This window comes from Balaenoptera physalus (genome assembly GCF_965194825.1).
Source record: "Balaenoptera physalus genome assembly, chromosome: 13".
NCBI lineage: Eukaryota > Metazoa > Chordata > Mammalia > Artiodactyla > Balaenopteridae > Balaenoptera > Balaenoptera physalus.
The window spans coordinates 87831790-87975968 of record NC_138892.1 but is presented as its reverse complement, the minus strand read 5'-3'; the positions used below and the strand labels follow the sequence as shown (position 1 = coordinate 87975968).

Sequence of the window (144179 nt, the reverse complement as noted above, 5' to 3'; positions counted from 1 at the left end):
AAAAAAAGTCTGCTGGTTTTAAATTCCAGTTTTTATTCCATGTATGCTATAGCCTGTTATAAAAAAAAGTTACAGATCATTTCTATTTTTTCCCAAATTTCACCCTACAGAAGTCCCTTTATTAAGAAATGAGAGTTAATGAAAAGAAAAGTAGGGTTACTGTTTATATGGCTGCAAATATCACTGGGGAAATATTTCATGTTTACATTTTGCTGAACTATTTATAGCAGGATACATACTACAGTAAAGCCCTCTTTTCCCCATATAATGGATAGCTTTGTGCCTGAATTCTATATACTTATATGGTTTACATTTTTATCCAGTCTGACCACATTTCATTCCACATTACTTTGTCCTCCAAGCCCAGCTATATTACAGCAACACCTTCTGGCAGAACAGAGACTGGAAATTTGGGGAAATAAAACAGCATTTTAAATCCAGACTAAATTTAACTATTTAACAGATCTCTCATATCAATTATGACAGTCTTTTCTATCCCCACTGGTGGTCTTTGAAAACTCTCAATTTTAAGCATCTGAGTTTCTTCCTCTGAATTAATGGCTAACACCTATTGCTGTATTTTATCCATATTTTAACTATTTATCCATATTTTAACTATTTAGCATATTCCTAAATCTAAATCTTCTAAAACGTTTCTTACTTGGAGTACAATATCAATGAGTGAACTTTGGAGTCCCTCTGGTGGTCATTTAAGTCAGTTTTAAATAAGACTGATTTTTTTGTCACCTCTCTCTGCCACCAGCCCTCTGTTTCCTCTACTCCCACCCACCGTCTGCCACCTCTCCCCCTTGCCATGCACAATTTCTCAACCCATTCCTATAAAGTATATAAATACACTGCAGATAATTTTATAAATTCCTAATAATTAGGTTGTGAGAGCATTTTGCCCATGACATTAGATTTATAAGAAAATGCTCTCAGGACTCAATAAAATTAGAAATGAAAAATGAGAAGTTACAACAGACACTGCAGAAATACAAAGCATCCTAAGAGACTACTACAAGCAACTCTATGCCAATAAACTGGACAACCTGGAAGAGATAGACAAATTCTTAGAAAGGTATAACCTTCCAAAACTGAACCAGGAAGAAATAGAAAACATGAACAGACCAATCACAAGTAATGAAATTGAAACTGTGATTAAAAATCTTCCAACAAACAAAAGTCCAGGACCAGATGGCTTCACAGGTGAATTCTATCAAACATTTAGAGAAGAGCTAACACCCAGCCTTCTCAAATTCTTCCAGAAAATTGCAGAGGAAGGAACACTCCCAAACTCATTCTATGAGGCCACCATCACCCTGATACCAAAACCAGACAAAGATACTACAAAAAAAGAAACTTACAGACCAATATCACTGATGAATACAGCTGCAAAAATCCTCAACAAAATACTAGCAAACAGAATCCAACAACACATTAAAAGGATCATACACCACGATCAAGTGGGATTTAACCCAGGGACGCAAGGATTCTTCAATATACGCAAATCAATCAATGTGATACACCATATTAACAAATTGAAGAATAAAAACCATATGATTAAAAAAAAAAAAGAAAATGCTCTCACGTTTTGTGACACTGCTAAAAGTTAAGACTTTTGCCAGTTCCTTGGTTCCTCAATTGAAAATCATAGCTCTGGCTTCTTCCTTACTTAAACAGACTTTAGAAATTGATTTTAATTTTTTTTTTGGCTGTGTTGGGTCTTCGTTGTTGCGCGTGGGCTTTCTCTGGTCATGGCGAGCGGGGGCTACTCTCGGTTGCGGTGCGCGGGCTTCTCATTGCGGTGGCTTCTCTTGTTGCAGAGCACAGGCTCTAGGCGCGTGGGCTTCAGTAGTTGCGGTGCATGGGCTCAGTAGTTGTGGCACATGGGCTTAGTTGCTCCGCAGCATGTGGGATCTTCCCAGACCAGGGATTGAACCTATGTCCCCTGAATTGGCAGGCGGATTCTTAACCACTGCGCCACCAGGGAAGTCCTGACTTTAATTTTTAAAGAATATCTTTCTTCATTTGTGTGGCCCTTGATGACCTGTATTTCTCCTGATTCAGTCCCTTTAAACATTTCTTTAATTTCACTAATTCAAGAGTGCAAGTTGAATATAATTGTACTCAGAATACACAGTGGTGTGGGGTAGTCAGTGTGCATAAGTACTGTCTCTTGGCTCCTGATTCTTACCTATGTAGGAGCAGAGTCTTCCAGGGATTGGCCCTTGAGTGATGGAGGAGGCTTTCAAATAGATAAAATCTTGAATTGTGCTTAGAGGAGATTAAGAAGTTATTTACCTAAAGAGAAATGAGATGTCTCCTTGACATTATATGCTGTCCCCTTGACATTTCTGTCATTATCTCTGTTTCTAGTCGATGGTCTCAGAATTTCAGAGGATTCATCGTTCAGTTCCCAAGAGTTTGTGGTTTTTCTAAGTGGATATGTACTGCCTGCCTGCACTCTCAGTTGAAAAATATTCATCCTTCAGGGTTGTGTTTGCTTTTATTCAGAAAATGAGTATCTTTAATTTACTGTTTAGAAAAGGAAAAGGATGGAAGCAGTGATCGTACTGATATTGAGATCATTGAGTGCTCCTAAATCTTTCCATACGCTGGCTCCCCAAAGACCTCAGAATGCACCCTCTTTCCCTCGTATTATAAGAGGGTTTACTTGAGTCCCGAAATGATACATTATACAACGCTAGTCATCAAATCCAAGATGCCAACCACCCGTCTTGTTATATTAGACTGAAGAGAATTGAATACAGAGCTGTGGTCGAAAATATTATCATAGCACAGATCATGCTTTTACAAATTGTAATAATATCAAAAATCTACATATACAGATAGTTAAGACTATTAAAAATTAGTTAAACTGATATAATCTTGCCCATTAGGAACTAAATATAAATAATGTTGCATTTGTTCAAAGTCAGCACTAATAAGAAAACACAGTGAATAGTTTGCAAGAAAGACATGAATGCTATCTTCCACTGCTTTTCTTAAGTGTTGTATCACACCACATGTGAAAAAGCCAACAGCGGCATAACTCCTTTGGCAGACATCTTTTCCCCGTAGTTTCTCATCTCCAATTCACTTTCATATACTGTGTGGCCTCAGGGTGTTCAGTGTTTCAGTGTTTTTGAAGGAGGATTGAAGTTCAAGTTTTAATATTTTTAAGGGATGTAAGCAATTCGATATAGCTAACAGAAAATATGTTTTATTGTTCTTTGAGTTTTTAATAAGTAGTTACTTTTGAATTATAGTAACCCAATCTCCAGCATCCTGGCGTTCATCACTACTCTGAGGAGGGTTTTCTGAATCCCCAACTATGTGATTTGTAGATTTTCATGCCTAACTGTTTCAACTGTTGTCATATGGTCCTAATTATTTCAAACTGGAGGATCTGGCTGACGACACTAGAAACATGGATGCTTAGCACCATCTATTGTTCAAGAACAAAACAACTGTAGGATAAATAAAGGGGGAAATCATTCTAGGGGGAGGACTTTTTTAAAAAAAGTTTTTGTACAGCAGGTTCTTATTAGTTATCTATTTTATACATATTAGTGTATACATGTCAATCCCAATCTCCCAGTTCATCCCACCACCACCCCCCCACCACTTTCCTATGGGGAGGACTTTTAAAGACAGGATTTTTTTTTCTATTACTGCTATAACAAATTATCACAAACTCATTGACTCAAAACAACCCAAATTTATTATCTTTGAGTTCTGGAGGTTAGAAGGCGGCAACAGGTCTCACGGGGCTAAAATCAAGGTGTCAGCAGGACAGCGTTCCTTCCGAGGGGAGAATCCTGGCATCTTCTAGCTTGTAGTGTACACAGCTTTTAGCAGCTACTCACATTCACTCGTGGTTGCCTTGCTTCATCTTCAAAACCAGCCATACTGCATGCCTCCAAGTAATCTTACATGGTCACATCTCCCTTTGATTCTGACCTCAGCTGGGAAAGGTTCTCTGCTTTTAAGGACGCATGTGATTAGCTTGGGTTCTCCCCCCCAAACCCCCAATCTAACCAGAATAGTCTCCCCATCTCAAGTACATTAATGAGATCTGCAAATTCTCTTTTTCCATGCAAAGTAACATATTCACAGATTCCACGGATTAAGATCAAGACGTCCTTGGGCAGCCATTATTGTGCAGGGTCTGTGAGTTAGAGCATTAATTAAAAACCTTGAGCAAATATCCAAAATTCAAGTCCTTGACTTCTGGTGGCATCAACATGTTGGCAGTGGTTTATTATCATTTATATTGGAGGCAGGGTAGGGGAAAGCTGCATTCTAGTGTTTGCAACATTTTTTATTTTTATCATTTTAGTTCTTGTGGACTCAGGGTACAACTGGTTAATTTTCTCTCACTAATGCATATTAGGCAAAGTATTCTTAAAATGGCCATCTCTTATGAAAACGTCCAACTAGGTTTAAAATTCCTTGTGGGAAGGGTCAGTCTTTATTTCTTCTTATCTTCCAACACCCAACCTTTGTCCCTCACCTCATCCTACCGTTCAGCCTCGTCACCAACGCATTTGTGTGCACACAGAGGCATACAAACATCTACAGTTACTGACACATTCAATAAATGTCATTATTTTCTAATGTTAATTTCTGTTCTGTGGAGAGACTCTGCTTTGAATGCCTCTTTTAGAACATACAGATAACTTTCCCACCAACCTTACAACACCGAAATGCCATTTATGATTAGTTACTTTCTTTTCTATAGTAATGCCATTGATAGGTTAGTGATGGACACCTTTGACAGCGCTCAACATCCAGTTCTATTGTATTTATAACAGCAATACAGATCATGAGCTGCCAGAGGCTCGGCACGCTGCTGGCATTTCATGACTAATCTAGACGAGGAGGCAAAGGGCGGGAGCTAGAGTAACGTTCCACAGACTCGCTCCATCCCTACCCATTCCCTATGTGACCAGAGACACTGGTGGCAGTTGAAAAAAGAAGGCATCTTTTTTTTTAATTCCTATTTTTTTTTAAGATTTTTTTTTTTTTTGGTGTGGACCATTTTTAAAATCTTTATTGAATTTGTCACAATATTGCTTTTGTTTTGTTTTGCTTTTTTGGCTGCAAGGCATGTGGGATCTTAGCTCCCTGACCAGGGATCAAACCCGCACCCCCGGCACTGGAAGGCGAAGTCTTAACCACTGCACCGCCAGGGAAGTCCCAAGAAGGCATCTTTTGGCTGACAACTTTGTTTAAGTCCTTGTTGACTTACAACCCGTGCCCACCGCTTTAAGATCTCTGGGGGAGAGGAAATATCTAGAAAATAGTTTACTCTGGCCTCATTCACTCCGGGATGCGTTTGATGTTTCTCACTTCAGGATGGGGAGAATGGACATTTTGGAAAATAGCAGTCTTTTTAAAGTAATTTCTCAAATTTGGTAATAAAAGAAAGGCACTGCATTGTTGAAAGGACTTGAAAATGAGGGTAGCCATTCAAGGTCTACCGGAACATCATTCTCAAAATAACTAGAATGTATACAGAGATTAAAATTTATAAATCACGTTCCCAACCATCTAACTTGATAATGACACCAACCCTAAGGGATAGATATCATTTTACAGCTGAAGAAACTAATGCTCATTTCTAATTGACTAGGATTCTGAAAGAGCATACTTGTTAACAAAAGTATGGAAAAATGATTACCATTATATAATGCTGGTGGAGAAGACTTTTTTTCTCTGTGAAATAAAGTCAGTTTTAATGACAGTAACCCACCTTTATTAGTATATAGATTCAGTGGCTGTAACTGAGATGGCAAATAACAGACTTACACAGGCTAGAAGTCTATTGCTCTGACATGTGATAGCCCTGTTATAGGTAGTTCTGGACCACTGTGCTGTCACTAACAGACACTAACATTGTCCTTCAATGTTCTGGTCTGGAATCCCTAAGGCAGTAGTTCCCAGATTCTGTTGCACATTGTATCACTTGGAGATTTTTAAAAACACTGATGTCTGGCTTCACCCCCAGACATTCTGATTTGACTGGTCCACAGTGTAACCTGGGCATTAGGATTTTTTAAAAGCTCCCTGGGTAATCCTAATGTGCAGCAAACTAATCCAACTTTTCAGAAGGCCAGTTGACTATATCAAAATGCGAAAATGCGTTTTAAAGTTAGTCTTTGGCTAAATTTCCACTGTACATAATGCATTCTAAGGAAAAGTTTAAGAATGTGACCAAAGATTGAAATAAAGTGGTGTTCATCTCAGAGTTGTTTATGATAGCCATAAATTGGAAATAACCTATGGTAGAAGCTGCTGGATATTCAGCAAGATCTGTTTCCCAGACACACAGCTGGATTACGTTTCCCAGCCTCTTCTGCTGGTAGAGATGATTATAGGACTGCGTTTCTGGGTGACGGAATGTGAGCAGAAGTGACACCACTCAATATTCTGTAATAACCTACATGGGAAGGACTCTGAAAAAAGATGGATACGTGTATATGTATAACTGAATCACTTTGCTGCACACCTGAAACCAACACAATATTGTAAATCAACTACACTCCAATATAAAATAAAAATTAAATTAAAAAAAAGAAGTGATACAAACAGCCTCAAAGTCTTGACCCTAACTACCTCCTGAGTGATCCTTCATGCTCTCTTGGCCTAATGTCGGTGAGATACAAAGAACCCAGTGAAGAAACCCAAAGGCCTAGATGATGATAAAGCTACTAGAGGAAGAAGCCTGGGTCCTTCCCTGGAACAACCATGCGGAAGACTCTCCTGACCGGGAACATTATGCTTCATGTGAGCAAGAATAAACTTTTACCAAAATCCTAGGATACAGAAGCCAGAGTTGACCCTAATACAAAACTTAGATGTCCGATAATAGAGAAATTTGTTAAAGAATCTGAAGTGACTTTCTGGCAACATAGACTTCCTTTGAATGACTTATTGATCACAATCTGGGCAGTCGCCAAACCGGAATAGATATAAAAGCATGTATTTCTATTCTAGTTTATTATCATCAATTTGTATACCAGGCTATTAAATGAATGCACTGCCATTCACTTGACTGCACCCTTTGTGTGACTGAGCGGAGGCCATTCTGCTTCACACCTGTTTTTGACACAATAAGAGGTAACCAAAAAAAAGGGGTGTGGAGGGTAAAGTTACCTGTAACTAAACCCTTTAAAAATGAAATGACACATTCTGATCAGTAATTTGTCATGGAATCATAGAAATGGAGAGTCAAGGTGAATTAAGTGTTGGTGAAGCCAGTAACCCAGATGGCCTCAATTCCAGCCACAACATTCCATCAAGGAGTCATTCATTGTTTTCTTTGAACACCTCCAATTATGGGGACTCAAAGAACATAGAACAAAAAGCAGCTTAGGGTTTTTGTGTCCATTTGTTTGCTTTTGTGGAGCTAATAACAAAGAAAAAAAGAGAAAAGTAGGCAAGAAGAAAAGCTAGCATTTATTGAACGCCCATTGACTGGGCCCTAGGTAGAGCACATCCATACATATTATTTTGTTTCATCTTCACAGCAACCCTGTAGGGTTGATGTGCCCATTTTTCAGAAGAATTGAAGTTCATAGGGTTGATATAATTGATACATCTGCCAAGTTCATGTATCTGCCAAAGCAACAGGGACAGTGCTTATCCCACCAAAGCATGCTACCTCCTGAACCTTAAAAGGAGGAAGTAGGAAAAGGCAGAGGAGAAAAGAGATTTGGATAATGATTGGCCAGCTGACATTTAACATTTGTTTCACTGGAGAACTGGGCAAAATAGCATCATGGTAGGCACTTGGTTGCTAGAATTAAAATCCTAGGATGTATATCCAGCTTCCTCTGTTCCCTAGCAGTACCGCCTTGGGAAATTTTCCTAACATCTCTAGGCCTTAGCTTTCCTATCTGTACAATGGAATAATATATGATAGCTACATCCTGTCATTATATTGAGGATGGTTTGAGATGATGCACATAAAGTGCTTTGCATGATGTTTCACAGATAATGGGTAAAAGGTACAGGGTTTGGTGCTCAGACAAGGGAGGGGTGGTAATAGTTGTATCAGTTGAGAAATCAAAACACTTCAGGGTGTCTGCAGTTTTCTCAGAGACATATTTCATAACTATATATGAAAGTGATGTAAATACATATTAAAGTTTTAAGATAATATATATTTTATTTCAAGTTCATATAATTCTCATCAGGCAAAAATTCTGAAATAGTCTGTGCTTTGTACGTGAGTGTGATGTGATTGGTGTGTGCTTTGAAATCCATCTCTAGCCATCATCAGGAATTTTACTTGGTACTGTTCACTCTCCTTCCCTAATTCCTTCGACTCACAACATAGAATCTATGGGCTCTAGTCATTAAACACAGGGGGAAAACCTAATAGTTTCATTAAATGACAGAAACCATTACTTTAGCATAGTGATCTTAGCTTTTAAGTACACTTGACTCACGACTTCCCTGGTGGCGCAGTGGTTAAGAATCCGCCTGCCAATGCAGGGGACACGGGTTCAAGCTCTGGTCTGGGAAGATCCCACATGCCTCGGAGCAACTAAGCCCATACGCCACAACTACTGAGCCTGTGCTCTAGAGCCTGCAGGTCACAACTACTGAGCCTGCGTGCCACAACCACTGAAGCCTGCACGCCTAGAGCCCGTGCTCCACAACAAGAGAAGCCACCACAGTGAGAAGCCCGCGCACTGCAACGAAGAGTAGCCCCTGCTCGCCGCCCCTGCTCATCACTAGAGAAAGCCCGCGTGCAGTAACAAAGACCCAATGCAGCCAAAAATTGATTAATTTTTTTAAAAAGTACACCTGACTCAGATTTTGAATATTATGTCAAGCAAATTAAATACTCCTTTTGCTTTCAGAACATATTAGTATAAATGACAAACATTAACAAGGTCACATAGATATATGGAAATCTGTTCAAAGAAAAACCAAGGAGCTTTCTTCAGTGTTTCTATTGTGTAATTATATGCATGCAATGATTTCATTGTTGAGAGAAAAGTAAAGGACTGTGTTTCTAATTGGGAATATTTTCAGCTCAATTCCAGTTATCTATGAGAATCAGGAAGAGATGGAATGCAAAATGGAAAGAAGTATCCTGGAGAGCTGGGAAAGAAAGGCATTTGGAACTTTGTGCTGCTGCTGAGGAATTAAACAGGAAAATATGTAGAGCTGAGGAGAGCTATTCAACTGAGAGAATGGTAGTGGTTTAAAAAAAAAGTAATGGACTTCCCTGGTGGTGCAGTGGTGAAGAATCCGCCCGCCAGTGCAGGGGATGCGGGTTCGAGCCCTGGTCCAGGAAGGTCCCACATGCCGCGGAGCAACTAAGCCCGTGCACCACAACTACTGAGCCTGCACTCTAGAGCCCGGGAGCCACAACTACTGAGCCCGCATGCCACAACTATGGAAGCCCGCGCTCCTAGAGCCCGTGCTCTGTGACAAGAGAAGCCACCGCAATGAGAAGCCCGCGCACCGCAACGAAGAGTAGCCCCTGCTCGCCGCAACTAGAGAAAGCCCGCGTGCAACAACGAAGGCCCAACGCAGCCAAAAATAAATAAATTAATTAAATCTACGTTTAAAAAAAAAAAAAAAGTAGTGGAACTCTTTTAGCAAATACAATCCAGTGGCACTCCAATGTATAAACAAGCTAAAAATGGAATTGCTTTGTTTGAAGCAGGGTATGTAGAACTTCCTCCAATAACCCTCTCCTCTGTTGAAACGTTACTATCTTCAGACCACAGGCTGGGGATCAGTACCTATCGGAATGCATGATAATCACCTGGGGATGCTTGTTAAAGATGCAGATGTCTGGCTCCCATCCTCAGGTTCTGATTCAGTAGGTCTGATGTGGGACGTGGGGATGCTTATTACTGAAATGTCCTCCTAGAGACTGGAGTGAACAGTGAGGTCTGGGAAGTGCTAATAAAGCTACCCCAGTACAATCTCTCTAAGCTAAGGCTGTTAAATAAATTCCACAAATAAGGTACCTCTCCAGGCTTTCAACAAAATAGAGCCTTGCTTTAGGTTGATGTGGCTGGCAAAAAGGACAGACTCTTGCTCTATTTTGCCTTAACAGAATAATGGAAGCAATGGAAAATGTTAAAGTTATACAGTTAAGGGATGGTCAAAGGTTGGCTTGAGGATTTGTCAAAAATGAAAAGAAAATACAAGAGCACTCAAAGACAGCAGAATAGCATCCCATCTCCACTCTGTAGCAGTTACTACAGAGAGTGGCTAAAAGCATAGGCTCCGGAGTTCAGTTCGTGAACTTGAATTCATGCTTTTTTTTGCTTAGCTGTTTGACCTTGGCCAAGTTATTTAATCAGGAAGCACAGGGATCACAGGAAAACTTCCACTGGAGATCTTCAGCCACCTGTGGCACCACAGTGGGTAATCCCAGGAGGACCCCAGAAGACAGAGGAAGCCACCATGGGTGATCCCAGCTGCCACTGGGGAATAACGGCTCTCCCTTTGTGCACCCTCCAAACCTCGTGGAAATGTCTACCATTCAGCAGAATCTAATCCAGAAACATATTGGAGAGGGATTCTGAGAACAGTATTTCTGGAGTTCTTCCCTGCAGGAGGAGAATGTTTAAGGGGACATGAGTGAAGTTGAGTTGCTGACAGACAATCCAGTGTACCCATACCTGTTTCCCACGTTTCAATGTCTTCTGACTCTGCTCACTCACCCTCCCTGTTCCTTCCTGCTGGTTCTCCCCAGCCTATCAAGAGTCCAGAATTTGCCAGAGCCAAATGTTTGCACATTGCCTACCATAAATATGAATGCCACAAAAGTCTGGCAAGAATACAACGGGAAGTGAGAAATACCATACATATTAAGTTTCTCAAGGGCTTACTACCTGATTTCTATGAAGATGACCTGATTTCTCTCAGGGCTCGTGGACACATGGTGATTTCCTCAGCTAACTTACACTATATTATTTTACTCTTCTCAGGCAAAGGGAAGACCATTTTGAGAAAATGTTATAGCAACAGTGTCTTGGGTCACTTGAAATATGTGAGTCCATGGTTCCTTGACCATGTATAATTGGTACTAACTTAACTCACTCCTGTATGCCCTACCCATCCTGCCCCATCATTACACAAATACACACCAAAGCAGTCATGTTTGGCAATGAAACAGACATTATTATTCTATAAGGTTTATTAAAGTCCAGATCCTGATTTGTGTGCTTGTGTGTGTGTGTGTGTGTGTGTGTTTGTAGCGTTATCCATATCCTAAAATAAAATGGAGATATAGGTTTACCCGCTATCCGAAAGTAGATCCTTCCTATGAAAACTTTCCTAAGTTGAAATGGTGTAAAGTGAAGAAGCAATTACTGTAGAACACATCTTGCTAATGGATGAATAAAATATATTGAGATAAAGCACAGATGCTCACAGACACAGTTCAAAGCTATGGTGGCTTGATCCTGAGATGCTGCATGTATTTCCCTGGGAAGGAGCTTGGCGGGGCCACTCAAGCTACTAGACCTGTGATGCTTCTATAACAACTCCCTGCAAAACAAATGCTGATTGCTATCTTCACTTTTTTTCTGAAAGTGGAAATCTCTTTGGATTTCTGTCCATTAGCAAAAACAGGGACTAATGAGAGTCTTCCTTAAAAGCAGCATGGCTTAAAGCAAACTTCTGAAAATCAGGGGATACCTGTGTAATTACACTGACATCCCATTCCTTTTGGAAGAGGATTGCTGTGCTTGCTGATACATAGTACTATGTACACTTTAGAAATACATCCAGGAACTCACAGAGCCATGTTAAATTTCTACATAGGTAGTTAGTTGGCAATTAAATCCTCGTGAGAAATAAGTTCCCTATAGATATTTTAGAGTATAGACACAACAAATAGATAAAACAAAACATAGCAGTATTAAAAAATAGCTTCAAATACACAGTCATCCTGTGGTATCCACAGGGGATTGGTTCCAGAACCTCCCTGGACACCAGAATCCACAGATACTCAAGTCCCCTGTATAAAATGGCTAGTAGTCGATCTTCCATTTGAGGCGACGCAGAACCTGTGGATACGGAGGGCCCACCGTACTTATGAACCTGAATGTAGAAAGTGCCCATGCGAAAAACTTCCAAGATATGTTTCCTTCTAAACTTTTCCGCTAAATATTTGAAAAATAGAAGGCACTTCTAGAGACATGTGCACATGGAGCCTAGACACAAAAACTGCTCAAAAAAATTATAATGTCATAAGAGATATTTCAAATTGCTGCATCTAATTTAAAATATTTAATAACTTTTAAATGACTCAAAGGCTGCATAACGAAACAATAAAAGAGAGCACACCTATCGAAAAATCAGCTAGTGAGAGGAGGATTCAGAAGATAAAATTCTTACTTGTGAACAACAGAGAGTATATGTTAATTTTTAAATGTTTAACTTCTTAGGACAAGGAAAATTACAGCACTCTTCAATCAACTCAAGAAATACTGCTCCCTGGGCTTCCATGGTGGCGCAGTGGTTAAGAATCCGCCTGCCAATGCAGGGGACACGGGTTCGAGCCCTGGTCCGGGAAGATCCCACATGCCATGGAGCAACTAAGCCCGTGAGCCACAAGTACTGAGCCTGTGCTCTAGAGCCCGCGAGCCACAACTACTGAAGCCTGCACACCTAGAGCCCGCGCTCCGAAACAAGAGAAGCCACCGCAATGAGAAGCCTGCGCACCACAATGAAGAGTAGCCCCCACCCGCTGCAACGAGAGAAAGCCCGCGTGCAGCAACAAAGACCCAATGCAGCCAAAAATAAATAAATTAAATAAATAAAAAAGAAAAGAAATACTGCTTCTTTGCATTTAATCACTGCTTGCTTCAAGAAGATTGGTAATGACATTTTCTTTGGTCAAGTTGTCCTTGTTTCCATCCCAAAGGTTAAGCATTATCAGATCACTTTAGAGGTATAATTATATTCTTTTCGAATTTGCTTTTTTTCCTTATTTTTTTACAGGCATAGTAAGCTTATGCAATTTGGTATATGTAATGTCATCAAAATTTCGTTCAAAAATAATCAAATATTGAATCTTGTAAGTAAAATCATTTCTATAATATGGTATTTCAATTTTGAATGAATTCCCATTTATTTCTCCATCAATTGGGGCAATGGCTATTCCACAGCAGTGAACAAAATTTATTCTTCTTTGTAACCAAAGAGGAATCTCTAATCTTTTCTTAATAAAAATAATCAAATGGGTCCTATTTATTGGCCTCCAGAAATTAATCAATGCTCCTGGTTTTTAGTTGAATATTTCTAAAACTCACTCATGATCCAATTACTCATTAAAAAATGAAGACAAAATTAAGGTCATTAATTAAGGTCACAGAGATTATAAATTTATAATCTTTGGTCTTGTTCAACACCTGGTATTCGAGTCAAAAAAGCAAGTGAAGAAAATAGTATGGGCAGGGAAGATGCATAGAATCCTCACAACCACAAATCACTATTAAAATAAAGTCATTAAAATAAAATTATTATTAAAAAGAAAAAGAACTTTCAGGAAAGTCACTGATTGGGAGATGTGAAGATATCCAGCATGAGCAATATTCCTTTGTGTTGGGTAGAAACAAATCAGACCTCAAAGCTAATTTAAGACAGGAAGAAGAGGTCTGCATGTCTTTTGGAAAACAAAAAAGTAATTGTGTCCACGTCAACAAAACCAAACCTATGCAAAGTCTGATATGAAGAATAATCTGGGGGTGATCCTGGCAGCTTAAGTCAGTGAGGACCTCCAATCACTGGAGACAGGACACGTTTTAAGTGTTAAGTGAAAGGAGTAAGGGTTGGAAAGTGCATTTTATCAGGAAATGTATGCTCAAGTTATGCAAGCCATGAAAATGAGATTATTTTAAGAAAGCCAAAATAAGGACAAAATAAAAGTGAAAAGAACAGGGGTTGCCTGGAAAGGCTGCAGAATAAAACATTAGTTTAAACTCTTACGGAGGAAGATACAGGAACTGTACTCCATAAAAGTATTCATCTTCCCCACATTAAAGAACGGATCTTTCTCTACCAAAGGACAGATTTTGTATGAGGACAGATTTTGCTCTTTGAAGAGAACAATATTACTCCTTTACCTTTAAAAAGCCCAAAATATTGAGCTGTGAGACAACTCCAGTTGTACTAAGCATGGCTTAGTACACTGCTTCAAGTGCAAGCTTTTAGGAGCTTACCTTCAAAACCAAACTAAATGAATCTAGTATCCGCCTGCCAACGCAGAGGACACGGGTTCGAGCCCTGGTCGGGGAAGATCCCACATGCCGCGGAGCAGCTAAGCCCCTGTGCCACAAGTACTGAAGCCTGCACACCTAGAGCCCGTGCTCCGCAACAAGAGAAGCCACCGCAATGAGAAGCCCACGCACAACGCAGCCAAAAATAAATTTAAAAAATAAATAAATAGGGGCTTCTCTGGTGGTGCAGTGGTTGAGAACCTGCCTGCCAATGCAGGGGACACGGGTTCGAGCCCTGGTCTGGGAAGATCCCACATGCCGCGGAGCAACTGGGACCGTGAGCCACAATCACTGAGCCTGCGCGTCTGGAGCCTGTGCTCCGCAACAAGAGAGGCCGCGACAGTGAGAGGCCCGCGCACCGCGATGAAGAGTGGCCCCCGCTTGCTGCAACTGGAGAAAGCCCTCGCACAGAAACGAAGACCCAACACAGCCATAAATAAATAAATTAATTAAGTATTTTAAAAAATTAAAATGCATGTAGTTTTAAAAAAATAATAATAATAAATAAATAAATACATAAATAAATGAATCTAGTAAAAATGACACTTAATGGGAAAAAAAACCCTACCCAATAACATGTACTCAAGTACGGCTAACTGCCATATAGCTATAACAACTAAAGGCTAAAGGAAACAAGCAGTCCAAATAAAGCCATAAAAGGCTTTAGAGAGACAAACTGGTCCATTTATTTATTTATATAAAGGTATAGTTAGCATGGTCTATATTTTTATAACTATAAATGACATTCTGCTAGGTTATATCTATCTATCTTCCTATCTATCAATATCGATCTAGAGATACAATTTAATCCAGGTACTTAGTTTCTAAGTACAGCAGGGGTGTGTGTGCGTGTGTTTGTGTGTGTAAGGCACTCAAATTAATGCCCTAGATGAAAGGATCTAAGAGAAAACTACTTTTATTCTACTTATTCCAAAGATAGATTTACCTTAAAGAGCCATATTGTTCTTTGTATACCTAATGCTGGTACCACCATTAGACAGTTTATCAAAAACTTTGACTTAGTATAGTTGTAAACTTCACCTTTCCATCTCTCAGAATAATGTCTCATGTTTGTTGACTCAGAGGAAAAATGATAATTTTATTTATCACTTAAACTTCAAAGGGTTTCAAGACAAAGTAAGTTAAAATTTACCAAAATAGCTTTAACTTTGTGCCAGGAAAAATTTAAATCTGGGGAAAGCTAAACCAACTAGGACACTTCAAGTTGAGAAGAGTAGTTGGGAAGATAGAAAATTATCTTTTTAAAACAGATATTAGATGCCATAGCTTTCTGGGTATTCTTCTGAGCTACTAATGAGTTGACTCAAAGGATATGGAATCTGAAGAGGAACTAGAGATTACTTGTTAATTGTTAACAACTCCCACCACCCCCTTTTTTTGCAAAAGGGGAAATTGTGATGTCTAAACCATCACCTGAACAAACACTTCTCCATTTTCAGAATTTAAAAAAACCAAAAAAGCAAAAAACTTCAATGCCTGAGACAATATTTTCATTGCAAACAAATGAGAAGTAACCTGTAGTATATGGGTAAAGCTGCTGAAAGAAACAATACTAACCAAGAGAAAAACTAAATTTGGTAGCCCAGGTTACTCGTATGTGATTTAACTGTTCTATTTAATCTATAAAAAATAACTCCCTGAGTGTTGACGAGCTACGAGTGTGGGTGGAATGTGGACAGTACCTGTCCTAAATGTCTGATCCGTGAAGCGTACATTTAAAAACACATTGTATAGGGACTTCCCTGCTGGTCCAGTGGCTAAGACTCTGCACTCTCAATGCAGGGAACCCGGGTTCGACCCCTGGTCAGAGAACTAGATCCCACATGCAACAACTAAAAGCTCCTGCACGCCGCAACGAAGATCTCACGTGCTGCAACTAAGACCAGGCACAGGCAAATAAATAAATAAATATTTTTAAAACCCCACATTTTTATAATTAAAAAATAGGAATGGAAATATATATTTAGTGCTCGCTTCGGCAGCACATTTACTAAAATTGGAACGATACAGAGAAGATTAGCATGGCCCCTGTGCAAGGATGACACGCAAATTCGTGAAGCGTTCCATATTTTTTGAGAGAGTGGCATGGACATATATACACTACCAAATGTAAAATAGATAGCTAGTGGGAAGCAGCCGCATAGCACAGGGAGATCAGCTTGGTGCTTTGTGACCACCTAGAGGGGTGGGATGGGAGGGTGGGAGGGAGACGCAAGAGGGATGGGATATGGTGATGTATGTATATGTATAGCTGATTCACTTTGTTATAAAGCAGAAACTAACACACCATTGTAAAACAATTATACTCCAATGAAGATGTTAAAAAAAAAAGAAAAGAAATATATATATCTACACTCAGGAAGAATAACCCACGGGAGCTTATTTTCATATTTGAATTCAAAATACCTTTAAAAATTTAGCTTAACATAACAGTTCCAGGAATACCACAAGCATGTTCATGCTGGTAACTTTCTATCAGAAAAGACCAGAAAGAGAGGAGCCTGGTCGACAAAAGATCTTTAGAGAGGAAAAAAATGCATATGTTATTACAATTCTTTGAAGCTGAGATAGAGCAGTTCTTTATCTAAAACTTCTAAGCAATGTGAATATCTTCAGTAGGTGAAAAGGCATTCCCTAAACTTTCATGCCTGGAATGCACTCCTTAGTTGCAAGAACTTGAAAGTTAGACAATAAGGAAATTCCCAAGATCTAGCTGCTTATGGTAACAAAGTGTTTTACAAACAGGGACATTAAACGCCTTGGCTAAAGTCAAAATGACACTGTCTAAAGCATACAGTCTATCACTGTGCTGAGTAATAATTACTCATTCATTTGCCTTGCTGGGAATACATCTGCGGCATTTAAATTCAAGGAGGCTGAATCCTCAGTAGAGCCTGTTGTTCTGTTTTATATCTGGGTAGTTCATTTTGGGAGGAAGCTTGCACATAATGTATGATTAATAATCCCTTATTGAGAATATGTCCCGTAGAGCTGGTGACCCTCTTATAGAAAGACTTTTTGTTTGCAGTATCTAAAGGCTTGGGTCTTGGGCAAAATAATGGCCTGCTGTGGCTTACTGAGTTTCTCTTCTAGAAATTTTGAGCAGACATTGAGAGCGTGGTGGTGATTATAACTCTAAAGTAAAGAGTTATGTTGGGGGACTTCCCTGGTGGATCCAGTGGCTAAGACTCTGCGCTCCCAATATAGGGAGCCAGGGTTCGATTCCTGGTCAGGGATCTAGATCCCACATGCTGCAACTGAAGATCCCGTGTGCTGCAACTAAGACCCGGTGCAACCAAATAAATAAATAAATATATTTATTTAAAAAAAAAAAGAGTTATGTAGGGAGGCTTTCTAATAATCAGCTTGTCACAGCCTTGCAGGTTCAGGCCATGAAGAGTTGAAGCACTAAATTCATTTTTTTTTCCTTCTATAACCACAATACCCAGGTCAATTCTAACAGAAATAAGGACACAATTCTCATTCCGTATCCAAATTTCCCCAGCTTTTCCCAAAGGCCCTGACAGCCGATTTTGGTTCCCAGGTGGGGTGTGATCAATGATCCCCCGTTGCCATTTCTCCGTCTCTAACTGGTAACCCCTACAGCACTGCACCCCCCCCCCGGTCGCCTGAATTACTTTAAATTGAAATTGTTATTGAGACCATTGTAGATTCACATGCTACATGTAAGAAGTAATAGAGCTGCACTTTGCCCAATCTCCCCAGTGATAAGTAATATTTTACAATACTGTAGGATTCTATCCCAACCAGGATGTTGACATTGATACAACCCACTGAACTTATTTGGATTTTCCTAATTTAACTTGTACTCATGTGTGTGTATATGTGTGTATGTGTTTAGTTCTACACCTATGTTCGTTTTTGAATAATCATTTCAGCTAAAATGTATGGAGTACCTGCTCTCTACCTGGCACTGTTCTAAGTTCTTTACATGTATAATCTCATCTAATACTCATGTACAAAGTACTATATACTTAGCCCCATTTTACAGATGAGAGAGGCTAAATGACGTGGCAGTGGCAGAGCAGGGCCAATTCACTTTACCACCAGGCCACACATCTCTCATTACTACAGAGCACCTCTCAGTTACAGTACTCAGCCCTGTGTAGCTAGACTGTGTCCAGAGGGCCAGGAGGCTGGGAACACACTTCTTAAATATCTATAAAAGTCAATGTCTCTTACAGGGGATTTTTAGGTGAAATTATTCAATCTGATACTATAATGGTAGATATAAGACATTACACATTTGTCAAAACCCATAAAACTGTACAACACAAAAGTGAACCCTAAGTGAAGTATGGGTTTTAATAAATAATAACGTATCAGGGCTTCCTTGGTGGTGCAATGGTTAAGAGTCTGCCTACCAATGCAGGGGACACGGGTTCCAGCCCTGGTCCGGGAAGATGCCACATGCCGCGGAACAACTAAGCCCGTGCGCCACAACTACTGAGCCTGCGCTCTAGAGCCCACAAGCCACAACTACGGAGCCCGCATGCCACAACTACTGAAGCCCACGTGCCTAGAGCCCGTGCTCCACAGCAAAAGAAGACACCGCGATGAGAAGCCCGTGCACAGCAACGAAGACCCAACACTGCCAAAAATAAATAAAAATAAAATAAATTTTAAAAAATAATAACGTATCAGTATTGGTTCATCAATTGTAACAAATGTACCACACTATTGCAATATGTTAATAATAAGGGAATGGGGGAAGGAAGAGAATGGGAACTCTGCACCTGTGCTCAATTTTTCTGTAAACCTAAACTAGCTCTAAAAAATAATCTATTAATTTACAAAACAGAAATAGACCCACAGACATAGAAAACAAACTTATGGTTACCACAGGGGAAAGGGAGGGGGGGATAAATTAGGAGTTTGGGATTCAAATATACACACTACTATACATAAAATAGATAGCCAACAAAGACCTACTGTATAGCACAGGGAACTATACTCAATATCTTATAATAAGTTATGATGGAAAAGAATCTAAAAAAGAATATATATATGTGTGTATATATGTGTATATATATATATATATATACACACACACACACACACACACACACACACAAACTGAATCACTTTTCAGTACACCTGAAACTAACACAACATTGTAAATCAACTATATTTCAATTAACATTTAAAAAATAATAATCTATTAATTTAAAAAATAGTTTTATAAAAGTCAATGGTTCTTTCAGATGGACCTGACCACAAAGTAACTGAAAAAACTTTTATCTTTGGAAATCTCCAAACTGTGGTCACTGAGCATTTATATTTCACCAGCTGCCTTACATTATCTGAAGTGGCAGGAATATAGTGACAAAAACTCAGGCACTTAGAGGGTGCCCTGGGGATGTGTGTGGCTTTTTTCCCCTCCACATCTTCCCCTGCACGGACCTCAGAGGCTGAGCAGAACGCGGGCAGACAGAGTAAAGTGCCTGTAATTCCCATCCATTCCTGGGCCCTGTGGAATTTGAACTTATGTTTACTGCATTGTCACTTGGACATTAAATCTTAACTGTCAAAATATTCTTCAAGGAAGAGAAGAGGAGTTCAGCATGGTATCCCAAAATGTCTTTTCCATACTCTTTTTGGCAGCTCTGAAAGAAAATGTTGCTACTACTCTCAAAAATATTGTTTTTATGTTCCCATGGAAATTCACAAAGGGAATATTATATTTAATCTTTACCACAAGCAGAAATACTTATTTCTGATGGAAATAATATTAGACATGGAAATCATGGAAAATATTATCTAAACTTTTATACTGAGTAAGAAATCCATCCTGTACCTCTAGAGTATTGTACACCTAGAGCAATCAGGAAAATGGCCAATGACTACCCACTGTGGAAATTGTTCCTTTGACAAACATGCTATGCTCCCAGGCAAACTGTACCTCTACACATTATCATATAAAACCAGAGAGACGAATTAATCTTAGGAGCTATTTGGAGGAAGATATCTGAACATACCTCACCCTCCTCCGCCCCAAATCACAATCCAATATTAACTCATAATCTTTTTCATTGGCTTTGGTAATTGTACCCTTTGAAGACAATCTGTGAATATGCATATAGCCCTTAGGCACTTTAATTGCCATTTCATCCAATTAACAGATAATTAAAAATGCTTTGTGTGAGCACCTTTTCCCCTTTCCTTTTATCACCAAAGAGTGAGCAGTGCCTGTAAGGATGAAGTGCAAGAAGCAGTCACAGCAATGGGAGACGTCAGATGTATCAAAAGCAAACAGCCAACTTCCTCCCATCTCACCTTGTCACTTGACCCTCTAGGTTTGGGTTTTAACTCCTTTAATGAGTTAACTAGTTCTTATGGGACTAGTCGTGAGATGTTTCCAAAGTTTCAGTATGTTGCTAGAGTCATCTTCATGTAGAGTGTCATGGACAGATTATTTTCAGAGCAAATGAGGACCAAATCATACTTACTGCTAAACTGGCAGCAAGATGCATTTAATACTGCAACCAGTCTTTTCCACACTCATCAATGGGAGGAAATGGGCATAGATAGCCTCAAGAAAAGGAACCTGACTAGATAGAATAGTCAAGTAACTATATTTTAAGGGATTTTTTTTTTTTTCCTATAACAACCAAGATGGGCTATCAAGTTAACCTATGGTACTGAACAACTATCAAATCTCAACCTCCATCCAGGTTTATTTCTTGTTCATGCAATGAGTCCAACATGGGTCAGCAGAGGTCTCTGCTTCATTTAGTCTCTTGGGGCCCAGGATAATGGAGGTTTCTTGCTAACTCATGATCCCGCCATCACTGAAGTAGGGAAAAGAGGGGTGCCATTGACACCGCCAATTAAATGCTTCCACTTGGAAGTGACACATGTCAATTCCACTCATATTTCGTTGGCTGAAGCAAGTCACTGGCTAAGCTTAACTTCAAGGGGGCTGGAAATTGCAATCTTAACAGGGACCCAGAAGGAGGAAAACCAGAATGTTTGTGAGTAGATCTGCCTGTTCCCTGTGACTGACTCATAGGAGTTTAATAATACTGTGCAGTTTGATAATTTAGCGTCTAGTGTTTTGATGCTATGTGAGTGACCCTGAAGGTCTAGGATAAGATCTATTGTCTTGCAGGAGGCAGATATTTAGCTAAAGAGTTAGCTCTGTGGTTCCCCACTTGTTGTCACGTTCACTGTAATTCAAGGAAAGTTATTAAAAACTGTGTCTCTTATAAGCATACTTAGTTGTCCCTTATGAGAACGTTTTATTGTTTTAGGAACTAAGAAAGGCTTTGTCTTCCATTGAAGAGTTGGCATGTTTCCAGTTGGGAATTAATTAGAATCTGTTGACTCTGCAGAGAACTAGGTTATAAACTTTGAATTAGCCCCAAGAGTTAACCTTATTTTCTTATCTGCTTTTAACCTTGTTTTCCTCCTTTGTAATTAATTGTAGAACAATGGTATTATATTTGTCCTTTATATATACTACCTCAAGCCCTTTTGTGAAAGAGATGGAGAATGAATAAAGAATTGGAATTGAAAAAAAAAAAACTGTCACTTTGTTAAAAACAATCGTTTTCCTGGTTGTGATGTTGTACTATAGTAATGCAAGATGTTACCACTGGGGGCACCTGAGTGAAGGATACACAGGGTTCCTGTGAATTATTTCTTACAACTGCATGTGAATCTGTAATTATCTCAAAGTTAAAAGTTTTTAAAAAAAATCTACAATAGCCTCCCAGAGATGGTTGACTGCTAGTGCTGGTGCTTTAAGTCTATTTAAAGGACTTGAAAATGTCAAGATTCTCTTTCAAACCAATAATTTAATGAAGAAATGAAATGCCCAATTTACCATATAATAAGATTCATGTGGCAAAGACTTGAACCACAGTCAAGGGATATTTCCATGAATTACTAATTTAAAAAAAAGACACAAGATTTATACATAAAGAAAGTGAGTACTCACTCTGTCTCTTTCTTTTCCTTCCTTCTTCCTTCCCTCCTATCTTTTTCTTTCTTTCTTTCTTTCTTTCTTCCTTCCTTCCTTCCTTTCTTTCTTTCTTTCTTTCTGTTTCTTTCTTTCCTTCCTTCCTTCCTTCCTTCCTTCCTTCCTTCCTTCCTTCCTTCCTTCCTTCCTTCCTTTCTTTCTCTCTCTCTCTTACATTTTTTCTTTTAAAAGATACAATTAAATCCCTCCTATTGCTAAAGACTATGGTAAGCAATTGGTAAAGAAGACAGGTGTCTGCCCACACAGTGCTTATGTTTTAAAGGAGGAGACAGTAAAATTGCAATTGTGATACATGCTTAGAGGAAAACTAAGAGAGGGCTGAAATGAGATAAGGGGAGGGAGGAGCCACTGTAGACAAGGTGGCCATCTGAGGAGGTGGAGGAGGAGAAATAACTAGCCCTGTGAAGAGCAGAAGAGCACTCCAAGCAGAGGGAAGAGCACGTGTGAAAGGCCTGGGAGAGAGATGGGTCTGCATGTTTTTGAGAACCCGGAAGGTGGTCAGTATGGCTGGAAGATGGTTGGTAAGGAAAAAGCAAAGATGATGTTGGCAACATTGTGGGCAGAGCAAAATCCTAGTAACTCCAAGTGTTGTTACAGGTGATTGTCAGCTAGGACTGACATAATTACTGATATGTGTTCTAAATTAAACAAGTTTATTGTTGAACTAATAAATCTTAAAGTAGTCATTCTTTGTCTCTCTCCTGTAGATACCACTACTGTTCCATATTCTTCCATATTCAGTTTCCAAAGAGAAAGCTAATGAACAAGGACGGTAAGCAATTACAAAATGGGAAAGAAAAGTTAGAATTAGTACTGTTGCAAGAGCCCTACATATGTAAATAAAACACCGGCAACAGGGAAAGTCCACTTGTTGACACACATAGGACAAAATATAGGTATATTATGATTCTCAGAGCCAGCTCTTTCCACTGGGATGGACACTCTGCTCCTCGCGTGTTTTCCATCTGCCAAAAATCCTGATAAATGTATTTATAACTTATTTATTTTATTACTAGAGCTTAGGCTAAAATACAATAGCCCTTGCAGAGATAACACTATGACTTGAATTTACATTAAAGACTAAAAGACTATCTTGGGGGCTTCCCTGGTGGCGCAGTGGTTGAGAGTCTGCCTGCCAATGCAGGGGACACGGGTTCGAGCCCTGGTCTGGGAAGATCCCACATGCCGCGGAGCAACTGGGCCCGTGAGTCACAACTACTGAGCCTGCGCGTCTGGAGCTTGTGCTTCTCAACAAGAGAGGCCGTGACAGTGAGAGGCCTGCGCACCGCGATGAAGAGTGGCCCCCGCTCGCCGCAACTAGAGAAAGCCCTCCCACAGAAACGAAGACCCAACACAGCCAAAAATAAAAATAAATAAATTAATTAATTAATTTTTAAAAATGGGCAAGTCCTAATTGTCCAATAGAAGGGGACTGTTTGTTAATTAGGAAAAAAAAAAAAAAAAAGACTATCTTGACGAGAGGTTACCTCCTAGGTATAGAGAAGAAATGGCAATAGATGAGAGGATTAAATTAAAATATTGAGTGGATTAAACTTTAATGGTAATACTTTATTTATTAAAGTTGTGAGGTGGGTGCATAATGATAAAAGTATCCATCTTTATAATGTTTTGGATTTTTGTATATATTCCTTAATACTTCCTTTATTAAAAGTAGATGATTACCTTCAGATTCTCTCCTAAGAGTAATTTTCAAGCAAATGAGCTCTTAAAAATAGAAAAATTAAAGGAGAGTGGAGGGATGGAAAGGATCGTGGAAAAGACTGAGTCCACTAATGACAGACTTCTCAGACTTGAGGAAGCTTAGAGCAAGAAGAGACTTAAGGAGTCAACTAATGCAAGTCCTTCTTTTTAGAGCACTGAATCTGTTCAAGGTCACGGGGCCAGTTGGCGGAGCTGGTGGAGGAGATAGGGGGTGAGAGCCTCACATCCAGAACTCCTGACTTCAGTCTGTTGCTCAGCATTACACTACAACTGCTTGGAGTTTCCTCTTGGTTTAATCACTGGTGACACCAAATTTCATTTTAGCAACACAAGGACTATCTGGAAGTTAGAAGTAGACCTGTTATTTACTGGCAAACTGGAGAAAGTATCTTAAACGAGGATGAAGAGGGGCAAAAGGGACAACCACCATGGCTGAAAAGAAAAAACCACTGAAGAAAGAACTACAGTTGATTCTCCAGGGGGGTGTAAAGCAATGTAGGAAAAAGAGCATCATATCAGGAAGTATAGAAGGAATGCTGCCTGTAAGGACGGTGTCCTCTCCACTGCCCAGAAGCTTACTAAAGCTCATCGTCCAGGTGTGGAGTCTGAAGGCTGAGAGAAGAGAGCTTTGAGAGGGTTTTAAAAAAGACACAAAAGTTAAAGAGAAAAAATGAGGCACAAAGAGGAGAATAGGAGTTTTACCTAGAGAAGCATTATTGAACACTGAACACTAATATTCTATCATTTTCTCCAGTGTGTAGATGTCTGTCTGTAGATGGAATATGTATGAAAATGTCTTCATTTGGCAGCAAAAAGGATTTTAGACTTTAGAGAACAAAAATTCCTAACACATTAAACATAAGAATGATCTTCTAAAAGGGCCAGCTGTTTCTTCTGTCTGTGCTGGTTTAGGTGCAGTGCAGCCAATGTAAGAGTCACTTCTGGTCCACAGGAGAGCAAGAAACATTCTTCTGGTAGGAGCTAAACCTAACTGACTTGCCTCTCAGCACCCTAATTTCAGGTTCTAAGAAAACTACTACACTCAGAGCTGGGGAAGGAAAAGCCACTGGGATCCCTTGGGCACAGCACTGCACCTGCACTGCCTTGCAAGCATACTCTGGTCCCTCAGGTTATTAGACAACAAACTGTCACTGGCAGGGAACTTACTCTGATATAAAAGGAAGCAGTTATCCAGGTTAGTGTTCCAAGAAAGTTAAGAACAGCTGCAACTTGGCTGGGAATCTTGTTTATCTTTTTAATTGTGTATATATGCCCAGAGGCTCTCCAATGGTTCTAATATAAAGAATAAATGCTGTGTGGGAATTCAGTAATTAAGAGTCTCCTGTTGTTTCCTGTGTGGTAATTTTCACGGAGACCACTATGATAATTTACTCACATGAGGCTGAGACAGAAAGGAAGTGCCAGGAGAAAACTCAGAAGTAATTAGCAATTCAGGAAGTGCATTTCATAATCAAACCTGCACATGTTGGGTTTTGAGCAAACTCAAGACTACCTTGATTACAGTGATGTAAAATGACTTCGACTTCAGAACAAATGCCTTTGTTGATAAAATTGATTCTGTCTTTCAGATGAATGTTTTTCTGGGAACTCTCTGGTGGTCCAATGGTTAGGACTCTGCACTTTTACTGCTGAAGGCCCGGGTTCAATCCCTGGTCGGAGAACTAAGATACCACAAACCTCAAGGTGCGGCCCAAAAATATAACAACAATAATAATAATAATAATAATAATAATAATAATAATAATAATAATAATAATAATAATAATAGAGGGAAGAAAGAGATATAACCTAAACAAAATAAAGAATATCTATATAAAACCAACAGAAAATATTTTAAAAAATAAACAAATAAATCTTTTTCTAACCTCGCAATAGTTTCTCAGTAGTACCTCCATTTGATGTTTGCTGAGAAGTATTTAGATCAGCGTTTTCAAATGTGAATGTGCAAATGAATTACCTTGTTAAAATGCAGATTCTGATTCAGTAGAGCTAGGGAGGGGCCTGAGACTCTGCACTTCTAACAAGTGCCTAGGAGAGGCCCATGTTGCTCGTCTAGTAATGATGCTTTGGGTAGTGAGGTCTTAGATAACTTCGAAACTCATCCAGTAGTTGTTGTTTTAGATTTTAAAAGACACTCTCTAAAAACAATAAATTAAGCCCAAGCAACAGGAAGCTAAGATGATTTTCAAAGCTAAATGCTTATGTCTCTTTGGGCCAAGAAGGAGCTCTTGTGAGTTGAGATCAAGAGCAAGCTGGCAGACAAAAACAGTGCCAGGCAAGATGCCACCTGATGGGGGAGATAGGGCTCAGCCTGAATTACCATGTCCATGGGTTTTGGCAAACTCAGGTCTAATCAAGGTCATTTCCAATAATGAATGGTTACAGTCTGGTTGATGGGCTCCAGCAATAATCATAATCGAGCAATAGGCAGTGATTTTGTTCCAAAGGAGTCAATCTAGATGGAAACTGGATTACTTAGTCTATGTCTAGGTAGGAAGAGACGATGTCCAGGCTTGAGGCAGTGGCTGGGCCCCGGTCAGATGGGCTGAGGCTGTGAGCAGGGTGATTCCTATAAAGAACTGTAACAGCACAGACATCCCGTCAATCAGGATGGATGGACATGCAGGTTGAGGGTTAGGGAGAAAGCGCAGTGGGATCCAGGGGCTCATCCAAGAGACACCAGATGCTAGGATTAGGACAGCAAAGCTAATTTCATGCTTCTGAATTTCTGCTGTTAATGTACCATCAGACCTGTTTCCAATTAACTCATGAATGAGGTGAGATTAAGTCTGCAGATGAGATGTCTTCAATACTTGGAGCTAAGCGGTGCTTCAAGGAAAAGTGTGGAGCTGACAAATATTGTGTCCCTCCTAGATGCTGAGCAGTACACAGGGTGTTTCATACATACTACATAATCATAGTTAATACATACTTGTCAATGTAGGCTGCATCTGTAAGATAACACATGTCAGCTGCTGTGCGCCATAGCACATTTTCTAGCACCACACCTGAGTATGTTGATGGAGTTTCTTTTTCTTCTCTTATTTCACATCTTGAGTTTTGGTGCCAAGTTTTCTTTTTCATGTGAGATTTTGTTTCTGCTTATATGATTGTCATTGTTATTTGCCACTGTTTACAATTATATATATGATTGATTATATAATATGATTAAAGAATTTTGCTCTGAGAAGATAGGAGAATGAGGAAGATGTAATCCTTTGAACAGTTATTGGTCAAGTGGGAGAGGCAACCATTGACATAAAAAATTATAAGTTCTCATAGTCACCTAGATGAGAGGGGAAGGATGAGAGCGGAACCATCTGTGGCCTTCATATGCTCAGCTGAATACTAGCCGTTCAAATCAGTGATTCGTCAGGAGAATAACTGTTGAAGTGTGTCAGAATTATTGACATTAAAGAGAGTTTGCAGGGACTTCCCTGACAGTCCAGTGGTTAAGGTTCCAAGCTTCCACCGCTGGAAGCACAGGTTCGATCACTGGTTGGGGAACTAAGATCCTGCATGCTGTGCAGTGCAGCCAAAAAAAAAAAAGAGAGAGAGAGAGTTTGCATTAAACTGGGGTGGAGGAATACTCTTGCAGAAAATGCAAACATTAACCTCGTGCTTATGACAAAAGCCAGCCCGAGAAAAATACCATTTCTTCTCATAGGAAATATGAAATCACCTTCTCATGTGACAAAAACCAAACTGATGAGGAGCTATTTTGGATGTTCTCTGTCCCCATCACTTAACCTCATTTGGCTTCTTATTGCCTTTAAATTGCCTTGTCAGATATCACTGGAGAAGCAGACTGATTGGTTCTCTTAGGAGTTTACAAAGAGTGTCTTGCAAAATATAACTTTAATATATGGGGAAGGTAGGTAAATAAAAGTCCAGACAACTACAAAGATGATTCCTAAATTGAGTGTGGTAGTGAGAGCATCAGTAAGTATGGGGTTGGACCTGGTGGCCGTGCTGTGTGAGGTCAGCAGGGTCCAGATGACTCCATGATGACCCTTGTAGCCTAGTGGGTCTGTGAAACTGATTTCTGCCACCAAGATGACTGCTCACCTGACAAAATAACCCCATCCCTTAATTATACCAAAAAGGGAGTTCTTACCATCTACTTTCGGCCACATTGCATTCTAAGGACGTTGATTCAGGCAAGAAACACGAAGCTAACAGTATTTTATGGCCATGACCCAACACTAAAAAATATTTTCCTCACTGATGCCTGAAATTTCACTGGTGAGGTCTGCCTTCATTTAGTCAGTTTGGGTTGTATAACGTAGCTAGTCCTGGAATTCTGAACAAACTATCACCGGTGCCTTATGCGATGAACAATTTTCTGAAAGCTAGGCATGCCTTAGGTAAGACACCAGAGTCAAAAGGAAATAATATAGCACATGATTTTCTTCCTTAGAAGAGGGAACCATAAGTAAGAGTGTTAAGAATGTTGTTTACTGTTGTACTAGTCAGGGTTCTATAGAGAAACAGAACCAATGTATATAGAACCTATATAATATTTATGTATAATATATAACATGACTTAAGGCCTTCAAATGATTGGATGTGGCCCACCCACATTAGGGAGAATAATCTGCTTTACTCAAATTCTACTGATTTAAACGTTAATCATGGACTTCCCTGGCGGTGCAGTGGTTAAGACTCGGCACTTCCAATGCAGGGGGTGTGGGTTCAATCCCTGGTCGGGGAACTAAGATCCCCCATACCACACGACACGGCCCCCCCCAAAAAAAAAAAAGTGTTAATCGCATTAAAAAAATACCGTTTGCACAGCAACATCTAGGCTAGTGTTTCACCAAACAACTGGATGCCGTAGCCTAGTCAAATGGGCATATGAAATTAGCCATCATGGTTATATTCATGTGGAACATGAAACAATTTGTATTTCTAAAAACTGAAAACAGCTGATTACTTCTCAATAATTTTACCAACCACTGCTTAATGGCTTTTATCTCCAGGCTTGAGCAGATCACACGTTTCTAACTCACCTTGTGCAGTAAGGGGAGCTAGATGATGCCACTTGTCCTGTGGCAAGTATTTGCACCCTGGATCTAGGACGTTTCACCACCCCCACCAGGCCGAGAGGGAGGGGCTGAGCCCAGCTTCTTCACCAGCATATGGTGAAGTATCTATTATCTTTGTGTTCACTCTCTTATTTTTAATCAAATCTCATCAGCTTTACACATGAACTGTTGTAAGCACCTTACAATATTAACTCATTAATCTTTGTAACGCATGAGGTTGGTACTACAAGGATCTCCATTTTTTCACCAATTTAAGTAGCTAGTTGAAGATCAAAGGATCAGTTGGTGGCTCTTAACCATTACTTGTTAGGCAACCTGCACAGCAAGAGGTTTTGTTACATCCGGCTGTGGCTTGGAGGATGCTGGAGATTAAAGCATGCACCACCTCTGCGTATCATTATCATGGATATCGATGAGAAATGTTTACTAGATTATCGTAACTATCTTGAAAACAAATGCAATTTAATCTCTTTTAATTCAATCAGTTCAGTTTAAAAATAGGTATATTGCATTTAGGATACAATCAGCCTGAATCTTGCAACTCTAAAATGTTTTCATAAGTGAAGCTCTTGTGTTACACTCTACCCACCTCTTTAGGGTTGTAATTTTTCAAAAATCCTATTGACTTCCTGATGACGACCTTTGGAGAGAATGAACCACGGGTTTCAATCAAAACTATCCTTGCTGCCTAAAGACATAGCTAGAGAACAAGCCCAGTGATGATTCTACACACACAGAAGAAGAGTCTACATGTTGGCTGTGGGTTTGTTGGTTACAGGAGTGTGACTCTACAAGTCATCACAATTTTAAATAGTGTCAGGCTACCATAGAACATTTCATCTAAAGATATGATGGTGTCAAGCACCTATGAAAGGCCATGTATGTGGAATCAATTCTTGATTCAAAAAATATGCTTAAGATCAAATCGAATCAATGTAACAGAAAAATAATTACAAAGGCTGAAAATTGCCCTCTTCCCCGTTTTTGTTTTTTGGTTTTTTTGGGCTTCTGTTAGTAAACCCATGTAGAAGAGACACTTTCTACCCTGAAGGAGACTGCTATCTCATCTGATAAATCATATAAGCTCCAGTGAATGTATGTCATCACCCTCAGGAATGACAGGTCTATCTTTGTCGCTCTTGTGGGATTTGAGGATTGACACTGTCAGAGAACTTGACTAATAACCTTCACCTGGACCTTCCAAACTCTGCACGTAACTTCTTGATAAAGATCTTGATAAAGGCCAATATTTTCACAGGTTGACAGGGTCGGGAGAAGAGGGTCACTGAGCACTTTGACACTTTTAAGTTCAGTTTACAGTAACTCCTTGAGAAGCCTTAGGTTTTGCTGCACTTGCAATTGTTGGGACAAATCACAAGAAAATGAATGAAATATGTGACCGTCAGAGATACTGCATCTGGCTTTATTCTCTCAAAGATACGTGCTTATGAGAGCAATTCATACACATCACTGTTTGACGAAAAGGACACATCATTGATGTTCACTAAGTTTAAATCGAATGCCTTTCACTTTATTCTAAAGCCACATACGGGTGTGTGTTGTTTCATCAGTGAGATTCATGACAGTGAATGGTAAGAAGTAATCCATTCCCCTTATTCTGCTCAAAATGCAAAAGACAAAGTTAAATTTTGCTAAAGACGGATCCATACTAGGGGAAAGGACAATTCTTAAATGCCCATTGAATTTCTTATCCACATGTTTGAAAATATGAGACATATTTAGACTCTAGCCAGGGGTATGGTTTCAGGTCTTTCTGGTGTGCTTAATTCCTTCTCTCTCTCAAAGTCATTTTGGTTTAAAAACACCACACTACATTTACATCCCATGACCAAAAACCTTGGAACATCAAACAAACGGTAATTAAGCATTATTATTTTATGCATTCAACAATGCTGATTTCAAGAGACTACACAAACAGGAATCCTTGAAATTGTTTTATTGATGACAGAATCAGTGTATAATTTGATGAGGAACCTGCGAACAATAAAGAATATGTCTATTGCCAGCAAAATACAATGATTCCAGGTCCTTTAGACATTACAAATACAGTTCTTTCACACCAGATGGTTCATATGTAACAAAGCCATTTTAGAATGCTTAATTGTGCTTCTACAAAACCTTCGAAGAATGAGGTAGTTTCCTTTACCCACCATATTTTCCACATTTCCATTATTACGCTTTCAGTGAGCTTAAATCCTTTTAACATAATCTTTAAACAATTGCTCATGAGAGCCAAGGCTTATTCATAAAATGTTTATTTCTTTCTACTTGATTATTCTTAAAGATCATCTCAAGAACCACGACACAACCAGAGAAATTTGAGACAAGCAATGGCTGGGGCTTTTTCATTACAATCAGACTTAGATGCAAGAGAACACATTCTAAAAATTCCATAGTTAAGCTGGTATTCTCCCATTTCTAACTATAAACTGATTTAAAAACTACCTCCTCACACTACTTTTCTCTCAGCCACCATATCAAGTAAGCACAGATTCTTCAGCATAGGGGGTTAGGCTCCATTTATTGGCTAACTATGGGATCATGCATTCTTTTACGTCAACAGGGGACCATCTGCAGAATTTATAGGTGCATACAGATTAGCCAGCTTATCTTTAAAATTTCATTCAAAATCTATTTACTGCCATATTCTTGAATACCAACACTCTTCAAACACTTATCAGTGAAGTAGAAATTGAGGCAGGTTATTTGTATTCCTTTCTCGACCTTGAGAATGACTTTAATGACCATTGTGAAATTAACTTGAGGAAATAGCAGCGTGTTGTACATTTTAGTTAAAAACAAAATGATAATAATTCAACTAATTTCCAAATCAGTTAACCTTCACCAAGGAAAGGGGGATGGTGGCAAATAGTATTCCCAAGGGGAAAAAGAAGTCACAATCTACTCCTTGCCACTTATTCTTTTATTCAGTCTCAAGAAGCTTCACAGATCTTAAAATAAAATGGTTGAAGAAATGACATAATAGATCTTATAGACTATGCAATTATAAAGTCTTAACCATATTGGTAGTAATCTAAAGTAGTTCCCATGTAACATGACCGTTAGATCATTATCTCAAGGTTATCTGATAAGCTGGCCACTATATTTAGTCACTTTCTAATTGGCACTATTTGTACTTGGCACCTATGTTGAAAGCCGAAGATCCCGATGGCTGGCAGAATGAGGAAAAAGAGTTCTCTTGGACAGCACAGAAGCAAGTTCGACTTTTTGCCTTTCTTTCTCTACTACCATTTGTTCTTCCTCTGACATCTTCTGTAGTTACAATTGTCTCCATTCAATGATGGGTAACAAGGAACCTAGCCATTGTGACAGTGGACATGTAGAGAAAATACATGTCAATGATAATACATTTTAATTCATTCCCATATCACAGCTCACAATTTTTACCATCCCAACAGTGGGTTCCATAGGTAGAACATTATGTAACTTATGTTTTAGACCATATTAATTGGTATGTGGTATGCAAAACATACTTTCAGACAGAAAGTATACAAAGATTACTTAAAACTTCAATACTTGTATCCAGCAGATTTTAAAGACTACCTCATTTGCTAAGACTGAATTTCATGCCTTTATCTTTCACTAAAGCAAATATGTTTACATATATCTGATCCCAGGGAATTATTTACCTCCAAACACTTGATATGTTTCTATTCTATTGATATGTTTCTTTATCACTTCCTCAAATTAATATCTGAGAAATTTTTTACTATGGTATGTATACTGAAGATGGAAAATAAATCACTTTCTTCTACCTTTGTACTTTTAAAAGAACTTTCTGGCAATGATAAAAAAGAATCTCTTTGCAATACTTTAAATGGCCTTTCTTTTAAAACCTCAAACTGTGAAAACCTGTTTAGTATTAAAGTTAGTCTTCCACCTGCTATTTTCTGAGTAGCTGTAATCCATCATTTTCAAGTCAACAGTCTCAACAGTTTGATTCATAGTTGACATTTTCCAGAAAAAGTCACTCTAGGAACATTTTGTTTATTTCAATAATACCTGACTTTGAGTTTAAGATCAGCAAGGATGCTGTAATTTGAGGTGTTCTTTTGTTAGATGTACCATGACAACTTAACATCGCTCCAAAGGAATGCAGTTAACAAATGTACCAGGTTGGCAGTAAACAGTAAACCGGGAGGTAATTCACACCAAGAATCCCTAAATACTAATCTACTGAGTAGTTTCCCACGAGAGGAAAGAAAGGAATGGAAAAAAGGACATTATTTCTTTTAAAAATGAGATGAAAATGTTTATTGTGATTTCTTGATAGCACATCGATAACAGATGTGCTCTGACCTTTGTCTCCTTATCATCTAACTGTATTAAATATTACTTTTATATCTAAAACTTCAAGTAGGAGAGTATAAACTCCATGAGGGTAATGTCTGTATACTACTTATTTTCTAAAACTAACTTTCTAATCCCTACTGTGAGTTGTGTTAGACACATATTTGTGCGTACTCGATCAACATTTATCAAGTTAACTGATCCAATTAATTATAATCTCTGTGATCTTTGTCAATTAATAAGTAATGCTTATTGAAAGAGTGGTACTCTCTGCCTCCTCTTGTGAGGAGATATCTGGAAAACAGACAGCTGAACAAATTCTACTGGTGGCAAAACAAAGTGATAGGTGTTATAAACATCTACTAAAATTATGTACCAGGATTACTATTCATAACTTAAGCTTTTGCATATCCTAAATCCACATTAAAGGAATAATTCTTTGATCCTATTTAGAATCAGGACATGAAACCAAAGATCCCTCTTACAATGTTTCTCTAACCCCTTTCTAAGCTTTAGTGCATCTCATGAATGTTTATTGCTCTAAATATTTTAGAAAATATCACTCATTGAAAGTGAATGAATGTTGTCGTTCCCTGCTTAAAATAGATTTTTCCCAATCATAAGGGTAAAGTGAACATATAATTTTAAAAAGGAACTTTTAAAGGAAAAAGAATACAGTGATTGAGCACTAAGTGGGAATGGGGAAAATAAATAAGCTTATGTTGGCAGCTAATTTTATAGCACAAACTCCCTAAAGCAGAGCTGAAACCGAAGCTTTAATAAAAAGTTCCTACAATTCTTTTGACCAAGATATACTCATTAATTGCCTTTAAGTGCCCCAGAGTACTCTGATTTCAGGAAGGCTAGATATGATGAAGAGTTTTCACCCAGGGTGTATAATGTAGGCTTCCCAGATCTTCAGGAGGGCTGACATTGCCAAGTTATATAATCGATGTGACATTGCGCTTTCTTGCTACCTCTGATCCTTTTTTTTTTTAATCTCATGACAATCTTTTGAGAAAAGAATAAACGGTGTTTACCAGGTAGAAAAAAAAGTGATTCCCTAACAAGTTTTCTCAGTCATTTATTCCTCTTTCCCTTTTACTTTTCCTCTGTCCTTTTGAAAGTAAAGGTTTTATCAGGTATTACTAGTTTATTCAGTCCTGCAGGTTCTGGGGAGCACGATACACATTCCTGAAATGGACTCTTCTTTTGGTGTATCATGAGTTGAATCCTTGATAAATGACTGTAACAAAGAAAATTCTTAATAGCGAATAGCTTTAGGAAATGCTCGGGTTTTGTCTAATGCCTGAAAGCTTCATTTTAAAATCTTGGTTTCTACTGATGTGTTTTGAAAAAGGCTGATGAACTTGGTCTGAAATGTAAAAACTGAAAAAAAGGTGGAAGGAAGAGAACACGCAAAATAAGTTAATCATTGTCATTTTAAGTGCCACCAGTTCTGTTTATATTCATGCACATGTGAATTGCTGAATCCCATTTGATCGACCCAATTAAACATTAACTAATTGCAGCCAATTATGCAAATATCAGCAACAATATTAATTTGTTGATCTTTTTGAGCAGATTAGCCTCACATGTTCCTAATGCTAGCCTATCTTACGCCTTAAATGATCAATTAGTGTTACGATAACTAAGTCTTGAAGAATGGATAATTGCCTAGTTATAATGTGCCACTCTTGCTGTATTAATCCACTGCAATTAAACAAATAGTGCACAAGGAAAAAAGATGTGCAGATGTTCCCTTTAAATCTATTTAACAAGTTAGTGTCAAAGTCAATTTCCTGTCTTATTACTTAAACGAGAATGGCAGATTGTGTTCTCTGTTTTAGGAGACCTTGTTTCCTTAAATGTACATCCTTCATCTTCAGAGTCTGGTAGAAAGGGCTTAAAATGCTCTTAAGGTTTGATGAAAGAAATCACACAGAAATAATGTCAAGACATATTGTTCTCCAACTCTTACAACGCACATGTCTCGCCATACTAAATTCAGAGATGCAAAGTATAAAATGTATTTGTGGCAAATAGATGATTTCCATTTCTCATAGGAATGTTGAGTCTGGCTATTATGGGCTACTTGACAGGTTAGAATTACCTTAAGTCATTTCTAGACTACAATATTGAAAATGAGGTCCCAGGATTTAGCCAAGGCAAATGTATACTCTTAGAATGCTACTTGGTGAACAAAGTTGTGCAGAGGATAGTTAAAGCACTTCAGCCCTACCTAAAAAGAACAGACTCTCCCAAGACTTCAGATCGCCAATTAAAAGCCCCCTAAAAGATATTTTTACCATTCCTTTTCATCTTATACTTCCCTCATTTTCATTTTACCGTTCCTATCTAAAAAGACTCTATGGCCAAAAGTCTTGGAAAAGAATCAAAGCCCCATTTGCTATGTGTTGCTAAATGCCTTAAGGAAAATTTTCCAGCACGTCAAAACTTTTAGAATTTTTTTCCTTGCTCTGAAAAGAGGATGAAATATAATCAGCAAGATGAAAGTTATTAGGACTAAAGGAAACCAAAATATAATGTCTGAGAGTTGACCTTCCAAGGGTAAATGTTTTCTATCAAGATTTGACTTTCCCCTAAATAAACCAGGATACAATTTAACTCATGGCTCCTAAACAAGGAAAATATCATCTATAATCACTCTCCCTGTACCCTAACCATGTGCTTATCCAATCCCCATCCAACAGAAATGAGCACCTATAAAACCAGAGTATAAAAACCAGAGTATATACCTCTTTGCTTTCTATCAAAAAACTAAATATGATTTATTCTGTATTTAACATAACATTTATGTGTTTAACACGTAACATATATCATTTCCATTTGGTTGATATGGTATCACGATCTCTCTAGAGCTATTACTTTAATTCCAAGACAGTCTTCAAATAAGAAATCATTCCTCCAACAAACTATGACTCTGAGCATCTCTAATGACTTAGTAGTCCATGGAAAATAAAGACAATATGAGGTAAATACAAAGTCAGAATCAATCACAAATTCTAATAAAGAGATTTCACAATATAGAAACAAAGAAGGTACACTTCTATAGAAGGTACATGTTCGTTCATTCATTCCTTGTTATGTGCCAGGAGGGGGATACAAAGATCTATAAGGCACAAGACCCTCAGTCTTGTAGTGAAGCCTGACCGCTGATTACAACACAATATGGAAAGGGCAGGGGTGGGCCTTGCTGATGCACCAGGAGAGCCTGGCGCAGACCGTGACATCAGGAAGGAGGGAGAGATTTTCCCTAAGACGGACTTAGGGGACCTGGAAAGAAATATGAGGGGAGGAAATCCAGTTTCTCAAAGTCTTGATTTAAAAAAAAAAACAAACCTTCTGAGGATGAAGATGTGTCGCAGGAAATGGTACCCATGAAAGTTACTCAGATCAGCTTTCAAACGCAAAAAACACTCACTTGGTTGAGGAGCAGAACATAACTTATGCTAAAGAATAAACACTTTTTTATCTGATTGAAGTACCAAGGGAAGCACTCAGGTTATGGAGGAAAATTCTGCGCTTAGATGGCTTCCATTCTCATCTTTCTAGAGAAGGTAAGGTAAGCTTCTAGGAGCAAGTTTATAAACTACCACTGGATGATTGCAATTCATCTTCTCTGGCATGAGGAAACAATCGCCCTGGTAACACGGATAATACAAACTACATTATGCACAACTAAAAACAGATAGCCAAAGAAATTTCTCATAATTCAAATGCAACAGTCTGTCCCAAGAGCACACAAATGATAGCCTGTTCTTTTCCATTCAGGATACTGTGATTGTCCAGTCACTCTCTTCTCTTCCGTACTACAACAAAAGCAAGAAAACATGTTTCAGTGTAAAAGCTCACAGCGCAGGAATAGCTTATAAATAAACTTCATGACATAACCAACGTTGTACAAGAGGTTCACTTCTGTTTTGAACATTAAAAGCATATTCACATTGAAAATAAGCCTATGTGTAAACAAATACCTGGAAAGAATCACAAATTTTATAATTATTGTGGAGCTCAGGTTTATAGCTGGTATAGGTCCCTTACATATGCCTTTTCATTGCCATTCTGTATTTAGTTTCTCAGATCATGTCCCCTTTCCACATGAATTGCCTCTTTAGTACTAATATAACTTGAGTTGAAATGAACACAAACATCAGAATTCCTGAACTGGAAAGAACTTTAATGACCATCTAGCACGCAGGGGATGAGCCACATAAGTGGGGCTCTGGATTTCACTTCACAGCAATTCCACTTCTACTGGTTTTATATAGTGGGATTCCAGGAAAGGTTTCATTTGCAGAAAATTTCTATGGCTTAAAAATCAAGTGTGAAGAGCAATGAACTTTTAAGCCCAGCTTCTCATTTAAGGACACTGAGGCTCAAGGAAACTCTTTAAAAAAAAATTTTATTGAAGTATAGTTGATTTACAATATTGTGTTAATTTCTGCGGTACAGCAAAATGATTCAATTATACATATATATATTCTTTTTCATATTCTTTTCCATTATGGTTTATCACAGGATTTTTTTAAATTTTATTTTATACTGGAGTATAGCTGATTAACAATGTTGTGATAGTTTCAGGTGCACAGCAAAGGGACTCGGCCACATATACATGTATCCATTCTCCCCCAAACTCTCCTCCCATCCAGGCTGCCCCATAACATTGAGCAGAGTTCCCTGTGCTATACAGTAGGACCTTGTTGTTTATCCATTCTATATATAATAGTTTGCATTTGCTAACCCCAAACTCCCAATCCATCCGTCCCCCACCCCACTGCCCCCCTTGGCAACCACAAGTCTGTTCTCTTCTAGGAAGCTCTTAATCACAGCTCAGCTCTGCCTCTGTGCAATGCTATTCCTTCTACATCACAATGTCCATGTGCTGGGTGCCTCTTAAAGAACTTTGAAGACCTCAGAGGGGACTTTCCTGGTGGTGCAGTGGTTAAGACGCCATGCACCCAATGCAGGGGGCCTGGGTTCGATCCCTGGTCAGGGAACTAGATCCCATGTGCATGCCGCGACTAACATTTCGTATGCCACATCTAAGGAGCCCAAGAGCTGCAACTAAGGAGCCTGCCTGCCACAACTAAAGATCCAGCACAACCAAATTAATTAATAATAATTATTATTAAAATAATTAATAATTTTCATTATTAAATATTTTATTAAATAGTTTAAATATTTAAATAATTATTAAAATAATTAATAATTTTCAATATGAAAATTATTAATAATTAAAGTAATAATTGTTATTAAATAATTAATTAAGATAATTAATTATTATTAAAATAAAAATAATAATAAAAAATAATTTAAAAAATAATAAAAAAATAATGATAACAACTAAAGATCCAGCACAACCAAATTAATTAATTAATTAACAATAATAATTTTAAAAGACCTCAGAGAACAGAATCTATCAAATTGGTAAAAAAACTGGAAGCCAGGAATGGGTCCACCTACAACCTTCTGGTTTACATGAAAAGGAGAATGAAGGAAGCCCAATGACTATAAGTGACTTGCTTAATCCACATCAGAAAGGGTTGCCTAAAGACAGTGGCCCCCCACTGTTGACTCCGTTGATTAATGATGAACGCTGGATAAAACATTCCCAAATTCTGCCTGATTTATAGATGGTGGCGACACAACTTAGTGGTAAGAGCAAAATATATATGTTTTATTTTTCTTATGTGGATTCCCATTAACACATCAGACACTTTAGTCATTAATAATAATTGGGCGTCAGCATACTGACATTTTAGCAGATCTTGTTACAAAACTTATGATTCATGACTACTATAATTTCATCTTGAATCTCACCAGTTAAAAGTGAATTTGCTTTCAATTAGTTGTTTTAGTTTTAAAAACAGTCAAGATCAATTTTCAATACGACAGTCATAGGCTGTGTAATTCTATGAACCTGCAGAATATGTGTTAAGGTTTATCTCTCTCATCCTATAATTTATGCTTTTATGTAAAATCATAGCATTCTGAGATGTATCCAAGAAATGTGATAATACAGGTAATTCATAATATCTAGACCTAGGTGGTTAACAATCACCTTTCATTTCAATGATGGATAATGTCATTTAATTTTCCAAGGCAAAATAACTCAGAGTAGAGATGACAGATTTTAGCAGGGATAGAAATTTTTCCTCAAGAGGTGTCCAGAGAAGCAGGGGCAAGAAAGCACTCATCTGCATGAGCCAGGCTGTCCTTATACCACTGGCAGTTTCGTGAACACAACCATAGTGGCAGTCCCACACCTTTAATGTTTGCAACGCAGCAAATCAAATCGAGCCTGTAGGATGGTCCTTTGAGCCCATGTGGAAGGCTCAGTGTGATGCGCAGAATTTTTATCTTTTCATCAATTCCAATTAGAACACTGAACTAAAACATGACTAATGACAAGCTTATTACTTGCATTCAATGCATGTACGGCAAATTTTACAAGGCCTTTGCTAAAATACTTTTTACATTCAGCAGAAAATTCTTAGCAACATAAAAGGTGAATCTTCCCATCAGGTACTTACTCTCCACAAGGCCAATAAAAATATAACCAGCGCTGCTCACCAGGTAGCACTTTGCCATCCTGGTTCTAAATCGCATTGATGGCCATGCAAAGCTCTGTGATCCCATAACAAGGGCAGAAGTGTGGATTAGGGAACAAGGAGGGGCTGGGAAGCTGGTCAAGGGACTGAGCCATCAAGGCAATCTGGAATGTTTACCAAGTCTGCACACAAAAGGGGTGGGGCTCTTTAACTTCCAGAACGAAAGTCATCAAGCTGTTCCACTGAAAACAAGAAAAATACAGTAACAACTAATGGTCATTTATTCTTACAAAGTTGTAGCCACTGGTGGGAAAACAGATTTTTGAAATTCTATCTGGTGACGTGCAATCAACACAGCTCCTGCTTCTATCCCATTCGGCTTCACTTATTTTAAACTATTGAAGATGTCCACCTCTGGGTCTTGGCAATCACTCCTCCCACTTTCAGAAATGGTAATAGCAGCACTGCTAGTTAGTCTAACATGCTACCCTGATATTTAAGACCCGGGTTCCAGCTTTTATCTGATCTTGACAGCAGTCTGGATGCGTATCTCACTTTGAAAAGACCTAAATCAGATTCTCTGAAGGTTTTTTTGAAAACTAATTTGACATTATTCAAGACCTTCCTCCCATCTCTTCTCAGAATGTGTTAATATGCAAAAGGCAACGCATTTTTACTCTTTAGTACTTGCTTGGTGTGTCAATCACCCATTCATTCCTTTATTTAAGAAACATTACTGAGTATATACTATGGCCCAGGCCCTGTACCTAATACTAGGTTTACCAAAAGAGAATAAAACAATGCCCACCCTCAGACAACCACAGAACAAAGATAAGTGTGTGACTAATTAGAACATAATTTAAAGGTCATACGTGGGGCATCCTGGCGCGGAGCGGGGCTGCAGCTCGGTCTCCCCCGCCAATCCTCCCCCTCAGGCGCCATCCCTCGCCGGCCAGGCCCCCCCCCCGACGGATCGATACGATCCACTGCGGCGCGAGCCCGGGGCAGCTCACAGGCAGCCAGAGCTCCAAGGCTCCCCGCAGCGACGTGACCGCCGAGGAGGCAGCCGGCGCTTCCCCCGCTCAGGTCAGCGGATAGGAGGACGGCCACGCGAAAAGCCATGCAGACTCATCCCCCAAAGGTGAAGGGGAGTCGCCCCCCGTGAACGGAACAGAGGAGGCAGAGGGGGCCACTGGCGATGCCATCGAGCCGGCACCCCGTAGCCAGGACGCTGAGGCCAAGCGGGAGGTCCCGCCCAAGGAGACCCCCAAGAAGAAGAAATTCTCTTTCAAGAAGCCTTTCAAATTGAGCGGCCTGGCCTTCACGAGAAATCGGAGGGAGGGGGCAGGGGATCCGTCTGCCTCGTCACCCACAGAGGAAGGGCAGGAGCAGGGGGGTCGGTGCCTGCGGAGGGGAAGGCACTGCCCAGGGGGGGAAGGCTGCCGTCACCCCTGAAAGCCAGGAGCCCCAGGCCACAGGGGAGAGGCTGGTGCTGCCTCCAAGGGAAGAGACACAGAAGAGGCAGGGCCCGGGCGCACAGCCAGCCACCGCTGGGGGCCCTACACCAGCGGGCGGGCACAATGAGTAGCTGGGTGAGGGCAGGTGGGTGATCTCTAAGCTGCAGAAAACTGCGCTGTCCTTGTGGTCACTGCCTGGACCTGGTGCCCTGGCTGCCTTCCGGTGCCCAGAAAGGAAGGGGCTGTTGCCCCCTCGCCACGTTCCCTGTCCTCTTCTTCCTCCTGTGGATTCTCCCATCATCCACCTGGTCTTCCCCTTAAGGCCGGTTGAAGATGGTCCCTTGCAGTTTCCCAAGTGAGGTTAGTGATGTGAAATGCTCCCGCCCCTGTCCCTACCTCCTTCCCTGTCCCCACCTGTGCAGAAGGCAATTGCTGGTTTTCTTCCCCAATTCTTTTCCAAGTAGGTGTTGTTTACTCCCCAAATCCCTGAGCCCCATGTAGGGGTGGCTACACTCCCAAACCCTGAGTGTCCAGCCTTCCCCTGTTGAGTTTTTAGTCTCATGCTGTGCCTAGTGGCCCCTGGGCTGGGAAGGACGCTGCCCCTGTCTAGGTTTTTATAAAGGTCTTACTCAAGTTCAAACCTCCAGCTTGTGAATCAACTGTGTCTCTTTTTTGACTTGGTAAGCAAGTATTAAGCTTTGAGGGCGAGGGGAGGTATGTGATGTGAAACAACTTCTTGTTGTCTTTTTTTTTCCCTCTCCCATTGTTGTAAATAACTTAATGGCCAAACCCCAGATTTGTAATTTTTTTTTCCCCTAACTGCTAAAACCATTCTCTTCCACCTGGTTTTACTGTAACATTTGGAAAAGGAATAAATGTCATCCTATTAAAAAAAAAAAAAATCACATGTGATCATCCCAGGGGCCATGGAAGCTGGAGGATGAAGTAGCATTTAAGTGGGTGAATATGTGTTTGTACTGGGGGAAAGGGACGCTGTTCAAGAGACTGAAAAGATTCCTAAAGGAGATGTGACTCGAAGGATAACCAACACCTTATCAAGTGGGAAAACTGTAGAAGATACAGAAAGGCAGAAAGGAAGCAGCAGAGAGCAGAGCATATTGGACGACAGAGAAGACCCCAAATGGCAGCGGCAAAGTGAATATGATGGTAACTGGAATAGCAAAGAGCAATGGGAGAGAGAGGAAACATGGGCAACATGGCGATGTTCTCCAAGTTCAAGTATGGTTAAGTATGAACACAGAAGTGTTTTTCTTTGTTGCATTAAAAAAAAAAGAAGAAATAAAAAGAAAAACAGGACTTCCCTGGTGGCGCAGTGGTTAAGAATCTGTCTGCCAATGCAGAGGACACGGGTTCGAGCCCTGGTCCGGGAAGATCCCACATGCCGTGGAGCAACTAAGCCCGTGCGCCACAACTACTGAGCCTGCACTCTAGAGCCCGCGAGCCACAACTACTGAGCCCACGTGCCACAACTACTGAAACCCCCGCGCCTAGAGCCCGTGCTCCACGAGAAGCCACCGCAATGAGAAGCCTGTGCACCACAACGAAGAGTAGCCCCCCACTCGCTGCAACTAGAGAAAGCTCATGCGCAGCAACGAAGACCCAAAACAACCAAAAATAAACAAACAAACTTATTTAAAACAAAAACAAAAACAAAAAAATCCTGTCATCTGAAATGTCCCCGTTCTAAGAGGAATTTGTAGGGCAACCTAAGACCCAGGGAACTATGTGGATAATTAGCCAAATGGGATGAACACTCAACCTCAGAGATTCTTACTTGTATACAGAAGTACACAAGTTAAATAAAAATCTGATCTGTGGTTAAGAAGGTATTTTCCCGCTAGGTCACATTGTAGGAACCTTGAGGTTTTTTGGTTGTTGTTGCTGTCTTCTTCAATTCACCAGAGCACTTTGGAGGAAACATCACGTTTCCATGCAATGTCAAAGAGATCAAATGTAAAACATGATGCAATTCTACGCTTTTTCCTCAATAATTATACTTCAATTATTTTTCTTGGAGAGAAACAGACAATTTAGTAGCTTGGCTGACAGCACCAATTTGCCAGCTTGTAAGAGTAACTGTAGGTTACTGTAGGTTCCATGCCCACAGGCACAAAATAATTGAAGAAGAAAGAGGTGGTCTTAGATTCCAAATGGATGGTCCTTTGTTACTTAACAATTTGGAGCAGATTTGGTGCTTCTGGTTTGTAGTTTAATTCAGAATCCTTGTATTATCTCATGTATCCCCTTGTTTCTTTGTTCAGTATGGAGCTCTGAACGTATCATTAGTTTTTAGTGTTACTACCATTTATACTTTACTACCTAGAGTATTAACTTCTTGGCCACAAGCACCAAGTTATATAGAGCATATACACAGGTAAGAGGAAAATGGTCTATTTCTTCTCATTTTCTGCTTCATATATAACTTTTATTTTTAAACCTTTTGATATGGTCTCACATTTAAATTTAATAAATTTGTCTTTCGTCTATATCAGTGTGCTTTGACCTCTCCAGTTTTTCGGTCACTTTTTCCACTACTCTACCACCAGCACCTGGAACTGCCTCTGGCACACAGTTTGTGCTCAATACTATGTATCTGTTGAATGAATGAATCAAAAACATTCACTTCCGTCACCTACATTCCTGGCTTCTGCAATCTTACTTTTAAAAATGCTCTTTCTGAGACCTCTTGTAATGACTTTGCATCTCACCACAAAATTGTCTTTGGGCTTCCTTTACTCATACTTTAGGGTTCTGGGGCATATATTTTGTCACCATCTCAACGGGGATGACACACATTTCTGCTTTTGCCTTCCAAAGCTTCATGATTATATCAGCTCAACACCTCTACTTAGCTTTTTCTTCTAATTCCTATTTAAGAGTTTAATTTTTCCCTCAGCCTCTTTGACTACTTTTCCTTTTCTTTTAATACATTACAACCAAATCCAGTAAGTTTAAATTTTCTTATTTCATATAATTTCTAAGAAGTAATCCTGAAATCTCCTGTTTTGTGTATTAACAAAAACTATAGACTATAGACTGAAACATGCTTTTCTGTACAATATGTTCAAGAAAATTCTCCAAAGTAATCTTTCCTTATCACTATAGCCACACTTCTTCCCCTCTTAAAAAATCTTTCAACTTCTGTTTTGGATAAAGGCTTTCACAATCTAGCCAATTATATAATTTTTTGTTCTGTTTATGTTTTTTATTGAGCAAAACACTAATAACTTATCTACTTTCATCAGATTTACCCAGACAACTCTAAAAATAAAAATACATGAACCATCCATGCAGAAATTTTTATTAAATTTCTTCGAATTACTTTGGATTGTTTCTATGTAGAAACCAACTCTGAATAAATTTTAAGTCTTCAATGTTAAGATACTCCTTTATTTAGCTTACAGAAAATTCCTATAGAACACTTCTATTGAAGAGTGTAAGACAACTCATTGGTTCTAAAAGCACAATAATTCTTTTCTTTTAATGCTATACATTTTGCATAAAAGTTGCTAAGTCTTCAAAAAATAGCATTTTCATCCAAAGTCCTCTGTAGGGACCTGCTGCTTTCCCAACCAGCTTTACATTTTTGCTTACTTTTTAAGACCCCACACCATTTGATGTCACCCAATCTATCAAACTTTATTTCACATTTCAATATGAATCTCAGCTCCCGTGGGTATTTTCACTGACTGGCAATGATGGCATCTGGGCTCAGCAAACTTTAGAACAATATCTTTTATAGGTGACCCAGGTTTACCTGGTATATGATATGTCTACCTAGAAAGACGCTTAACTGCCTGATGACATTACCGTAGATTGTTGCTCAGAAAAAATAGGCAAAACAAAGTTAGCGGTATTAAAAAATAGGTGTGCGCACTCTTTGACCTGATAATTACAATCCCAGGAATTTATCCTAAGGAAAAAATCAAGGATGCACTGTTTATAATAGTGAAAGAATTTCCAACAACTTAAATGTTCAATAATAAGACTTCTTTAAAAATTATGGTATATCAACATAGTGGAATTTAATTAAACTTTATACGTAGAATTTTAAAATTTACTGATACGAAAAAGCAAATGATTTATTAATTGAAAAAAAGCAGGTTAACAAAATTATGTACGATCCCACTGTCAGAAAAATATCTATCTAAAAATACATGAGTGCTTACAAAATACTGAAAGTTGAGATATCAAAAGTTAACTGATTTTATCTGTGATGTAATCACAGGTAATATTAGTTTTTTTCTGTGCTTTCTTCTACTTTAAAGTCTTTTCTTTTATAAGTCTGTTACACTTTTCATGAGATTTTTAAGTGTTATCAAAATTTATATACTTTTAAAAAATGTTAAGTAATTGAGTCCCTGACTATATATATATATATATATTTTTTTTTCCCCCCTTCTTTCCTTCCTTTTTTTTTTTTTTTTTTAAACTGTGTATCTTTTTTCTCATTTCTGCTTTGCTCATGCCCACACATACTATTGGGAACATCTTCCTTAAATTTAATTTGTTGACCTCAGATGGTAGCATTTACTCTCTTCTCTCCACTGAAGTATGATTTGGTTCTAGTCTTTGAATGAAAAAAAGACAGCATTTTAAAAATAGAAGCCCTTACCTGAATATCAGTCAATTTGTCCAAGATGCGGCTTGCAAGCTTAGGCCCATTCTCCATAGTTGGGATGTGTATAGTCTATGAAAGAAAACCAGACACGAAATCATTTGAGGATATTCATGTACACAGTAACAAGAAGTAAGAAACTCAGCAATTTTACTGAAATAAGGAATGGCACTATGGTAACCTCATTATGGATGCTAGCTCCTTATGCCAAAGACTCTTTTCTATTCTGAATTTGAATAAAAATGAACTAGCCAGTGATAGGTTGTTCGTTTCCTACCAACTGATGTCAGGGCACAACTGGTTTATACGTCAGCCTTCAGGCTGATTTGAGGAACCAATGAGAAGCAGGGGTACCTAGAATAGGGGCTAAACTTAAAGAACCCTACCTCTTCCAGCATCCTGAGAACCTACGAGGATGAATGATTAGCCTCCACATCTAACCCTCTTGGCAGGGAATGAGACCTCAAAAGATAGTGTGCGGCAAATTAAAGCAAGTCATTTCAGGGACATAAATTGAAGCAAGTCCATGTCTTCACAAAAGGGGCTGCCAAATCTGTCTGTTCTAAGCCAAACTTCCAGGGGCCACAAATTCCACAAAGTTGGACAGCATGGTTAAATTCGGGGCACAGAGATTTTATGTGCCCTAATTTATACTTTGAGTCATGCCCATTCATGCCTCGCTGGCTTGCAGGCTTTTGATAGTTGGATTTTAGTAGAGAGTCCGTACTCTTACTTTTCTTATTATGCCCTTTAGGATAATAGGATAATTCGATGTACCTTTTGGTTCTGAATGGCCCCCTAAGACAAAACCATAAAAATGTGTTAAACTTTATTAACTTACTTCTAGAGGAGAAGTAATAATTGGACTTTAAAAATCTGACCTAATGACAATTTTAGTTCATTTAAAAAGTGGACTGATAATATATTACCTAGATATTACCATAGTAAAATGTGAAACTAGCTTTATAATCAGTGTAAGCATTCACATATAATAGAATAATTCATCTCCCTTGAAAAATCAATCTGTAGATGGAATTATGTCAGGAGCCAAGTTTGAAAATCTCAAGCAATGAAGCAACCACCATTAAAATTAGCAGGAAAAAGAAAAAAATCAATCCACCCAGCTGAGGAAAAAATAATTATAATGTTGAATTTAAAAACCAATAGAATAGAGATAAACCTATGCACATATGGTCACCTTATCTTTGATAAAGGAGGCAAGAATATACAATGGAGAAAAGACAGCCTCTTCAATAAGTGGTGCTGGGAAAACTGGACAGCTACATGTAAAAGAATGAAATTAGAACACTCCCTAGCACCATACACAAAAATAAACTCAAAATGGATTAAAGAAATAAATGTAAGGCCAGACACTATCAAACTCTTAGAGGAAAACATAGGCAGAACACTCTATGACATACATCACAGCAAGATCCTTTTTGACCCACCTCCTAGAGAAATGGAAATAAAAACAAAAATAAACAAATGGGACCTAATGAAACTTAAAAGCTTTTGCACAGCAAGGGAAACCATAAACAAGATGAAAAGATAACCTCAGAATGGGAGAAAATATTTGCAAATGAAGCAATTGACAAAGGATTAATCTCCAAAATATACAAGCAGCTCATGCAGCTCCACATCAAAAAGACAAACAACCCAATCCAAAAATGGGCAGAAGACCTAAATAGACATTTCTCCAAAGAAGATATACAGATGGCCAACAAACACATGAAAGGATGCTCAACATCACTAATCACTAGAGAAATGCAAATCAAAACTACAATGAGGTATCACCTCACACCGGTCAGAATGGCCATCATCAAAAAATCTACAAACAATAAATGCTGGAGAGGGTGTGGAGAAAAGGGAACCCTCTTGCACTGTTTGTGGGAATGTAAACTGATACCGCCACTATGGAGAACAGTATGGAGGTTCCTTAAAAAACTAAGAATAGAGCTACGTTATGATACAGCAATCCCACTACTGGGCATATACCCTGAGAAAACCATAATTCAAAAAGACACAGGCACCCCAATATTCACTGAGACACTACTTACAATAGCCAGGACATGGATGCAACCTAAGTGTCCACTGACAGATGAATGGATAAAGAAGATGTAGCACATATATACAATGGAATATTACTCAGCCATAAAAAAAAAATGAAATTGAGTTATTTGTAGTTAGGTGGATGGACCTAGAGTCTGTCCTACAGAGTGAAGTAAGTCAGAAAGAGAAAAACAAATACTGTATGCTAACACATATATATGGAATCTAAAAAAAAAAAAAAAGGTCATGAAGAACCTAGGGGCAAGACGGGAATAAAGACACAGACCTACTAGAGAATGGACTTGAGGACATGGGGAGGGGGAAGCGTAAGCTGGGACAAAGTGAGAGAGTGGTAGTGTATATATGGACATATATACACTACCAAATGTAAAATAGATAGCTAGTGGGAAGCAGTCGCATAGCACAGGGAGATCAGCTCGGTGCTTTGTGACCAGCTAGAAGGGTGGGATAGGGAGGGTGGGAGGGAGGGAGACACAAGAGGGAAGAGATATGGGGATATATGTATATGTATAGCTGATTCACTTTGTTCTAAAGCAGAAACTAACATACCACTGTAAAGCAATTATACTCCAATAAAAATGTCCAAACCCCCCCCCCAAAAAAACCAATAGAAGGGACTTCCCTGGTGGCGCAGTGGTTAAGAATCTGCCCGCCAATGCAGGGGACACAGGTTCGAGCCCTGGTCTGGGAAGATCCCACATGCCTCGGAGCAACTAAGCCCATACGCCACAATTACTGAGCCTGTGCTCTAGAGCCCATGAGCCACAACTACTGAAGCCCACGGGCCTAGAGCCCGAGCTCTGCAACAAGAGAAGCCACTGCAATGAGGACCCACTCGCCGCAACAAGAGAAAGCCCACGTGCAGCAATGAAGACCCAATGCAGCCAAAAACAAAAATAAAACAAAACAAACCAAACAAAAACCCAAAAAACCAACAGAATTTTTATTTATTATGAGCAATTTAAGCCAATTCACATTATAAAAATAACGCCCACATGCCTCTGAATTATGAAGTTAGATGATGATGTTAATCATAAGTATTGGAGCTGTGTTGTAAAGAGGAAAGTAAAAAAACTAACAAGAAAATGGATGTACAGCACATATAAACAAGATTAATTTACTAGGAGGAAATTTCTTCTAACTAAATGCTTGAATTCCTTCTGAGAGATTTTAGTAAATGCATCAGGTTTGCCAAATGAAAATTTTTTATGAAGTGGTCTAATTAATAATGATGATGGGCTTCCTTGGTGGCGCAGTGGTTGAGAGTCTGCCTGCCAATGCAGGGGACACGGGTTCGAGCCCTGGTCTGGGAAGATCCCACGTGCCGCGGAGCAACTGGGCCCGTGAGCCACAATTACTGAGCCTGCGCGTCTGGAGCCTGTGCTCCACAACAAGAGAGGCCGCGATAGTGAGAGGCCCACGCACCGCGATGAAGAGTGGCCCCCACTTGCCGCAACTAGAGAAAGCCCTCGTACAGAAACGAAGACCCAACGCAGCCATAAATAAATTAAAAAAATAATAATAATGATGATGACGATGATGAAGATGAAAAATGTAGGAGTTGATCATTCAAATGAGTTTTCTTTAATAATTTGCTATTCCTACTCTAGTAGTTTAGAAGTACTTTTGGAAACCAGAGACTGAAATTTCACTTACTTGTAAAACCTTCCTTAGTGAGATGATAGAAAGAAATGAGTGTAAGTCTATTGGTACATCTCCAATCCCTAAACTGATGTAAAGCAGGTACGATAACGAAGGACAAAACTGTTGGAGCTTACGGGAAACCACTGGAAAGATGAGTAAGTCATTTGCTAACACAAGTTCATCGGGACAAACTGCCACAGTTCACAGAACGCCAAGTTATTTAAAAAATCCTTTGCATCCTGGGTCCAACTAGCACTTTGTCCACATATTTAAAGAAATAAATTATAGGCAAATGTTTGAAAATGATAGGAAGTGAAGAAACAGTGTCTCACCTCACCCTTGTACAGTATATTCGAAACTGGACAAACAACACAGGCGGTACCAGAACCAAACATCTCCCTCACGCGGTTCTCCTCCACGGCTGTGGTCAGGTCGTCCATGGTGAGGTACCTCTCTGACACCTTAAATTCTCCCTGTTTGGAATAGAAATAAAAATAAATATATTTTTAAGGAAAAGGCATACAAAAAATGCCCTGTGGTATGGACCATTCTACTTTACATTCTGACTGAACTCAGATAATGTCATAATTGTCCTTAGAGGGAAAGCTGGAGAGATCGACACCATCTTATTGAGAAACACACTGAGATGCTAAGCAACCTACTCCAAGGTCACAGCATCTTTAAATGAGATGAGCAGAATATAAAATATAAGATCAGCATGATAAGAGTATATGGTATGTTTTAATACATGCCTGCTTTTCTGCCTTTTATTTGTTATCATGGCCTAAGTCTCACAAGCTGATGCACCCCAAGTGCTACTTAATGTGTATTCTAAACCCTATTTATCATAAGAGAAAATATATTATCCAGTATTAATAATTATAGCTACCATTTATCGAGCATCCACCACACGCCACGTTCTCTAATTTTTAAGGTGGGTATTATCATCCCCATTTTACAGATGAGGAAATTAAAGTTCAAGGAGGCTGAGTGACACCCCGAAGGCCACACAGCTAGTAAATGGCAGAAACTGGATTTGAACTCAGGTCTGATAATGACTGGCTCCAAATTTGGTCCTCTTTCTACTGTTTCTTTTATGGAGTAGAAACAGAGACTGAATTTAAATATCTGAAACATTTCATTACTTTAAAACATAGATAGTGTATTTGGACTTTATTTGAGAAATTACATTGTATATTTTTTCTTCCTAAATTCACTGATTCAGTCGACTTTATAGCAGCAATCCTCTTCCTTCTCTCTGATGCTGTATTAGGTTGAGTTTCATCATAGAAAGCTGAACTATTTATTTGCTCAAGGATAGGAAGTGGGAAAAAAAAATCTGATGCTTTTAAGCTATGTTTAAACTATCTGTTTAATACTCATTCTTTAATCTGTTTAACTCTCATTCTCCTGTGTTAGTGGTTAAAGTTCAAAGCTTGTCAGGAGGCTATTTGAATTAAGGGCAACAAAGAATGAATACATTTTTTTTAATAAGATGAGAGTATTTTTTAAAATCTACAAATCCACAACAGATAAAAATGGAAATCACAGCCCTTGGCAAGGTTCAAAACATTAGAAGAAGAATGCATCATGCTGTAAGTATATTTGGAAGGGTAGGGAAATATGCCTGCAACAGAAATATGGCTCTTTGTAAGTTTCAACCTATCTCAGTCTGCAATTGCAATTAAGATGTACAAAGGTAAATAAATAAATAAATAAATTCCAGAAAATCAGCCAAGTGAGAACAAGCTGAGGTCTGCGTTGTGGAAAAGAAAAGAAAAGAAAAGAAATCTCTTGTACATAAACAGAATTCTTTTTACTCTGCTCACCCTCACTTATTTTTGGACAATTTCCCCTATCTGGCAAATAGTGGTGACCCCCCGCATGCCTCTTGGCATTTATGTCTCACAGTTTTAAAAATAAATTATAGCTAAGGAGTCAGGAAGAAACTTCCTCCATAATAACCTATTTTTCATGCTAGCAAATCATTAGCGTGGGGGAATTTCCACTTGGAACTTCTCATCAAACCTTCTGTACTTGGTTGATTTTTCTCTTTAATAAAACAAAAATTACTGAGCTTGGAAAATACATCTTTCCAATTGAAAACACAATTAGGACAGGGCAAGCTGTTTGAAATTATACCAACAGTTTGTAAATGTCATGCCCAATGTGCCAGCCAGCATGTGGCAGTTGGGTCTTGTCTACTTCAGGGTTTTGTAGAATTATTTATAGCACATTTTCTCTATTTCCAAAGCCTTTTCCAGAGAAACTGTACTCTCGTAGATGTGTGTGTTTCTAAACATTTGCCCTATTAGCACTGTTTGACCACAGTCTGCTCAAAGCCTTTTCTTGTCCCTTGGAGACCATTTCAATACATGGGTCAAAAGTCCCATCCAGGAACCTTTGCCAGATTAATCAACTCATTCAACATTCATCTTGAATATGCTAAGTCATTTCCAATACCGAATGGTTTAACACACGTGGCTGTGTCACTTGAATCACAAAGGCTACTGAAAACAACTTTACATTTGCTTGAATGTTTAGATTTTAAAATAAGCATGTATGTGAATTTGGGAGGACAGGGGGCAGGAAGGAGGGAGAAAGAAGGCAGCGAAACTAATAATGTCATGTTAGTAAGCATTTATATGTCACTAAAATTCTTTAACTTCTAGCACAGTTACACTGGAATAAATAGAGGAAGGGAAGGACTACGTACCACTGCCATTTGGAAACAGCACACTCCGACTTGAAAAGTTAAAGGCTGGCGAAAAGGAAGCGCTCGTAGGATAAGCCAGAAGAGTCGGTAGGAGACACCTGGTATAAAGCTTGGGACTAATACTAGAATACTTCTTCACTAGGACGACCTGCTAAACTAGTTTCTGCCTGCCCTCCCTACAAACAATACTTACTTGATAGTCTCGCCAAGACAGTCCTTCTAGAAGAGTTCTTTTCACTCAAGTTAAGATTTAAAGATTAGACAGCACTGGTTGGAACTACAGGATATTATTTCAACACTAAGCTGGACTTATTTTGATTACTTTTTGTTCCATGCTTATAAAAGTGGTTCATGTCAAAGGCACCCACCCACTTGTGTGCCAGGTCCAGGATGCTCTGCCTCGTCACTCCTGGAAGAATGATGCCATCTAGCGGAGGAGTTGCCAGTTCTTCCTCTGTCAATTAGAAATTGGAATAGTTTCAAACTTTATTAGCCGTGCCTTTTATCAACAGCCATTAAAAAAAAAAAAAGCTTCTTGCAATTTTGCTGGTAATAAACATGAAAAGGAGGTCACTGTTCTGCATTGTCAAATTTTCCAAATCAACTCATACTTCAGGTGGATCCTCATGTTTAAAAAAAAAAAAAGGAACAAGAAAGGAAATCAGTCATCCTACCATCTTCGATTTACCCTTCACCTGTGAAAAATGAGATGGCTTCCCTCTAACAAACAGTAAGAGTTATAAAATACTCTTAAGAGGAACATTCCAAAGTCAAAATTTACCTTAGTGGACTAAAGCTGGTTAGTAATTAGGATAATGTAGAGAGACCCTTACTCAGAAACACTGGGCATTACCGAACCTTCTATGAATACTGTGGAGAAACCCAGCCCTAAGAGGTGCGCGTGCCCACTCAGGCCATCACTGCTCCCACACTGGCCTTCGACAAGTCTCTCCAGAGTGATTTTCAAGTCTGGTGAAGTATCCACATCAAATATGGAGATGTTGACTTCACCCTCTGAGATTCAGACGTAATGGGCTCAGGCGTGTATATGGCTAACAAAGAAATAATAAAGAAAGAAGGGGCTTCCCTGGTGGTGCAGCGGTTAAGAATCCGCCTGCCAATGTAGGGGACACGGGTTCGAGCCCTGGTCCGGGAAGATCCCACATGCCGCAGAGCAACTAAGCCCGTGCGCCACAACTACTGAGCCTGCGCTCTAGAGCCTGCAAGTCACAAGTACTGAGCCCGCAAGCCTAGAGCCCGTGCTCTGCAACAAGAGAAGCCACGGCAATGAGAAAGCTGCGCACCGCAACAAAGAGTAGCCCCCGCTCGCCACAACTAGAGAAAGCCTGCACGCAGCAACGAAGACCCAATGCAGCCAAAAATAAATAAATAAAATAAATAAATTAAAAAAAAAAAAAAGGAAAAAAAGAAATCCAAAAAACCCAAAATAACACTCCACGGGTGACTCACAGACCCAAGGCCCAGACACTGGTCTACTCTGAGAATGACCGCAGACACTCCCAACCGTGGCAAGGGCTGGCATTATGACCAGTCTGCAGGAGTCAGTGTGGTCTGCCGGCCACAAAGCCTCCTTACAGAAGGATGCCTCTCGTACTCAACATCCGCCCTCCTCCTCACCCAGGAAGCTGAATCTAGTGAGAAATTCAAACCTTCCACCATCACTTTATATACATGTTGAGCCTGGTAACAGATGATGGGTTGCCCAGCATGTGTCTGCAGAGGAATTCACAAGGATGCTGGAAAGGGCCACCGGGTAGCTAAAGCAGTGTAGAGATCAGTCTTTGAGCTCCAAAGCCATTTGATGCAGGCAAAAAAGACTTTAGAAATCACCTAGTGCAATCCTTATTTTATAGAAGGAGAAACCGAGGCCCTAAAAACATAAGTGACTTGCCAAGGTTGGTGACACTGGGGGACAGTCAGGACCAGAGCCTAAGTCTCCCAACACTGTGGCCACCGCCCTTTCTTTCGTAAACTGTGGTCTGAGCTCACCCGCTCCACTGTGGCCACATCAGACATCCTCAACAACCCAGCTCTCTGGAAGACCAAAACTCTTATGTTCATTCCTGTGTCCCCAAAACTCAGCAATGTGCCTGGCCCTGAGTGGTATGTAATAAATGTTTTTGAATAAGAAAATAAATGAATAATCCTTTTTGCTAGGATACAGCAGTATGATTTCTTTGAATTTTATTTCTAAAAATCATCTGCCGAAAATCACTTCTCGAAGAAAATTTGTTCTTGGCAATGTTCTTAGGGCTACTTTTTGTCTTGTTTACAAGTGTCTGTCTCAAAATAAACATGTGTTTTGCAATAGCAAGCTAGCTGGATATATAAATGTATAGATCTATATGTGTGTACACGTATGCATACACACTGCACACATACAGACAAACACTTCTAGTGTTCCCAAACGGGACCTTTCCTAATACTTGCTGAGCTCTAAGACGGCATAAAGTTAAATGAAAACAGCGGCCCCTCATGTGCAAATGCAGTTTTGTGAAATATATTTAACACCCAAAACTGTAACCACTAGCCTGAGGTCAAGGAACAGAACATCTGCTTCTCTGGTTGCCAGACAGAGATGATGACATGACAACATTTGGGTGAGAAATATTCATTTTCCTCCTGCAACCACAAACATGCTTACAAGAGCCAAAACGGGCTCCAGATTGCTCAACAGGAGGAAAAGAGAGCCTACAAATGAAGCTCGTTCTTGACAGAGAAATCATTTTGGGGAGATGAAGGATTTAGAAGCAATAACAGCGGGATTCATCTGTGACTTCCCAAATTCAAGCACTACTGGGAACCAGGAATACCCCAAACACCATCAGCACAATTCTTCATTCGTTCAACAATATATACTGAGTGTCTAACAGTATCAGTGCCGTTGGCTGTTCTAAGCACCAGGGATACAGCAGTGAACCAAGCCGACGTAACTCCTTGCTTACTTTCTAACAGGCAGAGGCCAACAATTATATTAAATTGTATGTCAGATGATGGAGGCAAAAAAGGGGGAAGGCGATAGGGAGTGCTGGGGGAGAGAGTTTAAGATTTGTATTAAGGTATCCAGGGAAAGCCTTACTGAGAGTGGGGTATGCGGCAAAGCCTTGAAGGAGGGGAGCGAGCAGTCATGCGGGAAGAGTACGCCAAGCAGAGGCGGTGTAAATGCCTCCCAAACCAACTGTGAACTCAACCACAACAACTGAGTCTTACTCTCAAGGTAGCTCCAGTGTCTGGTACAAGATAAAACTGTTTTCTCAACAGTGACTAGCAAGTGTGTGTGTTAAATTACTCATCAACGGAATAAAAAAGGAGAATTCGGGGCCGTGCAACCTTACAACCAGGGCTGCTGTTACTGGAATCAGAACCCACATGAATAGATAACCAACAAGGACCTACTACTGTACAGCACGAGGAACTATACTCAGTATTCTGTAATAACCTATAAGGGAAAAGAATCTGAAAAAGAATATATATATACACACACACACATATATATGTATATATAACTGAATCACTTTGTGGTACACCTGAAACTAACACAACATTGTAAATCAGCTATACTTCAATTTAAAAACAAAAATAAGAGCTCGAGGCTTTTCAGGGCATGAGCCACCTCTCTCCTTGCACGGCCTTGCAATAAATCTCTCTCTGCTTCAAAAACAAAAACAAAAACAAACAAAACAAAAAACCACATGAGTTTCAGGCCAAGTGCCACAAAACAGTGCACAGCCCTGTGGCAGCCACTTTGTCCCAAAGGAGCAGTGAGAGTGGGTGCTCATGGGAAGAGCTCTGCTTTTGGTAAATTTGGGGAAGGGGGGAAGAAAATCAATATTTTTCTGATTTTCAACTCAATATTATTCTTTGTATTTTCCTAAAGCCACGCGGTATACATCAAAGTTACGGGGAGTTGCTTCAATGTCTTTTTTTTTTTTAAGCCCAAAGGTTATTCCTGACATTCTACTTACTTCTCTCAGAGTACTGTTCAAACATTTATTCCATTTCCTTTCTCCTTCCTTCAAATTTTATCTGATCTGGCAGGTGAACAGCCTCAAATTGAAGGAGGATCGTCACATTAAAACTAAAGTTATCTCAGGCAACCATAACCTGAAGAGTAACTCTTAAGGTCTTGTATATTTTATAAGAGCCAGAGACAAATTCATTCATTTGTCTTCTGACTTTTAAAAGCCATGGTGGAAGTGGTTCATGATTACTGTTTGCATAAGGGGTCATTTTTCACCAGGACAGTTTCTGGTGTTTCTGGTGAAATCATGTAGCTCTGATTCAGACTGTGCTTAAATCCTGACGTCTCCCATCCATAAATAAGGATGGTGCCACTTCTGTATGATGTAACTGGTTTTGTCTGGGGTTGTGTGGGTTTTCTGGGGGGTGGGGATGCCAGTGGGCAAGTGGAAAGAATGAGTTCAATCAATTTATTATCTCCTAAGTAATACTGCCTGTCCAACACTGGCTGTCAACTTTCAAGCACGGCTTTTGATACAGGTCATAGAAAATAACTCAAATTTAGAAATCACAAATATTCCAGTACATATTTTGTTTTTCAAGAGTGTCAAGTACAAACAGCAGGTGTGGAAGAATGAGCATGATCTATACCTGGCTTTTCATATGCTAAGGATTATCAATGGTCAACCCCAGGACATGGTGTACTCACTACACCTTCTGTTTATTCTAACTCTGACTGAACTATAAGGCTCATCTTATAACTCTCTGCAAGTAATGCTCAAATTAGCTCTGAAGTCAGCCACATTTGAATCACCATTTTCCTCTATTTGTAGCCAAATAACAAAAGAGCAATAGAGGCTACTATAGCTGCTTTAAAATTAAAATTTCATTTAAAATTTTAATTAAAACCAATCCCGAGACTTCACAAGTATTTAGAAACTTATCATTTTACATTTCTAGTCGCAACACTCAGTACTGTGAAATGAACAGCCTAAGAATGTAAACAGGCCTAAAAATGTTCTTAAATTTTTTGATTATTAAAATTCTAATGAAAATAAATGCAAATATATGTATTTTTCCCTCCATTATTGGGAAAAATACCATTTAATCTAATACCATAGACTTTGCCAAAACATCACCGAACTGCTGTGGTCTCTGCCAACTAATTAAAAAAAATAATCACAAAGAGGGATAAAGTGAGCATTCAGGATATTAAAGGTAACAAAGATGTACTGATTTTTACAGTAGACATATATTAATAGTCTCGAATGAACCAGAATCTAAATACAATACCCAAATAGATCGATCTATCCTTAAAAATAGTGTTCTTCATTCAAATTGAGCTCCAGAGTAAATCTGGAAGGCTTCTAATGTATTGTCAAAATATGCAGAAAGAGCAATGACTGTTAAATGAATTACGACAAGAGAGTACACTCAATTTCGTATCAGTAGAAACAGTAGACTGTGTTTATTACTACAGCATTTTATACATAGTATATGGTAAATAACCACTGAATTGATCTGAGAACCATCTCCAAATGCAAGGGATTTCAGATAGGAAAAATGATAAGATGGTAAAGGGAATAAGGCAGCATATCTTCAAACTGTGGAGATTTAAATTCCTTCAGTTGGGACTTCCCTGGTGGCGCAGTGGTTAAGAATCCACCTGCCAATGCAGGGGACACGGGTTCGAGCCCTGGTCTGGGAAGATCCCACATGCCGCGGAGCAACTAAGTCCGTGTGCCACAACTACTGAGCCTGTGCTCTAGAGCCCGCGAGCCACAGCTACTGACCCCTCATGCCACAACTGCTGAGGCCCGCGTGCCTAGAGCCTGTGCTCTGCAGCAGGAGAAGCCACTGCAATGAGAGGCCCGCGCACCACAACGAAGAGTAGCTCCCGCTCGCCACAACTAGAGAAAGCCCGAGCGCAGCAACGAAGACCCAATGCAGCAATAAATAAACAAACAAACAAGTAAATAAATAAATTCCTTCAGTTGACATCTCCGTAGTAAGTACATCTAAAGCCAAAAAACAAAAACAAAATTCAAAATCTTTATAAATGCTATAAACTTAAACTCATGTTTACTTCGACAGCAAAAGCACAGAATTTCTTAGATTTTGCAAGCGTGCTACTTATTCTCTTGTTCTAAGGTTCTAGTTCTTTTCTTTCCAGTCCCACTGAAAATGACTGAAAAAGAGCCAAGAGCTGAAATCTGAGTGGATTACCTCCATCTTCATTTATCCAGTAAAGAAAAAGATTCATTGTTCCAACTTCAGTTATCTGATTATCCTCTCCATAGAGCCACAGAACCTGCTGGCACGCGTTATCCATTGCTTCACATTGGGCAAAGAGAGATGAGCCATAATTCCTTTTAAGAAAGAGGAAACATACTGATTATGACTATAATTATGACTGATTATGACGATACTTCAGCCCCTACCTCCCAGTAAGTCTTTAATTCACGTGTGGATGTATTCAATGTACTATGTTTTTAATAATATATACTCTCTAGTTAACTGCATAATATTAAAGGAAACCCATTAGAGAACCTAAATGGTCTAATTGCACTCATTTGAGAAAGAGAGAGCAAAGAAAAATCATGGAATTCTAACTTGAAAAGTTAGAACACAGGGAAATAGACAAGTTAACAACAGTTAAAACTTATTGAGTATTTTTTTCACATACCAATCAATTTTACATGAATTATTTCATTTAAACCCCACATCAACACTGTGAGTTAGCCACGATCATTATTTCCATGGTTCAGATGAGAAACTGAGGCTTAGAGAAGTAACTACTATCAAGTTACAGCTATTAATTAGCAGAACACCAACCCTGTGCTCTGAGACCTTTCAGATAACCAAGAAACGCCTAATGTCCAATGTCTAAATTCCCTAAAAGGTGAGACAAGATGTTAAAAATCCTGATTTTAACCAAAAGTATTCCAAAAGCCTGTTTTTCTCAACCAGCACTATTCACCTTGGATTACTCAAAATCAAAGGAACATGACATATCTTCCTGGAATGACAATGTAGTTTAGTAGTTTATTCATTCATTCATTCATTTGTTACCTGACTCCTAGGAGAAGTTTAAGTAAACCTGTCAGGGGAACACTTTCCTCTGTGAATCAGAGTGTAAGATACAATTGACATTTAACACACACACACACACGGCCCGTGGAGAATAAACTCAAACTACAGAGATAAGAAACTTAAATATCTTGGAATTGACATTTTTTAAGAAGATATATTTTCACAAATGGTCTATCATTTGGAAGGAGAACTGAATTCTAAACTAAAAAGAAATAGTAACGTTCTTTATACCTTAAAATTTCCTTTGGAGGGTGGGAGGGAGACGCAAGAGGGAAGAGATATGGGGGACATATGTATATGTATAACTGATTCACTTTGTTATAAAGCAGAAACTAACACACCATTGTAAAGCAATTATACTTCAATAAAGATGTTAAAAAAATAAATTTCATTTGGCATGGGCAGATTCATTCGTAACGATGCCTAGCTCTCTCACTGTCCTCATTAATGAGTTCTCCAATTTTATGTTGCTTTAGGAGAAAAGGAAGTAATATTTTAAATTTATCTTTTATTAAACTTAAATGGGAAAATTATGGTGTATAATACAAAATATGAATCAATGTTTTAGATAAAACATGAGAGTCCTCAAATAAATGTGATGCTTGCTTGCCTTTCTATGCCCCTGGTTATATAAATTCACTTTCCTTGGCTTTCAGAGGATATTAGCAAACAAGTTTGAGAAGCACTGCCATATGACACTCAGGCCTAGGAAATAAACCCTAGACCCACCTCGGACTATGAAGCCCCCAGAAGTACACAGAAATAATCAAACCTATAACAATAACTGCTACAAAGCATTAATGTTACCTTCTACAAAATACCCACCTAGGCCTTTTAATGATCTCTTTTACATCTGGGCAAGATTAAAAACTATAGTATTGTCTAACTCAAAGTGTAAGGTAAGCACAAAAGCCATATATCATAGTGGCTACGTGCCATTCTCATCTGCACACGTACTCTTCCCACTATATTCTCTTTGGCTCTTCCCACGGAGCCAAGTCATTCTGCTTGGGTTGACAATCATAGCGTCTTGTCCTGCCACAACTGAACAAAAGGGTGGGCAAGTAACTAAGCTGCTCATAAGTTCTTCTTTGAGTTCATTCACTCATTCATTTTAATGTATGAAACCTGAAAGATGTATTTTCTCCCCCCTTTTTTTTTTTTTAATAAATTTATTTATTTATTTATTTTTGGATGTGTTGGGTCTTAGTTTCTGTGCAAGGGCTTTCTCCAGTTGCGGCAAGTGGGGGCCACTCTTCATCGTGGTGCGCGGGCCTCTCACTGTCGTGGCCTCTCCTGTTGCGGAGCACAGGCTCCAGATGCGCAGGCTCAGTAGTTGTGGCTCACGGGCCTAGTTGCTCCGCGGCATGTGGGATCTTCCCGGACCGGGGCACGAACCCGTGTCCCCTGCATTGGCAGGCGGATTCCTAACCACTGCGCCACCAGGGAAGCCCTTTTCTCCCTTTGAGAGTAGTGGCAGCTTGTGTGCTAGGATGTAAGCCTGGGTCTACTGTGTCCATAATCACCAGCCTTCAAAGGAGAAGGCTTCTGAAGTAGGAGAGCCCTAAGTTAACACATAGCCAGAAGCTATGACAAGAGACGCAGGTAGGATGGAAGCAGAGGGAAAGGGAGGGAAGAGAGATTGGGGAGGAAGCAGAATGGGCAGGACACAGGCAAGGGCAGAAGAAACCTGGCAACAATGATTTGAGCTCCTATTAGTCCACAGCTACCGTCCTACTTACATGAGCCAATCAATCCCTTCTCTGCTTAAGATGGTTTGAGCTGGTTTTCTGACTTGTAACTCAAAGACTATTGACTAATAACTAAACTATTCTAGAAAGCTATGGGAAATAGGCATCATACTATAGGGCTATTGCAATCTGCGGCATGAAAGGGTTTACTCAATCCAAGGTGTTAAGATTCCTTTAAAAGACCCTCAATATGTATACTTCAAAACACAGGTAATAAAATGTAAATTATCGGTCAATCTGGAGATGACACAATTTTGATATGCAGGAGGCTTTCGTTTTTAATGGCAAATAGGCCATAACTGAGTTAAATCATGAGTACTTTTTAATGAGTATAAACCAGGCTGCAGGGGGAGTCTGGTAGAAAGAGCATGGGTTTGGAGCCAGCAGGCCCAGATGCAGCTCTTTTACTTCTACTATTGGGTTATAAATGAACTAAAGCAAGTCAGTTCATATTTTGCAACACTGAATTCATCTGGCAAGTAAAAATACTTGCTTGATATACTGCATAGATTGTTTGGCAAAAATAAAATAATAAAAGTTAAGAAACACGCTATATAAGCCTGTTATATCCTAATGGAATTAAGGTTTTTTAATGACTATTTTAATTGACTTTTCTCTAGTTCATAAAATAAAATTGTTGAGACAAACATCTGAAAATAAAGAAACAATTTCTCTCTCCTAAGTATAATGCCCTTTGGTCTGTTCAAAAGCACATAGAGAATTTTCAGTGTGAATATCTAGCCTTTCAAAGAAACTTCTAGGGCTTCCCTGGTGGCTCAGTGGTTGAGAATCCGCCTGCCAATGCAGGGAACATGGGTTCGATCCCTGGTCCGGGAAGATCCCACATGCCGCGGAGCAACTAAGCTCATGCACCACAACTACTGAGCTTGCGCTCTAGAGCCCACGAGCCACAACTACTGAGCCTGCGTGCCACCACTACTGAAGCTCGTGTGCCTAGAGCCTGTGCTCCGCAACAAGAGAAGCCTCCGCAATGAGAAGCCTGCGCACCGCAACGAAGAGTAGCCCCCGCTCGCCACAACTAGAGAAAACCCGCGCACAGCAATGAAGACCCAATGCAGCCAAAAATAAACAAATAAATAAATAAATAAATTTATTAAAAAAAAAGAAACTTCTAAAAACAAACATACACTTCTGAGAGTATGGTTGAATCAAAACCATGGCTTCCCAGCATCATAAAGCTACTTGGGCAGGAAAAAGAATTAAAGACCCCAACTGTTTCAGTGCATTGAAAGGAAACGGAGTATTTATTTATAGGTGGTGTTTTTCCCCAAACACAAGTGTGTATCAAAATTCTCTCTCAGGACTTCGCTGGTGGCGCAGTGGTTAAGAATCCGTCTGCCAATGCAGGGGACACGGATTTGATCCCTGGTCTGGGAAGATCCCACACGCTATGGGGCAACTAAGCCCGTGCACCACAACTACTGAGCCTGAGCCACAACTACTGAAGCCCGCGCGCTCTGGGGCCCGCGTGCTGCAACTACTGGGCCCGCCTGCTGCAACTACTGGGCCTGCCTGCTGCAACTACTGAAGCTCGTGCACCTAGAGCCCGTGCTCTGCAATAAGAGAAGCCACCGCAATGAGAAGCCCACGCACCGCAATGAGGCGTAGCCCCCACTTGCCGCAACTAGAGAAAGCCCGCGCGCAGCAATGAAGACCCAGGCAACCAAAAAAAAAAAAATTCTCTCTCAGGTGTAAACTGTATTATTAATGGCCACAGGGTAATTGATACCTTGGTAATATATTTGGGTTTCCTCCTATGTGCTGCCAATATTCAGAAGAGAAACACATATTCTTGGAGGAAAGGGAAAAATGAAAAAGTGGGAAAACTGTCTACATGGAAAAATTTTAATATAATTTTAAATAGAATCTGGGAGATGGAAATATTAAATACATCCTTCCCAAAGAGTAAATTCTACTGTGTGAAATCCAACTGATTGCTCCTAAGATAAAGAGAGTCCTGGAGATGAAACAAGAAAGAGAGACTTACAATAGAAACTACTGTCTGTTGAGAGGGTACCACCTACCAGGCAGGGTACTAAGTACTTAACCCCATTATTTCAATGAATTGTCTCAACACAACTCCAGACTTTATTATACTTTTGAGGACCTGAAGGAAGAGAGGACTTAATTGTACAAGATTACGCAGATGTGTGATGTGCATGACTACGTATGTGTATGACTCTCAGATATTTGATTCCCAAGTCCACTCTGGTAACTGCTAGGTTCTAACACCACACTTGCTGAGAGCTCCCTATATGCCAGCCAGGGTCCTATGCACTTTATATTATCTCACTTCATCCTCACAGGTAAAATGGGCATTATTACCCTGACTTTATAAATGAGGAAACTGAGGCTTAGACAAGTAACATGCCCAAGGCAGTTAGGTTTTTGAGCCAGGTCCTTCTGACTTCAAAGCTTGCATTCAAATGCAGAATGAGAATATAAGGAAAAAAAGAGGAAAATTAAGATGGAGAGAGGGAGAGGTCTGAATCAGTCCAAATTAACTAAGAAATTGCCTGGGAATCAAGATGTTCCTCTGATGAAAGACTGGCTTCTAGCTCAGTGCTTCTCAAGATTAGCTGCACAATAAAAATAACCCTGATGCTCAGGCTATCTGCCAGACCAACTAAACCAGAATCTCTAACAGGGGGACCCAGACATCACTCAGTGGCAAAGCTCCTCCAGGTGACTTCAATTTGCACCCACAGGTGAGAACCACTGTGCTAGAACTCTCCTTCAACCGTGTGCCACTGTTACTTTTCTCACTAACGTACACTTAGAAATAAAAGGATAATATTATCTCTGATGGCTTCAAAACAGTGAAATAATCTTAGAATTAAATATATATATATATATTCTCCTCTCCCTTCCTCCGATTCACTGAGATTGAAAGCAGAAAGTTCTTGAGCTTATGAAAATCAATAGCTATTTAATAAATACTAATCGATTTTTTAAAAAAAGCTTAGAAGGTAACTATTAAATTAATTATGTTTAGAAAAGAGCAATAATGCACAAATCTAAGGTTCCTGACAAAAGTCTTTGTCAACTAAACCGGATGATGGTAAATGCAAAATCCTTTGTTTCCCTTGGACTCCTCCAGGTGGGAAGGACAGGCGTAGAGAGCTTTAGAACTTCTTGGAAGCAACAGGCATGTGTGGGACAAGTCCATTCTTTGGTTCCTGCCTGCCCTCTTGCCATTTTTCCTTTTACTTATGAGATCTAGTACTCTCTCCTCTAAGAGATTTCAAGTCAACTTCCACAGACCCTGGTCCAACTGAGCTTAACTATTAATTTATTTTATAATTGATTTTCTTTTTTAGAGCAGTTTCAGGTTTACAGAAAAACTGAGCAAAAAATAGAGCTCCTATATACCCTTACTCCCCAACTTCAGTTTCCCCGCTATTAACATCTTGCACTAGTGCTGTATACTTGTTATAATTGATGAGCCATTGTTGATACACTAGGTGTACATAGTAACACTGGGGCTTACTCCTTATGTTGTACAGAAAGTTTGTTTGTTTATTTGTTTTTTTGGCCGAGCTTCGTGTTATGTGGGATCCCAGTTCCCCGACCAAGGATCGAACCCGCGCCCCCAGCACTGGAAGCACGGAGTCTCAACCACTGGACTGCCAGGGAAGTCCCAGAAAGTATTAATTTTTAATTGCCCTTTAGTGACCATATATTCTGTGAGACTGCATTATACCTTCTTTATAACAAATAACAATCTGCCTAGACACCAAACTAAAGATTTCCCTCCAATTTCTCAGTGTTCCCATGTTAACTTTTCCCTAAGCAGGTAGGGGGAGCTAGAGAGCAAGGTTTAAAGAAGGGAAACTTAAGTTATTATCTCTTCATCAAGATTGTTGCTTCCCTGCACTCTAAGAGAAGTTTTCATAGAGTAATACAGATGGTATGCAGTGGTGCATATGCATACGCTATGTGAAGAAGTCTGAACAAGTAAAAAGACATCAAGAGAGCAAACAACAGTAGTTTTGGACCTGGCTAGCCTAGGACATAGTCAGGAAGCAGTGCTCTAGCGCAGAAGGAAAAAAGTGACTTCTCTAGTTTAATGGGCTCCAACAGGGTTTCTCTAACCCCTTGAGGGAATGCAGTTATGAGGGAATACCAACAGGGATGCCAGGACACAGAATTTTGTCAACATGCTTATTTTTTTGGTAGAAAAGAAGGAAATAAAGTCTATGGAGGGGTCAAAGCCAGCTGTCAATGTCTCTCTGGCATCCCAGCGGCACATCCTTCAATTCTGCCAGGGCTCCATGAATCTACATTTTGTAACAGGGCCCAGAAGACGGTCACTGAGTCACCTTGCGGGCCTGCTGCTGCCCTGGGTGTGTGATACACACAAAGGAAGAGCCATGCTGGTTAATCCAGCAATTCTTGTTCACCCATCAGGGCATGCCCGATTCACGGCCAAGTCCACCCCTGAATTTGTCTAACACTTGCAAATGCTCTTTTATTTCCAGCCAGCTACATATGGCCTATGCGACTGGCCTGACCAAGCCAAAGCAGGGCTATCCCTCAGCCAGTTGGCAGCAGGTATGTCTACAATCTGTGGCAATGAAGACAGCACTTCAGTGAAGCAGGCATCGTCCCCAGACAGGACTCCTTGGAGCCAACTGGGAGCTTGGGCCCCAGCACCAGATGCTCTTGAATGCCAACTTTCAGCCTGTGGGCAGGGACCAGCATCCCGGGGTAGTTCATTCAAAGAACTGCTTTTATTCCTGGTTTAGTTACTTTAGCTCTTGCCTATATATAACAGTCAATGTTTCTCCCTTACGAGGGGGCCACAGAAGTTATCCTTTAAACAACTAGCACATTCAAAACACTGAAAACTAAACACAGAATAAAAATGAGCATTACAATGTAAATACTAATATATGTACTTGTATTGAAGTGAAATGGCAATAACTAAATGGGCATGAGGGACTCTTTCCTCTAGACAGAAACACAGACTGACTTACCCTCCCATCTTGCAGTCCCCGGTCCCACCTTTCCAGGCTCTTACGTACTTCGGATTGGCCCACAGGGACACTGGATTAAAGCTTCCACTTGAAAAATAAGGTCCCACTGGGCTCAAGATTACAAACAGCAGGGCTTTAGTAGGCTTCTTGACTCCCAGAGAAGGCTGCAATAAAGCAAAAGTACACACAACTGTTAACTTAAAATGCAGACACCAGTCTCAAAGCCTAGAACAGATCTGTAACAATCTCCCAGAAGGGACTACGGACAGCTGTTACTTCTAAAGTTGAGTCACACAAAACCCGATGATCTTCTCTTTCAAGAAGAAAACACCGAGAATGGGGGTACTTCAGTTCCATTTTGCTTTTTGCTTTCTGAGTTAAGATTTTAAAGGAAAAGCAAATTTATCAACTTTTTAAATAGTAGGCTTTTTCAGAGGATTATATTTTTAACATCTAGCCATATAACACCTTTCAGTGTTGCATTGATTGGGAACTGAAAAAGGGAAGAAGCTAGACATGATTTCAGTCTTTGGGGGTGAAACCTAATATTTGCTTCTCTAACTTGCTCTTCTGCTTCTGACTGCTGACTGCTTCACGCCAGTGCCTCCAGCAGGCAGTGGGCTTGGGGGAGTGTGCCATTAGCACAGCTGACAGTGAGAGACAGCAGACACCAAGAGTGTAGCTGCAGTAGAAGCAAAGACACCAGACAAGATAAATCCCCCCCCAAAAGACAAGAGGATGACGGACTCAGGAATTCGTATCAGGAATGACAAAGATAGAAAATGGCCTTTCCCACCAATACTGGAAAATCACAAGCCAATGATGCGAAATCATACAAATTCCTCCAGCACAGAAGCAGTTATAAGTAATTACTGCCAGTTGTTTTTTAAGGAGGAAAACTGAGAGACTGAAAAGTTTTGAGGGCTACGTATTATAAAGGCAAAAAAGGCCACTGGGCTATCCTGTGCAATTCAAGACCACACGAGTAAGAAAACAAGTCAGGGCTATTACATTAAGTATTGGGATATAAAATACTTGTGTCTAGTCTTCAAAAGGAACCTGGTCTGCCTGGATGGGGTAGTAGTCTGGTGTGGAAATAATGAGAGGAGACTCAGTGCCCTTGATTTTGTGGCTTTTATAATATTCGATGAAACTGACTGAAAGTGGACCTACGGATATATTTTTTTCTGAATTTCAATTAAATCTCCTCCTCCACTACCTATTAGCTCAAGGCCCCTCACCCAGTACTTGTGCCCAGATCATCAAGAATCAGGTAGGTAGAATATCCGTGAGCAGAATAAAATGTGATTGTATATGTGCACACTGATGCCATCGGAAAGGCGTAGGAAATGGGAAGCTGAGTCCATTCACACTCATGTGAATGTGAGGACCACGCAGGGCTTGGCTGGCCCCAGAGCAAACGGATTATAGGTGACGGATAACTGAGTTAAAGAAATGAGTCAGCAAGCGACCACAGGTTTTGTTTTTTTGCTCATCTGTGTCTGTTTTTAATGGGGGCTAAAGAAGACACCCCTACATGGGAAGAATGAGGAGCCTTAAACTCCATTTGCCTTTTTTGGTTTCGTTATTTGGAAAAGAAATCCTCAGAATAACACACACATCTGCCTTTCTTCCCAACTTTGATAAAAATTGACTATCTTATCTCTGCATTTTTATTTACCTATCAGTTAAGTAAGTACACTTCATATCAGTGATGCTTTGAAGCTTAATATTTAAAAAAAATTTTTTTATTGACCACTGTAAGGAGGAATTAAGCTTCTCAACATAGTTTAGAAATACAATATGCAGGACACATCTCAGTAATTTACCTAGCTTCTAATGTTCTAAATAAAATAGCTTATTTCTGGACAAGCTGATAAGCATTTTATTAGATACCACACGAATGCCTGGACTTTTCTCACTCACGTATTTTTTGCAACCTACACACTATTAAAAAAAGTAACAGGGACTTCCCTGGTGGTCCAGTGGTTAAGACTCCACGCTCCCAATGCAGGAGACCCGGGTTCGATCCCTGGTCAGGGAACTAGATCCCGCATGCCGCAACAAAGATGCCACACGCCACAACTAAGACCCAGCACAGCCAAATAAATAAATAAATAAATTTTTTAAAAAAGTAACAGTAACTCATTATCATGGAAATATTTTTCAGAGATAAATTTCATCTTATTCATTTCCTTCCCCTGATTTAATTGACAGGTAAACTTGCATTTATTCCACTAGGTGGTAGTAGAGAGAGCACAGATGGAAAACAGAATAACATGCATTAAATCTATTTCTAGAAAAGAGTATCTTGATAAACCTTTAAACAATACTTTTACTCTTAGCAAGCAGGTAAATAATAGACTAGAGTTTTTCAATGCTGAGAAAAAAATGTGTTCATGTGTACTAACATTTTATTTTCTGAAATTTAAGCAAGGTCAACTCATGTTTTACAAGCACTTCAAGTACTGGTGTTGATCATAGCTCAGTCACCTTCATCCTTAAATGATTATTTATGTCAAATGTCTTTTCATGAAAAGAACTGTGACTACTGAAAATGGTCACACTGCTTCATGAGCGAGAATAAGTCCGGAAGGGAACTTGGTGATTAGGTCTGCTTCTACCCTCAAGGAACCATTATTTGTTCCTTTTTCTTAATTCTCCCTTCTTTCATGGAAAGCAATTTAAATTCTGCACTACTCCTACAATTAAGAGTAGTTTATGATAGTATAATATTAATCAAACAGGACTTCCCTGGTGATGCAGTGGTTAAGAATCCGCCTGCCAATGCAGGGGACACGGGTTTGAGCCCTGGTCAGGGAAGATCCCACATGCCACGGAGCAACTAAGCCCATGCACCACAACTACTGAGCCTGTGCTCTAGAGCTCGCAAGCCACAACTACTAAAGCCCGCGGGCCTAGAGCCCAAGCTCCGCAACAAGAGAAGCCACCACAACCAGAAGCCTGCGCACCACAATGAAGAGTAGCCCCTGCTAGCCGCAACTAGAGAAAGCCCGCGTGCAGCAACAAAGACCCAACACAGCCAAAAATAAATAAATAAATAAATATATTTTAAAAAAAATTAATCAAATGGCAATGAACAAAATTCTATGATGACAAGGTCAGGCTTCTGATGAAATAAAACAAAAGCCACATAAATAAAAATACAGATAATAACAGCTGTTCAGTTATGTAGACTAGTTTCAATGTCTTATTTTGATTGATTTTTAAAAATTCTTCTCTACTAGTTTCTTGGATTATTTCAATAAATAAGGAATTGAAAGGGGCTTTTAAGAAACCCCAGGGAGGACTTCCCTGGTGGCGCAGTGGTTAAGAATCCGCCTGCCAACACAGGGGACACGGGTTCAATCCCTGGTCCAGGAAGATCCCACATGCCGTGGACCTACTAAGCCCGCAAGCCATAACTACTGAGCCCGTGTGCTGCAACTACTGAAGCCCATGCAACTAGGGCCCATGCTCCACAAGAGAAGCCACCTCAATGAGAAGCCTGCGCACCGCAAGGAAGAGTAGCCCCTGCTCACCACAACTAGAGAAAGCCAGCGCACAGCAACAAAGACCCAACACAGCCAAAAAAAAAAAGATATTTATTTAAAAACAAACAAACAAAAAGAAACCCCAGGGAAAATGAGGTATATAAAATCTCAGATGCAAAGTTTATAATGTCTCAAGGGACCACATGAAGTTGAAATTCTGATGTGTTCAAAAAAATACTTTTTACTTTATAAGTTATACCTCACAAATGACAAATAAATATATGTATGTATACATAAGGGTATTAAATATGTGTATATTTTTCACAGAATAACAGGACAATTGGGTGTGATGCAAAATAAAGATACATTCCATAGTGGAAATTACCCCTTCTGTCTGTGTCAGTCAGAAAATTACTTTATAAAAAGGCAGGATTGGGGCTTCCCTGGTGGCGCAGTGGTTGGGAGTCTGCCTGCCAGTGCGGGGGACGCGGGTTCGAGCCCTGGTCTGGGAGGATCCCACATGCCGCGGGGCGACTAGGCCCGTGAGCCACAATTACTGAGCCTGCGCGTCTGGAGCCTGTGCTCCGCAACAAGAGAGGCCGCGATAGTGAGAGGCCCGCGCACCGCGATGAAGAGTGAACCCCGCTCGCCGCGGCTGGGGGGGGCCCTCGCACAGAAACGAAGACCCAACACAGCCAAAAATTAAAAATAAATAAATAAAAGGCAGGATTCCAGAGGTGGTCTGACAGCAGCGGCCACTCAGCAAGCTGAGAAAGGTACTATTTACTAGTTTGTGTTTTGGCCTGGAAGGCGGAGAAGCACAGCAGCCATGAGGAGGCTTGAGAACAATTCTGCCAGGTAAGGCAAGTAAGAGACAGAAGAAAAAACATAATTAGAAATAACAGGGGAACATTTTTCAAAGAGAACAGAACTTTCTGGGGCATCCAAATCACTTTTTTTTTTTTGATCCAAAGAATAGCCTAACTAAAAGAAAAAAAAATTCTACCAGTTCTTAAGAAAGAAGATTAGTTAAGAGGGGAAAATGATAAAGAACATCAGACTAACAGGTCCATGTGAGGCCTTGAGTGTGAATGTGTTTGTAGGAAAAACTAGTTGGTTTGGTTTAAGATTAAAAAAATAATCAACGATCCTCAATAATTACACAGTACTTTTTGGTTTCCAAGACATTCCATAGCCATTATCTCAGAAAATCCAACAATCCAGGAAGTTAAGGGTTATAATTCCTATTTTTAAGTTGAAGAAACTGAGGCTCAAATGATTCACCCAAAGTTTCAGTTATTAAGCTCTACGTCTTCTACTCTTAGTCCAGAGCTCTTTTTCGATATGAGTTTGATAAAACAAAAAAAACAAAAACCAGTGAAATTCCCAGGATTTCCTAATGTGAAGAGAGTTCAAACCAGACCTTCCTTCTACCCTCAGCCTTCACCACAGCCCTCATACTCTAGGCAACCCATGCTCAAACCATACAGAACCCTTCAGATTCCTCAATTTCCTACTCAAAATGTATACATTGAAGCCCTGACCCCCACTGTGAATGCATTTAGAGATAAGGCTTTTAAGGAGGTAACTGAGGTTAAATGAGGTCAAAAGGATGGGCCCCTAATCCTGTCAGCCTGGAGACCCCAGAGTAAGTGCACCCTGCTCCCTCCCACACCCCCCTTCCTCCCCCCACACAGAGGAAACACCCTGTGGGGCGCAGTGACAAAGTGGACATATGCAAGCCACGAAGCGAGGCTTCACCAGAAATCCACCCTGTTGGCACTTTGATATTGGACTTCCAGCCTCCAGAACTGTGAGGAAATAAATTCTGGTGTTTAAGACACCTAATCTTTGTATTCTGTCATGGCAGCCCAAGCCGACTAAGACATCCCCTCTCTGGACTTCCCTGGTGGCGCAGTGGTTAAGAATCCGCCTGCCAGTGCAGGGGACACGGGTTTGAGCCCTGGTCCGGGAAGATGCCACATGCCGTGGAGCAACAAAACCCATGCGCCACAACTACTGAGCCTGCGCTCTAGAGCCCACAAGCCACAACTACGGAAGCCCACGTGCCTAGAGCCCCTGCTCCACAAGAGAAGCGCAATGTAAAGCCCACGCACAGCAACGAAGAGCAGCCCCCACTCGCCGCAACTAGAGAAAGCACACACGCAGCAAGGAAGACCCAACGCAGCCAAAAATAAATAAATAAAATTAAAAAAAAAAAAGAAAAAGATTATACTTGCCCCCAGTGAATTGTATTGACATCCTTGTCGAACTAAATTACCATAAAAAACAAAAACAAAAACAGAAACAAGACGGGAAAGCACTTATTAGCTCCCTTCCGAGTTACCACAACAAGCACTCTTATTCAACCAGGCCCCATTTCTTCACCACACTGACCTACATCTATCAACACATTCATTCCGTGGGCCTGGCACTCCCACAAGCTCCATGAGACACTGAGTTCCATGAAGGCAGGGAGGTAGCATCCCTAGAACAGCACAGTAACCAGAGCATAAGAGACGCTACAGCACAGAGGCAAGAACACAGGGGTTCTGACTTCACCTCTGTGGGCCTCAGTTTCCTCATCTCTAAAGTGATGCCAGCGGCACCTACCCACAGGGCTGCTGTCAGTCAGTGCAGGGATAGCACCAAGCATAGTGCCTGGCACTTAGGAGAACTTCACAATGCAGGTGATGGGGGTGATGACAGACTGGACCACTGTGTTTCATCAAAGAGAACCAGGACCTCCCTGAAAGGCAGCAGGACTTTCTTGGGATTGGCCTACGGCATCTTTCAGGGAAATAGTAACTCTTTCAGCAATTCCCTAGGTTGCGTATTTTCAAACTGCTCATTGCAGTATCATATAAGGAAACAGGGAAATGGAATCCCAGTAAAGGAACTAGGACAAAGTGTGGTTAGTGCCCAGTGTGGGGAACTCTGCAGCAGTTAGAAGGGATGGACAGGATCTACACATAGTAACCTGGATAGAAATGAGAAACACAGCACAGAGGGAAAACGTTAAGAGACACCATGAGATGAGTAAGACGAAATCATTTATATAAATTAAAATTACAGGCATCCAAGGTAATAAGAGATACTTAAAACCCATATAAACCAAAAGAATATTCATTCAATACATAAGAATGATTTCCAATGGCAGAAGAGGAGATGAGAGTAGGGAAGATAAAAGGGAATTAAACAACAAAGAGAGGGCCCCCCTTCTGCCCCATGATGGTAAGTGCCATGAACTGAGGGGTATCATTATTTTATTTTATTTTATTTTTTAATAAATTTATTTATTTTATTTATTTATTTTTGGCTGCATTGGGTCTTTGTTGCTGCGTGCGGGGGGCTACTCTTCATTGCGGTGAGCGGGCTTCTCATTGCAGTGGCTTCTCTTGTTGCGGAGCACGGGCTCTAGGCGTGTGGGCTTCAGTAGTCGTGGCTCATGGGCTCTAGAGCGCAGGCTCAGTGGTTGTGGCGCATGGGCTTAGTGGCTCCGAGACATGTGGGATCTTCCTAGACCAGGGATCGAACCCATGTGCCCAGCATTGGCAGGTGGATTCTTAACCACTCTGCCACCAGGGAAGCCCCGAGGGGTATCATTATTAACCATGTGCACCAACACTCCAAAAAAATAAAAACAAAGAGAATAAAAACAATTTTCCCCTGTAATAATGTTGAAGTGGGCAAGAACAGCCTCAAGAGGATGTCCATTGTTAAGAGTGGCCTGATAATAGCAAGCTGATCATCAAAGACTAAAATCAATAGAGACAAGCTGTATCTCTAAAAACAGATAATTGAGGTTTGAAGATACTAAAAAGGGGGCTGTTAATATAAAACATGTTAATAGTTATGCAAGTAAGATTTTTAACTGTTTATAAATAGTGTAACGAGATACATATAAACTCTCAAATAGGACTGCAAAAGAATACATTAAAAGTGTGGACAAAACCCAAGTTAACGGTTACAAATTGCTGCTGTAATAACTAGTTTTCAAATCTGTTCAGATTCTTTCATTTATAGAGCCTAATCATAAAGGAAAAAGATGAAAAGATGTATAAGCATAAATAAACAAAGGCGGGCTTCCCTGGTGGCGCAGTGGTTGAGAGTCTGCCTGCCAATGCAGGGGACACGGGTTCGAGCCCTGGTCTGGGAGGATCCCACATGCCGCGGAGCAACTGGGCCCGTGAGCCACAATTACTGAGCCTGCGCTTCTGGAGCCTGTGCTCCGCAACAAGAGAGGCCGCGATGGTGAGAGGCCTGCGCACCATGATGAAGAGTGGCCCCCACTTGCCGCAACTGGAGAGAGCCCTCGCACAGAAACGAAGACCCAACACAGCCATAAATAAATAAATAAATAAAATTTAAAAAACAAACAAACAAAAAAAAACAAAAAAAAATAAATAAATAAACAAAGGCTGTGAATAGAGAATTTTTTTCATGGAAATTGTTATGATTATAGGTAAAATTATATATGTAATATAAAGATTTTACAAGGTGATAAAAGGAAAAGAAAGACATGTCTATGATATTTACATGGCCTTAAGCGCCCTGTGGAGTGAACCAAAAATCAGAATGGACCATTTGGCAGCAGGATTTTAATATTCGAGCTCTCTTGGGCTTCCCTGGTGGCGCAGTGGTTGAGTCTGCCTGCCAATGCGGGGGACACGGGTTCGAGCCCTGGTCTGGGAGGATCCCACATGCCGTGGAGCGACTGGGCCCGTGAGCCACAACTACTGAGCCTGCGCGTCTGGAGCCTGTGCTCCGCAGCGAGAGAGGCCGCGATAGTGAGAGGCCCGCGTACCGCGATGAAGAGTGGCCCCCGCTTGCCACTGCTGGAGAAGGCCCTCATACAGAAACAAAGACCCAACACAGCCAAAAATAAATAAATAAATAAATAAATAAATAAATAAATAAATAAATAAATAAATAAATAAAATAAAATTCGAGCTCTCATGAAAACATCATACTGAAAGTTTTACAATGAAGCTGTGGATGGGGAAACTTGATGTGAAATGATTTTAAATGTTATTCTGCATTGTCCAAATTGTATTCTGTGCACTGGAGGTGGTATTAACCTGAAGCAGACAGCTTCTCTAGTTGAGCTCAATTCCAGAAATATATTTGGGGCACTCCAAAGTAGAAGGATGTGTTAGATCCAAGGTCAGTCTTGTCTTGGAGTGCAGCTGAAAAAGTCAAATCCGCTGGTAGCTTGCAGATATGTGTGTGGTAGACAGCGTGGCACCTGGTCAGAGGGGCTGGGCAGGCTGACCCCTGCAGCCCAGAGGGTTGTCCCTACCATCAGACTCGACCCTCCTTACGACACTTATTCTCAGCCCTGATATTATTTAGCACCACCTCCCCAGTGGAGAGAGTAGGTGAGGTGATGCTGAGATACATTGGAAAAGTGGGAGGCTTGGAGCAACCATCAGAGGGAATCTCAGTTTGTGGTTGTGCATATTTTGCTATGGACCATGGTCAAAGCACCTGGGTACACTTATCAGGATTGTTGAGGAAATAAAAGCCCATCTGCGCACGTGTAGCTATACCTTCCCAGAGTTACCAAACAGGGTGAAGTTGGATAAAACAGACGTTAAAACGAGCACAAGCCAGCTTCTTTAGATGGAGCTTTCTCAGGTATTCAGTATTGAACCTGATAAGCATATAAGTTTAGCTTTTTAGCTGGTAAAGTGAAAATTTAGAAACTGTTTATGTAAATGTTTTTTATTTAAACATTATGATTTCAGATTTTATCTAATTTCCAATTAACAATCAGCAGCAGTTTGAAACACTACAGCTTTTAGTTCCTCTTTAAGTTTTTAACTCCCTGTAAATAAATATTTCAGAAGATATTCATTAAAATGATGCTGAAATTCTTTTTTAATATGAGAAATTGTTTGGGATCACGAATGATTTTATCCTCTAATTTAAATGTTTTACAAGAGGTTTATGTAATCCTGTTTAGTATTTTGCTTAATAATGTAAACTTTATAGACATTTTTTTTTTTTTCAAATTTCTACCTGGTATCTTTTTATTGGCAATCTCTATTCACTGGCTATTTAATTAGCTAATTAATTAGCTATTACTACATGTTCCAGTAAATACTCTTGTTTATTACAATCCTAAATCTAAAAGGATTTTAGTAATGGATCCAATTATTATCAGAGAAGGCTGGAAGACATGAAGAACTGCACAAAAACATTGGTACACAGGTATTGTCTATGTAAAATAATAAAAATAATGAAGAATCCACTGATTATAAAACATGTAGAGAGGCAGAGCACCTTTGCAAATGTAATGAAACTCATAAGTTGGTGTCAGAGCTACTCTCAAATTATATGGCAGTTACAAAATCTAACTGAGCGTGAGAAGCAGTAATTAACATCAGACTGTCATATCACAGCTCATGAAAATGAAAACAACACCCTGCCCACAGGATGAAGGGCAGCTCTCAAAGGTAAAAATATTTCCACCTTGGTGCAAGTTTGCAATCCCTGGAGTAAATAAAGCATTAAAGACTGCTAGACATATTAATTCTTTCACAAGACTTGGGATGGTGATTCTCTTGTAAGTAGTTTAAAAATCTCTGGAGAGTTTGTTTAAATGCAGTGTCTGATCCTGGCTCCATGGATTTAGATTATTTGGGACGAAGCTGGAGCCCAGTACAAATATGTCTATTGAAGAATACTGAATATTCTCTATACACAAGTGAGTGCCATACCAGGGACTAGAGACCGGGCACATGTGAGCAAGTAGGTGGTCACATCACTTAAAATATTTCCCCAACATATATTCGTTCATTCAAAGAAATCAAAATACCTCTTAGATAAAAGACCCACTTAATCAGTTAAGATAACGATGAAAATACCATGAAAGAAAAACGTGGATGTTGGACTTCCCTGGTGGCGCAGTGGTTAAGAATCCGCCTGCCAATTCAGGGGACACAGGTTCGAGCCCTGGTCCGGGAAGATCTCACATGCTGCGGAGCAACTAAGCCTGTGCATCACAACTACTGAGTCTGTGCTCTAGAGCCCGCGACCCACAACTACTGAGCCCGCGCACCACAACTACTGAAGCCCGTGCGCCTAGAGCTCATGTTCCGCAACGAGAGAAGCCACTGCAGTGAGAAGACGCGCACTGCAACAAAGAGTAGCCCCTGCTCGCCTGAACTAGAAAAAGCCTGCGCGCAGCAACGAAGACCCAATGCAGCCCAAAATTAATTAATTAATTAATTTTTTAAAAAGTAGATGTTAGCTAGCAGCACACAAGACCAAAGCATCAGATAACTGATACAGAGGTGAGCCTGCAATTCTTCTATGAAGGCAGAGACATGACAGAGCCATCAGAAAACCGAGTAACATAAAAAGGCAAGCAAAAGTTAGTCATCCCTGATGAAAGAATCCCAGTGACCTAGAACCCACTGGCTCCAATCCTCCAGCCAGTAGCTCACATATCAAATGTAGCCACCATGAAAAGGCAACAAGTGATAATTACCAGACTGGACTGTATAAACATTCATGTGGTACACAAATGTTTAAAATCCATATACTTCACTGAATGCTATTTGTATCGTGCTCATTTCTGAATTACAGGTTACTGTTTTTTCTGCCTATACCATGAATTAGAAGATTCTAGTTGATATAAACCAAATATAAATAATGTTGACTCATCAAATGGTATCAGTTATTGCTTTCAATTCTCGGAAAGCAGATTTTTAAAAATTCTTGATTCTTAGGTCCAAAGCATGATCAAACATGTAAGTTGATAGAGTGCAGTGGGAGAGGACTGCTTGGCAGGATTTTTATCACTGAGGTTCTTAAATTTGGGCAGGCGTCAGAATCACCATCCAGACCTACTCGACCAGAATTTCTGGGGATTGGGATAAATATGTGTATTTTAAACAACACCTGGGTGATCTATATGCAAAAATTTGAGGACTACCAATAGATAGGATTATTGGGACAACCAGCCAGACTATAAAATCAGATTTAAAAGCTTGTCTAACTCTAGATTATAGAATTCCAGGACTCTAAAGAATTGACTAAATCACAGAACTAGGTATGCTAGAAAACTACAGACCAATACCTTTCATGAGCGTTGACACAAAAATTCGTAGCAAAATATTTGCAAAGTGAATACAGCAAGATATAATGTGAATTATTCACCGTGAGCAAGTATGATTTAGCTGATGAATACAAGGTTGTTTTAACATCTAAAAATGAGTTAATATAATACATTATAATAAAGGACAAAACCACATAATCATGTCAAGACACTTAGAAAAAGCATTCAACAAAATCCAACCTCCATGCATGATAAAAACTCTCAACAAACTAGGAATAGAAGAATCAGATCTCAGAGCGGGAAAGCACCTCAGGATACCTAGAAGGTAGTGCTTTGAGATTAGAAACGTTTCAACAAAATTAAAAAATTACTTCTTCCTAGTCTAAAGTTAAATAATAATATTTAAAAACTCAGTAATATTAAAATGTCAGAAACTTAAGGAGAAGATGACTTTTTAAATTGTCCCAATTCTTTAAAGCTTATTAGGGAGACTGCAATTCATGAAATTCATTATGCAGGCTCTTAATAGTATTTCAAAAGGCATCAAAAGGATACCAAAGGACCACTTAGGTACTTATCCTCTGGCCTTACTGCTTGTATTCATACGACCTAGTGGAAAATCTGGTAACCATACAATTACCTCGTAGAGAGAAGAATGGTTAGACTATAGCAAAAGCTGTCTCCTTGTCCCTATCCTTGAAGATCTCCATATGCCACAAACCCCCTCACCCCCCCACCCACATTCAACTTCCCCCATCAGTTATCTCTCATATCACCCATTCTCCATAAGGCCACCCCTACCCAGTAGAGGAAGGAGATAGGGACAGGGTCTTTATATTTTATATCACATATTCACCCGCACAGATGGCCTTGGCCACTCCAGGCATGTCCTTCCTTTGCAAGGGCACCAACCAATAGACTGTGACCTACTGGGAGATCTCACAGCCATGTTGTTTAAACCTGTTCCCCTAGCTCTCAAGTGCCTCCCCTAATATCCACTGTGAAATTTATTTCCAACATTTTCTATGGGGGAAGAGGGCCCTCCACTCCCTCTCCTTACCAAGTAATCCCAAGACATGAGGAAAATGAAGATAAAAGAGTAGCAGCTCTCTCTCCTCCAAATTTCAAAACCATTACCACTCTTACCTTGGAGGAGCACTTACCTGGCATTACACCGCTAAGCTGAGGAGATCATGGTTAGTCTTGATTAGGAGAAGGCAAACAGCCTCACTCATTTCTTTACATATTTATGTTGGTGTCTGTGGCTGTGGCTGTACCACAGTGGCAGAGCTGATTAGTGACAGAAACCATATGGCTCACAAAAGCTTAAAATACTGACTATCTGGCCCTTTAAAGAAAATGTTTACAGTCTTAATAATCAAGGGAAAGAAGCATTAATGATGCTACTGGGGGGGCTATTTCAAACTACATTCTAGAAGTTTCAAGCATAAACAATGATAACTCCCCCACCAAAGTACCCCAAAACAGGAAGTCAGTCTGCACCTCAGTTCCAATGAATGTAGGACGAATATACAGACTTGCAGATGTTGAGTAGGGGACCCATTCTTGATCCAATTTCACAAGCTGCTGAATACACTCTAAAAGCTCTTCCTTGTCAAATGCCTGAAGGAATGAAAAACATAATGAATAATGCAATGTTCTTCCATTGTAGCAGTAAGAAATGATCCTCATGAAAGCTTTGACTATTAAAAAAGTAATAATAGGGAATTCCCTGGTGGTCCAGGGGTTAGGACTCGGTGTTTTCACTGCAGTGGCCCATGTTCAATGCTGGTTGGGGAACTAAGATCCCAAAAGGCCGTGCAGTGCAGCCAAAAAAAATTTTTTTTAATTAAAAAATAAAAATAAAAAGTAAATAAATAAATAAATATTTTAAAGTAATAATAATAAACCCAAACAAGAATTTTTTTTCCTGTGACTTCCCCCCCCAAATTATGATGGAATGAGAGATTATCCACATGAGGAAGATAAAAAAGTGGTTCCCTACCTCTTACCATACCCCAAATGCCAACTGTAGTTGGATTATACACTTAAATGTAAGAAAACATTAAGACTTTTATAAAAAAAATACAAAATATCTCTGTCACCTTAAAGTAGAATTCTTAAATAAAAGATACAAAGCATAAATCATAAAGGAAAAAAATGGACAAAATTTGACTATTTAAAACTTAAGAACTTCTGTTCTTCAAACGACAGAAGTGACACACTGGGTGAAGTTATCTGTAACATAACCAACAAAGGATCGTAACAGGAAAATGTTAAGATAACCTGAAAATCAGTAAGAAGGAGACAGATGATCCAACAGGAAAATGGGCAAAAGCAAAGAGTAGTTTACTTCTAAGGTGAAAAAGGTTTTTATATACTAGATGGGTGACAGTTTGTAAAATAAGTAGTTTCTATTCGTTTGGCAGGGCAAAGAAACATACTTTCAGAGATGCTATGGGTTATCCAAGGTAGAAATAAGTCAGAAACACACATGAATAGAGCTCATGACATCAGGATTTGGCTATTTAAATACTAACTTACAACAGCAATCACATTGTGGTAATGTTATAGAAATCGGGATTGCCAATCACATAGGACATACCATCTCCCTGTATCAAGCACGGGGTCTCTGATACTGCTGTCTAGATGTAAGATTTAGTGGAAAGAACTTCACTAGGGATTTAAAAATTTACATCCCTAGTGAAGCTCTTGCCCTGTCCCATTATTCTGTGTCATCTTAGGCAAGTCATTGAACCTCTGTGGGCTTGAGTTTTCTTCTCTGTACAAAGGTGCTGCTAAAATTTACATTACATACCTTCTTGACGATAGCTTACTGTTATGATTAAAATGGCAAGGAATGTAAAACCACATAACACAGTTTGTGGCAGTTGATGTCCAATAAATGTTACTTCCCTTTCCTTCTGTCCTCATTTTAAAGGATTTCCCAATGATTTGTCTGTAATGGGTAAAGAGTGGAACTAGGATGGAGTCCAAAGAAACTTCCTGAATTTCCCTTCTGCTACTATATTATGGCCTCTGAAGAAGGTCAGTGAAGCATGTGTTATAAAAGGAAGAAGAAGGAAGAGCCTGGCTAAAAAGGAGGCATCACTTGGGCTTCTTCAACACACAGCTGAAGGTTAGGGACAAACAAAATATGTCAAAGGAGGAAAAGACTTCTTTCAGTTCAGAAAGATAGCCTGGTCAAGTCTCAGGGAATGAAAGTAATCTAAGTCACCTCCTACCTAGACATGAACCTTAGGGTCTAAATCCAACCCACCTTAGAATGAATTCTGCTCCATAAAAAACAATGTTATAGCCAGGACCCAGTGGCCATGAGAAACCGTTTTATATATCCTTTTATTTAAAATAAAACTTGGGGTAAAATATCAAAACAACTACTTAAATCACTGCATACTTGCTAGTGTCTTAAGCAGTTAGGCAAAATATCCCACATATATCTGTGTAGTACACCATAATTTCATATGGTCTTTAAATTTTATTATTTCAGTGATTGGGGACATATTATTATTATTATGTTTTTATAAAGACAATTTCTGTAGAAAAGGAAAAATTATTGGTCAGAGTAGATCTGTTTTGATTACAGGGACATACTTGAGAGGCAGAGACTTTAAGATTGCAACACAATGGCAACAGTCATTTATTTTTCTTCATATTGAGCGTGTATGTTTTCTCAACACCACCTTCTAAATAATCCATAATTTTTCCTTTGATTTGTGGTACCACTTTTATCATATTTCAAATTCTCATATGTATGTGTATCTATCTCTGAGCTCTCTATTTTGTTCTATAGGTCTATCTATTGAAACAATATTAGTTTTTGAAAAAGTAAAAATGGGTACTTAAAAATCACTTATGCTCCCTGGATTCAGCACTCAAGCAGGCCATGCTAACAGAGCAATGCAATTAACCTTTCCTATAAATTAAATGTGCACATGTTCTGTGGAGCACTTGCTTAGAATAATTTTCTATCATTTGCAGAATGTGGTAGAAAAATTTTCTACCAATGGCTAGGTGGTTTGAAGATTCATTGCAGGAGGACCTTCAAGATGGTGGAGGAATAAGACGTGGAGATCACCTTCCTGCCCACACATACATTATCCCATTATCTCCCACATACACATTAAACGCCCACAGACACTCATAAAGAAACAGACTGTGGAGTTGCCAAATGGTTATTTCCTTGTATTTTTAACTCACTGATTAAAAAACAGATCAGAAAGAAATTCAGTGCTCATATGGTTTATACCAAATACTGATCTAAGTATTCAGAAATGGTTTGTTTGGTGGAATTCAGTGACCCATTACAACACGAGAAAAACTCCTAAATATACATACCGGCAAAGTCGCCCTCATAGCAGACCGGTACATTCTATCCATGTTGAGGTTTGGCCGAAACAGACGAATTTTATTATCTACTCCCCGAAATGCCTTCAATCCTTCAAATAACTGAAGATAAAAGAGAAATAAATGTTACAAGGTAACTAAATGAAAACAATCCCTGTGTTCAAAAGACTGACTTTTCTATGGGCCCTCATCTCCTTTACCATGTAAAGCTACTGACACAGACCCTCGATCTAGAAAAGCCAGACAGATTTGTTATAGTCACTGGGATAATGAGAAGTCCCTTTATTACCAAGACCTGGTGGGAATTCAGAGCTATCCTTTGCTTAACAGGAGCCAGATGGTTAAATAACACATCAGTGGGGCCTGGAAGAAAACATCTCCACCCAACATGGACTGACTGACTGCCTAGAAAACAGAAATGGAATCAAAGGCCCCGCAGGACCCTGCCCCCAATCTGCCCCCAAACACCCATGTATCTTTTCATTTTTTCTGGCTCGTAGGAACTCTGGAGAGTGGATAATCTAGATGTGACCAGAGCTGGTTCAGTCTCCCAAATCACAGGAACCAAGCAGCTCAAGACTATACTATGTTAGGGCCATGCCACCTTCTCAGGGAGCCGCCGCAGACAAACATGGGCAGGGACGTGAAAAGACTTTGAATTTAGTGCATATTGACAAATACAGAGAAAAGAGGAACATCAATCATTTTAAAGGGAATTTTTTTTTTCTGTGATAACCTATATAAGAAAAGAATCTAAAACAGGATGAATGTATGTATATGTGTAACTGAATCACTTTGTTGTACATCTGAAACTAACACGACACTGTAAATCAACTACACTCCAATAAAGTTAAAATTTAAAGAAAAAAAGGGAAATTTTTACCACAGGTTCTCTAAGGAATTGATAGAACAAATAGGCTAAAACATGGTAAAGATATGGACAATTTGAACAAGAACAACAAACTAACCTAATGGACACACAGAGCCCTGCACACATCACCTATAGAAGGCATGTTCTTTTCACATGTTTTCTGACCTTAAGATAAGCTAGTATCAAAACCAAAAATATAACCCCAAGATATCCACATTTTGGAGAAGAAGAAACCCATTACTTAATATTAAGTGTGAGTCAAAGAAGAAAAATGATGGAAATTAGAAAATATGTTAAACTGAATGAGAATGAAAAGGAGGGCCTTTAGATGCTTACAGCCTTAAAGCTTACATGAGAAAAGAAATATAAATCCTGGAGCACAATTAAAAAGCAAAAAATGAGATGTTTTGTTGAAGTGCAAATACATGGGTAATTTTTTAAATGTAGTAGGACTAAAGCTTTAGTTAAAAGATATGGTTGTCAGATTAACTCAGCTGATAACATCTGAAACACAAAAAAGCACAGAGAGCAATATATCATACAAATATTTTTTAAAATAAAGCTGGTGAGGCTATATTGCTAAATATAAAACAAAATAGACTTTCAGGCAAGAAGCTTTACTGGAGATAAAGAAGGTAACTTCGTAGAGTTCAATTTACTTCCCGGTTTAAAAATTATACACATTTGATATAGGTTCAAATTTATGCAAAGATTGTATGATAATCTCACTTGAAAAATACAGATGCAAAATACACAAAGGATAACACAGCCTAACTAAGCTGGATTTATCCCAGTAATAGAAGTTGGGTTTAACATTAGAAAATACAGTAATGAGATTCATTATATTAAGAGTTTATGTGGAAAAAACTATATGATCATCTCATTGTAATAAATGAATCTGATAAAATTGAACATTCGTTTATGATTTTTCAAAAAGTTTCCTGGATAACTAAGAAAAAAAGGAATCTTCCTTATGTGAGAAATAAACTTGTAGCAAATGTTATACTCAAAATGGTAAAATTTTTTTTAATTGAACTACAGTTGATTTACAATGTTGTGTTAGTTTCAAGTGTACAGCAAAGTGATTCAGTTTTATATATATATATATATATATATATATACACATTATATATTCTTTCTCAGATTCTTTTCCATTATAGATTATTACAAGATATTGAATATAGTTCCCTGTGCTATATAGTAGGCCCTTGTTGTTTATCTATTAAAATGGTAAAATTTAAAGCTTTCCTTTCAGATTGAGAACATCACACATTGCCTGCTGCAACTACTTTAATTTAATATTGTACTACCAATATAATAATAATAAAATAAAAAGCATAAAGTTAGGAGAAGAAAAAATAAAACTGTCATAGATCATGCAACACAGACAAGATTAAAACGTAGAAAATCCACAAAAACTGATATAATCTTTTGAAATTATCTGTTTAGGCAAGGTAACCAGATACAAAATTATATTCCCATGTAACAGCAGCAGTTAGAAAATAAAAACACTATTTATGGTAGAATTAAAAGGAATACTTAAGTGGGGAAAATCTAACATAAGTGAAAGACCCATAAGGAAACTATAAAACTTTACCAAGTCATTAAAGACATAACTAAATGTAGAAAGCAATCTGCCACTCATAGATTGAAAGATTCAATATTATAAAGACTCTCTCCAAATTGATTTATATATTTAATGCAATCCAAATGAAAATCATGTCAGGGCATTTATTTTTCTTGTAACAAACTGAATGACAAAAGTTGACTGACATAAAAAAAAAAAAAAAAAGTTGACTGACATGATAAACTGAATCTAAAAGTAATGTGGAAAAGCAAATGACCAAGAAATATCCAAGGCACTCTTGAAGAAATAGAAGGATTTGTCCTAGCAGACATCCAGACCCATTATAATGATTTGGAGATAAAGACAGTGTGGCATTTGTCCAGACAGACAAGCAAAATGATGAAACAGAATAGAGATCCAGATAGACAAGACAATGGAATGCAAATGGAGATAGAGAAGCAGACCCATGCGTATATGTTAAGATGTGACATAATGTATCAGGAGGAAAAGAACAGTCTTTTTAATGGTGCTGGGACAATTGGGTACCTGTAGGGGAAAAAAAAAATTGGACCCCTACTTCATACAAAAATCAACTTCTGAAATTAAAGCCCTAACGTGAAGGACAAAATCAATAATATAGGAAGATGTCTTCATAATCTAGGAATAGAAAAAGAGTCTTTAAGCAAGACACAAAAGGACCAAACATAAAGCAAAGATTGATAAATTCAACTTTTTAAAATTTAAATGTATTTCTTGTCATCAAAAAATTCTGGAGAGAATAAAAAGAGTGTTGAAAAAGATACTTAAAACACACATAACTGACAAAGGACCCATATCTAAAATATATAAAGTACTTCTACAGATCAAAAAGAAAGGGAACACAATAGTGAGCAAAAGATGGAAACAAGCAGGGACTTCAAATAAAGAGATATCCATTGAAATAAACATCACAATAATACGCCATTGCATTAAACTGGCTAAAAATTTAAAATCAGGTTATACTAAGAGTTGGCAAGGTTCATGAGTCATGGTTGAACGTGGCTGCTAATTCATGGCTGGTGGGTATAAAAACGGGTAAAATCACTATGGAAAATAGTTTCCCTTTTTTTGTAAAAATGAAGTTAATATCCAATACCAGCAGCATATTCCTAGACCCTTAAGCAGCATTTCTCAAATTTTTTGGTGTCAGGATGCCTTTACACTCTTAAAAATTATAAAGGTCCCAAAGAGCTTTTATTTATAAGGTAATTCTATCAATATTTACCATTATCAGTAGTGAGAAACTGTAAATTTATTTATTTATTAACAACAAACTATGACATGTTAAAATATTTTCATTAAAATTATCTATATTTTCCAAGAGAATTAATGTTAAGGATGGCATTGTTTTAAATTATTGCAAATCTTTAATATTTGGCTTAACAAAAGACAACTGGATTCTCATATCTGCTTTTGCATTCAATCTCTTGCAATGTTGTTTTGGTTGAAGTATACAAAGAAAACCCAGTCTCATATAGATATGTGGTTGAGAAAGGAAGTATTTTTGATAACCTTTTCAGATAATTGTGGATATTCTTCTCTGATACTCCTCCAAAACTTGACAAGTGGCGGTCCCTTAAAGGTTAGTTACACTGTGGAATCTGAAACCCCATCAATGAGGTTTTCATACTCTGTTAATTTCTTAAAATTCAATGGTCAGTCAGAGTTCAACTGAGAAGAAAGAGAACCAGTAGAGACTTCCCTGGTGGCGCAGGGGTTAAGAATCCGCCTGCCAATGCAGGGGACACGGGTTCGATCCCTGGTCTGGGAAGATCCCACATGCCGCGGAGCAACTAAGCCCGTGCACCACAACTACTGAGCCTGCGCTCTAGAGCCCACGAGCCACAACTACTGAGCCCGTGTGTCACAACTACTGAAGCCTGTGCGCCCAGAGCCCATGCTCTGCAATGAGAAGCCTGCACACCGCAACAAAGAGTAGCCCCCGCTCGCCACAACTAGAGAAAGCCCACACGCAGCAACAAAGACCCAACACAGCCAAAAATAAGTAAATAAATTTTTTTTAAAAAAAAGAAAAAAGAAAAGAAATACGTATAACATTTACAGATTTATTAGAAGAAATTGCCCAACGCATTTGTGGAGGCTGGCTAAGCAAAGTCCAAAATCTGTAGGACAGGCTGTGAGAAGGAGAAGATCACAAGCAGGTTGGACCCAGGAGGTGTGGGCTGCAGCCCATCTGCAAGTGAGTCAGGAAGGAGGGAGAGCGGAAGAGAGTGAGTGCATGTGTAGGCCTAGCTGCTGCATGGAAGTCCTGAGGTCAGGCTCACCCAGAATAATCTCCCTTTTGATCAACTTCAAAGCAACCAATTAGGGACTTTAACCCCATCTGCAGAATCCCTTCAAACAGCACCTAAATTAGTGTGTGACTCAATAACTAGAAGAAGGCGTGTGTACGCAACAAAACCGCCACTGCTTTCCTATGTCCTCCAGCGCTCACAAGAGATTGTCCTTGCAGTCCATCCCCAGCAGGAGATGAAAAATGTTATTCTGGGGACTGTGGTTCAGAATAAGCAAATTAACACATCAAAAAGTCATCATAATCTATCTTGCACTTTGAATAAATCTTTACTGTTTTTTTTCATTTTAAAATGTGCTTCAGTTTTGTTTTTGTTTTTTGAATCTTTTAATTTTTTGGCTGCGCTGTGAGGCATGCGGATCTCAGTTCTCCGACCAGGAATCGAATTGAACCTACACCCCCTGCAGTGGAAGCACGGAGTCTTAACCACTGGAACGACAGGGAAGCCCTGCACTTTGAATAAATCTTTACTCATACATAAATTTGTAATATCATGTAACACTCATTTGGAAAAATGTTGGGTTCCCTGAGTTACACAGATCTTCCAAAGGGTAACTGCTTTTAATATCACCACCAATATCATAAAAAATAAAACCTCTTTTATAGCAGAAAGGGTCAAGCTCACAGTGGTGGAAGCAAGTTTTCCAAAATTCCAATTTTTCACTTGAGAGCTAGAATTTTATCACAGGCAACAGAGTCCACTGTTTTGCTTGAAGTGACAGACTCATTTCGTTCATTTTCAAAAAAACATCTGCCGGCTTCCCTGGTGGTGCAGTGGTTAAGAATCCGCCTGCCAATGCAGGGGACACGGGTTCGATCCCTGCTCCGGGAAGATCCCACATGCCGCGGAGCACCTAAGCCTGTGTGCCACAACTATTGAGCCTGTGCTCTAGAGCCCGCCAGCCATAACTACTGAAGCCCACGTGCCACAACTACTGAAGCCCGCACGCCTAGAGCCAGTGCTCTGCAACAAGAGAAGCCACCGCAATGAGAAGCCCAGGCACCGCAATGAAGAGTAGCCCCTGCTCACTGCAAAATAGACAAAAAAGCCCAAGTGCAGCAGCGAAGACCCAACAGAGCCAATAAATAAATAAATAAATAAAAAGAGAAAAAAAGCTCTATAAAAAAAAAAAAAAAATCTGCCACGCACCTGAGTTTGAGTAACTTTTCTTTGTTCTTTCAGATAAAAATGGTGCTAGATGGAAAAAGCAACCAGTTCAGCTCACAACGCAAAAACAATCATACAATTCATTTCCCTTGAGACAACCTTAGCACTTCAGTATGACATTAGAGCTTTGTGCGAAATTGCTGTTTTCTCACACAGAATATTAAAATGTTTACTCGAGTCAAGATTTAATAAAATTAACTGCTATTATGCTTCATCAAGAACATTCCTAGGTAAAACTGACATTCTTTTTATACTGTAATGCATGCCAGTAAACAATATAATGACTAACAGAGGTTGGGTGGCAGTGTTACCTAGTACAAATGTCAACACAAGAAAAATAATACCTTGGTATTATTGTGAAGAGTTTTAACCTTGGCGATCTCTTGAAAGGGGAGCCCAGGGGTCTGTGGACCACACTTTGAGAACTGCTGACTTAAAGAAACATGTATACAAGCACACCAGCATACTATGTACAAGAATGTTCACAGAAAGAAACCACACAAGTGCACGTCAACAACAGACTGAATATATTCACATAATGGAATACTATTGCTACAAGGAGCATATGATGTGGTACCTATCACTCTTTGACCCAGATAACCTGGGCCTCTGCCTTGAGCCTCACACTTTAGAGGGCCTCTCACCCCTGTCTTTCTCCAACTGTGACCCCCTTGAAGCAAGTAGTTGGCTGAATCCTTTTTCTAGACAGACTCAAAGTACTCAGTTCCCTAGAATTCCCTACCCAAATGGCCCTGACCCTATTTTCAGGGCCTCAGTGGGCCTCCTTGGTTTCATCCTCTTAAGAACAGACAGGACTACTAGGACGTCCACATCTAAGTCCAAGGGATGGCCAAGGGTCATCTGTTTGCAGGTGGTGTGGGCATCTACATGTGTGTGCGAGGCCCCCTGTGGTACAGGATGGAGCCAGGATAGAAAGAGATAGAGGGTGGACTTTGGGGTGCCTCTGCTTGTACACTTGTCCCAGGACCCACAGATATTAGGGTTGGTCCTGGGTGCTTAGAGCTCACATAACACTGAGCTCAAATAGGCTCACGGGCACACGCACACACGCGCACGCGCGTGCACACACACACACACACACTATAATTCCACTTATGCAAAGTTCAGAAAGAAGCAAAACCGTAGTGTTAGAGATACAATCCAAAAAGAAAAGCAAAGAAAAGTTACCACAAAAGTAAGAATAACGAGTGCCAGAAGATACAGGGTTTATGATGTGGAAGGGACACGAGAAGGCTTCTGAGATGCTTAAAGGGTCTAGGTCTATTTCCTTACTTGGGTGGTAGCTACGTGGGCACTCATTTATAAGTATTCATTAAATAGTACATGTTGTCCATTTTTTCAAATTACGTTTTATCTCACTAAATATTTATCTCAACCTGAAAAATGAAGTAACTTATAAAATTGCATTTTCTTTCATCCAGGTTCCCTACTCACACTTCACATGTCTCTCCTTCACTCTTTGAAATCTTCATGTATTTATCAAAAAATACTTTTGAGGGCTTCCTTGGTGGCGCAGTGGTTGAGAATCTGCCTGCCAATGCAGGGGACACGGGTTCGAGCCCTGGTCTGGGAAGATCCCACATGCCACGGAGCAACTAGGCCCGTGAGCCACAACCACTGAGCCTGCACGTCTGGAGCCTGTGCTCCGCAACAAGAGAGGCCGCGATAATGAGAGGCCCACGCACCACAATGAAGGGTGGCCCCCACTCGCCGCAACTAGAGAAAGCCCTCACACAGAAACGAAGACCCAACACAGCTACAAATAAATATAAAAATAAATAATTTTTTAAAAAAACTTTTGAAATCAACAAAATCACATGTAATTGTAGCTCTAAAAATAAAATCAATAGGATTCTAAAATCAATAGGGCTGATGAGTGGAGGAGAAAGATGTCCAAGGAGATTATCTGTATGTTCACTTTTGGATTAAAATAATATGACCACAGACAGGCTTTGAGCCCAGGAAGTTTGACTCCAGAACCTGAATAATTAACCATATGCTTTTTCACTTAAAACAATTAAATGAAATGACCCATATAAGATACCTAGTACAGGGCATATTGCAGGATTTCAATAAACAAATGTAGTTATTTTATCATTATCATTCTGAATATTTACTATTACCACCTTTTAGTCCCCTAGTAAGTAGGCCATTGCTTCATTTCTATACCCCAATATTCTAGGAAAGATATTCAACACATTAAAAAAGAGTAAAATATATTGGGGGTCAAGGGAATGGGGAGTGTATTGTGTATTTGGCTAAGTGTGTAGCCTGAAAAGGACCAGAGAAGCACCCTCTAACTATTTAATATTTTATGCTTATAATTATCCCACTCGTGCCTGAAGGATGACATTTAATTACAGGTCCCTTAACATGAATAACTACAAGTTATTGCTGTCATAAAGCCATGCAGCTAGCATTAAAATCTAAATATAATATTGTACTCAATGACCCCCTTCTCAATCATTAGAAGATCTAAGAGAGGTGATTTAGTGAAATATTAACAGTACAGGCTTTTTGATTGCTAATTTTCTTGCCAACTGTCCTTCCTGTTTGCTCTAAATAATTTTTTAAATAATATTATAAGCCAATGTTACAAGTTCATGTGCACATTATATGCACAGTATATTTTTATTTCTGTATACCCTACAGCGTGCTTACCACCTACATGATTTTTTAATTGAGATTTTAAAAAATTCAAGATTATCTGAAAATTTAGTTCTTAAGACTTACCCTCAATACAACTGTTTACAGGCCATTTACGATTGCCTCTAGTTAATATGGTAAAGCCCTGCTGCCCTAAAGCTATTTGAGCGGGGGAGCTACTTAGTAACCCCAGTGAAGACCAAGTATGTCGCCATCATTAATTCCCAAGTACTTACTTCCACTGCATAGTGGAAAGCCGACGAACCTGGATGCAACGACAGGTTTTGAAGAGGCTTGATGTGTGGTTTCTCCCATCCAAACTCCGAGGACCACTCCACTGTTAACATGTGATCCGTAAAAACCGTTCCAAAAACCAGAGTATTGGGGTCTGGTTTTTCCTTTAAAACGGTGGCTGGTGTGATTATTAGATCTTTAGCCTGGGGAAGAAAATCAGCACCATTAAAGAAAAGTAACTGAACATCCACCTGCTAGATGAGACAGAGGGTAAAAAGACAGATACAATTTAAGTCACTGGCCGTTAGAAAGTGAAATCATTTGACTTGTAAATGTTGGCAACTAACGCAGAAACTTAACAACACTGTGTGAGAGAAGCAAATCATGCCTGCATTCAGAATTTGGACTGTTGTTTAAAATCTCTGCAATGTAGGGAATTCCCTGGCGGTCCAGTGGTTAGGTCAGGGAGCTAAGATCCAGAAGCCGCAGCGCACAGCAAAAAAAAAAAAAATCTCTGCAATGTATACTGCCGAACAAATATCATAACCAAAATTCAGTGACATTTAGAAACAGGGACAAAAGAGTAGATGGAGTTAAATGACGCTAAAAGAAGAACATATCTCTTCTTCACTCCCACCATAGGACCCATGTGGATCAATCCAGAAAGAAGAAAGAGGGGTCTCAGAATGAAAACAGCAACACTCACAATGACTTGTTAAACTAAAAAGCATGTCATTAAGAACTGAAGCTCTTGGGACGGTTATACTCCAGCTCCCCCAAAGAATTCTTGGCAGAAGTCTTCCAAAACCCTCTGGGTGCATCGTAGGGGAGAGGCAGCAAGCAAAGTGAAGCAAATGTTTTCCTCGTTGAAAACAGAAGTAGAGATTGAACACTAAGATATAAATCCTCTATTCTGTATTGAGGAAACAGTGAACAAAGGACCTCTTATTCAAAGAAAGATAAATAAGAGTAATAGGAAACAACTTCACACAGCCCCATTTCAGCAGCTCTCCACAGCCGGCTTGCCTATTACAAATGGCCAACACGTAAGCCTCCGGATCACAGACAATAGCATCAGTAACTTTACAATAGCGGTAGAATGCTGACCAAAACCACAGGGGAAGGAGCTTTGAGACCACTTAAAAACAAAATTAACCAAGGACAAGTTCAAGTTGTTAATAGGTTCTAAGGAAGATCAGACTCCACTTCTTTCTATATACAAAAGTAGTCATTTCCCCCCAAAATCAAATACAGAATTTCACTTCGTATCACCAGCTCTGATCATTATTTTTCAAATAATCTAATTACTTCTGATTAATTCACTGCTTTATAGCTGCTTTAGTCATTTGATAGATTATGAATGATACTCAGTTATTTTTAGAAAAACATTTAGGCTAAAAATGTTATTTATTTATTTATTTTTAAAAATTTTATCTTGGAGTGTAGCCGATTAACGATGTTGTGATAGTTTCAGGTACACAGTAGAGACTCAGCCATACGTATGCATGTATCCGTTCTCCCCCAAACTCCCCTCCCATTCAGGCTGCCACATAACATAAAAATGTTATTTATTTCAAAACAACCAGAAAGCTCACATTACAATGAAGTATAATAAGGCATTAAGGACAACATATTACTGTAATTTTCAGGCCAGTCTAGTAACGCTACTATGGAATATGCCAGTAAAATGCAAAATTTAGGGGAAAAAATTCCTTGTCTCAGTATTTAAGCCAAGTAAGGAAGTTAACCTAAAACCCTTTACTAAGTTCAAGAAAATAAATTTATTCCAGCTAAATTGTTTTGATCTTTGAATTCCATTTCTCCCCCCTTATCCTCTAGACTAGGTAGGATGTTGGGCAAATTTCACCTGATGGCATGGTCCATTAGCTGTGACAGAAACCTGATGACCCTCAAGCCAAAAATATTTATTATCTGGCCCATTCAAAAAGCTTGCCAATCCTTCTAGACTGTTTAGATAAGAACTCTGGCTAGAGTATTTGCAGTTAAATCTCCAGCCCTAGCACAGTGCCCAGCACACACAGCAGTAAAGTTTTCTTAAATGCTGAAAATAACTTTGGTTGCACTCCGTAATGAATGACAGACTCATTCACAGAAGATGGCCGGGATTTAAAGTGAGTGAAATTCTAACATAAACTTTTATTACATGAATGGTTTCACAGTATTCTTGCACAAGGAAGTACTTGTGCTTTTGCTTTAGTTAGCTTTTTTGAAAAAGTGGCTGGGTGGATCCTGGGCTAAGAAAAATCTGGAACTGTATCAATATAGTAAGACAAACTTAATGCAAAATTTCACCTATTAACACTAATAATAAAAGTTTCTTAATAACGGGAGAGTAGTAAGATACAAAACAAAAGCAGAAAGATGAAAGTAGGTGAGGAGCTTCCCTGGTGGTGCAGTGGTTGAGAATCTTCCTGCCAAGGCAGGGGACACGGGTTCGAGCCCTGGTCTGGGAAGATCCCACATGCTGCAGAGCAACTAGGCCTGTGAGCCACAACTACTGAGCCTGCGCGTCTGGAGCCTGTGCTCCACAACAAGAGAGGCCGTGATAGTGAGAGGCCCGCGCACCACGATGAAGACTGGTCCCCACTTGCCGCAACTACAGAAAGCCCTCGCACAGAAATGAAGACCCAACACAGTCATAAATAAATAAATAAAATAAAATAAAATAAAAAAAGAAAGTAGGTGAAAATGTAGCAGAGAGAGTGTGAGTAGAAGGGGTCAGTTTTTTATCCCTGAATTCTGGATACATCCGAAATATTGCAAAGGCAGCAGACCTTAGCTTTTTTTTTTCTTTTTTTCCAATGACAAAACCAATAATTTGCATGGTTCTTCAAAAGTAAGATAAAGTTCAACCTCCCATCTGCTATTTCTTTGTTTTTTTTTTTTTTTTTTGGCCATACCCCACAGCTTGCGGGATCTTGTTTCCCCAACCAGGGTTCAAACCCGGGCCCCGGGAATGAAAGTGCGGCGTCCTAACCACTGGACAACCAGGGAATTCCTCCACCTGCTATTTTCTAACATTAGCTAAACAATTCTATCATTACCAAAGAAGACATACAGATGGCCAACAAATACATGAAATGATGCTCAACATCACTAATCATTAGAGAAATGCAAATCAAAACCACAATGACGCAAATCAAAACCAAAAAAATGCAAATCAAAACTACAATGAGGGGGCTTCCCTGGTGGCGCAGTGGTTGAGAGTCTGCCTGCCAATGCAGGGGACACGGGTTCGAGCCCTGGTCTGGGAAGATCCCACATGCCGCGGAGCAACTAGGCCCGTGAGCCACAATTACTGAGCCTGCGCGTCTGGAGCCTGTGCTCTGCAATAAGAGAGGCTGCGATGGTGAGAGGCCCGCGTACCGCGATGAAGAGTGGACCCCGCTTGCCGCAACTGGAGAAAGCCCTTGCACAGAGACGAGGACCCAACACAGCCAAAAATAAATAAACTAAAAAAAAAAAAAAAAAAAAAAAAAAAACTACAATGAGTTATCACCTCACACCAGTCAGAATGGCCATCATCAAAAAATCTACAAACAATAAATGCTGGAGAGGGTGTGGAGGAAAGGGAACCCTCTTGCACTGTTGGTGGGAATGTAAATTGATACCACCACTATGGAGAACAGTATGGAGATTCCTTAAAAAACTAAAAATAGAACTACCATACGACCCAGCAATCCCACTACTGGGCATATACCCTGAGAAAACTATAATTCAAAAAAAGTCATGTACCACAATGTTCACTGCAGCTCTATTTACAACAGCCAGGACATGGAAGCAACCTAAGTGTCCATCAACAGATGAATGGATAAAGAAGATGTGGCACACATATACAATGGAATATTACTCAGCCATAAAAAGAAACGAAATTGAGTTATTTGTAGTGAGGTGGATGGACCTAGAATCTGTCAGAGAGTGAAGTCAGAAAGAGAAAAACAAATATCGTATGCTAACGCATATATATGGAATTTAAAAAAGCGGTACTGATGAACCTAGTGGCAGGGCAGGAATAAAGACGCAGACATAGAGAATGGACTTGAGGGCACAGGGGGTGGGGAAGGGGAAGCTGGGATGAAGTGAGAGAGTAGCACTGACATATATACACTACCAAATGTAAAATAGATAGCTAGTGGGAAGCAGCTGCACAGCACAAGGAGATCAACTTGATGCTTTGTGACGACCTAGAGGGGTGGGATAGGGAGGGTGGGAGAGAGATGAAAAAGGGAGGGGATATGGGGATATATGTAGACAAATAGCTGATTCACTTTGTTGTATGGCAGAAACTAACACAAGATTGTAAAGCATTTATACTCCAATAAAGATGTGGAAAAAAAAAAACCAAACAATTCTATCATTAGCTAATCAACAAGAAGCAAACCACACAGGGTCCATCTACCTTTCAGGATTTCTAGGCTTTCCAGTAACCCTACCTGCCATGAAACCAATAGGCAATGGAATATATACAACTTTATTCCAACAACAATCTGCATAGAATATTTTAAAAACAAGACTATGGCTTTGCCTCATATCAAACTGTAGGGTGATTCTTTTTATTTTTTCCTTCCCTCACTCTTCTTCCTTCCTCACCTGCTTTATTATTCTTAGTATTTTGCCTTTTTATTCACTCAGTGAACACTGCACCAGCACAGTGGCTCAGGCACTGCACTAAACAAGCACAGTAGATACCAAGATGCAAGGGCTCAGCCTTCCTTCTCAGGCACACTTGCTGCGGGCCAAAGACAGGTGGTAGCCTCTGTGAACAAGCGTTATTCATTCATTCTGTTACCAAGGTTGTCGCCCCAGTATCATACCCCTTCCCCTCCCTTGAATAGAAACCAATAGAAACTCATTTCAGGACGAAGCTAAAAGAAAAAACAAGAACTGGTTAGAACCAAGTAGGCCCAAGATGGAGGAAGATGTGACTTCCACTAGACCTTGGGCCTCATTATACGCTCATTGTAATACGTTAGCTAGATGCCACCCTCACCAGCACCATGACAGTTGACGATTGCCATGACAACAACCGGAAAAGCACGTACAAGGACTGAAAAGGAGAGCTGCATCAGTTCTGGGTTCAAATCACGCCCCTGTTCTCATATAACTCATGAATATTCCTCCCACTCTTTCCAATTCCCTCCCTTTTACCTTGACCCTCCTATACAACCCGCCCAACTTGGATTGAGAACTTGATTAATGAACTAAGTTCCCACTTCTCCATTCTTTAACCACCGAATAAAGCTTGTGCTGTTCCAGTCTCAGCATTGGTTTTGTTATTGGCTGCGCAATCTGATTGGAAAAAGAACCTCCCTGGGGGAAACTGGGGTCTTGGCCCAGGCTAGGACCCTGGCACAGATCCAGTTGATCAATTCAGTAACATATTAACCTAAAAAAAATTTTTTTTTTTTAACCTAACAATTTTTGAGCTACTATGTACCTGTATTGCTATAGACACAAAGAAACTCAGGTGAGTCCTCTTCTCTTAGCGAGGGGGAAAAACAGTATAAAGAAATAAATGGATAAATAGATGTCAGGAGGTGATTAGTGCTATGAAGAAAATGAAAGCAGCTTGAAAGGACAGAGTGGGAAAGAGAAGGATTATTTTAGATAGAAGGGTTAGGGAAGGCCTCCCTGATGAGGTGACATTTGAGCAGAAACTTGAATGAAGAGGGTAGGTCATTTAGATATCTAGGGCAAAGTCTTTCAGGCAGAGGGAGCAAGTGCAAAGGCCCTGAGGTGGGAACACACTTGGCATGTACAGGAAACAGCAAAGAGCCAGTATGGTGGGGATGCAGGAAAGGGAGGGGCTGAGAGAACCAGTTACTCCATTGTATACTGACCGACATTCCAATTCTCCATGAGCTCTGGCTCTGTGTAACCAAGATTGTACACCATCTTCTTTCTTTCCCTGGGACCTTTAACCATAGACACTGCTGGCAGTTAAGGTAAACCCAGTTTCTCTCTCCATTCCAGGTAATTTGAAGGATAATACTAGAGCCAGGCTAACATGCTTTAATTTCTTGCTGTTTTTATTAAGTATGGAAGAGCAAAGTTGGAGGAAGGAGGAGAGTTTAAATGGTGGAAAAATAAGAGAATCTGGGTAATGTTGAGCTTTTTCCTTGAGCCTCTACACCTCCCCCCTTGGCATCTGTGATTCTCGACCCTGGCCAAACATTGGATTCAACCATAGAGGTTTTAAAAAACATTAAACTGGACCCCATTCCAGAATCCCAGAAGGATGGAGCAGGGGGGTGCTTGTTTGTTTAAGTTTACCCAAGTGGATTCCAACTGTGCAGTCAGGGCTGAGAACCACACCACACCATCTCCCCTGAAGATTTCATCAACTTGAACAGCAATGGTTCCCAACATTGGCTGCTGAGTTGATTTACCTGGGAGGATTTTTTTTTTTTTTTTTTAAGAAAAATATCAATGCCCATGCCCTACCTAAGATCAGTGAAAAGAAACTCAGAAGTGGGGCTCCACATCAGTTTTGGTTTCAAGCTCTCCAGGAGATGCCAATGCACAAGAAAGGCTGAGAACCAGTGACAGAGATCCAAATCTCACAGACCTGTGAATACTTACAAAAGCCACTTACTCTCTTGCAATCATATGAACTTGGTAATCTCAAACTGAATATGTCTAAAATGGAACACATAATATTTCCTTCAAAATTGGGTCCCTATTTCTGATATTCATATTACTTTCTACTTCTTGACTTCTTAATCCTTAATTTATTCAAAAAATTCTACTGAAAGAAGGAAAGAAAAATGAAAAGTAAAAATCTCCATCTTTTACCTGGCAACTACATATCCACTTCCCAGAGATGACCTCTGCTAGCACATTCATTGTGTATTTTTCCTGTTTTCTTTGCATGTTCATTAGTTTTGAGCTTATCATTCTCACAACATTCTCCCAACCCTGCTTCCCATATCGATCACTGAATTAAGACACTTGTACTTTCAAGTATCACATGTGTAATCATGACCTTCAAAAGTCCATGAACAGCTAAATGGCTACAGACACAAGTCCAAATATTTTAACCCCAAAATCAAGGATCCCAAGCAAGGCACTAACTTCCTTTTACAATTCTACCTCTCACTAATGTTATGCATAAACCTTTTGTCATTTACCAATCAATGCATTCAGCTGCAAGTAAATAAAAACCAAACAGGAGCTGGTTTTCTCATAACAAGTCTGGAGGAGCCAGGCCTGCCAGCACCCCTTAATGTCAAGGCTCTGTGATTTTCTTGGCCGTCTCCTCTGGGTCAAAAGAAGGCTGCTACAGCTATAGCTGTAGCTTCAGTGTTAATGATCTAATCAAAGTCCAAAGAAAGGGGAGGAAAAGGACAATACCAGACAAATCTGTTCCCTTTGATCGCAAAAGCAAAAATTTCCCAGATATTCCCTTATGCCTTATTGGTTAGAAATGTGTCATAGTGATCTCTCTAGCTGCAAGGGAGGCTGGGAAGGCAGGTTTGTCATCCAGGGCCGGTTGGAGAACTGCAAACAAAATCAGAGTTCTGTTAACAAGGAACGTGTCTGGGGCTGTATTTGCGGTACACATTAGCCTAGTGCCTGAACACTTACGTATTCTTGTCTAACATAGGAAGAGACAGAAGGACTAACACTTGGCTACAGATGTCTTCCCACCCTCACCTCTTTTTCTCCATTATTTCTTCCACTTGGAAAGCAGAACATGAGGTGCCTCCAGTTTATCCAAACTCCCTCCTTTCTTCCTCCAGCAGTAAATGTGGAAACTAGCACCCTCACCCAGCCCAGCAGTCTGGGGTATCCTCAGCTTTCCAACTGCCTAACACTTGCCTTACCTACTGCTCACGCAACCCCTCCAGATAGACAGCTCACTCTCCAAAATGCTTGGTTCCCCCTATAAAATCCTTCAGATTGATTTAAACAATTGGGAATGGGAGTCATTTCTCTTTATCATTTTGGCCTCTCATTTAGCACAGTATCATAGCAAATATGTCCGATTAATCCTGTTCTAAACTTCACTAAACCTGGATTTATCTTCACGGTTTGGGTATCTCAACATAACAGACTGCTGTAAAAACAAAACCGAAAACAAAAACTTGTACTACTATAATTCATAAAAGACCTTTTTGTTGTTGTTGTTTTCCAAGCCCTTAGACAGCCAACTTGAAGAATGATCAAGGCCTAGTATATATTTTTTACTTTTCTGAATCCTCTCTTTAAAATACCTCTAAGACCACCCATAGTGGGTAGGACCCTCTTGCCCTGAGATCAGGTTAGTTAATGGCAAAGCCTTTTTTATGTTTTTATGCTCAACTTAGTGCTATTGTAATAATAACTTGTTAATACTAGTTAAGTTTCTAGAAATCAAATATAAGTGATTATATTACTAGGTATTAGTTCCATTTCAGTAAACTACGACATCCTCTTGTAAGACATGTAATTTCTTAATGATGTGAACTGCGACCCTCTAATTTTCTGATTTGTACATGAGGATTGCCCCTACATGCAGCTTTTCAAAGTAACGCACTATTACGTGGCTTCAGAATTTCATTAAGAACTCCAATTTTCGGGACTCCCCTGGTGGCGCAGTGGTTAAGAATCCTCCTGTCAATGCAGGGGACATGGGTTAGGCCCTGGTCTGGGAAGATCCCACATGCCATGGAGCAACTAAGCCCATGAGCCCCAACTACTGAGTCTGCGCTCTAGAGCCCGCGATCCACAACTACTGAAGCCCACGTGCCTAGAGCCCATGCTTCACAAAAAGAGAAGCCACCGCAATGAGAAGCCCACACACTGCAATGAAGAGTAGCTTCCGCTCGCCGCAACTAGAGAAAGCCCGTGTGCAGCAATGAAGACCCACCGCAGCCTAAATAAATAAATAATTAATTTTTAAAAAAAAGTATTAAAGGGCTTCCCTGGTGGTGCAGTGGTTGAGAATCTGCCTGCCAATGCAGGGGACACGGGTTCGAGCCCTGGTCTGGGAAGATCCCACATGCCACAGAGCAGCTGGGCCCGTGAGCCACAATTACTGAGCCTGCGCGTCTGGAGCCTGTGCTCCGCAACAAGGGAGGCCGCGATAGTGAGAGGCCTGCGCACCGCGATGAACAGTGGTCCCCACTTGCTGCAACTAGAGAAAGCCCTTGCACAGAAACGAAGACCCAACACAGCCATAAATAAATTAAAAAAAAAAAAAAGTAACAATTAAAAAAGAAAAGTATTAAAAAAATGAAAAAAAAACCCTCCAATTTTCCTTCATTTGACAAAAATTCCTGCAATTCTGGAAACTAAAAATAACAGCTTTTAACCTGAGTGCAAAAAGAAATGACCTAAGAATACTAAATCTAAACAATTAGGTGATACAGTTGAATGAAATTCAAAAGTAAACAAACAATATGCATTGAAGGTGTGTGACTGGCTTTAGTAGATATGAAGTGCAGTTCCAAGGGGAAAGAGTACTGGTGTAAAAGAAACAAATTTCATAAACAATTTTCATCAGTGTTCTTTAAAAACCATTTTCTTTTTCTATATTCCCTTTCTAAAAATGGATAAAAATAACAGTACTTGTAAAATGATACTTTCTCCTGCATCATTAATCTGTCTCTTTCTGATCCTCCAATGGTCTCTGATGCCTTCAAAGTCAGGATACCATATGCTTGTGGAAGAATTTGGAAGGCCACAAAGACTGGATTGTGAAATGGCAAGAAATATTGACAAAAACAGGGCATACTAAAAACAATTTCTTGACTCACAATGTGTGGTTGGGGAACCATTTGGTCTGAGATGGGGAAGCCACAGCAGGCGAGTGCAACTGGATTGAGAGCACCTGAGGGCTGTATTAGCCGGCATTCAGGCAACATCCAACATGGCATCAGTACTCCTCTGAACTGGCACTTAAACATTCAAAGGCTGTCTCTGCATTACAACTGTATCAGATGTTGCATAACTTTGTTCTAAAACAAGTGCGTTTGTCTTGCTCTATTTGGAAAGCCATGGGTGCTACGTTCATTATCATTTAGAAACACTTTCCAAAAATCTAATAAGGAGGTACGAATAGGAGTAAATTAGGGCTTTTGGAGTGGCATATTCTGTGGAAGCAGGGGGGATGGGAAGAAACAGACAGCTGACCTCCTTGAAACAAAGGAAACCCTGGAGTCCACAGAAAGATTCTGTAGGATTTCCCAGTAATAAGGCATCTCATTACTGGACTCTTGGAAAACGGTTTCCTCACGTTAAAATGACTGTATCAAAATGGGGGAAGAGATGCAATGTGAAAACTACCCATGAGAGACCCAAAAGGCAATTTAAAAGTTATAAATGGAGTTGATCAAAAAGGAGATAGAATATGTCCAAAGCCAACACGGTCCTGTAAAAGCCACCATTTTTCTCCCCCAAAGTATCAATTTCATTTTTCATTTGCCTCATCACATTTGCACTGTGAATACAACCACCATTACCACTCACGTTTTGATATGCAAATACATGAGTATAGACTATCAATACACCCCTCTTAACTAAAACCTAAAGTATAGAAATCTAAATTAACAAAGAGAAGATTACTTACATGATGAATTAACTCTTTACTTTGCAAACAATTCTTCTATGTATAAAAGTATAAAGGTCTTTGGGGAAATTTTTAATTTATCTATAACCTTTGAGGAATTTACTATATAAGATGACCCTCAGAGATTATGAAGTAGAATTCCTTTTTATCTCATTCTTTCAAGGACCCACATCTCAACATCTAAGTCCCCCAAATGTATTAGGAGCTTAGTCTTCATAGACTAGCAGAGTAGATTGACTGTTGGGTTATAGAGGACATTAAAGGACAAGCAACAAATTCACAAACTTATTACTATATCCTATTATATTTTGGTTTTTAAAAAGTCCTGCAAGCAGAGATCTTATATTAAATTTATCTTTGGATTTCCAATGCCTCGCACAGTCCCTGGCACATAGTAAGAGCAGGGTATGTGTGAAATTGATGAGTCAAGTTTCACTCCCTCTCTGAACCCTGCCAGGATGTGAGATCATTAGGACGCTCTGTGCTATGGATGACAATTGACAGTGACTGAAACAGGCAGCAGAAGACCAGAAGGAGGCAAAAAAAAAAAAAAAAGCAAAAATCTCCATGGTCTGGGGGGTCGGAAGTAGGTGGAGATAATGAATTACAGAGAAAATGATAATACACCTTACCTTTATGATTTTATGATTTTCAAAGTACTTTACAAGATTCTTTCTCTTTTGCTCCTCACTATTCCTCTGTGATGTATGAGATTGTTTAATATATAAATTCCATAATTCAGAGAGAAAAGAAGGAAATACAACCATTTTTTCCCTTTTACTGTAAAATGTTAGCTGCTGCTTAAAGTTACGAAATACATGAGTTTACCTTTTTCCACAAATAGGGTGAAGGGTTAAAAGTATTATATAATCATATAAACCTCTAGGTGAAATTCATGAACTGGTTACTTTCCAAGAAAACGTTTATAATTCATGAAATAAAATAAGCAATTAACTGCCAGGTAATTTTAGACACATCTGTACTGCACTGCTCTCCACTTTTCCCTGGAAGAGTGGAATTTAAAATGCATGGCAGCTTATCTAAATTACTGTATAAACCCATACAGTGAAAACTGCCCCAATCTCAACAAGAAATGGTTGTATTCAATTGAATTGCTGTTTCTCTTAGCCTCTGGCAAATAACTTACCTTAAAAGTCTCCACCACCTCTTTCGATCCTGCTTCTCCGGGACATTCCGCGGAGCATCCATTACTGCAGTCCTTAAAAGAAGAATTAAATCCATTAAGTAAAACTAGGTGGGTAACTGGGGTCTGGGGTAAGCAATATCACTCACCATCACACCCTTTGCTCCGCTCCGCTCCGGTCCCCAAGCAAACAGGAAAAGGAGGATCAAACACCCAGGCACGGGCCCCAAAGGAGAGCGTCCTGCGAGGGCTGCCCTTCTCTTTCTGCCCTGCCGGAGGTCGCGGCTGTTTTTGTCCTCCACCGCCGGCTTCGGGCAGACTGGTTAAATTCCAGGTTCGCCCTACAGAGCCAGGGTTCACCAGCAAAGAACAAGAAGGTAATTGTCTCCCCCTTTTATCCGAGAAAATAGTCTAGACTAGGGCTTTAAGCCATTTATAGAAAACACCTCCTGGGCGCGCTCAGCCTCGTGGTCTTGTCGATCACGGGCGCACAATAGCAAGCCTAGAAAAAGGATGGGGACCAGAGTGAACCATTTTCTCTACGGGTAGGGTCCTCCGATGCAGGCGCAAGGACACTAAACCCCACACGTGAAAGACAAAACCGCATGGAATTAGGGGGTACATTTTAAACATACTTAAGGACACAATGGAAACAGGTCGAACTGGAAACGGTGAAGACCTTAAAAAAAAAAAAAAAAAAGCCTAATCTGGTACATCACTAGGGGAAAGAGGAAGAAAGGGAATCCAAGGAGGCAGAAGGCTGCGGTCAAAATATTTTGGGGTGGCGAAGGCACGCAGGATGCGGCTGTCAGTTCTGGCAGCCCAGAAATTCCGCTTCCCCCCACCAACCCCTCCTCCACCAAAGCGGCTTCCATGGCGACCCTCACGCTCCCCGTGGCTGTCCGCGCCGCGCTCCGGAGCGGGTCCCCGGCGGGACTTTAGACCTGTCTGACGGGGGCTTCTCCGAGGAGTTCGCAGGCTGGGACTCGAGATTTCGGGCAGGGCTGGGGAAATAGGAGACGCCCGGATGAAGACAGCACGGTGGTGCAAAGCGAAGCAGGACGGTGCGGGAAACAGCAGCAGCGCGCCCTGCCGGGCCCGTGGGCTTCCGGGACCCGGGACCCAATCCGCCCCACCCCTACGCCCGCGAACGCCCGGGGTAGGCGTACCTGGCGGGCGAGGGCTGCGGCGGCGGGGGGCGGGCTGGCCATGGGGCGGCTACGGGAGCGCGCGGCTGCGGAGAGCTGCGGCGGCACGCAGCGCCCGGCTGGACGCGAAAGCGGGCGGCGCGGCCAGGCTCCAGCGCACGGACCGCGCGGAGCCGGCCGCCAACACCCGGAGCCCCAGGCCAGGGCCAGGCGCAGGGAACAGCGGAGCGCCTCCAGCATCCGTGGGGGAGAAACCTTCAAGTGCCTGGTCACTGTGGTCCTTCGGTCGGGAAACCCCAAGCCGTAGTCCCAGCCCCCAGGGCACGAGAGTGCAGGAGCGCCTTTCCGGCTGCAGGCACTCAGCAAGCATCCTTATTTACCAAACAAGGCCTGGGTGGGCCAGGAAACGCCCCTCCGCCTAGGGGAAGGCAACCTCAGGGAAATTAATTTACATTAGGGCAGATTTTCCTTCGACCAACCCACACGAGGCAGTTTCGGATTCTCTCCGCCTTCCTGCCCCGAGAGTTTGCAGCCGGGACTCGCAGTGGTGCCTGGGTTCTTGTCTGCCACCAACCTCCACGCGCAAACTGAAGGAGAGGAACGTGAATTCGGGTTTTAGATTTCTTTCCACCACCTACCCAAGTCGGATTTGTAACTTGGGGTGTTACGGGGCTACTAGGTTCACATCCCCTAAGAGATGTTTCTGTCCAAAGACCTTGATGCCACTTAGACCCACCTACCCATCCAACCCATTCATCGCTTTCAGGCAAAGTAGACCACGAGTTCCCAACCAAGCAGCTTTGACAATTTTTTGATGTAGGCCTGTGATGGCAACATTTAGAAAGAGGGAAAAGGAAGACTGTAATGGCTATCGTCTGCTGTGTGCTCCTGAAGCAATGTCAACCTAAATTAGGAGCCTTTCTGGGCTTTTAAATTAATAGGAAGTGGTGACTTGTGCTGATTTGATCTTAGGAAGGGGAGAGAGCAGTTTATTTTGGGTAAAAGCGGTTAAATCCAGTCTGCTTTTAGAATTGATCTCATACAGCCCTAAAGACAATACAGCTCTAATCTTATTGCTCAGAAAACTGCATTCACTTCTCCCTTCCTCTCTCCCCTTCATACTAGGCATAGAAAAGCCTCTTATGCTGGGGTGGAGCCCTGACAGGTCACATGTCACTGAAAACCAGAGTCCTTCTTTTTAAAGAAATGTAAAATTGAATTGAACAAGTAAAGAAGATATACAGATTAAGTATACTCTAGGGCTGCCAGTTTTTGACTCCTGCCCCAAGCCTAAAAATAAGAAACCCTTAGTTGAAGAGCTACAGACAACTTATTTGCATTCAAAATGTTGGTTTAAATGTCTACACTGGGACGTCCCTGGTGGTGCAGTAGTTAAGAATCGGACATGGGTTTGATCCCTGGTCAGGGAAGATCCCACATGCCACAGAGCAACTAAGCCTGTGCACCACAGCTACTGAAGCCCGCGCGCCTAGAGCCCGTGCTTCGTAACAAGAGAAGCCACCGCAGCGAGAAGCCCGTGCACCGCAAGGAAGAGTAGCCCCCACTCGCCACAACTAGAGAAAAGTCTGCGTGCAGCAAGGAAGACCCAACACAGCCAAAAAATAAATAAATAAAAATTAAAAAAATAAATGTCTACACTGTACTATTCATTCAAAGTCTATTATTGTTTTAAAGGTAGATCCTATACAACTCCAATTTTCTTGCCATTTAAATGTGACCTGTAAATCTTCCCTTTTCAGCCAAGAAAGCATGTGTAATACAAGAATGGTGTTATTAAAGATTTACTACAGGGCCACCCTGACCTTTCCTCCCCTCCAGAGCCAAACTCTGAGAAAGTGCCATCTGTATTAACTGCTTCTATTTCCTTCCCTTTCAAGTGACTGTAATTTGACTTCTGTCCAATTATTCCACCTACACAAGGTTCCTAGTAGCCTTCATTTTGCTCAACCCAATGGTTTTCCTTCATGTGCATTTTCATGGCTGCATCTAGATGCTGATGACTTCTTAATACATATTTTTTCAGCCCACCTCTCTCCTGAGCAGTAACGTGCTTACAGTCAAAAATCTGTCTAAAATATTCATTAAGTATGTAACATTTGTGCAGGCAGTGGGCTAAGTGCTGGAGATGCAATGTGCGCACACCTCCATCCTATTACCTTGCATTGCCTCCAGCCAAATAGAAAAATGTTACTCGTGTTAAAAAAGTGTTCACTAATCCCACAAATGTGAAATTGCAAATGTAGCCAGTGTTACCTGTGCTTTAAGAGCCTCTGATAATGGAATGATGGAATGTAACTGACTCAGAAAGATCTGGAAAGGCTTTCCAGCAAGAAATCCTTGAGCAAAGATCTGGAGGATAAACAAATTTACTATAGGAAGAAAGGATGAAGAATGTCCGGGATGCAAGTGAGTTCCAGGCAGAAAGGACGTCTTTGAGAAGGGAAGGAACGTGGTATTTATTAAAGAGAGAGAGCCAGGGCTGGAGGAGAGACATGTGGAGGGATGCTCCATCAAAGGTGAGCCTGGGAGGGGAGGCAAAAAGCCAACCAGCTAGTGCCTTAGAGAGAGAGTTAAAGGTTAAGTTTCCCCAAAAGGTAAAAGTATGACTGTCATATAGATATAAAATGAACTTGTAGAGTTTATCTAACTCATTTAATGAAGTTACCAGGCACAGGTTAAAACTGGTTCAAAGAACAGACACGTTACTGGGTTAGTGAATTGTTAAAGGAAGTTGCTAATGGACATGAAACTGGCTTCTTCCAAGTGGAGGAGAGATGTTAGTTGAACCCTGACCTTCAGAATTGATTTGCATGTCTACTGACAAGAATTATTTTGCATTTCTATCAGTTAGCTGAACAATAACTCAGAAAACAATAAAACAATGTAAAACCACAATGAAAGGGTCCAAGGAATCCTCAGAAGGAGAAAAAACGTTCCAAAGATTAGGATCTGGTAGGGAATGGGGGTGGGAGTTGACAGCCCTCTGGCTGCAGTTTGGAGATTAGAGGAGGGCCTGGGTGGAGCCGATTATAGGGAAGCTATTAACAGAACCCACATGTGAGATGATCCTATTAAAAAGCGGGACTTGGCAGGTGGTAGGTGATGCTGATGGAGAGAAGCAGTCAGATTTCAGCAATCTTTAGATAGATTGGATATGAGAAGAAACAAGGGAGGGCGAGGGGCCTAGGAGGGCTCCCTGGATTCTGGCTTGCTCCTCTGGTTAGTGATATTCACCAAGGAAAATGGAACACTGAAGGATGAGGTGGTTTTGTTTTTATTTTTTGGCTGCATTGGGTCTTTGTTGCTGCATGTGGGCTTTTCTCTGGTTGTGGTGAGCAGGGGGCTACTTTTCGTTGTGGTACACAGGCTTCTCATTGTGGTGGCTTCTCTTGTTGGGAGCACGGGCTCTAGATGTGCGGGCTTCAGTAGTTGTGGCACACGGGCTCAGTAGTTGTGGCTCACAGGCTTAGTTGCTCCGCGGCATGTGGGATCTTCCCGGACCAGGGCTCGAACCCGTGTCTCCTGCATTGGCAGGCCGATTCTTAACCACTGCGCCACCAGGGAAGCCCAGATGATGTGGTTTGAGGGGGTGAGCAGGAGTCTGGTTTGGGGCCTATTGAGTTTTGAGGTGCCTCTGAGACTGGCTGTTAGAGATACAAGCCTGCTAGAGATATTGAGCCTGTCTGAAGCTCAAATGAGAGGTCTGGATTAGAAGTAAACATCTGATAAGTCACTGGTGGTGATCACTGAAGCTATGGGTGTGAATGAGAATGTCATATCTCTGCCTTGGTTTTCTCATCTGTAAAATGGGACAATAGCAAACACTTCACGTTTGCCGATTGAGATAGATTATCATAACATATGTAACAGATATAAATTACTTAAAGCCTTCCCTGGTAAATCTTAATCCCTTGTAGGTAATGATCATTTATCCCAGTTGGCAAACATTTTCTTAAAGGGCCAGATAGTAAATATTCCAGGCTTCAAGGGTCATGTGGTCTCTGCTGCAACTACTCAAATCTGTCACTGTATCACAAAAGCAGCCATAGACAATACATAAAAGAGCAGGCATGTCTGTGTTCCCATAAAATTGTATTTACAAAAATAGGACGGAATGGATTTGGCTTGTAGGTTACTGACCCCTACTCTATGAAGTTTCCCCAGCTAGAAATATAAGTACCATCCTTCAGACACAACCAAGTGATCACCACCGTCTACATTCTAGCTCCAAATATCATGACAATCACCATTTCTCCAGCCATATTACCGCCATCCTAGTACAAAATAGCTTCCAAGTAACCTCTGCCTACAGCCTTGCTTCCCATTAAGCCATTCTTAGCGTGTCAACCAGAGAAATTGTCTCAAAATGCAAATCTGAACATAACTCTTGTTGGCTGAAAAATCTTCAGACTTTACATCATCCTTATGACAGAATATTTTAGCAAGCTCCCCCACCTGTCCCTGGCTCTCTGGCTCACCTTTTGCTGTTCTTACTCTCTCCAGCCACCCATGTAACTTAGTTCAGTCCTTCTTTTTGACATCAGGCCTTCTCACAGGTGGCCGTCTGCCTGCAACGCCCCCCTGCTACTGCCCACTGCCTCTCTCATCCTTCCTTTCTCAGATTATTTAACAGCACTTCCTTGGGGAGACATTTCTAAGCCCTGTCTAGGCTACATGGGTCCCTCTGTTATTTATTTCTATAGAATTCTTTCCACTACAAAATAACTGTCATACTTTAATTATTTGATAAATGTTGCTCTAATTTTGATGATGGGAAATTGTGTCCACTTTGTTCACCTAGGAATCCCCCCTCACCCAATGCCAGGCACACAACTGAGACTTAACTATCTGTTGAATTGCAACTCTAATTTTTTAAAAGTGTGTATTTAACATATTTTGGAATTTTAACTGCCAAAGTTTACAAATATAACAGACTAAAAATGTCCTCAGGGGCCACTCTACCGGTAGATCTAGGCTCCTTTCTCCATGAACTGCTCTCTAAATCTTTCTCCTTCCTTTTCCTCTGTTCTCATCCTTTCACGATTCCATCTCTTCCCTTAACCACCCATCATAGGGGCTTTCAACGTATTATGACTGTTAAGGGATTCGATCAATGCTTTCCAGCAGAACTTCCTGCAATTATGAGAATGTTCTGTCTCTGCACCAAGCCAAGTGGCTATTGAGCGGTTGAAATGTGGTTAGTGTGCTTAAGGAACTAAATTTTTAATTTTGCTTAATTTTCATTCATTTGCATTTACATTTAAATTGCCATATGTGGCTCTGGTCTTAGTGCCGTTTGGGGGCATTGTTATAAGTTTGGCCATAGCTGAGAGCTGGTGTCCTGGCTCTGTCACTTATCAGCTCTATGATCTTTGGCAAATGACTAACCTCTTTTGAGTCTCACATTTTAAATTCGAGTAAGTGACAAGGCAATGATGAGATTCAACATGAAGATATTGTATAAGGGACTCAGCAGTCTTAGTTAGCATCTCATAATTGCTCAATAAATGTCAGCTGTTATTATTTTTCTATTTTTTTTAATTAAAAATCATGATTGCTTTTCACTTATGTGTAACCCTTAGATTAGGTATATTAATAATCGGAACTATATCATATGAGGAGAAATCTTAAAAATCTACATCTAGCACTTCAAGTGTTTCTTGTTTTTAATGTAAAGTTTGTTAAAAAAAAAAAAAAGGAGGCTCAGTTTGGCTCATAAAGCAAACTGCACACCTATTATTTGCATGCCTTCTGCTTGGCATTGGGAGGACACAGATGGATGAGAAACAGCTCCTTCCTGCCCTGAGAACACCCCAGCGTTGGAAAGGTTGACTTGACCTTTCCATGTCAATAATGATTTCTTTCTATGACCATAAAGAAATCTTGATGAAAGAGTTCTGAGTTGGCCTTTTTTATGCCATGCCTCCTTTATCCAAGTAAAATTAGCAGTTCTTTGCAGTGTGTATATACAACTAACCCCTCAAACAACACAGGTTTGAACTGCACGGATCCACTTATACGTGGATTTTTTTCAATAGTAAATACCACAGTACTACCTGATCCCCTGTTGGTTGAATCCTCGGATGAGAACTTCAGATAAGAGGGCCAACTCTAAGTTATGTGCAGATTTTCAACTGCATGGAAGGTCCCTGCCCCTAACCCCCGTGTTAAGGGTCAACTGTAGTTACTGTGTCAGTTTCCTCAGGCTGTTGTAACAAAGTACCATTAACTGGGTGACTTAAAACCACAGAAACTTATTGTCTTAAGAGGGGTGGGCAGGGCCATGCTTCCTTTGGTACCTGTAGGGGAGAATCCTTCCTTGCCTCATCCAGCTTCTGGTAACCTTAGTTGTTCCTTGGCTTGCAGCTCTAGCCTTCACCCTCTGATGGGAGATCACAGGTGTCCTGTGTCTCTATTTCTCTTCTCATAAGTCATATTGAATTAAGGACCCATCCTAATTCAATTTGACCTCATTTAAACTTGATTACATCTGCAAAGACCCTACTTCCAAGTAAGATCACATCCACAGGTTACTGGGGTTTTAGGACTTCAATATATCTTTTTGAAGGGACACAATTCAACCCATAACAGTTAACTAACTTTAAATTTAATAATCACGACACCTTTAGTGTCCTGTTTTCCACTTTGAATAATAACTTTTACCAGTAAAATGAATTGATTTACAAAACATGTGACTTTCACACAACTTTTCATCAGGACTTTATGATTTCATGGGAACAGATCTTTAATAAAATTTACTTAGAGTATACAAAAGATCAATCACAAAAGCGTGGCTCTAGATTTTTCCCTTCCCTTTCTTAGCCCGTTCAGTAAGTCCCCAAGTCACACTGAGACGCTGCCTGCACATTTCTCTTCTCTGCCTGCTTCTCTCCTTCATTGCTGCTCCTTTCTTTTGGCCACAGCCTCCCAGGTGGTCCCTCCACCCCCTCCATTCTTGATCTCCCATCTCCTCCTCTCCCTCCTACATCCTCCGTGCTGTCCTCAGAGTGCTTGCTCTGAAAATCTTTTTCTAAACTAGTCACTCCCCAGTTCAAAACCATAATGATATCTGCTACTGGTCCAGCCAGTCATGACATCCTGGGCACTTTTGTAACCAAGCAGGACCCTATGGGGCCTTCCCAGGACAGACCCCTCCCCCATATCTTCTGCTTTAGCTCCTATCCGAAGTACATAGATAACAGTATCTGATGCACATTTCCTGAGTTGTTTTACAGATGCTAAAAACCACAACCACGTGGAAGAAAACTACTTGAAGATCACAAGTATGTAGCCCCCAGACCTACTGGTGCCTAAGGGTTGATAATGTGAACCCCTGTGACACCGCCCTGTTACCTCACCGTCAACCAGTTAGAGAATTGTGCACCCTGCAACGCCCCTCCCTCACGTGGCCTTTAAAAATGCTTTGCTGAAAAACCCATCGAGGAGTTCAGGGGTTTTGAGCACTACCTGCCCTGGACTCCTTGCTTGGTGCTCTATCATAAACACTGCACTTTCCTTCACCACAACCTCGTGTCAGTAGATTGGCTTACAACGCACGGGCCAGTGGACCCAAGTTTGGTTCTGTAACACTTTGGGTACACATTTTCTCACCTAATACTCAAAAGAGCCCCTCCCCGACACACACACCATAACTTCTACTTTCTTGATTTTCAGAGACTCAGAGACATTACTTAAATTTCCCGAGATCAAATAGCTGTTAGTTAAATCAGTGTGCCCTCAAGATTGTGATCTTACCTACAACCCTGACTTGTTTCAGTGGCTCCATATTTTACAACTGTAAACCCATCACTAAAAATCCTAGCATGCGTGGTAGATTGTATTTTCCAAAGATTGGCCACAACATTTTCTCCCATTGCATCTGCTCTTCTGTGCAACTCCATCATGAGGTGGAGTTTTCCCCTACCCTTTTGAATCTGGGTGGGCCCTGTGATGGTTTTGACCAATAGAACAGAGCAGAAATGTAAAAGCGATGCTGCTCCAATTCTCGGCGTACACTTCGAATGGCCTGGCAGCTTCTGCATCCTTCCTCTTGGAAGGTGCTTGGGACTCCCTCACTTGGAACCCAGCTGCCATGCTGTAAGAAGCGCAAATGAGGGAGAGGCCATGTACAGGGTCACTAGTCAGCAGTCCCAGATGAGCTCCCAGCCAACATGCAGCACCAGCTGCCAGCCGTGTGAACTGTCATCTTGAGCATCCAGCCCTGTTGAGCGTTCAGATGACTGATTGAAATCACATGACAAACCCTAGGTTAAAAGTACTCTGCTGAGACTCACATACTAAGAGAATGAACTTATAGTTACTAGAGGGGAAGGGTGGGGGAGAGGGATAGTTAGGGAGTTTGGGATTGACATGTACATATTTAAGATGGCTAACCAACAAGGACCTACCGTATAGCACAGGGAACTCTGCTCACTATTATGTAGCAACCAAAATGGGAAAAGAATTTGAAAAAGAATAGATACATGTATATGTATAACTGAATCACTTTGCTGTACACCTGAAACTATCACAACATTGTTTTTTTGTTTGTTTGTTTTTTGGCAACGCCATGCGGAATGTGGGATCTCAGTTCCCTGACCAAGGATCTAACCCATGCCCCTGCATTGGAAGCATGGAATCTTAACCACTGGACCGCCAGGGTAGTCCCACACAACATTGTTAATCAACTATACTCCAATATAAAATCAAAAGTTAAAAAAAAGAAAAAACCTACTCTGCTGAGCCCAGATAATCTATAGACCATGAGAGACAGTAAAACATCGTTTTAAGCCACAGAATTTTGGGTTAGTTGGTTATATAGCAATGTTAACCAAAACAGCATGCAAGCCTAACATATATTTATATAGTCATTTATGAAAATAACCTAATACATAAGTCATACACAAAAATAGGAATAAAAAAAGATGAGATAAACATGAAATAATTAGCATTATAAAATATCTTCCTAATTATGGTGGTTTTTGTCTACCATCCTTGGCTACAGGCCAAATATACAGAAGGGCTAAGTAATCATTAATGACAGTAGATAGAGTTCCCTTTTAAATAGTCTTGATGATACCACAATTTTGTGCCCCACTGCTTGTCAGTTCTGATTAAATCATTGGTATTTCTATCTCGGGATATGGATAATGGAGAAGCTGTAATAAGAACTGGAGAAATAGGGACTTCCTTTGTGGCGCAGTGGTTAAGAATCCGCCTGCCAATGCAGGGGACACAGGTTCGAGCCCTGGTCCGGGAAGATCCCACATGCCGCGGAGCAACTAAGCCCATACACTGCAACTACTGAGTCTGCTCTCTAGAGCCCATGAGCCACAACTCCTGAGCCGGTGCTCTAGAGCCCACGAGCCACAACTACTGAAGCCCATGCGCCTAGAGCCCATCCTCTGCAACGAAGAGAAGCCCGCGCACCACAAGGAAGAGTAGCCCCCGCTCGCAGCAGCTAGAGAAAGCCTGCATGCAGCAACGAAGACCCAATGCAGCCATAAATAAATAAATAAACAAGTAAACAAATAAATGTAATTGGAAAAATATTAGCTGTTTTGTTTTTGTTATTTCCTTATTTTTATATCACTAATACTTTATTTTTATATCACTAATACTTTATTTTTTTTAATTTAACTGTAGTTGATTTAAAATACTGTTTAGTTTCAGGTATACAGCTTCAGATTCTTTTCCATTATAGGTTATTACAAGATATTGAATATAGTTCCTGTGCCATACAGTAAATCCTTATTGTTTATCTATTTTATATATAGTGGGTGTATCTGTTAATCCCATACTCCTAATTTATCCCTCCCCCTCCCTTTTCCCCTTTGGTAACAGTAAGTTTGATTTCTATGTCTGTGAGTCTTTTTCTGTTTTGTAAATAAGTTGATTTGTGTTATTTTTTAGATTCCATATAAAAGAGATATCATATAATATTTGTCTTTGTCTGAGTTACTAATCTCTAGGTCCATCCGTGTTGATGCAAATGGAAATATTTCATTCTTTTTTATGGCTGAGTAATATTCCAGTGTGTGTGTGTGTGTGTGTGTGTGTGTGTGTGTGTGTGTGTGTGTATCTCCACATCTTCTGTTGATGGGCACTTGGGTTGTTTCTGTGTCTTAGCTATTGTAAATAGTGCTGCTATGAACATTGGGGTGCATGTATCTTTTCAAATTAGATTTTCCCTCTCTTCTGGATATATGCCCAGGAGTGAGATTGCTGGATCATATGGTAACTCTATCCTCAGTTTTTTAAGGAAGCTCCATACTGTTCTCCATAGTGGCTGCACCAATTTACATTCCCACCAATAGTGTAGGAGGGTTCCCTTTTCTCCACACTCTCTCCAGAATTTATTATTTGTAGACTCTTTGATGATATATGCTTTGAATTTTGTTTGTGTTTGTTTTATTCTGTTTGCAGAAATCTGTTAAAGCTAGTTGTCCCTTTTTCAAGGATTATCAATTAACACTGGCTGATGTAATCTACAAAGCCCCTTAACCAGGCTCATACAAATTGTCACAGTCACAACCCCCTCTGCTGAAAGAGGACGAATGCTCAAGGCTGCACAGGAGACCCTTCCCCTGCCCTGCCTTGGGACACTCAGTGCTCAAAGTCAGTGACAGTGTAACCCTCTGATGAACTGAGTAGATGGTGCCCCATGTGAGTTAAATATACGTACAATTTCATTTTTTCCTACATGTTAGAAAAAACAGAAATATAATCAATGCTTCTGACACCCCAGTGGTCTCTGTTGCACATCCTGGGGGTACACACCCACCTTGAAACCACTGGGCTCGCAGACAAAGTGCAGACTCCTGAGCTCGGCGGATTCTGCAAATTCTGAAGCTCTTGCTTTCTCTCCCTTCCTGCCCTTCCTCTCGCCCTCATTGGCACTTCTCATTTTCCTTCATACACAGAAGAAATCCTTAGCATGGCAAGTCTCTACACTAGGGTCATCTTGACGTACCCTAAAAAGGAGTGACAGAAGGACAGAGAAGCAGACACCTGAAGATTCTAGGTAGAAAGATAAGAAATTTCATTTCATGTTTGGAAACAATTATGCTTATAATATTGCATTTTATAGAAATAGAACCACATATCAACTTCTGAGAGGGAGAAATTAATCCTAACTAAATGAGGCTTGTTTTTTAAAATCCAGAGTATTAGATCCTGGATTGCTTTAGAGAACATTTTGTTTTCCACCGAAAGCAGCTGCTCCGCTTTTAAGAGTACAAGTTAATCTACTTTGAGGAAATTAACAGCAGAAAGAGAAGGCCTTGGGCCACGACCAAGGTAGATGTATTAAGTTTTATTCATGTTTGTTAAGTATACTATTTACAGTAGAATCCACAACATACTCCCATTAAGATAAACTAATTTTAGTAAGTACATGACAAGTAGGAAAAATGAGGAGTGGTTGATGATTGACATGAGCAAAAGATACACAGCAAAGGAAAATTAGGTATTTTGGAATACAGTGAACTTTTGGAAAAAGTTAATGAAAATGCCTTTCCTGTGAATGTAATATATGTTCAAGAAAATATAAAATACTAACTTCTCTCAGATATGTCCCTTTGGCTGTAAGATGTGCCATTCCCTATCAGAACTGTAAACAGGGCACTTACCACCACCTGCTCTCTGAGATCATTCCAAGTATGCAAGAGAAATGCAAACAAACAGGAGGAGAGGCCATCAAGCTTTCTCGAGGTGAAAAGGCCAAGGGCACGCCTTGTATAGCTGTCATTTCCAGCATGCTTTCTGTAAACCTCAGATACTCTAATTTTAATGTGGAAAGATAAGGCACAGAAAGAACAGTGCCATGTGTCTGTCACCTGGATGAAAAACAGCTGCCTTCTTCAATGTTCCTCGCCAGGCGGGACGATTCATCAATCAGAGTCAGGGGGTGGAAGAGGCAAGGCTTTTCAACAAAAGTTGTCATTGCTCCTGCTGCCTCGATCTTAAACATAGTCCAAATTCAGACTATCACAACACACGACAAAACTTCCTGTTTCTAATGTCATTCTCCACCCCAGACGAGAAACAGCAATAAGACAAAGAAGTGAAGCCCGACAGTGGGTTTATGAGGACTTAATTTTAAAAGGTTTTATTGACACATCCTCTGAACTGTCCATTTCTTTGTGCTCTGGTGGTTTGCTGGGCAATTTGGAGTGAATGAAAGAAAAGCTTTTCTCCTGTAGCATGGGAGAAGCCTGTTGAGAAAAGGGAGATGGGAAAGGAGAACTGACAAGATGCTTGCCCCACGGATGTTTTCCTGCCGGCAGAGCTTGGGAAAGAGTTAAATAAAGGTTAAGAACCTGGGAGATGATTGGCTTCCTAATATTTGTCTGTCCTGTGTACTGTTTTGGAAAGTCTTCCTGTATCCCCAGGGGTGTGAATTCTGCAGGTTGGAGATGCTAGTTTAACCTTACATTTACTAGAGCAGTTATGACACTTCTTTACGGTCTTTAACTGTCCGGGCAGGGACTTCATCCTCTTTTGGATTTCCACTGCTTAGTACACGGCCAGGCAACTGTGTGAACCTCAAAAAAATATTTTCTGAATAGACTGACTGAATGTATAAATCCACCATGTTTTTGTTTAAATTAAAAAAAGATATAATGGATGTTAACTAAACTTATTGTGACAAAAAAAAATGGACAGATAAGCTGATTTGTTTTACACACACATACATATAGGGAGAGAAGGAGAAAGAGTAGAAAACAGATACCTAAGTAAACTCAGTTGTGTTAGGCATAAAAGAATCAAAGATAGATTTTAAAGTGGCCATTTGTTCAGGCTCTGTGTCATAGATATATTGAACCTTACTTACTAAAACTGCCTTTACCTATTTACAAGATATTTTGCCTACCTCCCCTAACTTCCACACATTTCTGAATAGAAATGCCCCTCGGAACTTTTTCTGAATCTCACTAAGTCATGCGTTCCGAGTTCATTGCAAGATTTTGTTTCAAGCTCTAGCTCTGTTATCTAGGAGATCTATAACCTTGGGCAAATCTCCTGTGTCTCTGAACCTCACATTAATTTCTGAACCTCAGCTACCTTCCCTACAGAGGTAAAACGGAAATATGTAAGTTAGAGCATTTTGCAAACATGAACAGAATATGTTATAGTTCTTTCTTTTTTCTAATATCAGGTTATCGAGTTTGTAGGGAGACCCTATAACACAGCGGTAAAGCACACAGACTCTGGAGTGACAATGCTGGATTCAGTGGCTCCGCAAGTTTGGTCTAGTTACTTAACCTTTCTGTGTCTCAATTTTTCCACTTGTGAAATGTTAATAATAGAGTATTCATGAGGGCTAAATGAGGTAATTCACATAAAGCCTGTGCTGGCACGTAGTAAGCTCTCACTCCGTTAGTTATAATTATTGCAGTGAAGATTCATATTGAATCTTCATATCTGAGAAATATTTGAGAAAATTTGGCATCTGTGAAAGTGGAATTATTTCTAATTTTATAGAGATGAAAGGATCCACAGGACTTCATTCACCTCGCTACACACAGACTTTGTGGCATGGCTTCCTTGCAACCCTGCTGCCTGGCTGAGAAGGGGTGGTTTGACCTTAGATGCCCATAAATCCACCTGGCAAATTGACCACTCCCATGTGGCTAGCGCTTCTACTGTTGTACTAAGAGGTCCACTGGCTTTTTAGCCTTTCCTCAGATTACTGGAGCAACATACAGAAAAACCAGTTTTCCATTAGGGTTCCTTCAGTGTTTGGATTTGGTGCAGTCCTCAAGTGAATTAAAACTCGTTTCCTCAAAAAGCCTGGTTAATTTATTTCTCTGCTTTTAAAAATTGGTATGGAAGCTCTTTCTCACTAATGATGACAGCATACATTTTCCTCACTAAAGTAAGCCCAATATATGGCAGTCTCAATTTACCAAACAGATATATCATAGGACAGGGGACCCCAACCCCCAGGCCATGAAACAGTACCAGCCCGTGGCCTGTTAGGAACCGGGCTGCACAGCAGGAGGTGAGCGGCGGGTAAGCGAGCAAAGCTTCATCTGTATTTACAGCCGCTCCCCATCGCTCGCATTACCACCTGAACTCCGCCTCCTGTCAGATCAGCGGTGGCATTGGATTCTCATAGGAGCGTGAACCCTACTGTGAACTGCGCATGTGAGGGATCTAGGTTGTGCGCTCCTTATGAGAATCTAATGCCTGATGATCTGAGGTGGAGCTGAGGCGGTGATGCAAGCGCTGGGGAGCGGCTGCAGATACAGATTATCATTAGCAGAGAGGTCTGACCGCACAGAGACCATAATAAATCAATTGCTTGCAGACTCATATCAAAACCCTATCAGTAGGGCTTCCCTGGTGGCGCAGTGGTTGAGAGTCTTCCTGCCAGTGCAGGGGACACGGGTTCGAGCCCTGGTCTGGGAGGATCCCACATGCCGCGGAGCAACTGGGCCCATGAGCCACAATTACTGAGCCTGCGCGATTGGAGCCTGTGCTCCGCAACAAGAGAGGCCGCGATAATGAGAGGCCCGCGCACCGCGATGAAGAGTGGCCCCCACTTGCCACAACTAGAGAAAGCCCTCGCACAGAAACGAAGACCCAACACAGCCATAAATAATTAAATAAATAAATAAAATAAACCCAAAGTTAAAAAAAAAAAAAATGTAAGCTGAAATATATATAAAAAAAAAGCAGTTTAGGGAGCTTCCCTGGTGGCACAGTGGTTGAGAGTCTGCCTGCCAATGCAGGGGACACGGGTTCGAGCCCTGGTCTGGGAAGATCCCACATGCCGCGGAGCAACTGGGCCCGTGAGCCACAACTACTGAGCCTGCACGTCTGGAGCTTGTGCGCCACAACAAGAGAGCCCGCAATAGTGAGAGGCCCGCGCACCGCGATGAAGAGTGGCCCCCGCTCGACGCAACTAGAGAAAGCCCTCGCACAGTAACGAAGACCCAACACAGCCAAAATAATAAATAAATTTATATTAAAAAAAAGCAATTTACTCTGTGCATTTGAGTATGGTTAGTTTACAAAATATAAGTAGATATTATGACTTTACAATAATGCGCCATCTACTGTGTAAAAATAGGCTCAGCAGTAAAGAATTGCATTTCTCATGCACTCTACCTTCTGCCATAGAAAAAGATGTTTTTAAAAGTGTGAGCATGTAAAAAACTTACATGTTTTTTTAAAATTGAGGTATAGTTGACATATAACATATTAGTTTCAAGTGTACAACATGCTTCTATATTTGTGTGTATTGTGAAATGATCACCACAATAAGTCTAGTTAACATCTGTCACCATACACAGTTAACAGAAATTTTTTTTCTTGTGCTGAGAATTTTTAAGATCTGCTCTCTTAGCAACTTGCAAATAGGCAATACAGCATTGTTAACTATAGTTATCATGCTGCACATTACATCCCCAGGACTGACTTATTTATTTTATAACTGGAACTTTGTACCTTTTGACTCCCTTCACCCATTTTGCCCAGCCCCCAACCCCACCTCTGGCAGCCACCAATCTGTTTCTGTATCTATGAGCTTGGTTTTGCTTGTTTGTTTATTTGTTTGTTTGCTTGTTTTTAGATTCCACATATGAGTGAGATTATACAGTATTTTTCTTTCTCTGTCTGACTTAATTTCAGATAGAATAATGCCCTCAAGGTCCATCCATGTTGTTGCAAATGGAAAAATTTCTTTCTTTCTTGTGGCTGAATAATATTCCAGTGTGTGTGTGTGTGTGTGTGTGTGTGTGTGTGTGTGTGTGTGTATTACAATTTCTTTATCCATTCATCTGTTGATGGACACTTGGGTTGCTTCCATATCTTGGTATTATAAATAGTTCTTCAGTGAACATAAGGGTGCATAAATAGTGGGCAGCTAATAAACAACAAACATTTATTTCTCACAGTTCTTGAGGCAGGAAGCCCAGGATCATGGTACCAACATGACTGGTGAGGGCCTTCTTTGGGGATGCAGACTTTTTGCTGTGTCCCGGGTGGTAGAGGGACAAGGGATCTCTCTTGAGCCTCTTTTATAAAGTACTAATCCCAGGCGTGAGAGCTTAGTCCCCTTCCAAAGGACCCACCTACTACTATTATCACCTTTGGGGGTTAGGATTCAACATGTGAATGCTGGGGGGACACATTCAGACCATAAAAAAACTCCCAAGTTATTTCATATTTGTTAAGTGATGAAACACACACCCATACACACACCCCCACACACATTTTAGTGAAAGATGCAGGTGTCCTTATAAGCTGGTGTGTGAACCTGTTGTTCTCACCAAATGAGTCATCAAAGATTTGAGAGTTAATTTACGTGAGCGGATGTGTCAGTGTTTACTTTGACAAAAAGACATGAGCATGCACACAAAACACAAGGTGTTCCTCATATAAACAATGAACATACTGTGTAATAACAACCACCCTCCATCAGACACATTTATATCAGGCCCTTAATCCCACACATGTTTCATACAACAACATTATAAGGTAGGTATTATTATCATTATAAATTCCATTTTGCAGATGAGAAAATTGGAAAAAGTGTGATGATTTGCTAAGATGATGTGCAGTGCTCACAGCTGTGATTTATTACAGGATGAAAAAGGACCAAAGGCAGATGAGCAAAGGGAAAAGGCACGTGGGACAAAGCCCAGAGGAAACCAGGTGCAAGCTTCCAAGGGTCCTCTCCCAGCAGAGTCACACAGGATGCACTTCGTTCCTTCAGCAACACGTTGCAGCAACACGTGTGAAATGTCATCTACCAGGAAAGCGCAGTAGAGACTCAGTGCCCGATGTTTTTATCGGGGGCTGGCCATGTAGGCACCCTCTACCAGCACATACAAATTTCAGACTCCCAGAAGGAAACAGATGTATGGCAGAAAGCACATTGTACAAACAGTTTAGGTACAGTAAGCCACGCTTATCAGGGAACTGTGGGAACCCTCTGGAAATTCAAGTTCCCAGACACCAAGGGCCAGCCTTGCCAGTAGACGTTTCCAAGACTAGCAATCTCAGATCTACTTCATTAATGCTTTTATGCACAGGAGTAGACCTGATCAACTGTGGAGAGGTTGTCATTGAGGGCAAAGGCCATGAAGTATCCGAGTGAAGTTCTCATGTTCACTTTGGAGATAACCAAACTGCATATCAGAAAGGTAGATTGCCTCGACCAAAGTCACATCTAAAAAGAGGCAGCTTTTAGGCTGGCCGTCCATGGTTAAGACTCTGCGCTTCCAATGCAGGGGACACGGGTTCCATCCCTTGTGGGGGAACTAAGATCCCACATGCCGCAGGGCACGGCCAAAAGAAAAAAATAAATAAATAATAAAATAAAATGAAATGAGGCAGTGCTGGTACTAGAACCCAAGTCTTCAGACCACACAGAGCACTCAACAGATGTGAAAGTAGAAAGCAGTCTGTGTAGTCCATGCCCATCTCTGCAATTACTGGGGATCTTGATCAATTTGTTTAATTTTTACTAATTCGCTGTTAGATTTTATTACAAAATGAACAAAAAAATACAAGTTGATTTTGAATAGGTAGCTTTTTGGTCTAAATGATGGCATGATTAGAGCACCAGGTATTTTCAATCAGGTATGTTTGTAACTTACTCTCTCATTTCCTCCCTTTTCTAGACTGAGAATTTATTGAAAAATACTATAATTTTTAATAGCTTATAATAAAATAACAAATTACGAGAGAGGAGAGAGAGAAAGGGAAACCTCTTCTTTACATGAGAATGCCAACGGACCAATGCTGAGAATGATATAATTAGATCAGTCAAGGGATCCTAAAATCATCAGATGAAAGGTGGTTGGAGAATGAGATATTCACAGTCTCAAAGTATCATGCCACAGATTACATACTAATTAAAAAAGGGGAGGGAATTCCCTGGTGGTCCAGTGGTTAGGACTTGGTGCTTTCACTGCCATGGCCTCGGTTCAGTCCCTGCTTGGGGAAGTAAGATCCTGCAAGCCACGTGATGCAGCCAAAAATAATAATAGTTTTAAAAATTAAAAAATTTTAAAAATAAAAAGGGGGAAATATCCCTTTACAAGGAGAGAAGTCCTGGCCATCACCTTCACCAAGTGATCAAACTTAACATGTTCATAGAGGTACCAGCAAACATTATGTGTCTCCTGATGGGAGGCAATGAGGACACAATCTCACCTCAGTGGTATTCTTACCGAGGGGTTTAACCTGGACCCAAAAGAAAAAACTAGACAAATCCAGAATGTGGGGACATCCTACAAGACAACTGGCTGAAATCTTCAAAACAGACAGTGTCACGAAAAAGAACAGCAGCAAAAAAGGGATAGTTCTAGGCTGGAAAGAGACAAATGCAATGTGTAAACAACAAAACCAATAAGCACAAAGCTATGAAAGATATTCTGAGGCCAGCTGGAACAAACAGCACATGGGCTGGAAATGATCTCACTGCAGTAATTTTAATTTTCTTAAGTGTGCTGTTTGGAGAATGTCCCTATTCCTGGGACATGAAGTATTTTGGGTGAGAAGTATCATCACAGCTGGAATTTATTTTCATATGATTCATCACTTGAGAGAAAGATAAAGCACATGAAAAGCTTAACCACTGATGAATCTAGATAAAGGGCATACAGGTTGTTTTTTGCATATCCTTTCATCTCTACAGTAAGTGTGATGGTGGCTAATTTTATGTGTCAACTTGGCTAGGCTATGGTGCCCATTTGTTTGGTCCAATATAAGTCTAGATGTTACTGTGAAGGTAGTTTTTAGATGTGATTAACAGTTAAATCAGCAGACTTTGTGTAAACCAGATCACCCTCCGTAGTGCGGGTGAGCCACAACGAATCAGTTGAAGGCCTTAAGAGGAAAAAAAAGAAAATGTTTTCCAGAAGAAGGAATTTGGTCTCAAGACTGCAACACAGAAACCCTGCTTGAGTTTGTAGCCTACCTGGTCTGTCCTGCAAATTTCAGACTTGGGACTACAGCCTAAACTCTTACCAGAATTTCCAACCTGCCAACTTGCCCTCTAGATTTTGAACTTGCAAGCTCGCACAATCGCATGAGCCAATTCCTTAGCCTAAACCTCTCTCTCCATGTATGTTCTATTGGTTCTATTTCTCTGGAGAGCCCTGCCTAATGCAGTAGGTTTGGAAGTCCTCTAAAAAATAAGTTGTGGAGAAATTATAAAAATTCATACATATATATAAATTTTTCACTTGTCTGTAAAATGTGGGACAGAATAATTAAAAAACACATACAACCTTTAAACCCCATTTCAACTCTGAGTTACAATCTTCATCCCCTTATTAAAAATTTTGCATAAAACAATAGTTATTTGTTTTGAGTTAAATTTCAGCTCTTCAAGAAAGATAAATACTATATGATATCGCTTATATGTGGAATCTAAAAAATATAACAAACTAGTGAATATAAAATTAAAAAAGCAGACTCACAGATAAGAGAACAAACTATGGTTACCAGTGGGTGGGCGGACAATACAGGGGTGGAGAGGGGGAGGTACAAACTACTGGGTGTAAGACAGGCTGGAGGATGTGTTGTGCAACACGGGGAATAGAGCCAGTATTCTGTAATAACTGTAAATGGAAAGCAATCTTTAAAGATTGTGTAAAAATAAAAAATTAAATTGAAAAAAATTTCATGGAATTCCCTGGTTGTCCAGTGGTTAGGACTCTGTGCTCTCACTTCCCAGGGCCCGGGTTCAATCCCTGGTCGAGAAACTGAGATCCCACAAGTTGCGTGGTGTGGCCAAAAAAAAAAAAAAAAAAAAGAAAAAGAAAAGAAAAAATTTCAGCTCTTTGGTGATGACGAAATGACCAAAAATCCAATTATGGGGGAAAAAAAGGAGAACTCAGGGTGACTTATATAGACAAGCTCTATGTAACAGTACTGGGAAAACTGAGAATATTATTATTTATCCTTAAAATATTTGTCTGAGATTCCAATTAAACGTGGTGGAATACAAGACCATTTCTCCACAATCCTTCCAGAAACTCACTGAAACAATAGTATTTTTTAAAGTGCAATCCATAAGAGAAAGAGAATAGGAGACAATAGTACCGAGTGACGTCAACCATTCTGGAAGGCAGAAAGCGGAAAGTGAGAAATCACCAACTCTGTAGCCTAGAAGGAACTGAAACCACATTGCAAAGGAGACACTGAAGAAAATCTGATTTCCTTCACAGAAGCTCAGAAAGACTCACAAGAGAGGCACCAGGAATTTTAAAAGGTAAAGCTGAACTAGGGAGTTTTGATAAAAATCTGCATAACCATTACTGAATGGCATTAACTTGGGATGAGTACAATCAGTAAGAGTTTTATTTTTCTCTCACCACCACCCTCAACTCCACTTTTTAAAACCTAGCTCCCCATGTGGAGATGACCAGGCTGATCCTGTTGTGTTCCCAGTCACTTTTAAGTATGAGTCCAATCTCGTTTTCAAGTATTTAAAAGACCCAGTATGAACTGAAATGAAACTTTCACGTCACATTGACGGCTGTTTCTCCCTGATCAGCCCTCACCCCAAACCCAGCAGCTGGAATGTGGCCTCCTATTTTTTCACCACTCTCCTTGTTCCATCTGCTGTCCACTCCCCAGCTGCAATTTCTGGATCCCCCAGGGTCATGTGCACCAGCAACAAGAGGAAACGGGAACAGACTTGCCTAGGACCATTATATGCTGGCATTGCCCTCCCCCCAGCCCCATGGCAAATGGTCAAATGCTGGCTTTTTAGAGCATCATAGGGCATCTATGGATGCTTCACATACCTGTCTTCTCTTACCGCCCCACCAAAGGAGACCTCTGCCCTGCAGTTCCCCACTGCAGTAGTGCACACCCTGCCTCACCTCCGAAGGGGCCCCTTCAGCTCCGGCGCTGGCATTATACCCCCTAAGCAGCCTCTGACAGCTGGCCTCTCCTTGCCCCAGAAAGCAGCCTTCTTGGACAGGATCCTTTCCAGGTGCTTCTGATACGGCTCCTTTCCTAAGAGTCCTCATGGCTCATGGCATCTTTGCCCCACAAAGCTCTGGAATTGTAAACTGCATCCTCTGAAGACCCCTCTCTTGACTCTTCCATCACAGGCAGCACCAGCCAGCCTTGACTGACCCAGGGGAGAGTCAGACACTGGTATATACCCCGCCCCCCAAATGCCAGGGAACACAAATAAAGTGCGCTCAAGAAATCTCCAGGCTCTACTCCAGACCCTTTCAGCAAAGGGACCCACTGATCTCCTCACATAGTTTTTGGTGAGGATACTGTAGGAGAGATGGGAGTATCCCTCCTTCCCTCCTCCAGGGTAAAGGAGGGGAAATGCCAAGCACACCTTGCTTGGCCAACAATTTTTTTTCCAAATAATGCTTTCCTTCCCTGCCTGCTCAATCTCCAGCCTTCTGTTAAATATAAATTGGAGATAAGTAATGAGTTAAAAGTTTATAGAACTAATTTTGCTGTCCTTTAGGAAGTTCTTTGGATACATCAAAAATGTCTGCTTGGAATGTATAGGTACTTGTCTCTCTGTGTTCCCTGCAGTATCTGCTGGGGATTGGTTCCAGGACGCCCCCTCAGATACCAAAATCCGAGGATGCTCAAGTCCCTTATATAAAACCACGTAGTACAGTCATGGATATGGAGGGTTGACTCTACTAGAGCCTCAGTGGAGACCATGGTCCCATTTAACATCCTGTCTTACCCATATAAGGTTCATATACACCTACCTCTGGGGCTCCACACCCACCTAGCCCAGCCAGGTAACTTCTTCTTCCTAATTCCAGCAGGAAATGAGAGATTTATTCACTGGAGAAATGAGCCACAAGAGATCCAGGCTTGAGGGAATCTAAACACTTTCCAGGGAAAATAATGAAAATCCACACAGTAAATGATGAAACCACTAGTTCCCTACAGTGGTCCACAAAACATAGGCAGAAAGTCCTATGCAGATTGGATGATTCTTCCTGAGAAAACTATATAACGCCCTGAGAAAAGACCTAGAGTTAAGGATAGTTGGGAATCCTCCAGTGAAATGGTCTAGTCACTTCCCTGTGGTCATAAAACTGTGAAATGGACCAGAGAAGGCACCAAGCATGTGTACAGAGCTTCCCAGAGGCTTCTTGCTGCCTCCTTCTTAAATATAAATGGGTTGCCACAGGTCACCAGATATTTGAAGAAAGTTTCCTATGTGAAAGGTAACCCCCTCCTCCCAAAAAAACAGAAACAAATAAGAGGTATAGGGGAGGAGCAATACAGAGAGTAGGAAGAAAATGTGTTAATTATAATTAATTTCCTCAGAAATATAGAGAAGATATTTCATCCATGAAACAAGAACATGATGTTATTATTTAAATAATTAGAGAATTTTTAATGGTCTTAGAAATATGAAGACTAAAATTTTTAAATTCAAGGAAAAGGTTAGAAGATAACATTGATGAAATCTCCCCCTTTCCCAAATTGGACATTCGGGGAGAAATTTTTTAAATTAGAGGATCAGTCAAGGCAGTCTAACAATAAACAAATAGGAGATTAAGAAAAAGAAAAGAAGAAAGAGGAAGGGAAGAAATTATCAAAAGATATATGACCAGAAAATTTCCTAGGGTGAAAGGACTCATGTCATCGTAAAGTTTCCAAACACAAGCAATAAAAAGAGACCCTGAATGCTTCTGGAAAGAACAAGAATAGGTTGCATGTAAAAAGGATCTGAAATAAGAGTGCCCTTTGACTTCTCATTAATGACGCAGGAAACTAGAAAATAATATAGTAATTCCTTTAAAATTTGGATGCAAAATCATTTCTAACTCAGAAAGCTGTTCATAATCAAATATCAACCTAGTGTGATAGAACAAAAGCATTTTCAGGCATGCAAGGAATCAAAACATTTACCTCTTATATACTCTTTAATTGGAAACTACTGAAGGATATGCTCCATACAAATGAGGAAGTAAACTAAGAAAGAGGAAGCCATGAGATTCAGAAATCTGGGGGCCTAACACAGAGGATACAGGATGCCAAGGAGAAGTCTTAGAAAGACAGCTGTGCAGCTGTCCTGGAGAGAAGCCAGGACAGATTGGAACAAGAACAAGAAGGGTAGCAGAAATAAAAATAAAAAAGGAATGACAGATAAATGGATACACTTGACCTATGCAAAATTACAGAGGCTATTTGAGAGTTGGGAATAATTTGTAATAAATACATAGTAAAGTGAGCAAATGGAAGAAAAGAATGCAATAATTAACTACAGGAAAAACAAAAGGTTGTGTAAGAAGTAAAAGTAACCATAATATACTATTTGACTCACCAGTGACTTTTTAAAATGCAGTTCCATCTGTTGCTCAAATGATCCACTGCACTTTGAATAAAATCCACACTCCTTACCATGGCTTAAAGGAGTATTCATGATGTGGCCCTATCATGAAACTTTTCTCCTCTCTCACTAAACTCCAGGAAGTTTAGTAAGCTAACTCTGCTGCTCACTATGCATGGGATGCTACCTCCAGATCACCCCATGGTTTTTCATGGTACTCAGGTCTTAGCACAAAATTCACCTTCTCTGTGAGGCTTTCCCTGACCAGCCAGTATAAATTAGTATTGGCTTCCCCTCAGCTCTATCACTATAACATCACTTCATTTTATTTTCTTGCTACTGCATCACTAATTGAAATATTTTATTTGTTAGCATATGAGAGTAAATTAGAATAACTTTAGTTAATATTTATGTAGTACTTATTTCAAACCACCGATAGAAGGGCTCTACATTTGTTATTTTATTCAATCCTCACAGCATCCTGTGAGGTAGGTACTATTATTACCACCATTTTATAGATAAGAAAACACACCAGCAGTCTGGTCCCAGATTTTGCTCATAACCATCATGTTACGTGGCCTTTCCCTATGAGTGCCATGAGGGTATTGACTCTGCCTAGTCTTCATTCTCATAGCCTCAAGATCTTGAGCAGTGCCGGATGCTTACACAGTAAGTACTCCTCAAATGTTTGTTCAATAAATGCATTATGGTAATCTGAAGTCATCATCCTGAGGGAAATGAAAAGAAGGGGGTGGATATTTTTCCTTCTTTGCTATTAGTTATATCACCACATCTCAGTTTTGTTTACCTTTTGGCACCAGCTGCTCTGGTTCTTCTAGTTTTTGGATCTCTTAATCAAGAGATTTCTATCTTCCTTACAGGCTTCGGGTCCTTTGGTGGCTCCATCACGTTACTATTATCTCTCCTTTTCTCTCTAATCCTGTTAACACTGTATTAACTTGTCTGCTACCCAAGGACTGAAGGACAAGATGGCCCCGCCCCCTGGTCTGTGCCCAGGGTGAAATGGATGTGATGGTGATTGCTTCTTGGACCAAGTGGATCCAGTGAGTTGCCTAAAGGGCATCTGGAAGACTCATTGATAGAGTGGTGGAGGAAGAGCAGGAAGCTAGAGACCACTCCTCACTGGACCTTTAGTCCATCGAGAAATCCAGAGTGCATACAAGCAGAAAAAGATGATCTGGTCCCAAGGGACACTAAGACAAAACGTTCCAGAGAGGGTTTAGACAGCCAGAGAGCTCAGGTGGCCAGGAAAGGGAGCTCTATACGAGTGCAACATGTGTTTCCATTTATAGGCCCAAAAGACCCTAAACAAAGTCCCAATAAAATCAACTCATTCCTCTATCTTTTCCACACCACCACCACCCCACTAGTCCAAGCACCATCATCTCTTCCTTGCATGTCACCACAGTCTCCTAACTCAGCCTCAGCCAGAGTGTGCTTTCCTAATGGTGAATATCCTCATGTGAGCATCTTTCATAATCTGAAGAGTCTGAGAATTTCCCAACCCATCAAGACCTGGTTCCTTCGGGCTTAACAGTTCTCCCCTCAACTTATCTCTTTCCTTTTGCATTTTACTATAATCAGGAAGAAGAAACCAGGCTGCAACTTCAATACTTTGTTTGGAAAATTCAGCTAAATATATCAGTTCATCACTTACAAATTCTGCTTTTCACATAACTGTAATACACAAACCCACTAAGCTTTCTTCTACTATATAATAAGGATGCCCTTTCCTCTGGTTTCCATAAATATATTCTCCAGTGCTTTCAGAGCCCTCATCAGCGGTGCTTTTAACATCCATATTTCTAACAATCGGTTCAAGACAATGTAGGCTTTTCTTTTTGTACTCCTCAAATTTCTTCCATCCTCTGCCCAATGCCCAATTCAAAGCCACTTCCACATTTTCAGGTATTTGTTACAGTAGCACCCCATTTCTAGGTGCCAAAATCTATATTCGTTTTCTATTGCTGCTGTAACCAATTACCATACATTTTGTGGCATTATCTTACAGTTTTGGAGGTCAGAAGTCCCAAGTCAAGGTATCAGCAGAGCTACATTCCTTCGGGAGGCTGTAGGGTGAGAATCTGTTTCCTTGCCTTTTCCAGCTTGTAGAAGCCACCTGCATTCCTTGGCTCATGGTCCCTTCTCCATCTTCAAAGCAAGCAGCATAGCATCTTCAACTCTTACTCCCTCTCTCTTTCCCCCCAACCTCTGCTTCCATTGTCACATCTCCTTCTCTTCCTGTGACCCTCCTGCCTTCCTCTTGTAGACCCCTGTGATTACACTGGCCCCAACCAGAAAATCAAGGATAATCTCCCCATCTCAAGAGCTATAATTTAGTCATACCTGCAAAATCTCCTTTACCATAAAAGCTTCAGAGGATTGAGCCATGGACATCACTGGGGGTTCATTACTCAGCTTACCACACTCACCAACCACTTATGCTAGGCCAGGTATTGGATTACATGCATTTGCACAGTGGCAAAAAACTGGATATGCTCTTTGCCCTCAAGAAATGTATGATCTAGTGGGAGAGTCAGATATCAATCCCAAAACCGTACAGATAATTACACCAGTAAATAACTGTAAATTGCAATTAGGGCTCTAAAGGACTGGGAATCACTGTGGGGTTGTGAGGTTACATCTGAGGTAGCGACATTCAGTGTGAGGCTGGCAGGGTGATAAGGAGCCAGCTGGAGATTTCCCTGGTGGTCCAGTGGGTAAGACTCTGCCCTCCCAGTGCAGGGTGCCCGGGTTCGATCCCTGGTCAGGGAATTAGATTGTGCATGCATGCTGCAACTAAGAGTTCGCATGCCACAATGAAGATCCCACATGCCGCAACTAAGACCCAGCGCAGCCTAAATAAATAAATAAATATTAAAAAAAAAAAAAAAAAAAAAGGAGCCAGCTTGATGGGGAGTAGGAAGAAGGCCTTTAAGGTAGAGGGATCAGCAAGTGCAAAGGCCCGGAAGGAAAAGTTTGGGGGATGAAGGGAGATGGAAACAGTGGTAACAAGGTGAGGCTGCAAAGGTAAGAAGGACCAGATTTTTGGGGGCTTCTAGAGCACGGGAGGGACTTTGGGCTTTATTCAAAGCATAAGAGGAAGGGGTCGAGGAATTTTTGAAGCAGATGACAGATGTGATCAGTCTGCTTTGTGAAGAACAGATTAGGGGTGGGAGGTGGGGATAAGCAAGAGGTCAGCAAAAATAGAAACATATATACCCCCTGAAGAGAAGACAGTAGCTTGACCTGGGCACATGGTAGATAAAGTGGAGAGAACCAAACTCATGTAAGCTATATCTTGGACCAAAAATAACTGATGGGACTTGGTATAATTTAGTGTCATTCAAAAGTCTGGGTATGACCATAGGTGTGGGTGGATTATGAGGAACGTAGTGTATCAATGGAGATGAGATGCAAGAAAGGGGAATGGGCCAGCCATGCACCATGTAATAATACAAGAAGAGAGGACTTGAGATGGAAGAGAGAATCAGGAACCAAGTGCTAAAAATCTTCAGTGATGAATGAGGCAGAGGGACAGCGTGTCTCTCAATGACAGCTATAAGGCAGAGAGAGGGTGGCACAGACTACTAGTATGAGCAGTGGCAAGGGGTTTTATAGGAGCTGTCTGATGTGGAGACAGCATGGGAGGGTGAAGGAGACCAGCCCCCTCTAATTCGGAGAGGGGAGATAGTAGAGATTGTGAGTCACCTCCCCTGTAGAGGGAAGTGACCTCACCTGAGGGCAGGAGGAGGGGGAAACATTTAGGAAAGGAGTGGGGGGTGTGCTAATACTGAGTTGCAAAGGGTACTGTGGACGAATTTGGGTGGGAGGTTCTAGTGAGGGTTGAGTCAAGAGAGAAAACCCGGAGCATCAAGAGAGAGTGAAGGATGGAGACATTGTGAGCAAAATGTGATTTGGTGAATTTAACTGATTGCAAGGTTGCCAGTGGTGTGAGTTCTAATAGTTCATTCCTCAAGGATGTTGGGTACTCAGGCCTCTGTATTTACCAGTGGTCTGGAAGGGATGCCAGGCACACTTTTCCTCATGGTCTTTTACGGTAAAGGAATGAGTGATTGAATCTAGGTCCAGAAGTCTGGGGTTGGGTGAAAGTGGACCATGTATGTGCCTAAAACACTCTTACTTCCTTGTTCACCTGACCTTCTCTCATGTTTCTGCTCAAACATCACCTCCACTGATTTCAAGCCCTCCCTGATTTCTCTGACTAATCTTTTTCATGTACCACTGTACTTTGTGCAGACTTCTATTGTAACCCGCATTATACTTTATTGTGTTACTTTTTGTATATCTCTCTTTCTGAATAGAGCAATTTCTCAAGAGTATGAATAATGCTTGAATTATTTCCATTCGCCTATTACCTGGTATAAAGCCTGGTAGTCTTAGTAAGAGCTACGTGTTTAATTAAATGAAACTCAAGTCAATCATTGTTTGCTAGTCATTATTATAAATGTTAGGTTTCAAGAAGAGTTTGTATACTTTTTTTTTTGGCTTGTAAACAACAGAAATTTATTTCTTATAGACCTGGAGGCTGGGAAGTTCAAGACCAAGGCAGATTTGGTGTATGGTGAGGGCCCACTTCATAGCTCATAGAAGACCATCTTCTCTTCTGTATATTCTTAATATAATAGTTACTGTAAAGTTTGTTGTACATATTATGTTTACCTGCTTTCTCAATAGATAATTTAAAAAATTTTTTAATTTTATATTGGAGTATAGTTGATTTACAGTGTTGTTAGTTTCAGGTGTACAGCAAAGGATAATTTTTAGTTAGTTATAATAGTTTGGAGATTTTGTCAAGAAATATATCCGTGGTCTTAACTGATTGTGCTGAATTACCCAGAATTTCAGATTTCCTTGATAATGGCTCTAGAGTCAAATTAATTCCACTACAAGGGATTTCCATTTTTTTGTTTTAATTTCAATTTTGAATGTAATAAACTCACATGGTCAAAAAGCAAATGTACAAACGTATACAGTGAAAAGGCTCATGGAGATTTTCCTTTAATCTGTATATAGAGAGCTTACTCATTCTTTCCTCCACTAGTTGTTTTTTTTTTTTTAACCTCATTCTTTTTTCTTTTTTGGCTGCATTGGGTCTTCATTGCAGTGAGTGGGCTTCTCAGCGCGGTGGCTTCTCTTGTTGCTGAGCACGGGCTCCAGGCGCGTGGGCTTCAGTAGTTGCGGCACGTGGGCTCAGTAGTTGTGGCTCACGGGCTCTAGAGCACAGGCTCAGTAGTTGTGGTGCATGGGCTTAGTTGCTCCGCGGCATGTGGGATCTTCCTGGACCAGGGATCGAACCTGTGTCCTCTGCATTGGCAGGCGGATTCTTAACCACTGCACCACCAGGGAAGCCCCAAAAGACAACATTATGATGCTGGGAATGAGGGGTCATTTGCAACCACATGATCTTAACTACATAGTCTGAGATAGATTTAATAGTTCAACATCATTGTTAATACTTAGTTTAATTAAAAGTGCCTGTATTTACGTGTACATGTGTGAAATGACATACGAATGAGAGTATTGACTGCAGCATTGTTTGTAATAACAAAAGATTGGAAGTCACCCACATATTCATCAGGTGTAAAAAAGAATGAGGTCCGGGCTTCCCTGGCACAGTGATTAAGAATCCGCAGGCCAATACAGGGGACACGGGTTCAAGCCCTGGTCTGGGAAGATCCCACATGCCGCAGAGCAACTAACCCTGTGGCCACAACTACCGAGCCTGTGCTCTAGAGCCCTCGAGCCACAACTACTGAGCCCACGCACCGCAACTACTGAAGCCCACGCGCCTGGAGCCCATGCTCCACAACAAGAGAAGCCACTGCAATAAGAAGCCCGTGCACCGCAACAAAGAGTAGCCCCCGCTCACCACAGCTAGAGAACGTCCGCGCACAGCAACAAAGACCCAATGCAGCCAAAAAAATTTTTAAAAGTTGTCTTTTAACATCAAATGGTAGACTGATGGACTACTGTGAATAAATGTTCTAAGAACATTGGTCAAGAGGAGGAAAGGTGCCGGCAGACCAGCAGACACAATGTTAATGTAAGAGGCATCCATGAAATAATTAAAGGAGCACAAAACTTATTGACATTCTCTATCTACATATTCACTGAATTACTGACATTACTAATTAGAGCAAATAGAATACAGAACCAAAAGGAAAGGAAAATAATTATCAGGAAACTTTTAAATAGTGAATATAGTAAGTGGCAAAATTGTCCACAGAAGATTTGAGACGTCTTGGTTCTTTAGGCTTTTAAGTGGAATAGAACTGAAAACTAGAAAAATAAACTCAAAAGAACAATCCTTCTTTAGCAGAAGTAAATGCCTCAGATGACCTAATAGATTTTTTCTTTCAAAATTCCAGTATTCAATGAACACTGCTTCTAAGTGCCTCTTTTGTTGGATTTGTTTGTCTGTGTATGCATTAATTAGTTTGCTTAAAAACTGCTTTGTTTGCAAACAACAACAAAAAAATCCCCATGTTAAACAGTATTGGAATTTGTTAACATTCCTAGACACATGACTTTGTTCTATATTCTAAGTCAGTTCCTTGGGATGTGGCAGGGACCCTTTCTCTTTACATACTGCCTGAATCTGAAGACGGTAGCGATTTAGTGAGCTGGCATTGTTGAGTTTGATCCTTATGATTTTCATGGGTCCGGTTCATATTGTTATGTAGCATCTTTTTGAATGAACTTTCCCAGAAATGTGTGCAATGAATGCTTACAATCTATGTACAGTTTCACCACTGACACTCCCTAAAAAATCAATCAGGAAAAACTAGCTGTCTAAAATGAATTTGGCAATAAGCATTAAAACATGTACGTACTAACTGTTGTCTGGTTTTATAACCCTCTATCTTTTGGGAGTCAATTAAAACTTTGACTCCAAATAAATCCAGATGTGGAAAAAAATGTATCTGCTGTTTGAAAACAAAGAAGTATAAAACAGAATCAATTAATCTGGATCTAGGAAGTCTAGAAAGAGGTCATTGATTTACCTCAACCAATATCTGTAAGAGCCCCAGTGATGGTACAAGGTTCACGGAAGAGAGGAAATGTGAGTGCAGATATTGCAGGATATGATCAACATCTTATTTCCTGACTTCAAAAGGTAACCCTACTCTTACCTTACCATCTTCCACCCATACTCATTCTACTGTAAAACAAGTCACTTTCTCAAGAAGTGCCTGGGGGCTGAGCCACATGGTGAGTGGCATGATGGAGGGCACAAATGGGGAAGAGGTATGAGGAAGAAGGAGTTAGAAATGAATATATGGAAATGCAAAAGCTCATTTTGAGGAATAGCAAATCCTCCATAATGATTGGAGGAGCACATCCACAAAGAAGAGAGGATAGATTAGAAAAAGACCTCATGCACTAAGTTCAGTTCAGTAGACAATGGTGAAGTCACAGAGGTATTTTGAGTGGGTGAATGACATAATCAAAATAATGCCTTAGGAAAATTAAGAAAAAATAAACTTGAGATCAGTTGAGAGACTTTTGAAATAATGCAAGCAGGAAGTAATGAGAGCATAAAACCAGTACACCAGCAATGGGAAAGAGAGAACATATAGAAACAGATAAAACAGAATCCGCAGGATATGGCATCTGATTGAATGTAGGGGATAAGAGAGTAAGAAAGAAGTGAAAGATGGTTGGACTTGGGCCAAATATCCACCCTTGCTGTAATTAGCTGTGGCTGAGGCAGTGGTCATCTGGTAGCAACATAACCATGTAGACCTATTTGGGTAGGGAAGTTACCAATGAAATGGGAAGGGTAGGCACCCCAAACTACTAAACTCTGCTAAGAAACTGTGTACTAACCCTGTTTAATAAAAACAGCTATGCATACACTTCAAAATGAGACGAAGATCAAAGAAATTAGGGTGCAGCTTCTGTGGCATCAAGTTCTATTCTGTGACTATCGTAGAGGATCAAAATATGACATCCTAAAATATGCCACTTTGGGATGACGATTATTTTAAACTGAAGGCACGAGAGATCCAACAGATGAAAGAGGAAGCCTTCCTGGAACCTCCCTTCTCTGACTAAAAGCGGAAACTTCTGAGAAAAGAGGACTGCCAAAAATCTCCTCTCCTGAAGAAGTTTTACAGCCATGAAGAAGACAGAAAGTCAGTACTGAGATGGACCTGCACAAATATTCCCCCACTAGTATCCCCCATATATTTACCTTCCCATATATTTACCTTTGCTGCCCTTGGAAACTTAAAACATTTGCCTTTACAAACTTGTTTCTCTTGGTCAAGATGCTATATAAACCCAAGTTCTAACCACCCCTTGAGTTACTCATCACTGAGTTTCTCCTGTATGTATGCAAGCTGCAAGAGCTAATAAACTCTGGTTTTCTCTTGTTAATCTGTCTTTTGTCAGCCTAACATGCAACATGCCAGGAAATGAACCTAAAAGGAAAGAGGAAAATTTTTTCTCCCTCCACTACACTATGTACTTCATGAGATAAAAAGAAGAAACTGATAACTCATGTGTTACTAAAAGACAAAGAAAATAATTGTTTGCCTTTTTGGTTTAAAGGCAGGTATTTTCAATATTCAAAGGGCAGTGTGGCTCTCTTGCTTATATATTTACATATCTCAGCTGATTTCAGGTGCAAGAGCCAATAGCACTCCACTGTTCTAAATAACTAGATCATTTCAGTATTTTCCACTCGTCTTTCATGCTATATGGACTGCATTGCCTTGGTTTTAACAATAAATAATTTAGATATAAAATTTTGTGCCTATGTGTATTTGTGCGTTTTGCTGAGGTGATTATCCATTCTTCTAAGATTTGCAAAGTGACATCAGACCCAAAAAGAGCTAGAACCACCGGTGAGGGAGACAGCACACTGGACTAGGAGTCAAATATATCTAGTTTCTCATAATGTTGGGCAGTTTGTGATCTTAAACAATTTAAGTGAGTTTTCTGATCTTCATTTTCCTTGCCTGTAAAATGGAAGTTAATAATAGTCGCCATGCTTTCCTCATATGAATGTTTTGAGGTTACAATTCCATGTTACGTAACTTATATAGCATTTAAAAATATAAAGCATCTCACTTTTGTTAAGCAAAGAAGTCCTTCCCAAAACCTGGATGTGTTTCTACTATAAACACCAACAATAACCTTGCAAGTACAAACCATTCACTAAACTTGAAAACCATGGAATCCCTGAGCAATGCATTATTATGCTTCCCCAAGTGACCTTACAGCTCCATTTTAACTCTACCTTTTATCTTCAAAGTTCAAAGAAACATTTCCTGTGATTTCAGATTCCTGCACTAATATCTAGTACTAAAATCAAAACAATATAACTTTGAATCTGAATCTGCTAAAATGAAATGAAATGTACTAGGCAAAATTGCCCTTTAATAGTGACGGAATGTTAACAACTGCTGAGTGATCATCGTGTGCAAATCCACCCTTGGCCTTATGCCGGAAATCCATTGAGGTCTTTGCTGGTCACGCAAGAGACATTTGTAGCTTGTTTGGCTTAGAACATCCCAACAGGTGCCCCTTCTGTCTAGATTTATAAGGAGTCAGGTAGAATTTGAACTCTAATTATGTCCTAGGATTCTTAACCATCTCCAGTCAAAACAACAAAAACATTTCTCAGACTAGGGGAGAGACTGTACATGCAATTGATCAAATATTCAGATCTACATATCAAAATTTTAAAAAACTAATGAATTGGTTCATTTTAGATGAAATATAAGACTATTAATGGAACTAGCTGAATTTTACAAATTTTTCAATCACAAAGAATCACATGTTTTTCAGTATGACTTTTCCTGATTATTGCTTGTTGTAATGTAATTTCCTCTATTTTTTTTTTTTTCACTTGTCTTCCTTTTTCTTCTCTTCTTGACCTTTTCCCTAAATTTCTGGAGCATGATTATCTCTTTTTTAAAGATTTTCTTTCTCCCATTAATCACTGAACATGAGAGAAATATTTTGCAAAATGTCTTTTCCCACAAAAGGGGCATGACCTATATGACAACAGGAAAATATTTATATGCTATACTGTATTAATAAGGTGAACCAATTTCTAAGTTATTTTAAGGATGTAAGACTCAATTTCTAGGGTAATATTATTCATCTTGTAGATTTGAGGAGACTAATTAGAAGCACAGGCGCAACTGGCACATCATGAACCCTTGTGTGATAGAAAAGACTGATTCTGCTGTGGCTTCGTATTCACAATTGACATTGTGAATCATAGACTAGATCTTATGATAAAAATGTGTGCAAATATTTACAAAGTTATGTTTAGGAATCAGAGCATCCCAAATGCTTCATTTTGAAACATTTTAAACATTTGAGTTGCACCCAAGTTTGATGTACGTGGATTCCAATTTCAGTAGCCTTAGTTGAATGGCCACTGACATGTATTACCAAATGGGCTACAGAGACTCAGTAAAGCCCATCAGTAGGAATGTTTACCATATGTCACTTTAAATGTTTAGAGCATTTGGACAGCTGTTAAGGGGATAAAGTTACAACACAAAGGCTGCCCATATTTACAACTGTAAAGTGAGCAGACCAGCCACGGTATCCTCCTGTACTCAGAAAGAATGTACCATATAGGAAGTGGAGAATGCCTGGGATAATAATGTCTATCATGGGAGGTACCAGGTTCTCACTCTAATATGGTAACTAAATCCTCTCGGGCATTATAAGGCTGAACATTCCCCTGGGTTTCCGTAGTGTGGCATCTGTTAGTTAGAGGAATTACAGTTGCCAAGCCTAAAATAAGACAGAGAAAACTCTTCATTTTCATCTTTCTACACCCATTGAGGAGAGGCCATTCAGAGAAGCAAACAACCTGAAACCCCCAAAGATATAACTAACCCAAACACTCACGGTGCCCACAGTTTAGAAACAATTCTTCATTTATGCACAGAAAAAGTTTACTCATAAGCCTAGACCTCTCAGGTTATACTATCCAGCTGTGCACTTCTTTAAAAACTTACAGAAACTTCAATTTAATAGAGTCAGGAGCCCAGAAGAGGGAATTCTCCGGGCCCGCAGTGATAACAGAGCCCAACAAGAAGAAGAAAGACTCCAGCAACAACTCGGTCAGTGAAAAGCCATGGACTCTGTTTACTAGAGCCGTCCCAATGTCCTTCTCCCCTAAAGACTTCTTTCCTTGCTGTGCAGAGACTTGCTTGTGGCTGGTCTTGGTCGCGGACCCCGAATTGCAATTTCTGCTGATCCCAAACAAACCCATCTTTGCTGGAGAAATATTTGCCTCAGTCTATTTGTTTTAGGTCAACCCTTCCCTGGTCTATCTCTTAATATTAGAAATAATGCACTGAAGGGGAGCAGAATAGATTACCCCTAAAATATGCCTCTTTGGCAGAAGGATTATTTTGAACTGATTATCTCTGAAAGGCTGCAGACACAAAAGACTATCTGAAAACAGAGTAGAAGTTGCATTTACAAGGGAAATCCCCATTTGTAAAGGTGTCTCCCTCTCTGTACCAAGAAAGGAAGGATAACTAAATCTCTAGAAACTCTTACCAATGGAGAAGATACCGACTTAAATCTGCAATTTTCTGTGCATTGTCTGATAACCTCCCATAACTGGTTTGCTCCACTGCTCCAGTATCTTTCTTTTGTCTTTAGCTGAAGATGATATTTAAGGCGATAGCTTGGGCCATTGTACTGACTCAGTTTTCCTGGGTATCTTCCATGTATACAGGAGGTATACATGTTATTAAATTTCTGGGGTTTTTTTCCCTGTTAATCGTGTTTTATTACAGGGATATCTTAGCCAAGAATCTAGAAGGGTAGAGGGAAAATTATTTTTCCTCCCCTACAGAACTAAAAGTCCTGACCTGATGTAAGGGATAACATCTAAAATTATGAAAATAATTGGGAGATACACAACTACTGAAGGAAACCATAACTTGATTTTAATTCTTAGCATAAACCTCTGTAATAATCAGAGGACTGTTCTCAACTTTCTTTCACAAGGTTTTAAGCCCATTTCAAATGTTCAGACCTTCTCAGGTTCAATGAGCTGACAGGCAAGAGAAATTCTTGCATACAAATGGAAAATTTTCTTAACTCATCTTCCTTTCTCTCTGTAGTTCTAAAATCAAATGAAGTTATTTATTACGGAGACTCACTAAATGAAATATTGGCCAAAATTAAACTCTCATTTTTTGTTCTTCCTTTTTCTTTTTTTTCTTCCTCACCATTGCAGGTTCTACCAACGCCCTTTTGTTAGGCCTGCTTACCTAGCTATGCATCTCTGAGCCTGTCCTGAGGGGCCACATCCTGTGTCTGGAATGTGAATCCCCTCTCCCTGCCAGGCGTCCTGTTGGGCCCCCTGCGCACACACACAAACAGCCCTCTCCCTTCATTTAACCATGCATCCCTGCCAATGACTTCTTATCTCTGTCCTTTCAGATATGTGTCTCTTGTAAATCTCCACCTTAATTCAATAAGTTATAGTATGTAATTACCATTTTTATACACATCCTATTCAATGTATATGCTATTTTTCTCACTCGGTTGCCCATTCTGTATGTGTCCATCTTAAAATAACATCTCCAGGGCAAGACCATGTCTGGAAAATTTGCTGAGGACAGAGCCTATCATGGTGCCTTGTGAAAATAACATTTTTTTTTTTTTAAAATGATGACCTAAGTATGAGCAATACTTAGGTAAAAGATTAGTAGAAAGGTTTTTTGAAATAATAAAAACACTTAAAGGAACCTTAAATACTCCTTAGATCATGCCTAAAATACATAAGCATTTCTTTCTTAATCTTAGTAAAATATCAGAAAACAGAAATGAGACTACTTGAAGATATCTTCAGTTCCTGTGTTATAAAAAGTACCTTGTAAAAGGGAAGGGGGTTTTGGACTCATGTTAAAGCACCCATGAACTTACAGATAATCAACTACAGTTCCACATGGTACAGGGGAAAGTTGGAAAAGCAAGACTGTTTATTCTCATAATTTTCTCCTTTTACTCACTAATTCAATACTCAATCAAAGTGTATTTTTCAGCTGAAAGTAGACAGGCACGAGCAAGCCAGAAATAGAATTTCTTAACTCTAGAAGAGGAAAGCTGCTGAATTTTTCACCGCGGCGCATTTGCATATCACTTCTTAATACAGAACTACGTTTCCACTCATTTCCTGCTTAATCAGGGTGGAAATTTTTGTTTGGTGAAAAGGCACCATTGACATATTGTTTCTCGTAAGTGAAATTGTAGACTGGAATGGGTTGTGGATAAGCCCAGTTGAAAACCGTACTTATCTCCCTCCTTGGAAACTCTGAAACTCAGCTTTTTTTTCCTCCTCAAAGTTCAGACTGCATATAGGAATCTCCTACTTCCAAGATGTTAGAAGGCAGGACTACTTGCCCATCCTTCACTTTCCTTTAAAAAAGCTGCACTTCAGTTTTTCATATCATTGCAGTTTTCCAGCGTGTAGGACCAGGAAAACAGAACCCTTAAATCTGTTCATTTCTACACATAAACCTTCCCAAGGAATAGGCAGCTGGGCTAATTATCCTTGATTAGCATAAGAATAAAAGACCCTAGGGTGTTCTTGAATAAAAGAATGTCCTTAGGCTTCTTTGATTTATAACTCTTAGAAGCTTGACTATTCACAAGAAACAAAGTAAGACAAGCCTTCTGTTTTAATAGCGATGAGGCAGCCGCCCCTACCTAGTTCTGCACCTCTCTCCTTTATAACTTACACCGAGCAGAAAACCCGTTTACAGCCAGTGACATCCCCCAGACCTCTCCTCCGAAATTCCCCACCTCCTGTGCATCTTAGAAAATTGAGAAGAGCTTCCTCTTCCTTTCCGCGCTTCAAAACAGGCAGGGGAAGGAGCTGTGAGCAGCCTTTTATCGCGGTTCACGAATGCAGCTGTGAAAGAGCTTGAGGCGGGCGGTACATCCTGTGAGCGGGGGATAAGCAGAAGTCTGAAGAGAAGAATGTAAGGTCCTGTCCGGCGATGACTGATAAAGGAAAAATTGCAAACGTCTGCGTGGCAAGGAACCGTGTGGTCCTTCCTCCGACCCCTTTCTACCAACTGTGCGTTTGAGGAATCGCAGGCTCAATCCACACACACATTTTTGTAAAAATACAGTCAGAATCATAAGCAGTTACCTTCATTGTTCGGTCGGCCGTGAGAGCAGCTCGAGGTGAGCGGAGGCAAAGGCGCTGCGTCCCGGGCGTTCCGGGCGGCGCGAGTCTGGGGAAGGGGCTGGAGGGGCGGCGGGCACACGTGGCGGGCGCCTCGCAGACTGGCCCTGGCAGCGGCGATCGCTGGCTCTCCTGCAGATTGCATCAGCAGGAAGAGTCTTGAGGCTGTGTTTCCCCCAGACGGGCCCCAGAGGGTAGAGCCTCTTCCGCACGAAAATTCCGACCCGGCGCCCAGTCCAGACCCTTACCCACCGCTCACTCCTGGGGGTGGAGGATGCCAGCTTTTCAAACGCGTAACCCCTGAATTAGTGCCTGGGTGTGCGTGTATCATTGATGTGGGGATGTCAAAGAAGAGGAAAAAAACAGATCACAGATCGTGATTGCCATTCCCTCCTTAGCTGGCTGCCTGCCCACCTCACTTTCCACTCTCCCCAAAGTAACTTTCCTGCATGCCCCTGCTCAAAATTATACAGTGGGTCCTGGTCATCTAAAACAGAAAATTTTTAAATGTATATCTTGACTATACATTTAAAGAACACGTGCCTGGTTTTTAAGAGTTTGCCAGTCTCTGTTACTCACACCCCTTCCTCTAGCCCCGCAGTCCCCTGCTCAGTCAACATTTTTTGTCAATTTCTCATGTACTTGGGGGAATTATTCTAATCCTTTGACTGAGCATGTAAAATTTTTTCCGATTTGAATATTTTCTGCTAGCCCAGTTCATGCTCTCTGGGTCCCCTCCCCACTTCTACACAAAAGCGCCAGCATTTCTACTGTTCCAGCTGTCTGGTCAGGCTCCACGATTTTGCTTAAATGCCCTTCTGGTTGACCAGTCTCTGACTCACTCTCTGTCAATCCAGCAACTTCCGGTTTTTGTAAACCTCAGCTAGAGTCTGTGCTATGAAGTCATAGCTGAGTCCCTCAAGCAGAACTGAGCTCTTGTCTATGCACTGCGCTTTGTCCGTATCTTTTATTTTAATTATTTGCACGGATGTTACATCATTAGATTACGAGATTCTTGAGGGTAGATCCTTTGTGGTATTCATCTCCTACAGCCAGTGGACTGCCTTGGAGAGGAAGTGTTCAACACAAATGTGTGTGTGGAAGCTTAACTAAATTTGGTTAGGTGAATGAATGATAGAGTCTTTCATTTGATAAATTTATTGAGCTTTTTTTTTTTGGTGGCTCTGCGGGGTTTGTGAGATCTTAGTTCTCAGACCAGGGATTGAACCTGAACCCTGGGTGATGAAAGGGCAGAGCCTTAACCACTGGACCGCCAGGGAATTCCCTGAACTCTTATAAAGTGCCAGGCACTGGGCAAGATTCTAGGGGTAGAGTGGTAAAAAAAAAAAGTGACACACATGGAGCTTATATTTTAGAGTGGGAAACAGAAAATGAACATGAATCAGGTAGCAAAATGCCCATCAACTGATGAATGGATAAATAAAATGTGGTATATTCACACAAAAGAATATTATTTGGTAATAAAAAGAAATGAACTATCGATACATGCTATAAAATGAATTAACCTTGCAAACATTACACAAAGTGAACAAAGCCAGTCACAGATGATCACAAATCATAGTTCCATTTATCTGAAATACCCAGAATAGGAAGATCCGTAGGGACAGAAAATAGATCGTTGTTGCCAATCTAGGGAGAGGAGGGAGTAGAGAGTCGCTGCTAATGTGTACAGGGTTTTTTGGGGGGATGATTAAAATGTTCTAAAATTCAATTGTGGTGATGGTTGCACAACTCTGTGAATACAATAAAATAGAATTAGACTCTTTAAATAGGTCAATTGTATGAAGTGAATTACATCTCAATAAAGGTGTTATTTTTTAAACATCAGGTGGCAAGTAGAAAATTTTATGGGGATAAATAAACCATGGTAAAGGGATAGAGACTGATGGGGTGATAGACCTGAATGAATTAATGAGTAAATTCTGAACCATGCCTGGCAATGACTTCTAGATCCAATGACTTTCCTATGCAAGCAACAAAGGAAGAGGGAAGGTGGTATAAAGGCAAAGAGCTTGAAGGGAAGCTAGAAGTAAAGCAAAAGAGGAATTGTGGGAATTAACATCTACAGAGGAACATGAGAACAATCTCTCTATGGTTCTGTCTGTTCTCCCATTTCCCTCTGGTGTTGAGAGGAGTGTCCCACAGAGGTCCCTCATTGCAACATGCAAACAGTCCCCAAACTTCCCTCCTGGATACCAAAAATGCTGTTTCCCAAATGAAGAGGGTCATCATCAGCCAAGATTGTTATGCTGTCAGTGGCGCTACACTTCAAGAAAGTCACAGTTAAAAGATATTAAAGGAAGTTGCATTCTTCAAATTTGATGTATTCCACATCTTTATCCATAGGCAGTGGGCTTTTTGTTTGTTTTGTTTTTGTGTGTGTGTGTTTTTCTGAACTCGAAGAAGAGACAGAATTTCTAACAGTTCCCAGAGACACTAACTTTGAGATTGATTTCAAAGCCCCAGACAGCCCAGCTCCATTTTGTCATCACTGTCATTGAAAAGTCTGTTACTGGAGGACTTCCCTCGTGGCACAGTGGTTAAGAATCCACCTGCCAATGCAGGGGACACGGGTTCGATCCCTGGTCCGAAAGATCCCACATGC

General features: G+C 40.3%; 1 protein-coding gene, 3 long non-coding RNA genes and 1 pseudogene across 11 annotated transcripts; 3 read left to right on the top strand and 2 right to left on the bottom strand.

Annotated features, from left to right (window-relative positions):
- Window positions 1-31029: 31029 nt before the first annotated feature.
- Window positions 31030-142360, bottom strand: BCAT1 (branched chain amino acid transaminase 1). 7 transcript variants are annotated; one of them, XM_082419835.1, is made up of 13 exons: window positions 114816-114960; window positions 104484-104587; window positions 103002-103193; window positions 102856-102927; window positions 91138-91338; window positions 82267-82377; window positions 79411-79530; window positions 66346-66509; window positions 58728-58870; window positions 52889-52974; window positions 50137-50277; window positions 46088-46162; window positions 31030-37252 (listed from the first exon to the last, which is right to left on the bottom strand). In XM_082419835.1, the coding sequence occupies exons 3-13, from the start codon at window positions 103002-103004 to the stop codon at window positions 37211-37213; spliced, it is 1158 nt and encodes a 385-aa protein (XP_082275961.1). In that variant the 5' UTR covers window positions 103005-103193; window positions 104484-104587; window positions 114816-114960; the 3' UTR covers window positions 31030-37210. The 7 variants fall into 7 exon arrangements, with proteins under 7 accessions (XP_082275961.1, XP_082275956.1, XP_082275958.1 ...); XM_082419830.1 differs by lacking the exons at window positions 103002-103193; window positions 104484-104587 and adding an exon at window positions 141518-142360 and having other exon boundaries at window positions 114805-114994; XM_082419832.1 differs by lacking the exons at window positions 103002-103193; window positions 104484-104587 and adding an exon at window positions 141518-142360 and having other exon boundaries at window positions 114816-114994.
- On the top strand, window positions 40744-46039 carry LOC309641293 (MARCKS-related protein pseudogene; annotated as a pseudogene). The gene is made up of 2 exons: window positions 40744-40829; window positions 40930-46039. The product of its transcript is annotated as an MARCKS-related protein pseudogene (transcript).
- On the top strand, window positions 58920-62105 carry LOC309640726. Its single transcript, XR_014252361.1, has 2 exons — window positions 58920-60731; window positions 61046-62105. It is a non-coding gene; the product is annotated as an uncharacterized lncRNA (long non-coding RNA).
- LOC309640723 lies at window positions 69777-74786 on the top strand. Its single transcript, XR_014252358.1, has 3 exons — window positions 69777-70265; window positions 70563-73919; window positions 74260-74786. It is a non-coding gene; the product is annotated as an uncharacterized lncRNA (long non-coding RNA).
- LOC309640728 lies at window positions 109708-114797 on the bottom strand. Its single transcript, XR_014252363.1, has 2 exons — window positions 113398-114797; window positions 109708-113360 (listed from the first exon to the last, which is right to left on the bottom strand). It is a non-coding gene; the product is annotated as an uncharacterized lncRNA (long non-coding RNA).
- Window positions 142361-144179: the final 1819 nt, after the last annotated feature.

What these genes read in the sequence shown, in the direction of transcription:
- BCAT1 (XM_082419836.1), bottom strand. Translation starts at nt 104,240, where the DNA reads ATGCTGGAGGCGCTCCGCTGTTCCCTGCGCCTGGCCCTGGCCTGGGGC. An exon ending in CTGGATAAATGAAGATGGAG is followed by an intron (nt 52,975 to 58,727) that starts GTAATCCACTCA and finishes TCTAATTGACAG; the next exon opens with AGGAAGAACTGGCAACTCCT. An exon ending in ACAAATTGACTGATATTCAG is followed by an intron (nt 37,253 to 46,087) that starts GTAAGGGCTTCT and finishes CTTTTGTTGTAG; the next exon opens with TACGGAAGAGAAGAGAGTGA.